Genomic DNA, 123774 nt, shown 5'->3' with positions numbered 1-123774 from the left:
GTTTAACACTTAGCATGGTTTAACATGGCTATGCATATTGAACATGTCCAGGTGGTTTCACAAGAAGTGGATGTGCCGTTTCAGGTTTCTTGTGCCAAGTGTACTTCTCAGAAGTGTGTACTTGGTCAAGGGAAAGCACAAAAAATACACCAAAAACGCACTTTGGAAGGTGACACTGTCTCGCCTTCAGAAAGAGTGAGCGCATGCCTCAGAAGCTGATTGATATCAATATGACCATCCTCCTCATCATCACTATCACTGTCCAAGCAAGCCAGGCTTGTTAGCATTCAAAGCACCTAAATGCACTTTGGAAAGTCACACCATCTCGGCTTCAGAAAGAGCGTGCGTAAGCCTCAGAAGGTGATTGATATCAATATCACCATCCTCATAATCATCTTCATCATCACTATCATTGTTAAAACAATGTTAAAAAAATAAAATGAAAACAAGGGAAACTTGAATATTAATAATAATAAAAATAGCAAAAAATAAAATAAAAAAGGGAAAATTGGATATTAATAATAATAAAAATAGCAAAAAATAAAATAAAAACAAGGAAGACTTGGATATTTTAAATAATAAAAATTAACCAAAAAAAAAATGCATTCAAACCACCCCACCCCACCAACTCTCTTAACCAGGCCTGCTCTGAAAAAAGAAATGAAAAGCTAAAGGAGACCTGGAATGGCCACTCCCCTCCCCTTCTCCTGCTGCTCCTGCGCCAAAGACAAAGAGGCTAAGAGCCCTTTGCCCTCCCTCTGGCCCAGAGTCCTCCTCCTCTTCTGAGGTTCTGCCTCTTTAAGGGGCCAGCTCCCATTTTAGGCCAGCACACGGCCAGGGTCGCCGAGGAGGAGGAAGCAGAGGAGGAGGTGGGTGACCAGGCGGCCGCGCGTGGCCCTGAAAGGCCAGGGGGACACGCGGGGGAGGAGGAGGTTGGAGAAGGAGGTGGAGGTGGCTGGCTGGCCGGCCGCATGGGCGACCGAGGCCAGAGGGAGCGCGCAGGGGGTGGAGGAGGAGGCAGACACGGAAGTGGGTGGTCGGCCAGCTGCATGAGCAGCCGCGGCCATTAAGAAGGTGTGTGCGGGGGGCAGGGGTGGCCGCAGGCGGGACAGTCACGGTTTTGGTACAAAACCAAACCGGAACCGTGCCAGCACCACCAAAAGCGTGATTGCCCCGCCTACAGCCGGGTTATGGCATCCCTACCTCACAGAGCACCAAAAGGCAAGCAGAGCAGCAGGGACGTCTCGGGGGCAGCAGCCACTCAAAGGAGCACCAAGAGGCAAGTGGAGCAGAGGGACTGTGACTGCACCCTCGACTTATCCATGGGTCATATTAAAATCCATAATATTGGCCTCCAAACCCCACCTTGACTTATACATGAGGTCGACTTATACATGAGTATATATGGTAATTAGATATATATCAATTCCCCTATAGAGGGATCCCCTCCCCTCGATTTGGAAATGATCTACTTGAACTGAGGAATCTTCCAGGATGCTCTGAATTCAGAAACACTCTCATGTCTCACAGGTTGACATATGAGGCACAAAAGAGCCAGGATCCCCCCTTCACTAAATGGTTATCTCAAATGCCCTGTAGACCACTATGCCTTCTCTTTTGCATTTCTTTCCCTTCAGCACTTTGGGTGCATCTAGACTGTAGAAAAACTGAAGTCTGACACCACTTGAGCTGCCATGGCTCCAGCCTACAGAATCCTTGGATTTGTAGTTTTGAGAGGCACCAGCACTCTTTTGACAGAGGAGGTTAAAGACCTTTTAAAACTACAAATCCCAGGATTCCATAGGATGAAGCTATAGCACTTAAAATGTTGTCAAAGTGCATTATTTCTATAGTGTAGATGCACTCTGAGACAGTGGGAAGTTTACTGAAAAGTAATAAGGAAACAAAACAGCATAATGAGTTACGATGAAAGTGGTATGTGTACAATATGAGCAAGTTACTTTTCAGCTTGGTAATAATCTATAGGACAGATTTTTTTTCAAAGAAAGTACTATAAGTTTTGGATGGTAAAAATGATGTGAGCCTTGTTCAAGCAATTAGGTTGTACTGCCAACCTCAGATGGACGTGTTAAATGAAGCTGTGGTCCTACTCCATCCAACTCTGAGTCTCACTTCTTAATATCTGGGTTGTGGGTCAGTATTGTTGTTGTGTGCCTATAAGTCATTGCTGACTTATGGCGATCCTAAAGCAAACTTATCCCGAAGTTTTCTTGGCAGGTTTGCCTTTGCCCTTCTCCAAGGCTGAGAGTGTGTGACTTGCCCAAGGTCACCTAGTGGGAATTCATATCATGGTTTCCAGAGCTGTAGTCCAATGTTCTAACCACTACACCACACTGTTTCCTCAGGGGTAATATATCACTATAAACATTACACAGTAGCAAGTGCTGTGTAATACAGAAGAAGAATTCCTCATTTCATGTATGATATTAGAGAGAGAGAGTGGAACAGAAACCCAAAGTATATGGTTATAGCAGTCCAGATGACATGCAAGCATTCTTGGGCTGTTCTAGACTAGCCCCTCTCCAGAATGATCAGCTTCCTGAGACCTCATAATAATGCAAAGGAAAGGAACTGTAGAAATACTTTCCCCCACCCTACAGCTTTATTAAATATCAGCAACATTAGAAGATCTGCTTACTGAGATGGATTACCATATATACACAACTATAAGTAAAAAAATAGATGCCCCAAAATTGACCCTAAAATCCTGGGTTGACATATATGGGTCAATACATTAATACTGCTTAGAAAGGTCCTGTCCCATGCTCCACTCTCCATGCCTGGCAGTGATCTCTGAAAGAGCTGCATAGGCTGGGGATGAGTGTGTGTGTGTGTGTGTGTGTGTGTGTGTGTGTGTGTGTGTGTGTGAAAGAGACGATTCTCTCCTCTATCCAATTTTAAAACCTTCTCTCCCCATCCTCCTACTCTGGATCTCTCTCCCCATCAAACCCCCCCCCCCATTTAACTCCACTTTCCTCCTTTCCCAATAAGATGTTAAAGCCTTCTCTCCCCATCAAACAAAGACTCAATCCAATGTTAAACCATCTCCTCCAGCACCTGGGAAGTGGTGTTAGGTGGTTGGGAGAGGTCCAGAGAAGAAGGGAGGGAAGTGGTGTTTCCCCCCTTTACATCCTTTGTTGCTGCCCCTAAGTCTTGCCCTCGACTTATCCATGGGTCATATCAAAATTCTTCTCTTGACTTATACGTGAAGCCAATGTGTACACGAGTATTTATGATAAACAAAGAGATAGAAAAAATTTCACACACTTCCTCCCAATCAGCTTTTAATGAATTCTTCATCATCTCAGTAACCTCTACCTTGTACTTGTGCCCTTTCCCACCTTTTTATTTTTATTTTTGCTGTAGACTTTAAAGAAACAACACCAAGATGGATTCTGGATATTTATTCATTACGTAAATGAGGTCTAATTCACTTTGGTTTTAAAATAATATTGTGTAGTATTATACACTTTTCATTTCTGTGTACATGTAGTTATTGATGAAAACTTCTTAACAGTTCTTATTGGAATTATAGATATGCCTTCATAATGTCAATGATCTCCATGTACATTTTCTCTGGTGCATCAAGCCCCCATACAAAATCTAGATGTTGCCATTCAGGAATATGCTTTTGATAAATAAGGTTACTTATCCGTGAGGACAACATTGCTATATCTCTTGAATCTGCAAAGAAATCTTGCCCACCAGTCCACATGGCAAGGGGGATTTTTATATCTTCTAGTTTGTAGATTAAAGGTGTTGTCTGGGGGAAAAACAAGGGTTTGACATTGCTAGATTTTCAAATATATAACAAAATAGGCATTTTTGCATCACTAAAAATTTCTTATAGAAATATTTCGAGCTGACAAAATTGTATGTATGTGTGTAGCATACATTTGTAGTCACCCTCTATGTGTTTGTTCTCCTTATATTCAGGTGTATAAGAAGAATAACAGCCTACTGTATTTGTTTGTTCTGCATGCCCTTTGAATAGCTTGTGGCTGTCATAAACATGTAGATATGCACAATTAGAAGATGCTTGAACTAATATTTCTTGGGATCTTTCCTTGGGCAGATCCAAAATAAAGCTCCCTTGCCACAGTATGAATTCAACATAATTCTGTGTGATAAATTCAGTGTGAATTTAATATAACTGTGTGATGTAGTTATTATTATTATTATCATTATCTTATATCCCGCCTTTCTCCCACTGTAGGGACTCAAAGTGGCAAACAACAATATAAAACAATACAATTTAAAAACAGTAAAACATTAAAATATATAAATATAAAATTTAAAAAGATTAAACAATTCCAAGAGTTAAAACAGTTAAAGATTAAAATGTAACATGTTAAAAACACACACTTTAAAATTTATATTGCACAACATTTAAAACCCAGCCCTTATCAGCTTAAAATGCCTGACTGCACAAAAACATATTCACTGGCACTGGATGGATAGTAGGGATGGAGCTCCAAAGCTTGTGAGCAGCCACTGAGAAGGCCCTCTATCTTGTTCCCACCAAACGTGCCTGAGAGAGTGATGGGACAGAGAGAAGGGCTTCTCCAGATGATCTCAAGACTCTAGTGGGCTCATACGGGGAGATACGGTCCTTCAAATAACCTGGACCCAAGTTGTATAGGGTTTTATAGGTCAAAACCAGCACTTTGAATTGTGCCTGGAAATAGACTGGCAGACAGTGGAGCTGTCGAAACAAGAGAGTTGTACACTTTCTGTAGCCAGCTCCAGTTAACAACTTGGCTGCAGCTCTTTGGACCAGATCTATGTCTTTAAGGTGTCACTTCTCTGATTTTTGCCGTAACAGATTGACATGGCTACCCCACTGGGGCATCATATAATTTGCCAGAATGGACTAGTCAGCAACCTCCTTCAAGATGCATCAGCCTGGGATTATAAACATTATGGGCAGTCAGAATTCCACAGAGAGTCATGGCCTGGTCTGTTTAGTCCTGGATAGCATCTAACTATTTTGTATAATACCTTTTTTTTTACTGTCCTACCTGATTGTACTTTTTCTTATTCTTTTCTGTGGATCCATAGTCATATGCTTGAAACAGCTTTGAATTACGAATCTAGAGTTAAAAAGTTTATAGAATTGTGGTTAGTGTTTTATAATAATTGGTATTTACTAGGGTGTTGTGTAGTGGCCTGAGCATTGAACTATGACATTTGGAGAGTTTGAATCTCTCCTCAACCATGGAAATCTACTGGGTGACCTTAGGCAAGTCACACTCTCTCAGTCTCATCTTGACAATCTTTGCAATTCAGTTTCTGTTATGTTCTATTCTAGAAATGCTGTTTCCTGTGTAGAGAATGCTGTGTTCTGAGAAATAAATAAATAAAGACATGTAAAAATTACTCATTCCATGCTTGAAATTAGTGAAACATTACACCTTCAGTATTCACATAGAGGCTGAGCTAAACTATATTAGTCATACTTTAATTTCAGTGAAATAAAAGAAACTTCCCCCCCTCCTATTTCTTTATCACCCACCTTTTCCCCATGCTTGGGATGCAAGGCAGTTTACACCAGTTAAAACAAACATAGCTTAAAAAGTATCTCATATCAAAGTTAAAAAGACTATTAAAGTATCAATAAAATTAAAAACATAACATTCATAAGAAAGTGACAACTAGACAATACAGCATATTATGCAAGACCCATTCACCTTAAGCTGTCAGTCTTCAAAGCTCTGCTAAAACAAAAATGGGCACATTGAGACAGAATAAAAAGACCAGAACACTCAGATTATGTCCCCATTTTTTCTGATTTTATTTTGGAGACTCATATGCATTTTGTTTATGCAAAAATATTTCCTGTCAACCCCTGGTACAATCAGAGACTTTTTAATACCAGCTCCATGTTTTGGTTTAGTTTAACCCAATATAAAATTGAAAAGCCCAGCGACAAAATCGGGGACTTTTCAATCAGTCTGGGTGCACCCAAAGTCATCACCTGCTTCCATAAAGATAGAAAGGAGGCTGCCATTCTAATCTATCCAGAGAGAGAATTCCAGAGTGTGGGAGGAACCACCAAGAAAAACCTTTCCCATGTTCCCACCAGGTATATTGTGAGAGTCATGGTCAGGGAGAAGGGCCTCCCCAGGATACCAAGAAATAACCAGATTTATACTGAAGCACATACTCCTCCTGATATCCTGGGACTGAGCCATATTGGGCATTATAAATCAAAGCCAGCACTTTGAATTGTGCCCAGAAACAAACCAGCAGCCAGTGGCACTGTTGTAACAAAGAAGTGATGTGCTTCCTGTAGCCAAACCCACTTTGACACAGCTGAAGTTTCTAAACACACTTCAAAGGCAGCCTCACATAGAGAGTATTACAGTAATCCTAATGTGATGCAACTAAGGCATGTGTTCCTTGGTCCAGATCCAGCGTCTCTAGAAATAGGTGCTACTGGTTCACAAACCTTAACCATGCAAAAACTCTCCTGGTGAGGAGACCTGAGCTTCTAAGCTCAGGGTTGAGTCCAGAGAATACCTGAGCAGCAGACTTCAAACTTCAGGGGCAATGTAAATCCATTCACTACAGACTTAATCTCTGTTACTTGATGCATCTTTTGATTGAAGAAGAGCACCTCTGTCTTGCCTCAATTAAGTTTCAATTTGTTTTCCCCATCCTATCCATTAATGATGACAGGCATTGATTTAAAACCAATACAGCTTCCTTGGATGGAGATGGGAAGCAATAATAGGTAAGATAGGAACATTGCTTTTTACCTGTGAGAGGTTTCTTTTCAATGATAGAGGTGGAAACATCCTATCTTGAGTTGATTCCTCTCATTGCTCTGGTAGGCAGAAAACAGTCTTGGAAGAAGTCACCACCAGGGAAAGCAACCCACACCATCCCTCAGTCCATATTACATCCGAAGTTACAAAACAAAGTAAGAAAGTACTTGATGCAAAATGAAAGTATAATGGACAGAAACTACTAGAAACTCAAACTCAAACTACTGTAACTTACAACCACCCTTGCAGAGCCAAAGGAAACAGCCCCCTCAGTTCTCAGTAGACACCATGTTTCCACCTCCATTGCTGAAAAGCAACATCTCATAGGTAAGAAACAATGTTCCTTTTTCCAGCAATGGAGGGGGCACCATCCTATCATGGGGCATACCAAAGCTCCCCAATCGATGGGTGAGTGAACTGAGGCATATCACTTATGTGAGAACCACAAACTAAACTAGAATACACATCTTCCAAAGAAAGCTTCTTCTGATTAAAAAACATCCATGTGGTAGCAGAGTGCAAATGTGGGTTCACCATCTCACCACCCAAACCCCTTGCTGGGGCTGTTGTATGCAGCAGCGTGCATTTGGTCAAGGATAGAGGGATCTCCCTCTTCCGAACATGCCATGACTCTGTGGTCTTTCTGCCTTTTCATTTTGGTTGCTCCTCCTCTTTTTGAGAGAGGGACAGAGGGCACTGTGTTTATTTCAAGACCCATGAACCTACCAGTGGATAGACATACAGCACGCCCTTCTCCAACATGAGGATGCATTCTGGACCCCACCACATAAGGGAAAAAATATATGCTTGAGCCCCATTAGAAGTAATGGGGCTTGTGCCTGCGGCGCACTGGGGCATGCATGCTGTGGATGCGCCCCCCATTACTTCTTCCAGGGTGCAAGAGGAGTTTTCTGGTGCAGCTTCCAGCATATGCTGGAAGCTCCATATGGCACACCTGCGCATAATATGGGCCCACTGTAACAATAACAATAATAATAATAATAATAATAATAATAATAATAATAATAAAACTTTTATTTTTATCCCGCTTTTCTGATGCAGGACAATCAAAGCAGCTTACATGTTAAAACAGCACCAATATACAATACATGATATGCATACAATATAATATCTAATACCCCCTCTTTAAAAAAAGAATTAAACATAATACAATTAAAATTGATCTGTTAAAATAGACTATTGTTAACAGCCCAATAGTCCAATAGGCAAAGTAGTGGCATACTATATAAAAGGGGGAGAATTTATTCATAGCTGAGTCATTCTATTCAGGGAAGGCCTGCTGGAAGAGATCCATCTTAATAGCTTTTTTAAAGCTGTCTAAGCATGTGATTTGATGGATCTCTTCTGGCAAGCCATTCCACAGTCTGGGAGCAGCTGTGGAAAATGTCCTCTAGGAGGTTGCAGTTAGTCTGGTCTTTATTGGCTGCAATAAGTTCCTCCCAGAGGACCTGAGAGTGTGGGGTGGATTATGAAGATTTTCACACGGCATCGCTATATCGTTCCTTTAACGTCTCAAAGTGTAGTGGAATCGTCATAACAGATAGACGATTCCAAAAGATTTTCACATGAGGCTGTTAGTGTTCTTAAAACGTTGATATATCAGAATTTCAGCAATTCAACTGTTTTGAAATCGTTTTGTAATCATTTATTGCTGAATTCTGATATATCAACGTTTTAAGAACACTAACAGCCTCATGTGAAAATCTTTTGGAATCGTCTATCTGTTATGACGATTCCACTACACTTTGGGACGTTAAAGGAACGATATAGCGATGCTGTGTGAAAATCTTCTATATGGAAGTAGGTGATCCCTCAGATAGGTTGGACCCAAGCCATGTAGGGCTTTAAAGGTGATAACCAACACCTTGTACTGTACCCGGAATCCAATAGGTAGCCAGTGGAATGACTTTAACATGGGTGTTATGTGGTCACTCCTAGATTTTCCGGTGACCAACCTGGCTGCCATATTCTATATTAACTGAAGGTTCTGAACTAAGCACAAGGGTAGCCCCATGTAGATATTCAAATGTTCCCCCCCAAAAAACATAGGATCCCTATGGCAAGGGTAGGGTAGGCATGCTGCAAGGATGAGAGAACCACTTTTGAGACCCTCCTGCATCCCCACCATTTTCATGACCCCAGAATTAATCCATCTCACAGTACCACTTCTTTGCTGTCACTCCCTGCCTGGCCTTGCCTCCACAGAAAAGGTTAGAAAGACAAAGGTTTAGAAAAAAGGCTAAAGAATGTTGTTTTTATAGGTGGGAGAAAGCAGATTATAAATATAGGAAAGATAGAAAGATTAAAGTCTTTAAAATAAAGCAAAGGAATGAGTGGAAAAAGGAAAACACAGCTTAGACAAAGCTGAGACAGGAAATAGACTGAAGGATGCCATGAAATCTACTGGATAACCTTGGGCAAGAGACATGCTCTCAGCCTCAGGGGAAGGCAATGGCAAACCTCCTCTGAACAAATCTTGCCAAAAAACTCCCTGATATGTTCACTTTAGGATTGCTATAAGACAGAAATGACTTGAAGGCACACAACAACAACAACAACAACAACAACAACAACACAATGGTGGGGGTTGCTCCCCTGGTGGTGACTCCCTCTAAGTCAGTTTTCTGTCTACCAGAGAAATGAGAAGGATCAACCCATGATAAGATGTTTTCCTTCTCCATTAATGAAAAAAATACATGACTAATTTTATTTATTCCAATGGGATTGAGATGTGTGTAAATTAGCTCCTTTTCATACTTCAAGAATATGAATTGAATTGAAAATTAATTAATTTATTAATATTAATACTTATTCTTTTCTGCTATGCATGGATGCTTTAATAAACATATAGGGTTGGATCCAGAATTAGTTGTCCTTACAGTAGACCTATTAATATCAATGGCTAATATGCATTCCATCAAACTGAGTCGGTCTATTGTAATAGCCAGTGTTGGATAGTGATTTGAGTGCTGGACTAGGAGTACAGGAAATTAGGCTTGAAATCCTCACAGAGCCATGGAAAACGAGTGGGTGATCGTCAGCAAGCCACACACTTTGGGCCTCAGAAGAAGGCAATAGCAACCTCCTTGGAACAAATCTTGCCAAGAAAACCCCCAAGATAGAATTATCATAAACTGAAGTTGACTCGAGGGCATATAACAAGAACACTGAATCTGTGTATGAGTGAAGGTGGATTCAAATCATGAATATAGAATATATGAAAAGTCAATATACCTGGCGCCAATGAAGACCATTCTGTACAGATGTTCCTGCGGGATTATGTGCTATATACATATCAAGCCGGCTCTGAAATAAAACATTTGGTAATCATAATATGTCTTAAGGAATAGAACATATTGCCTAACTAGAATTCAAAAGCATTTTATTGGATTATAAATCCATATTGTGGCAATAACTTTATTAGACAAATCAAAAAGGAACAAAGGAGGGTGAAAACATTTGAGATACTGTATTCAGATCTCTTCATCAGCTAAGATATTTAAAAGTCAGGGAGGAGGAAGAGAGGAATGAATTTACTTTAAAGTCAGGTCTATCTGTTGTTTCCTAAGGAACAGTGGAAGGAATTATTTGGAAATTCACAAACAGGCCTCACAAACAGGACACAGAAAATTCTGAGCTTCCTCTAAGTGAGATCCCTGAGTGCCACTTGGTCTTGGCCCAGATGCAGTAAGAAGGAACTAAGCTCTTGCTGAGAGCCAGCATGGCATAATGGTTTGGGCGTTGGAGTAGGACTCTGGAGACCAGGGTTCGATTCCCAGCTTGGCCATGAAAAACCCACTGAATGACATGGGGCAAGTCACATACTCTCAGCCAATGAAAGGTTTGCCTTAAATCAGAAACGACTTGAAGGCACACAACAACAAAATTGCTCTTGCTGCATATGTGCAGCCAAACCTGGAGTTGTGCCTGCAAGCACATAGCACCTTCTTTGTCTTTCCACTCTGATCAGAACAGCTTCAAGCCAAACCAAGAAAATATGTGGCATATTTATATGCAAAAAAAATGCATATGGAGGCAGGCAGATAGCAGCAGTGACGGCGGAGAATCAGATGGCTGTTTTGGTTTCCCAACATAATTCTGATTACAACATATTCTCCAGCATTTAATAGATGAAAAATGGGATATATGTGGCTAAGAGATATCAAAATGTGGTCAAGATGGCAAAAGTTATTAAAGAGGAAAAAGAGATGAGCTAGATGAAGCTGCAGTGCTTTGCTTTTCGTGTTGTAGTGGTTTCAGTGTTTGACTCTGGAGACCAGTATTTAATTCCCAACTCAGACATGAATCCCACTGGGTGACTTTGGGCATGTCAGGTGCTCTGAGCCTTAGAAGAAGGCAATAGCAAACCTCTTCTGAACAAATCTTACCGAAACAAACAAAAAAACCCAAAAAACCTAACTCAAAGGCACACAACAACAATGACAAAACTGGAAAAGGGGACGATTCTGCTTCCTCCACTCTCCTCTCCCACTGCTGAGGTAACTGAGTACAAACTACTCTTTTGTTTTGAACTCAGTTTCCATAAACTGAGCTAAGATGAGTGTGGGCGGAGTTGGTGGTCCAACCTTGGGAAGGCCTCCTTTGAGGTCCATGTTCCCACTTCATGGGAAAACGAACTATTTAGAAGTCGTAAGGGTGATGCTTTCAACATAACAGTGATTTTAATAACTCAAACAAACTAGGCATGCCTCTCCGGTGACAAAACTTCAGAATAGTCTGAAAAGGAGTAGGGACCAGTGACCTCACTATCCCTCTCCACAGTCCTCTTCTATTCCACTCCATGTTGTGAGGAATGGATGGTTTTATGAGTGAAAATTGGCACTAGAAGACTGAACAAAATGGAGATTCGCAATGCATGATATGGGAGTTACCTGGCAAGGGAAGCAAGGATTTTTGAACCTGTTGGTGAGGTGATGGTGCATCTATGAAAACCAAGATGTAGCTGCCAAGAGTTATAGATAAGGAAAGGACATTCCATCCAAGGGTTGGTACGAACTGCAAGAAGTTACAGAATGTTTGGACATGGACTGACATGTAGAGAACTCATCAATCAAGGAAATTTCTGTCTGAAGGCCAAAGGGCGGTGGACATTGGAAGTAGAGAAGCAGAAAGCCTTAAAAAAGAGAGCTTTCCAAACCAGAGGTGTGCTCCTGGATCCGCGGCAACAGGGCTCCCACGCCTTCATGAAGATGCCTGATCAATGGCTTCAGTGAAGTGCCATCTGTGTTTGTGAGTATTGTATGAATGGTGTGTGTGAGAGCTCTCTTGGTACTTGTATTTGTTATGTCTATGTATCTCAATAAATGTTACATGCATAGTGTCTAAAACCAAATTTGGTGTCTCTTTGTCTGTATCAGCCCTACTCTGAATAAGTCCACTGGGAGGGAGATTTCCACTACATGCTCTCAGATCTGGGCATAACAACGTGGGGCCCGCTCTTCTTCCGGAGCCCCTGCCCGAAGGGGTCTGAAGGCTCTCTCTGCTGCTTCCACCTCCGCTTGAGCCCTATCAGGGGTCCGTGTGTCTCTCTGGAGGCGCCTTTCCTTACACTTCCACCAAATTTCCTCCGCTCCCGGAAGTCTAGGGCCGGTCTGTCCCAATCTGGGATGGAAACACCTTCCCAACGAGGGCTAGCCGGGTGAGCAACGTGGTGAGGTCCTACCCGCCGGTGATGGAGTGATGCACCAAGAAGCCATGGCTGGCCCAGGGAGTGGAGAACTCTCGCCTCTCCCTCTTCTGCCGTCCTCACCGCGAGCTCCTCCTCTGCGTCGTTGTCTCTTCCCCCCAGGTGCCTCTCCCTCCAACCTAAAAGGGCTCCCTTGCTCCACCCCCAACTCTCGGGGCCATCTCCCCACTTCCCAAGACACTTCCACCTGTGTGGGCTCTCTACCTCTCTCCTTCTTGTCCTCCCCAGGGTCCTCCTGCCTGTCTCTTTCCTTCTCCACCTGCTCAACCCGCACCTCCTTCACCAATTCTCTAGAATGAGATAAGAGTAAAAGTCAGAGAAGGAAAGAGAAACTGGAATGTTTTAAAAGCAGCAGAAAAAGTGGGATGACAGAGGGTTAATTGAGACTTTCCTGCCAAATCAGGATGGAGAGTATGCTATAAGAGATCAGGCAAAGGATCAGGATCCAGTGTGGAAGCGAGTTTTCTTTTAGTAACTAATAACTAGCTTGTCTTAGGGAAGTGGGGCTCTGTAAGGAGGCAGTTCAAATTGATTTTATGTTGTACTGTTTTTCCCCCAATAAAACTTGTATTATTGGGCCCTTGTGGCACTAGGCTCCCCTCACACTAAAAAAGCACTGTTTTCAAAGGAACCATGAAACCAGGACTGCTCTCTCTCTCTCCTATCATACCTTCAGAATCTTTTCAGAATTGTAGTTTTTGTTCACTCTAGAACTGTATCACACATAAACATTTGGCACTACCCATCAAGCACCATCTCTTTTCCTAATTTGGTACGCATGTGGAGATGCACATACACATACAGGTTTCCCCACAGAGATATAAATAAAAAGTTTTAAAGGCTTATCCCCATACATTTCTATGTTCATGCATGTCTTTCTGTTTCCTCTCTCCACATATCAGGATAGATCAGACTTCTCAGCAGTCTAAATTAATCAATGGCGTAGTGGCTTGAAATTAGATTCCACATTTATTTATTGTTTCTTCCTCATTGTCTCTGTCCCATGCTCCATTCTCTCTCTCTCTCTCTCTCTCTCTCTCTCTCTCTCTCTCACACACACACACACACACACACACACACACACACACCTAATTTCAGGCCACTGCTCCACTGATTAATTTAGGCAGCCAAGAGATCTGATCTATCCTGACCTGTGGTGACAGTGGGGAGACAGACACACATGTGTGCATACGCATGAAACTGTAAGGGGATTTATATTGATGTGAGGGAACCTGTATGTGGGTGTCCATGTGCATGCCATATGCTTGTACTTGGTGGGCAGTGCCAAATGTCTGTGTGCAGTTTGGTTTTAGCATGAACAAAGGCTGCAATGCTGAAAGGATTTTGAAAGTGAGATCGGGTATAGACTAAAGTAGTCTTGATTGTACTATGGACTTTATCACATGGGGAAAATCGGGAGTTTAAATAGTGATTATCATGTGAAAGTTGTGGGAATGCAATTAAGATTTTTGCATGACATTGCAATTAAAGAGCCATTATCCCGGAAATAACCGTGCAATAAACAGCAACAAATCATTCATGGGAATCCCATGAATGATTTGTTGCTGTTTATTCCTTGGTTAGTCCATGGTTATTGAAAAACACACATGAATAACAAACAGGACTTAATAAATGTATTAGCAAAGTGTTTTTAGCTTCTGCTTTCTTCAGCTGGTCAAAATAAAAATGAGATCCAACCATGGTGGCAGTTTAGTACTGTTAACATCTTTAGCAGATGATGGTGCTACATATCATTCTCTAGGGTGAGGCCATGAGATGTTAAAGTCTTAAGTCCGTGGGTTTCTTATAACCACAGTATTTGAAATTGGCAAAGGAGTCAGGCAAGGCTTTATTCTACCACCGTACTGTTTCAACATGTATGCAGAAAATATCACACAAAAAGCAGGTTTAGACTCAGAAAAAAGAGCAGTGAAGATAGGTGGAAGGAACATCAACAATCTATGACATGTGGATGACGCCCTAATACTAGTGGAAAACATTATAGACTTGGAACAATCACTAAGGAAAACTTAAGAAGTGCAACGGCAGACTTACTGCTGAACATAAAGAAAACAAAAATAATGACCATGATGGAGCTGCATAAATTCAACCTAGATAATGAAGAAATAGAAATAATTAAAGATTCCCTGTACTTCAGACAAAACATTGATCAGAATTGAGATTGCAATCAAGAAATAAGAAGACTAGGAATGGGAAGGGCAGCTATGAAAGAACTGAACAAGATCCTAAAGTGTCAAGATATACAACTATGCATTAATGTTGGAATCATCCAAGCCATAGTGTTCCCCATCACCATATACAGATGTGAGAGATGGGCAGTGAAGAAAGTGGATAGGAAGAAAATCAACTCATTTGAGATGTAGTGCTGGAGAAGCCTGAACTTGCCCTGGAAGCCAAGATGGGGGGACTGAGGCTGTCAAATTTTGGCCATATCATGAGAAGGCATGACTCATTGGAAAAGACAATTATGCTATGGAAGGTGTCTACCGTCTGGTAGTAAGAACGAGAAAAAGACCAGATGGCTACATTCAATCAGGGAGGTCACAGACCTGAATTTTCAGGACCTAATCAGAGCAATGGAGGATGTCTCGTCCACAAGGTCGCCAGATACCAATAACTACAAATCATGTTTCACATTAGACTATCCTATCCTCTGGTTGCTCAATCTTTCCTAGTCAGGATTACAGATTTTGGATTCCTGAAACATGTACTAAAGCCAGAATATAAGAATATCTATGGTACAGGCCATCATCACATCATATTTCTGCATACATTGCTGGGGCCATGCCAAGATTGCTAAGGAAACAATACTCAGTCACTATTCCACTTATTAAACAGGGAACAGCTGGGAGGAAAAAGAAGGCTCTTGCTGCTGCTCAGTTGATCAAGGCCAATGAAAACTTACATCTCTACTCCACACTTAACCCCAAAATAATGTATCTTTCAGCTTCACAATTTTTCTTTTGCTGGTTAAGTAGTTCACTACAAGTAGTCCATTTCTTTTACTGGTTAGGTAGTTCAAGGTTGAAGTGATCAACTACCAAATAAAGAGTGCTGATCCTTACTAGCAAAAATAATATCTCTAAATGCAGTGATTTATGATGGAGCTCAGTGTTTTCTGTCTTGAAACTTCACCAAGGCCTCTAGTGGCAGAGAAAGTATGGTATGTCTTCCAATTCCATTCTAAACCTATTGAATCTGAATACAAGCCTCCCTCAGATTTCTCTTAAATGTTGGCGGGAAAAAGATTCTCACTTACCATGTTTAAATTGGGGGGGTTATATCCTGATATGAAAAATAGAACGTTGGTACAAAATTGAGGGTGATGAGTACACAATGCAGTGGCTGCCTTTCTTAGATATGTAGGGTACTGAAAAAGTCCTTTGTTTCCGAATATGATCTGAAATACATGGCATTGGAAATTAGCTACAGCAGAATAAGAATGTGAATGTGTATAGGTCCTGTTCTCACTGAATTTCTGAATGTCCCACCAACGTGCTTACTCCATTCCATTTCTGTACATGGTCATGAGAAATATCCTATCCCTCAACATGTGCATATTCACGGCAATGCATAATTTTTCCTAATTCAAAATATATACATTTTGTATGCATTTTTCTATTATAAATTTTGGCAGAATTTTACTTTGGCCAAAGAATATCTGCATGCATTAAAAAAAAAACCACCAAACATCTTGCATTAAAAAAAAACAAAAACCTATAGTTAACTGGAAATGTATTGCATTTTAAAAAAATGTTTTTTTAAAAAATGCCCCCCTGATTTTTCTCACCAAACAAGTGACTATCTGTGAACAAAGTTTTGTTCATAACTTTTTTTTTTTTGCATAAACTGCCACAATCTTGGTGCAAATTGTACCCCTACCCCATGCAGAATAATTTCCTAAACACTTAAGATCTGTGAATTCTGGGTGACAATTATACAGAAATAGTCAGGGAAACTTACTTCCATTGACCTTTAATTATATGGTATATAAGCTGTTTTGAGTTTGCTGCAAGAAAAAGTGGGGTCAATGTTTAAACAAATAGTCTGTTGGTTGTAGCAATCAGTAGTCATAGAAGGAAAACCCAGAAAGACTTACACGAAACATTTTTTCAGAAAGCTTAGCCAGTTTTGTGAAGGGGGTTCTAGCAAATGTTACGGTGGTTACAGGTGCCAGGGCAAAAAAAACTTTGATTCTTTCAGTCAGTTTTGGATAAGTAGAAAATGCTATGAGACCTGAGAAAATAAAAGACATCCTAAGCAAAGAAACTGACAGTTTTTGCAAGTAGATAATTGTATATTGAAAGACTCTCACTAACTAGCATGTGAAGTGTACAGAGAAATGATGGGACCACTGATACATTAACAGAGAACTAGAAGTGAAATTGCATCACTTCCAGTTCCTATTTTCAGTGCTATGCCCTTTTGGTGGGTGGGCTGGGAAAGATATATCAAGTAAATGACTATGTTTGGAGGTGATTTTAGGTTTATAGGGGGATGAACCCAGGCAAAAAGCAGATTATTTTAAAGTAAAGACACTATTACTCCCCAACTTTTTCCCAGTCCAAAACTCAAGGCTGCCTACAAAGGTAAAAACAGACACAGATAAAAAAAAATTCAACTCATACAAAATACAGAGGCCTCACTAGGTATGGGGACATCCTGGGGTGGGGTACACTTGGGGGTGGGTACACTTGGGGTGCGGTACACCTGGTGAGACTCTCTCAACTACTAGATGAGTGAGAAAGAGCACTGGCTCCCTTTCTTGTTCACCCAGCAGCTATGCCAGGCCTGAAATGAGTCCTCTTCTGGGGGGGGGGGGGTTCCTTCTGTTTGGAGTGTGGTTACTGGGTGAGCAGCTATGCAAGATCGCAAAAGGCCTCTGGAGGCCGCAGTGCTACCCAGATCATCATCAGCTGCTGTGTGGGGGGGGGGTCTTCATTTGGAGTCTGTCACAGCTGCACAGGCCAACAAGTGGGTCCAGCTGGCCAGCCAGAGAGGGCAGCAATGAAGCAGCAGGAGAGAGGGAGGGTGCTGCTGTCTGCTGCCCATTCTGCATGTCCCTTTCCTGGAGCCAAACCGGGTGACAACAACCTTGGTGAAACCACTGCAAAAATATAACTAAACTAATACTAGAATTAAAAAGCAGCTAAAATCATGACCATCAACACAACAAGAAGAAAGAAACAGTAGCTGGAATGGGGCTTGAGCATAGGTGGAATTCACCTTAGTGGGGAGTCTGGAATGGATCTCCCGCGTAAGGTGAGGTTCCACTGTATTTTACGTGCTAAAGGTTTCATTGCCTTTCCTGAAATTACATTAAATATTCACCAAAAAGGATGATACCAGTAACTTACCTACTGTTGAGCCTTCAGAATGGCCTATAAAATATAGTTGTTCCTGGGCAGTTTTCTTCAAGATGAAGTCTATGATGGCAGGAATGTCATAATATCCCATCTCATGAAAACTAGATAAGAAATACATGTAAGAATATTTTAAAAGTGTTAATCGTCTATTGGGTTAGCAGTGTCTAAGCTAGAGTTAGTACAGAAAAATGAAAGCTACATGAAAAATGTGATCTGGCTCTCAACAAAATAATCTGAGATTTTTTTTATCCACCAGAAAGAAAGTAAGAGTAGATTACCAAATGGCAGTGCAATCATGGGGGAAATCATGGACACCTGTACAGGAAGAGGGCTAACTAAATGTTCCTCCTCTTTCCCCTGTACAGATGAGAAAGGCAAGAATAATGCAGCTCTTATTCTGATCTGTAAGGTGAAGCTAAGCATCTGCTTTCTTTCTCTTAGGAGAAGGAAGCCTGTTATCAGTTTTCATTATTAGTAGTGCTGTCTCAGTTGTGAATATTTGCTTTTTAGCACAGGTGAAACATCTGTGCCAAAAGATTAGGAAACTGCTTTTCATTTCTGTCCATTCTCTACCTTGTATACTATTTATACTCTGACTTGTATAAGTAAATACAGCCTCACTTATAGTTTTTGTGTGGGTTTTTCGGGCTATGTGGATGTCTTCTAGAAGAGTTTATTCCTGACATTTCACCGCCATCTATGGCTGGTATCATCAGAGAATACTGGCATGGAGGCGAGTGGTGTGTGTACACACACACACACTGTGTGACCCTAGAGTGATCTGCATGTTAAGCTGTGAATTGTTCTGTTGTGGAATGGCAAGGCCTCAGAGTGGGAAGTTATGCAAGGAGGATTTGTGCCTGTTTAATTTGTGATCTGCTGAGGAAAACCCTGATCCTGGGTGGTTGGCTGAACTGAGGAGTTTTTGACCAGGGTGTGTGTTTTCCTGGTGATTTTGTTGGTTGGGTCTTGTTTCCGTTTTTTTGTATATTGCAGGATCCAGGAGATCTTTGATTTTTTGTTTGTTTGTATGGTTTATGATTACTGTGGCATTGCTTTTCTCTTCGCGGAGAATGACGATTTCAGGGTCTGAACTGAGGTCCTTGATGGCTTTTCTTTCTTTTTTTTGGTTATGTTGCTGGGAGTGGTTTTGCCTTCCACAGAATCCTTGATGTTTCTCCGCTTGTATCTCCCACTTCCTCCTCTGGGATATGGTGGAACCTCATTCATTTGTGAGTTTCCAGCCTGTATTCATTGCCTTGGTCCAGTCACAGTATAAGCTTCCTGGGATATCTAGGAACTTCCTATACTGGGAAAGCAGCTGCAGTCTTGTGATGGTCATGGCCTTCCAACATTTCACAGAGACAACTCCTGAAGTGGGACAGAAAAACCTCACTAGTATGAGTTGCTGACTTGATACACTCTACTGGTGAACCGGCAGAAACTCTACAGTATAGAGCTGAGAGTCATGAGTCAGGTACAACACCTTCTCTGATTTTAATAATTTCTCTCCTTCCTTTCTACCTTCAGCCTCTCTGCCCTTCTTCCCACCCTCTCTCTTTTAGTTGCATTAGTCCATTTCAAATTCTCTTTTGTAACCAAATTTGTGTGTCACTCACTATTCAATAATATTTTTAAAAATGATTGAAAAAGTGTCAGGGAATCCTGGACTGACCATCATCAATGCAGTTCGAGTCTTCTTCTGTGCAAAATTTGCTCTTTTTTAAAATGTAGAAATGTAGTTTTCCTATCATTACCTTCTGGTAAAGAATTCAAGTATTAAGAAAATTCTGTGTGCAGAAATTGCTGTTTTCTGTACAGACACGCATATACACCCACACAAAACAAGGTGCCAGTTCTGTGCAAAACGCAGCATTTTAGCACAGAAATATTATTTTCTGCAGAGAAAGTGCTATTTCCTGCATAGAAATTGTTACTCACTGAAGAAAATGGGTCCATGTGAAAATTTTGCGCAGAAAAAGCCAGAGCTGCAGATAATCTTTGTAAACAGTACAGTTTTGGAAGACTGTCTTGTAGAGGGAAAAAATATTGATAAAATTACTTGTCCTTTCTTTTTACAATAAAATTAGCTAGGAACTACATCCTTATGATTCCACGGTTAGCATGATGGTTTAAACATAGCTTCCACATCATTATGATTACCAAGATAGTGTTTGGCACATTTATAGAGAATGATGCACTGAACTGTCTAGGGAACCTGGATGAGTTCCCCATAAAACTATTATATTTAATGTTCCAGGCCAATACAACACTCTGGAGCCATGCAAGCATTCCTCAATTATCATTTGCCTTCTTACTTTTTCTCTCTCCATCCTTCCTATTCTGATTCTTGCCATCACCAGCCTCTTTATCTTTATGTCCAGCTTCTTTTAATTATACAGTTAAAGAAAGATGGGTCCAGATAATAGTGGGTTTGTTAGATATTTCATAATTAGAAATACAGATGAAACAAGATGTTTTTGGGAATGGATCTCTAACCCTTGGGGTTCTACCAGTTTAGTCTCTAATTATGGTTTGTAGTCATTGTGTGCTTTGAAGTTGTTTCTGACTTATAGTAACCCTAAGGACAACCTGTCATGGAGTTTTCTTGGCAAGATTTTTTCTTGCCATTGCCTTCCCCTGAGGCTGAGAGCATGTGAGTTGCACAAGGTCACCCAGTGGTCATTATGGTTATGTTATGTGGTTTGATGACAGAAGAAAATCATTCTCATATGATGTTCTATTGCAAAGCAATGTTATATGAGAAAATAAATGATAGGCCAAACTAGATGGGACTAAGTGCAGTGGGCCCTCCCCGTACATGGGGGATCTGTTCTGGACCCTCCCATGTATAGGGGAAAATGTGTAAGCTCAAACCCCATTTGTTTTAATGGGGGAGTGCTCCCACGTGCAGCATTGCATGCGCCCCATTATCCTTCCCATGGCTTAACCTTCTGTGTAAGGTTAAAGCAGCGTATGATGCGCCAGAGTATGGTACAGACGTGCTGTATATGTCTCTAATGTCTGCAGTGTGTATGGGTAAAACGAGCTAAATTTTTGTTTTTGAAAAAAAGATGTAAGTGGGTAAGGGGAATGAACTTTAGCTAGAATTTTGTCTACATTATATTGCTGGTGTCATTTTTCTATCATTACACCTGACTGAAAGTTAATGAGCTAAACTCAGAATGAGTCAAAACATGAGAAGCTAAGGCCCAAAACACACTGCAGAAATAATCCAGTTTGAGACCACTTTAACTGCCTTGGCTCAATGCTAGGGAAGTCTGGGAACTATAATTTTGTGAGACACTGAGCCTTCTTTATCAGAGAGCTCTGGAACCACAAAAAACTACAATTCCCAGGATTCCCTAGCACTGAACCAGGGCAGTTAAAGCAGTCTCAAATTGGATTATTGCTGCAGTGTGTTTTGAGCCTAAGACATGGAATGAGCAGAACACACAGTACCTTTCCTTGCATACAGTATTGTAAACATTAGATTGTTCTCTGCTTTACATCTAGAGAAGACATGTGAACAAACATATTATTCCTCATCAGCTGTTTTGGTGAGGATTGGCAATTAGCTCTCACATTCAGCCTATACATGAGTTTTTATATGCTTACGTATGAATAAACTAGTTTAAGGCACTTAATAGTTAATCACACAGGCTCTTAACAATAATATTAAGAATGTTTTCTAGTAGCTATAGTCAAGCTTTTGTGCCGTCTATGACTTCAGTGTCATAGATTAGGATGTTCTGTTCTGGAACGCCTGATAAATTGTTCTTTTGTTAGAAAATATTCAAATGCCCCCTAACATTAATTTGGTCCTGGAAACAGCACTAAACCTATGGCCTTCTCTTGCAAGTTGAGGCCTGCACTGCACTGCACTACTTTCTAAGCAATCTAAGCAATAAAGAAATAGAATATTTTCACATGGAAAACATCAACCCAAACAGTTCTACGTTTTATTGAGGGATTCTCTAAAAACATTGCTAAGGGGAACATTTGTAAAAAAAAAAAGTTCAGCTCTAAGAGTAAAATACAATAAACTTGCTAGATGCAGATTAAATATTTATATTTAGATAGATAGATGATAGATGTTTAAAGCTTAAAAATCTAGATTAAAAAAAGAGTCCTAGCACAGTTGGAAGTTTGCCTATACTGAATCTTAAACTGTATTTTGGAGCTTTCCAGCCTTGTAAGGTGATTATGGCCCGGTACATACCTGCTTGAAGGTCCGGAGCAGCGGTGGTGGTTTTTCCTCTGCAGGGAAGCCACAGCCATCAAGCTGCATGGCTTCCCTGCGGAGGAAAAAGAACCTGCAAAAAGCAGGTTCTTTTTCTGCCATGCTAGTTACGTCTGAGTGTGCCAATGGCACACTCATGACGTAACTAGCGCGATGCGACGTGCGGACACTATGCATCCATTACATCATAATGGTGGCGCCCATGTACACAGGGTGCTGTCATTATGTCGCCGCCATTATGTACTAGGGTTAGGGACCATGCAGTTGTTGCGTGGTCCCGTAACCCAGCATGGCGTGAGCACGGTGCTTTTGCGCCATCTGTACTGCACTTTAGTTAAGCCACCAAGATGAATCCAGCTTCTGGCTCTGAAGAGAATTCAGAATCAATCTACAGTAGAAGCACTCTCTGCCTTTTGTTAGAATCTCAACTATAGCTCTGTCTAAAGTTTCTAATCTGTTTATTCTATGTGCCTGGTGTAAATGGTCTAAATTATTATTATTTCTCTTCTTATTCATTATCCATTGGATCTAATATAACTGAATAGATAGTAAAGGAGTGGAAAAAGAGGAGACATAAAGGTATTTTCTATAGAGGTATGGCTCTCTCCCTAGAATAATACAACAGAACCTATCTAACCTCCAAAACCCACATTTTTCAAGGTATGTATCTCATGCATTAGGAATCCCAAGAGCATTTACCCTTTATGGAAATTTATATCCAAATTTTAATTTTAAAAGGCTAGTGTCTAGAATATATCATTGACCCTTATATTACTCTTACAATTTAGCAAAAGATCTGAAAGAAGGGTGTCAATCAGAGCTAAATCTGAAGATAATTTAGGCTGAACAAATGCCTCTCACTGGAGAGAAGCAGACTGTCCTGTAGTAGTGGCCTTTGGCTGCTCTGGCCACAATCAGGCTGGGACAGTGCTGACCACACGGCCCATTCCCAAAGGGGGCCTCCACTGCAGTCCCAACCCATGCCGGCCAGGATAAATTTCTAGGCCCAGAGTGTGGCCTCGGCATGGCTTCTGCCACTTTGGGGGAAGTGTCATGTAAATGCCATGCCCCCAGAGTGGCTGGAAGCTGCTTCACTTGGCCTGTGCATGATGCATTTCGGGCCATAGACATCAAGGCTTTAGGAGGTTGCATCATTGTTACTTCACTCTGTCCAAACTCCCTTCACATTATTATCACCTTATTGGTTAAGTACCAGAAAGTCTGATAATTTTGGTTCCTTTACACACAGTGCCCATGGCTGTTCGATTCACGCCACAGATTCTACACTTAAATTTTGGGATGTGCTACTTTTCTTGCCAATCTTTACAAGTTCAATCAGTAAATTAAGTAGCAACTCAGCAAGTAGGATTATACACTGAGGAGCTTATTGCTTGGCTATTAAACCCGGCTCACCTCTATCTAGTTTAAAGATTAATTCAGGTGGCATCCTGATCTTATCAGAAGGTTTTTGCTGCTGAATTTGCTGCCTGAATACAGCCCAGTTCATCCCCAATTCCAGGAGTGCTCCACATGGCTCTTTTTGGATCCAAGAGAAAATGGCCAGTGGAGCACTCCTGGAAGCTGGGATGGTGCTTGGTGATAGCTGATTTCCAAAATAGGAAGAGATGTTACACAGCCTACTAAGTGGTGCATCCAGGTTGAGAGGGCATGGAGGCATGTTCTTGAAGCCAGAGAGTGTGAACTTGCCAAGTGTGTTTTTGTGCTTTTACTGCTAACAAGTCTCCCTGCTTTGACATGATAGTGTGGTGGTGATGATGATGAGTCAGTTGAGAGCATGCAAACTACGTTTCAGAAGCTGAGAGAGTGTGACCTTGCCAAGTGTTTTTGTGTGCTTTAATGCTAACAAGTCTCCCTTGCTTTGACATGATAGGTGTGGTGTGATGATGATGAGTTGGTTGAGAAGCATGCAACTACTGTTTCAGAAGCTGAGAGAGTGTGACCTTGCCAAGTGTGTTTTGTGTGCTTTTAATGCTAACAAGTCTCCCTTGCTTTGACAATGATAGTGTGGTGGTGATGAATGATGTCAGGTTGAGAAGCTGCAACTACTGTTTCAGAAGCTGAGAGAGGTGTGACTTGCCAAGTGTGTTTTGTTGCTTTTAATGCTAACAATCTCCCTTGCTTTGACAATTATAGTGTGGTGGTGATGATGATGAGTCAGGTTGAGAAGCATGCAACTACTGTTTCAGAAGCTGAGAGAGTGTGACCTTGCCAAGTGTGTTTTGTGTGCTTTTAATGCTAACAAGTCTCCTTGCTTTGACAATGATAGTGTGGTGTGTGATTATGAGGTCAGGTTGGAAGCATGCAACTACTGTTTCAGAAGCTGAGAGAGTGTGACCTTGCCAAGTGTGTTTTGTGTGCTTTTATGCTAACACAGTCTCCCTTGCTTTGACAATGATAGTGTGGTGGTGATGATGATGAGTCAGGTTGAGAAGCATGCAATACTGTTTCAGAAGCTGGAGGTGTGACCTTGCCAAGTTGTTTTGTGTGTCTTTAATGCTAACAAGTCTCCTTGCTTGACAATGATAGTGTGGTGAGTGTGATGATGGTAAGGTGAGAGCATGCAACTACTGTTTCAGAAGCTGAGAGGTGTGACCTTGCCAGTGTGTTTGTGTGCTTTTAATGCTAACAAGTCTCCCTTGCTTTGACCAATGATAGTGTGGTGGTGATGATGATGAGTCAGGTTGAGAAGCATGCAACTACTGTTTCAGAAGCTGAGAGAGTGTGACCTTGCCAAGTGTGTTTTGTATGCTTTTAATGCTAACAAGTCTCCCTTGCTTTGACAATGATAGTGTGATGATGATGATGATGATGACAATGATAATGATATGAGTCAGCTTGAGAGGCATGCGCGCACTGTTTCTAAAGCCGAGAGAGTGTGACTTTCCAAAGTGCCTTTTCTGTGTGTTTTTGGTTCTTTAATGGTGATATTGATATCAGAAAGCCTCTGAGACAAGGCCAATGTAAATTGCTGTGATTTTTACAAACCCATGCGCAGTGAAGAAAAACCAAAGTCCCTTGACCAAGTTACACATTTCTGAGAAGTACACTTGGTCCAAGAACAGTGAAACCACCTTGACATGTTCAATATGCATAGCCATGTTAAACCATGCTAAGTGTTAAACCCAAGGGGTTTGGTTATGGAATAAGCCTCTGAAATATGCAAGAGGCCATGTTAAGTAAAGCCATGTGAAATGCACAACTGTGCTGTTGTGTGTGTTTTGGAATGCAGGTTGGGGGTGTTTGTCCAGAAAGGGACCGAGGAGGAGAGGGCAGGCACATGCCTCCTCCTCCTTGCAGGGCTTCGGTGGAGGCTCCGCCCCGGAGGGTGGCTCCGCCCTGGAGGGTGGAAGCTCCGCCCCCAGCATGCAGCCCCGCCCCAGAGGGTGGAAGCTCCACCCCCTGGCTTCGGCCCCCCGACTTGTCTGAGGGACACCAACCCGGCCCCCTGCTCCAAAAGGTTGCCTACCCCTGACCTAAAGGATCACCTCCTCCCATATAATCTGCCCCATATACTGAGGTCCTCTGGTCCTCTGGTGGAAATTTACTCCAGTCAATCTTGTCTAAGTTAGCAACTGTCACCCAGAGGACTTTTTCATCAGCCATCCTTAGACAGTAGAACAATCTGCTGAAAGATATTCGACCGCTGAACATTCTGCATTTTGTTCCTACTCTGAATTTAAAACTGCATTAAAGATCAATATTTTCTAGCAGATCTACCCAGATTATTTTTAAATTAAGAATGTTAAAGTATGAACTGATTTTTAAAATATGTATTGTTTATATATGTTCTTTTCAACTGATGTTATGTGTTTTTAACTGGCTCGTGTGTTCTATTTTATCTCTTTCCCCCCACCTTGATCCATAGGCAGGTAAGAAGGTGATGATGATAATATTATTATTAATAATAATATTAATAATACTGTGATAATATGTTTAATGTGGTTTTACCATTTGAACACATTTTAAATATTTCCAGTTTAGTGTTCCTGATTAATTAAAGATGTCTATTATTTTTAAATAAATTATAAAACAGTGTACCCAATGAGCCACCATTCAGCTGCACCTGTGATTTAATTTCATTTTGACAGATCCTTGAACCTAGAGCCTGAACACACCAGCACAGTGCACTGGCTTGAGGGCGGTGTGGGGATATGGTGTGTAAATGATGCATGCCCTGATAATTCACACTGCCTGTCTGACCAGATGGTGGGCAGCATTACGGTGCTCTGGCGGCACAGCGTTCATATGCTGTATGCTGCAGGAGCACCGAAAAGCCATTGCTGTGGCCCCAAAAGGAGTTACATTCTGCTGCTTCTCTTTGGGCCGGAAAAATGCCAGATCAAAATGCCTCCAGAGAGACACCGCAGCAGCCAAACCATGTGGTGTCCCTCTGGACCAAAAATAACCCAGAAAAACCAAGTTTTTCTTGGCGCATGCAGATGACATCACCAGTGCGCCATTGGCACACTGTGATGCATCCATGATGGAAGTGCAGAGCCCGGAGGTGCGGACGCTGTGCCACGCCTGCATCATAGGCAGAATAAAGATGGCATCACCCATATGTGCTAGGGTTCCAGAGCGTGTGGATGCTGCGTGCTCCAGAACCCTAGAATTGGCCCCAGGCAGCCGCAAACTGGCAGTCTGTACTGGGCCTATAATAGCAACAAAGGCCATTGTTAGTGGGGATGACTGTAACTAGTTGACAGCATACCTCATCTGACTATTATAGCAAACAGCAATAGCTAACTGTTAGATGGGCAACTTGAAGGCTCCTAATTGTGTTTTAAAAAAATATTTAAATGAGTCATGCACTGGAGAAACTCTCCTAAGAAAAAATACCTTCAAATAAGAATTTTTTAATACAAGTGTTTCAGTTAAAGGATAATCACTTGGAAAGTAGCATATAGGGGAAACATTTCTAGTTTCACCCTTAGACCCATAAAGCAATCCCTTTCACAAATGTAAAGGTGAGTATTACTATCAGTTTCCTATTCGGTGTTACAATTTCTGTGTTTTCTTACCTAAATTCCCAGAACTTCTGCTCATGGGTTTTCAAGGTCTTATGATTTGAAGAGTAGGTGTTGCCTCTGCTGTTCCCAAGCCACACATCATAGCCAGCATCTGCTAAGATGAAACCCAAACTGTTGTTGGGTTCATTTGAAATCCAGTGAGAAGCGTCTCCAAGTACAGCATGTTGCAAAAACACGGAAGGCCGTGAGCCTATAAACAATAAAAGTAAGAGATGCTTTTTATTGCCTGATTATGTTCTTACTGAAGGGCTCCAATTTTCAGTCAGGCCTGAATACAGTCTGCTTGCTGATTAACTATCAATGGAAGCTAGTCAAAATTAGCATTTTTTAAAAAAATATGAACTTCATATTAAACTAGTAAGTCACAATTTTCTTTAGTGTGTCTTCCATCTTTCCTCTGCTCATCTTGAAAATAGGAAGCAGCACACTGAGCTTATTCTTGAACTTCCAAGATTTTTTTTTTAAATAGAACTTGTGTGTTGTACTTTTATTCTCATTGTTATGCTTTTATATTGCTTTAAATTAGTGGTGTTTTAATAGGATAGTTCAATTGTTTTAAAAATTAATGTATTATCATTGTTTCACAACTGTACTTTGTTTTAAATGAGAAAATATTTCATTGTTATGTCACTGTCCAAAATCCTGCATTGGGGTTCTGACAGGTTTTGCAGGGGTCTCTAAAAGCAACAGACTGTCAGTTTATTAACTGAGCATTTGGCTATGTCAAAGCAGATTCTCCCCAACCAAGAGCCAGTGTAGTGTAATGGTTTCAGCAATGGACTATGACTCTGGAGAGCAGGGTTCCAGAGAGCAGAGTTTCAAACCCTGTTTGACCAGGAACATCCACTGGGTGACTTTGGGCAAGTCACACACTCTCAGCCTCAGAGGATAGCAATGGCAAACCCCGTCTGAAGAGGCTTGCCAAGGAAACTCTGATAGATTAGCCATAGGGTTGCCATATGTAGGAAACAACTTGAAGGCGAACAGCACCACACCAAGCGCCCTTATGTACAATGCTGTGATTAATAAATAATATTAGAGCAGCACAGACACTTCACAACCAAAGTGTACATATTAACATGTTGACCCCTGCCTTGAGGCGAGGCCGGGAAGACGAAGACCTAATAATAATAAATAATAATAATACTAATAATAATTCCTTTTCCTTATCAAAGCATTGGTATCTAAAACACTAGCAAAAAGAGAGATACAAAGCAAAGCGCAGCACCATTAAGCACAGGTATTCATATGAGTACATAGTTGTTAAACAGTACCCTATATACTCATGTATAAGTCAAGGGCAGGTTTTGGGCCAAAATTATGGATTTTGATATGACCCATGGATAAGTCAAGGGTAAAACTTAGGGGCATGTGGAGAAAGGATCTAAAATGAAGCAAGGAAAACATGGCACACAACTTACAAAATTTCAGCAGGCACAACTGTTTGTGCTTATCCTAATCTGCTTCCAGGACAGATTGTGCTCTTCATTTTCACCAGAACATGGATGCTTTTTAAATAAAAGTTAAAGTACAGTATTACATTGACCCATGCATAAGTCGACTCAGGTTTTGGGGGTCAATTTTTGGACTAAAATTTTAGACTTATACATGAGTATATACAGTATATCTCTATTCTGCTATCAAAAAATACATGTACTGTCGAGCCAATATAATATTTCTTATGAAGTTGAGGGGGAATTGAAGTTGTATGTTTCATACAGTATTCCCTCAGGCCAGGGACATATTTTCTGGTGAGGGAAAAGTTCCATCTGTGTTCTGTTTGGACCATTATGTAAGATTGCCATCCGACATGTTCTTAGTGTTACATATTTCAAAGCCACGTTTCCCTCAAAGTATATTTTTCAATACCTAGTATAATAATAAGCGTTTATAATATATGTTCCAATATATGTGTCTTGGCATGAGCAAAATGTGCATAAAGTTGGCCAACTAATTGCCCACCCTGCCCTTTGTTTGAACCTGTAGGCAGCTTTTTGTTCCTGGCATGAACTTTTATACATGATTTAGTTACTCAAGGGCCCTTTACAGACAGCCCAAATAAAAGCTGCTTCGAGTCACTTTGAGATATGGTGTTTCAATGATGCATGCATCCTGAGTCCAAAAGCCGCACCTAAAGCCACAGCTCCAGTCCTAAGGACTGGAGTGCAGCTTTGGTGCAGCTTCCAGACTCTTAGGACAGATGCATCATTGAAACACCATATCTCAAAGTGACTGAAGCAGCTTTTATTTTGGCTGTCTGTATCAGGCCAAGATTTACTGTACCCGGTGTGGACCAGTGCCACGTTCCCCTTCCTCATTACTTTTATTATAAAGGACCATATATCTTGTTCTCTTGGCACCAAGCCCATTTGGCCTGCTTGGGCTTCCAGAGTTCATGGCTTTGAGCTCTCCCAAGAACTTTATGCCTTGGGCAATTGCAACTAAAACAGTTTCTGTAGACCGGGTGGCCCACATTTTTCTAGGTTACAAATCTGTTGACACAATTTATTTCCCCACATCTTGCCAGCTGGCAGGAAAAGCTGAAGCTTCCTACCAATGTTCCCTGCTACATGGAAACGATTCGTTTCTGGGCACCAATTCAAAGTGCTGGTCATAACCGATAAGCTTTATAATGTTAGATCCAGTCTATCTGAAAGACCATATCTCCCCATATAAACATGTAAGGATTCTGAGTAATCAAGGGAAGTCTTTTTTTCCAGTCCTGCCCACCTCATAGGCTCACTTTGTGAGGATTGAGAGAGAGCTTTCTCAGTGGTCATTTATTGCTTTTTAACTTTTGTGTTTACAAGTAATTTTATAGTGTTTTAATTAGATGATTTTAATTGGCTTATTCTTTTTAACTAGATTTATCTGTGAGCGCTGCCCTGGGTCATTTTCAGGAGAAAAGCCGCATATAAATAAAATAAAAAACATAAAAGCACTGAGTTGGGTCCAGATGTAGCCATGTATGGAGTAAGTCCATTGATTTAAAGAGTTTGTTACAAGTTGCATTGATTTCAGTGGTCAGATGGTTGCCAAGTACTGAAATCTGGGAGTATATTTGGATCCAACTGTTTTCCTCAATATTACTATATCACAAATTTTCAAGCTGAGGTCCAGCATATGCATGGTTGTCTCTTACTGTATTCAGTGGCATGAGGTGACTCTGGATGGGGCAATAAAAACGTACAAATTGAGTTACTCATATTTCTTTTTCCATTATTGAAAGGATAAATGAGTTATTGTCAGGACCATGTTAACTGCCATATTTTATATATGTTTTGTAATACTGGATGATGGGGATAGGTTACACAGATGATGGGATGTGGTGGTGGAAATATTGTTTACTTTAGAGCTGGCTAATGAGCAGAAGTGAGAGGAGGAAATAAGCAGTGTGGACTGTCAATGTCAGTTTGGTGGGAATGCTTGGTATGGAGAGGAAAGGCGGGGGGTAGTTTGGGGAGAGAAAAATATTTCATTTGACGATGAAAAGGGTGCGAACATGCAAAAAAAATTGTTTCTATGTAATTAACTAGTGCTTCAGTCCTACTACATTGTTATGTTGTGAACATCTTTAGTTTTTTGATTAAAGCTTTATGAACTTTATGAAGTTTGTTTTTGTGAATGATGTAGATTTTTTTTTAGCAAATTGAATTACAGTTTGCATATATTAAACAAGAAAATCAAAGCTTAGGTGGGAGACAATTACAATTTTTTATTTGTTTTTTCATATGTTTCATTTAGCCATTTTATTGCATTACCTTTGCTTGCACCATTATATCTTCCATGAGGTATTCGGAAGACTTGTAAGGATGTATCCATCTTCTGTCTCATATGATGTTCCTCACTGGGATATCCATGATAACCCATAATCTCACTCTGCAAAACACAGTAGGCTTATTTAAATGGACCCTTTTATACCAAAAGGAAGCATTTATTTTGAGAGAAGAATGGCATTTGTGCTTATAGAAGCCCAGAGAACTAGCAGCTACATGGCATTTGTATAGTATTTCACACTGGGGAAAATTACTAAGATTTCACTACGAGTGCTATTCATACTTGGCAAAATAAGTGAAAAACACAGTCGTCCCTCTTAATAAAAATACATTTATTTCAAGGTATGTTCAGCAAAACAAAAAAAATCACTCTTTATGGTGCCATCCTGGCATAAGTAGTTTCTTTTCACCTTACTGAAAAGAATAAACTACAGAAGAACATCTTTTGCTACTTGGATGAAATGGGAATCATGAACTACTTAGACTTAGGGCTGAAACAGACAGCCCCACATGTCAGATCTGCATTGGCTTGGGGCCGTGGCATGTAGACATGCCATGTCCCAAGCTGGACAGAAGCCAGGCCTGTGATTACATGCCAGCCCCTTCTGTCCGCTTGTGGCCATGGCGTTTAGAAGTCACTCACCCCAAACCATCAAAAAGCCGGCTCCAACAGCAAAGTGGTGGCTTTTTTTCCACCCCCAAATAGGAGCTGATTTTTTCTGCTCCTATTTGGGGCAGAAACTGGCCAGATGGAGACCACGGTGTGCAATTGCTGTGGCTCCAATCCAGATGTCCAGGGGTGGCATGGAAGACGTCTCACGTAAAAATAAATTAATTTTATAACAATTCTTCAATAAATAAAGTGAAAAGTGATTGAGTCAGGAAGATACACTCACAAACCTCATACCTTAGTTAAATTAGCACAAGAATATATAACATGGGCTGCATCTGCACTGCAGAATAATTAGTAATTGTGATAGCTGAAATTAGAAATTCTGGACATTGTGTTTGTTGTGGCATCAGAGCATTCTGTGCATTGTGCCAAGGCAGTTAAGGTTGTTTAAACTGGATTATTTCTGCCAGTGCAAATTTCAGTCTTGTTCTTTTGTATTCTTATTCTTACTATTCTGTGATACAAATGGTAAGTACTTCTGTTTTTCTGTCCACATGAAATATTCTTTGTATCTCATGATAAAACTGCAAAAACAAAACAAAACAAATTAGCAAACACGTTTGTTGAATGGTACTTTGTAAAGCTGATCTAAAGTGCTTGACAAATTTAATGAACTGAAGTAATGCAAGAATGAAAAAAGGTTGTAGTATTTTAGTCTGAACAAGACCCATTTTTGTGATTGCTAGCAGTCCAGTGAGAGGTAAGAACATGGAAAGTTACTGCATCATTGGCTGACTCAATGCATATTTTTGTGCCAGACCTCAGAGAAAGCGAGATTAAGATGATGGCATGTGCACGACCATTCTTCTACCCTATGGACTCCTGGGGTTATGAATCTCATGGGAAGGCTGCTTACTCTGATGTGAACGGCTGACTTTTTCTAGTTTCATGGTACCCACTAACAAAGGCCACTGGTCAAATCTGTGTCCAACTTACAACATTTAAAAGCATTCTGGATCCACCGTATATTTGCTTTCTCTGTTCTCCTGATGTGTAGAATCCTCCTAAACTGATAATTTCTTGCCATAGACATGCTGCTATAATGAAATCCACATCTTCATTCTGAATGAAATAATGCTGTTATTTAATGAGATATTTAAATCAGAGATAGGATGTCAGTTGTATTGCAATCTGGAAAAATTAGGTTGATTATGTTTGAAAACAAGTTTACAATGACATTGCACCAAAACCCTGTATGGAATTGTGAAAATCTAATCCAGGATTACAGTCCTCCCCTCTACCCCACTGCCCCTCTCTCCCCTATTTTGCAATGTTGCCGGGAGCAGCTGCATGCATGTTTGAAATCCGCATTACATTTCTTATTCATCCAGTGCAAGATAGAAGAATGAAATTAAAAACAATGTATATATTTAAAGGAAAGATGCCAGAAGCAGAAGGTTTTTCTGGGTGGCAGCATGACAGTAATAAAAGAGATGGCAAATAAAAAAAACAACACCAACCAACACACAAACAAGTAAGTACATTAATAGAAAAGTTGAACATTCCCTGTCCAAGACTTCAGTTATTAAACAAGGGATAAAAGCCTCAAAGTACAGAAATTTTGGATCTTGATTCAGCTATAAGCCCCTCATTCCCACTGGAAATCGATTGATCAATTCCAGTGGGAAAAAATGTTGAACACCTATGTAGAGTATGGGCACATCCAGACTGATGGAAAAGTCCCAGTTTTGTTCTCTGTGCTTGTTCATCCTGATTTTATAAACATAATTACAGGCTTCCACAGAAACAGAGCAGGCTGGCACCCCTTTAATTGTCATGGCTTCATCCTGTCGAATCCTCGGGATTGTAATTTGGTGAGGTATGGCAGCCTGGTTTGTCAGCATGTTCTGATGCCTCACCAAACTACAAATCCCAGGATTCCATATGAAACAATCACTTTAACATTTTTGTTAAAGTGGTGTCAAACTGCTGAATTTCTGCAGTGAAGTTACCTCTGGAGAGCTGGTATAAAAAGTCTCTGGGCATACTGAGAGCTGAAAGAAAATATTCTGGGATAAACAAAACATGTATGGATTTCTTAAATAAAATTGAAAAGAACAGGGATAAGATCTGGGACTTTCTGGTCTTTTTCACCAGTCTGGATGTGCCTTATATTACTTTTTCAAACAGTTCTCCTCCTTCATCTGGGTATAATTATGTATGTGTGGCCATATTATAAATTTAAGTCAAAACTGTTCTTATTTTTGTGCCAATTATGTTCTCAAAATCTCTGTTTGCCATTTCATAATTAGATCCTGCAATACATTATTTCAGATAATTTCATATGAGCTGATATCCACATGAGGTTAAGCTGGTTTCTACCTTACTCTCTTCCACAAGTATGCAAAAAACATTTATTTAGACACGCTCTTGGATCTTACCTGGTTTTTCTGGAATGGGCTTTGTAACAAGGGGTGCTATACTTTCAATTTTATTCTTACGTTTTCAGTGTTTCAAATTGTAACTTAGCTTTATTAGTATGTTTTAAACTATTATGAATGAGTTTTAGCTGGGCTTCATTTTAATCTATGTTGTGAATCACTTTGGGTCCCATTTTGAGAGAAAGGCGAGAGAATTATTTTTTTTAAAAGAAACATTTCTTGTGAAATTTTCTAGTATATGAATTTTTCTCCTAAATTTCACTACAATGAAACAACCTCTGTATGTTTCCACAATCACCCTTAAGTTTCCTCCCATTTATAGTCAAGTGCTTCTAGTCAGGTTTCCTTTTTTCTTGATTTTATGCCACATTGCCTATAAAACATTTGTATGTTTCTAAATTACAGTAAATTGTGATCCTAGGATCACAGAACTGGAAGGAAACACTCTTTGGACTAGGCCATTGGCCAGGGCATCAAGGGGCATTGGGTGGTTGCTTCTTTTGCCTCCTCAGAAGAATATGATGACAGATTGGAAGGGCAATATAACTCCATTGGACAGAAATGGAGCAGCACAACAAGCTTGTTCTCCCACTCCAAATAAACGTCTGACCATATCCACACTTTTGGCACTTCTGGCCATGTGCACACTTTTGTATGCATACTCAGGGCAACTGTCAGTATGTGCATACCAAGGGTAGGCAGTTGCCCTGGGTATGCTGACCAAAAGAGAAACTCCAGCACCACTAAGGAATAAAGGCAATAAGAGAGTCTGTTTGTTAGATTGGTGGTTCTTAGAGTCAGGAAATGGATCCTGGATTATGTTGACTTCACCCTGGAAGAGAAGGTGTGCAGCTTGGGGATCCTCTTACATAGTTCTGCCACAGGAGGCCCAATTGAATTATGCAGCTCAGTGTACTTGGAGTCAGCGTGTACTGGCTTAGCATTTACAGCCTTTCGTGGAATAACTTAATCATACAATTTCATGCACTGCTAATTTCCCAATTAGACTCTTGCAATGCACTGTATCTGAGGCTGCCTTAGAAGATACCTCGAAAACTGCACCTATTGCAAAATGCAGCAGCTGGACTGCTGACTGCAACAGTTTATAAAGATCAGATAAGACCTATTTTAAAATACTATATACTGGGTGGTTCAAAAAGAATGGTGTATAAGGAAAGCTGTTCTTATTTGCTTTTATACCATTCTTTTTGAATCACCCTGTACTTGCTGAGTGGGGCATTTTCCCATTCTGTTGCACAAGAGCTTCCCCAAGACAACAGTTTCCAGATATTTGGGGTTACTGTTCCCATCAGCCTAAGTTTGTATTGCCAGTTTTTAAGGATGCAGGTAAATGTATTAGTCAGCCCTTCTTATATACAGACTTTTTTATACATGGATTCAAGCATCCACAGTTTGAAAATGTTCCAAAAAAAGTATAAATTTCAAATATCAAACCTTGATTTTCCATTTTTTATAAGAGACACCATTTTGCTATATCATTATATTTAATGGGACTTGAGCATACACAGATTTTGTTATACATGGGGGATCTTGGAACCAAACCCCAGCATATAACAAGGGTCCACTGTACAAAATATGAGTGGGGATACCACCTGGTAGAAGGCTACACTCGATCTATGTCTGCTAATCTTAAGGGTTTTTCTCCCTTCTAAAGTAGAAAAAAACATATCTGTCAAGAGAAACAGAGAGGGAAAAAGAATGAGAGAACACTCACCCAAAGCACAGTTCTTGCATCTCTTCTTTTTAATTGAAGCTATTTTTTCCAGCTATATAAAGGGATAACTTGGTTTCTAGGAAGCTTTTGTTTGTAGTTGCGATTCAATCTCTCCAGAAGTTGAAGATTTGGGTTAGATTAGATTCCAGACAGAAATAGAAAATATTCCTTGAAGAGCAGTAATTAATTTGCAAGAAACCCAGATGATCGTATGTTAAGTGGCAAGGAGCCAAAGAATGTCATAACTACTCCTTCATAGCATCTGAAGCGATGAGTGTATGTTGACAGGGCATAACTCAACATACTCTCCTCCTAATTCCATGTGACAAATTGCTTCTAAACTTAAGGCACCTACTCCAGCCAAGCATGGAGTTTAACATTGCGTCTATCACCTGTGTTCCCTGAGTGGCCACTTGGAGGTGGAGTTTGTCTCATGACTGAAGTATAATTGCATTGGTCTAGCCGTACAACTGAAGTTTAAAAAAAAACAACTGAATCCCTTTTACCTTTGCTTCCCCTTCAAAAAGACATTTTACTAGCTGGAACATGAAGACCAACATAAATACATATTTAAGAAGAAATCCTATACTCCAGTGGAATGTTGTTAAACATGCTATGTAGGTAAAAATGGTGAACATTTCAGTGTACAAAGCAACTTGCTGATCGCCAAAAGTGGAACTCTTCCCTCTATCCTTTCCCCTTACAGAGACTCTGAATACATAAGCAATACATTCCAGTTATCATTAAACAGTACAAACGAAACATAGGTAAAGGTTTCCCTTTTGAGGTGATTGTCCCCCCAAAATACAAAGGAAAGACACATAAGTAAGTGAAGGTGGAGAAAGGGATCTCTTAAAGGTAAAAGTAAAGGTATTCCCCATTGACAAGGTTGTCAAGTAGTGTCCGACTATAGAGGGTGGTGCTCATCTCCATTACTATGCCAAAGAGCCGGTGTTGTCAAAGTCTACTCTGTGATCATGTGACCAGCATGACTGCACAGAACACTGTTTACCTTCCCACCAAAGTGGTACCTATTTATCTACTTGCACTTGCATGCTTTCGAACTGCTAGTTTGGCAGAATCTGGGACTAGTTATGGGAGCTCAACCCATCATGCGGCACTCGGGTCTCAAACTGCCAACCTGTCGAACTTGCAATCAACAGAGTCAGCGTCTCACCCACTTGAGCCACTGAATCCCAGTGCAAAATAATTTACCAGTGCAAAAATATTGGTAAGAATTCTCCCCTGAAATCCACACATTTCTGATGAACCAATGCTAGTTGTAGGAAAAGCCAAATGAGCAGTATAGTAAAGGGACATAATTTAAAATTCCTATTTGTAATACAAATGGAGCCAATGGAGTATTTTTTTTATTAGTAATACAGGACCAGCAGCCACTTGCAACACCTTGAAGGTCCAACTTGCCCAGGATAAAGGCAGTAAAAAATAAATAAAAGGTAAAACCAGCCAGAGAGCAAGGCTGAGATGTGTAAAGCAGGGTGATAGCAATAGCATCTCTCAGCAACTTTTGAGGCTTGGGCAGGCAAGTCTTGAAGATGGAGTGGTGGGATACAGGATCACAAGAGGGAAGTTTCCAATACCAGGCCAAATCACCAAATGTTTTGAAAGGGGGATTATCAGAGGGATCTCACTACTTGGACTGAAGACAATAATAAATAAAATATGTTTTCATCACCTTCCTACTGCCTTACATTGCTTTGTTGAATTTCACCAGTTGATTTGCTGGTGGAATCAAGCAATAAAGTACTCTCCCTTCACATATGTGGACATCATTTTCTTTGTTATAGAATCAAAGAGGCATCTGGTCCAAATCATTGCCAAGCAGGAATACACAATGAAAGTACCGTGAAGGGGTAGTCATCAAACCCTTTTTAAGGAACCCCCAGAGAAGGAGAGTCCACTACTCTCTGAGGCAGTCAGTTCCACTGTTAGAAAGCTCACGCAGTCAAAAATAATTCTTCCTAATGTTTAGGGCAAATCTCTTTTCTTGTAATTTGAACCCATTGCAAGCAGAAAAGATGCTCCCTTCATCTTCTACATGACATCCTCCAGATATTTAGAGATGATTATATCATTTCTCCATTTTCTCTTCTCAGTTAAATATCAGTTAATACAGCACAGGTTAAATCCTGCTTCTTTCACTACATGCCAAGTAGGTTAAAGGAAACGAACTCATCAGCAGGTAACAAAACTATGCATGTCTTAAAAGTTTTTTTTAGTTGTGCACAAAAACACACTTGACTATCCATCTTGATGGAAGCAGAAGTAGCAGCAAGATGTACTGGATAACTGTTATTGGAAATTAAATATCAGGGTGTGAGGCTTTTTTATGCTGCTTATTTAGATGTTTATCGCTTTCGAGGCACTGCTGGGAATTTCCCATGTTTTTGTGGTAATATCATTCCATGCATTATCCAGTGAGTGTGACACAAGCTACCAATTAAAAATAATTAATTTCACCACTTACGGTAGCAGAAGATTACAGGGAAGAAAACAGTTTGCCAGTAAAGCTTCATGTAGGTTAGAGAAGCGTCAAAAAGCAATTTTTGAAGACCAGAGGTTTTTTTAAAAAACGGGTAAAGTAGGACAAAAAAAGCAAGTAAAACCCAACCCAATCCGAAAGGACCAGATTTTCTCTAGCCACGAAAAAGCCTGTGAGCAGAGCAAGGACTCTTGGAGTTCAGGTTATCACAGATTGTTTTGTTCCTTGGCTGCTTGTCAGTTCCTAGCTATTTAAATATATTTTGTTTTGGTACTTTTGAAATTTCTTAAGCAACTGCTCAAGGAGAAGTGCTTCAAGTTGGATGAGATCTAAACAACCTGATCTAATTGTTCTTGCTGTAGAATAAAGTATTCTCTCCACACGTCTCTGTTAAACTTCCAACTGCTTTATCTCATGGCACACAGATTGTTTTCCTCCTGGGAAAGGGAAAGGGAAAAGTGAATGTACCTCATTTTACTTATCATTTTGTCACTGTCCTGGGGAAGAGGGAAAAAGAATGGGCACAGCAATCATAAGATAAGAAGCGTGAGCGGAAGGGCTCCTGGCTGGCTAGCCTTCCTCCTTTGTTCCTCAGAATAGAGAAAAAAAGGTAGACATCTCTATGGGTTTGCTTAGTTAGCATGACTTTTGGCTTAAGACATGCTGAACCATGGTGGAGCCATTAGGGCTATTGCTTGAACATCTTTATCTGTATGAAAATGAGTCCAGTTAATCTGTTCTAATCCCAATTACTCCCTGATCTGAATAATCAAATCATTTTCCAGACTAGATCAGGCCTCCGTGCACAGATCTAATAACTAAATAGTATACTGCTTGTTTGTTTGTTTTTCCTTGAGGAAATGGGGGAGAGTTTTCTTTCAGCTGGCTTTTGAAGAATTTTGTCAAAAAAGAAAAAAGAAAAGAAAACTAATTCATTTACAGTACAGTGGGCCCTTGGTATCCAATGGGGCTTGGCTCCAGGATCTTTCCCCCCATCAATACCAAAATCTGTGGATGCTCAAGTCCCATTAAATGCAATGGCATAGTAAAATTGTGCCCCTTACACAAAATGATAAAATCAAGGAAGCTTATCACTTGGTTTATTAAATCGGCTTTCTTCTCCCGGTTTAAATTTCAATTCAGGCTGCATCCTAATCTTATCAGGTTTTTGCTGCTGAATTTGCTGCCTGAATACAGCTCCACTTGGTTCTTTTCGGATCCGGGATAAACCATATAAAAATTGCTATGGTTTAGCAAAGAACATGTTTCAGAGGAATTGTTAGCTAAGGATAACTTACTTGCTAATTAGCTTACTTGCTGTTCACCGCTATGATATTTGGAATAGCGGTATATAAATAAAACAAATTATTATTATTATTATAAGAGTTCCTGGAAGCGAGGATGCACCTGGGCTATATTTGGGCAGCAAATTCAACAGCAAAGGCCTTCTGATAAGATCAAAATACAGCTTGAATTGAAATTTAAATCAGAAGAGGTAAGCTGAATTAACAAGCCAAGCAATAAGATCCAAGGTTTGCTTTTTAGAATATATATATTAGAATATCTTCCAGTCATGGATGGTTAAATCCATGGATAAAGATTCATGGATATGAAAGGCTGACTGTATATTCAAGATGGGAACAACTGCAGGGTTTGGTGTTTTTTTTTAAATGAAACAAAGTAACGCCCCTTCCTAACCCTAGTACGTGCAGAGCGCATACTTTATGCCCATCCAGAATGGGCCGAAGAAGAAAGTAAAACTGACATACAAGTATACTTCAGTTAACAAAATACATGTGCTCTTGAGCATGTTTTCTTTAACAGAATATTTGGTACCAGAAGCAGAAATAACATGCAATGATTAGGGATAGATTCCCACACCAGAAAAAAAGATGAACAGTTCAGTGCATTTTTGCAAACCCTTAACCCCAAATTAACATGCACATATGAAGTGAAACAAGCAGGTTAAGTAAATATGTACACAAAAACATTTTGAACCTTCTAGAGACCACTTGAAGGCTTATTTGAAAACACACCAAGTGATAGCTTTTTCTTTCTCCAGCTTCTGCTTTTCTTATGTTTTCCATTTTGGTGGCCAGATTTATAGATCTATGCTTTCGTATATATATCACACTAAGGGGAGCTGGTAAGACAGGCTTGCCTGCTCTCGCCCTTTCCCTCTATTTTGCTGTTCATATTTGCTAAGTAAAAGATTCTGGAGGCAAATGCCATTTCCCTTGCCTGCTTTAGGCAAGCACACACATACAGGCCAAGGTTTCCCCAGCCCTTGTCACCATACTCACAGTGCAAATGCTGCTTAAAAAGTCCACCTAGATGGAAAAGGGGAATTGGGCAGGCATAAAAAGACTTTGTAAAAAGGAGGTGCATCGTCTTGGAAAACTTCAGTACTTTTAGTCTTTAAGATGTCCTTCCAAAGTACAGCATAGTGTAATAGCAGTCACAATTCTTCTAGTACTTTGTTTATGTATTCAGTAAACAAGGTCAACTTTTCCATGAAGTTTTCATGACTAGTTTGTCCTTTGGAAGCTCTGATGTTATCTGATAGTTCTTGGTAAGCCACATGTCCCAGATTCTTCTCCCCAGTTATCAATGGGTAGATCTCCACCCTTCTAACTTTTAGCTATCTCCATGTGAGCAGCTATAGTGAAGATGGCAACCAATGAGGAAGGCAAGCATGCCACAGGTTTTTGTTTCCTTTTCTTTAGATTAAAGGGAAAGTAGTACAGTGGGCTCTTCCCTTATGCAGGGGATCCATTCTGGAGCCCCGCGTAAGGGGAAAAACATGTATGCTTGAGCACCATTGAAAACAATGGGGCAGGTGCATGGGCACTCATGCCGTTGTTTCCCCTGTGGTGTGGCTTCACTGTAAGCTGAAAGCCATGTATGGCACATCTGCGTATAGCATTAGCTCACTGCAGAAAATCTGGACAGGGATTTATTGTTTACTCCATGGTGGCTGTCATCAAGACACTGATTTCATTCATTCATTCATTCATTCATTCATTTCATTTCATTTATATGCCACTTTTCTCCCTGAAAGGGACCCAAGGAAGCCCACAAAGAAAACTTTAAAAACATTACAGTAAAAAAAATTAAAATTAAAATTGTCTCGTCAAAACAGTATAAAATTATATAAAACATCTCTCTGGCTTTGCTTTGCGAACAAAGATTAGCACAGCTGAAAGTCTCCTTGGGTGATGTTTCCGGGTTGTGGTTCTTTCTGCATTGTCGTTTCTCTTCAAGACTCGTTCACTGTGAGCTTTCGAAAAGGCTGCAGCATCGTGGATAGTGCATCTCCATGCCTCCTGATGCAAGGCCAGGGCAGACCATTGTAGGTGATCAATTTGGCCAAGCCTGAGATGTTGTTTCAGGGAGTCCTTGTATCTCTTCTTTGGGGCGCCCCTCTTACGCTGACCTGTGGCGAGTTCACCATAGAATACTATTTTTGGGAGGCGATGGTCCTTCATCCTAGAAACGTGTCCTGCCCAGTGCAGCTGCATCCTCAATAGCATGACCTCAATGCTGGTGATCCCTGCTTGCTCAAGGACAGCAACATTCGTCACATAGTCAGTCCAGATATAAAGCATACAAAGGAACAAAACCATACCTACAACACCACCTCATATAAAAGCCTCCCTGATAATAATTAAACCATATATACTTGACTATAAGTCAAAAAAAAATCTATGCCCCAAAATTGACCTTAAAATCTTGGGTTGACTTACATACAGGTCAATGAAGTAATTGCTCAGAAAGATCCTAAAAGAAGCACCTCCCCAAGGCCCCACACTCCATGCCTCAGCAATGATTTCTGAAAGAGCTGCCAAGGCAGGACTGTGTGTGTGCATGCGTGAGTATGTGAAAGAGGAGATTCCCTTCTCAAACTAATGTTAAAGCCTCCTCTCCTCATCAAACACCACATTTTCCTCTAGTTCCTTCCTTCTCAAACTGATGTTAAAACCTTCTTCTCCCCTAAGTTTTACCCTCAACTTACCCACGGGTCATATCAAACTCCATGATTTTGGCCCTAAAACCTTCCCTTGACTTATACATAAGGTCAACTTGAACACGAGTATATATGGTACATTAAAAGTCTGCTTGAATACAAACATCTTTGCCTGCCAGTGAAAGAAAAGGGAGTGTCAGCCTAGACTCCTTGCAAAATGAGTTCCAGAGAGTGGGAGCAGCCACTGCGAAGGCTCTCTCTCATGCCTTCACCAAGTGAGTATATGATGGTGGCACCCTCCTTTGAAGATCTTAGAGTTCTTGTAAGTTTGTCTGGGGGATACAGTCTTTCAGATACTGGATTTAAACTGTTCACTTGTTAATACTCAAACCACATATTAAAACTGCCCACTTTTTCATTACATCCCCTCCAATATTCCTGTGTGATGATCCTGTTATCCCTGCCAATTTTATAGGTGAAAGGTACAATTTGTGAATAAGTTAGGGGATGCATTCTTTGGTAAGAACAGAACCATGATTTAAAAGGAGATATCCAGAGACTAGATCAATCTGGTTTTGGTATTGAGATTAGAGTTCCATCCTGCGCTAAGGATTTTACATTTTCCATAAACACTGTCAATAATGAAGTTATAAATTGCTGCCACTTCTCTTTCGTGTGGGCCTTTAGAGTATATGTACATTTGATCAAAAACTATTAGGGCATGTGGGTATTTTCCAAGAGATGCCAGTTTAGATGCAAATGTAGATATCTGACATAAGTATAATCAGTTAGTGGCTATAATTCTGAAGGTATATCTTCTGATCTTTTTTTTTTAAAGAATTCCTCATAAAAAGAGATCCTGTGTTGTAAAAAAATCCCTTTGCTTTTCCAGTTTTTAAACTGAGTTGGTTCATCTGAATTATGTAATAGGGGATGCAAAAAGAAGGGCATAATGAGGGAAGGGTCAGGGTCAGAATTATTTTTCTATTTGATCTGAATACAGATAGCTCTCCTTAGAGAATTTGACAGGCTGGAGTGGTGCACTACATTAAGCACTTTCCTTAGAGCTGCTGGAAACTTCTTCTAGACATGAATCATACTTGATTAAGGTTGATATAATCTGTAATAAAACTGTTGATCCTATTAGCAAATGGATATAAAAAATTAGGCCGTGATGAATCAGTGCTATTGATCTGCATGGCAATACCAGCAGGTGTGCTTTTGGTATGGGTATAATACTTGATCTTTACCAGCTGGCTGCCAATGGATCTTGTTCCATGAATTCATTAACAAATCAATCAAAGGTGGGGCAAATTCATTATATAAATGCTTATAGAATGAATCAATGAATCTGTCTGGGCCTCAGAATTTCCCCTTTTTAAACTTTGTAATAGCTCGTTTCATTTCAACTTCAAACATGAGATAGTTTAAAAAATAATTATGCAAATCAGAGACCTTTTTTAATGTTCATGGAATTAGTAAATTCAATACTATTTAGACTATCTGTTGATTCTGATGACTATAATTGGAAATAAAACTCACAGAATTCTTGAATAATTTCATTAGACGTTTTTAAGCATCGTTGAGGTGTACTGAGGAATGTGATTATTTCCTCCCCCCTTACATTTTCTTAACTGCTTTAATAATAATAAATAAAACTTTTATTTATACCCCGCTTTTCTGCTACAGGAGCAATCAAAGTGTCTTACACAATTTAAAAAACAGTCAATATACACTACATACAGTCTGTACAATACTATATCTAAACTCCCCCCCCCCCAAAAAAAAAGGATTAAATACATTCCCAGAAACTGGGGATTTTTGTAATTATTTCCATATCAACAATAAGCCCTGGTGAACAACAATGAGTTTTAATTCAGTATAGATTCAGTTTGTTCAGTTCTGCCTTCTTCTGAAACAACTTATCAAAGATTGCCTGGTTTTGATTTAATTTGTATGCACACATGATTTTAAGGTATGGAAAACTTCAAGGAACACATGACTTAGGGCTGCTCTCAACCTTTCATTCTAGGCTTTGCTGGCCCTTTGGTCACATAAAAAGTGAGTGGGGAATTCTACAGACCTTTACCGGTTTTCTGTAAAGTTCACATACAGTTGAGTGGATGAGTATTTAGTATATCATTAAATGGTAAAGTGATCTATGTATTTTTATTATATCAGCTGTAAACATTGGCTGCTGGTGACATATAAAATCATCTAAAGAATAGTTTGTTGTTGTTGACTGCCATCAAGTCAACTTCAAAATGTCCATCAAAAATGTGTGGATGGTTGTGGACAAGATACCTGCTCTAAAGCAAGTGGAATATTCTGGCAGCCATCATCATGTAGAATACTCATGGATAATGAGGAAACATCCATGGTAACTAACACCGCAACTACAGGAATGGGTCTACCTTCCAAAGTGAAGTTAAACCGTTGGCTGTCTCTTATGTATGAAGCTCCTGTTGATACAAAATCTCTAATAAAGGAATTCAAATACTGGGCTAAGGGTTCTGAAACCAAACCTGTTCCCGAAACAATAAGGCAACCAGGAGTGGCAAACACTTCCATAAGGATCTTAGGTCCCTACCTGGACCGAAAGGACCTTGAAGCAGTGGTACATGCACTGGTAATCTCTCATTTAGATTTCTGTAACGCGCTCTACTTGGGGCTACCCTTATACCAAGTTCAGAAGCTTCAATTGGTTCAAAATGCGGCAGCCAGGCTGGTCACTGGTACATCTAAGTTTGACCATATAACACCAGTGTTGAAATCTCTTTACTGGCTGCCAATTAGTTTCTGGGTGCAGTATAAGGTGTTGGTTATTACCTTTAAGGCCCTACATGGCTCAGGCTCGATTTACTTGTGTGAATGCCTCTCCTTACACAATCCACCCTGCACACTTAGAACATTGGGGAACTATTTATTGGAACATCATAATACTAGGTTAATGACAACTTCCCATAGGGTGTTTACTGCTGTGCTTCCAAAATTATGGAATAGCCTACCGGAAGAGATCGGTCATCACTACCTTAGAGGTCTTTAAGAAGGAACTCAAAACGGATCTCTTCCGGTGGGCTTATCCACTGGACTCCATATAAAAGGTTATGACGATTGCTCCACTCCTGACTATGATTGTTGGCTATTGATGAATTGTTATTTTTGAGAACTAATAGGAATGTCGGTTAATTCAGTATTAGTGTTTTATTGATCGTATTTTGTATTACAGTATTGTATAATTTTTACTGATGTAATCCCACCTCGATCCTTGGGAGAGGCGGGAAATATAAATAAACTTTATCATTATCATTATTATTACTATATAAAACAGGAATCCTGGGAAATCCATTGATGGGAAAATTGACTGTTTTCTTCTGAATGTATTCTAAAGCGATGCTCTCATAAACCACTGTTGTAATAACACAGCTGATATGATCAGTTGGATGCTGGTCCAGTTTCTTATAATAATTATATCATTTAATTGCCTAATAATATCCCTTATATAATAACACAAATTCATCACCGCTATTGCTCCACTTTTATCAGCAAGTTTTATTACCACACTTTTATCTGTAGCCAAATGATCAAGAATTCTCTTTTGAGTATCAGTGAAGTTCCATTTGAGATATATATATATGTCTTTCCCCCAATTCCTCAACATTCTGATGTACTGCCCTTTCAACAGCAAAGACCATAGGATCCTTTACCACTATATTAAATGTAGATTTGGGAACCTGGAGAGGCTTGTTGTTTCTGTTTCCCCCTCAAGCCCTAGATTTAATAATATGTATTACTTTAAACAAATCTACTCTGGACCTGAATGCACTATATTTGGGAGTTGTCACAAGAGACATGGCAAGATTTAGAACAGCTTTCTTCTGTCATTAATCTTCTAGAGGAAAGATTATAAACTAAGCTTTGTATCATACGTTTTGGTTCTTGTGCCATCGAAAATCCCTCTGCCTTAAAGAGCCCATTGTAATGCTGGAACTTGCCCTGCTTGTTGTTGCCTGCTCACCCAAGACGGTCCCAGTATCCTCTCACAAAAGCTTATCCAAAACACACTGCAGAAATAATCCCTTTTGAGACTGCTTTAACTGTCCTGGCTCAATGATACGGAATTCTGGGAAGTGTAGTTTTGTGAAACATTTAGCCTTCTCCCAGGATTCCCTAGCACTGAGCCACAGCAGTTAAAGCATTCTCAAAAGGGATTATTTCTGCAGTGTGTTTTGGATTGGGGTTAACTTGGCAAGATTTTTTTAACTCTGTGTGTGTGTGTGTATGTGTGTGTGTGTGTGTGTGTGTAGGGGTTACCATTGCTATCTTATGAGTCTGAGAAAGTGTGACTTGCCCAAGATCACCCAATGGTAGATAGAAAAATATTTATTAAAGTCACAGACCAGCATAATAACAACAGAATACAGCATACAAAATGCTATATACAATACCAACACTCATAAAAGTAGTAAAATAATATTCCTAAAAATAAATACATTTAAAAATACAAATACAGACAATCATTTGTCAGAGGACCAGACCCAGCTAATCATGACAGAGCCCAACTAGAAGTTCAATTACTAATCCATTGTGCAAGTCATCACCTGTCAGATTTTAATTGTGGCTGGACAAAATTTTGCTACTTTATGTGTAATAGTAGGATTAGTATCTGAAAGCAGCAAGGAAACATACTGTTCTGTACATCCTGGATCTTTCTGGAGTATTGGCAAATAAGCTCAGTGTGTAGATCTCTATAGTATAGACACTGAAAAAGTACACAATTCTATTTGACCAGAATCACAGTGGCAGCGTCTTTCCAGATATGGGATCTTCCTGTAGCGTCTTTCAAGGACAGCTGTAGGAAGAAAACAACATTGAGCCAAGATGAAAGCATTACAGTGTTTGTGCACTTCTAAGTACATATATATGCCATAGGAATGGTAACTTATGTACTGTTATAACTGGCAATAAAGGAATGAGGGTAACCTATATCCATTTGGCATTCTATGGAGTTTATCACACAGGAGGAATTTCTCTTAATTTCAAATGAAAAGAAAGTGGGGCCAGAACACATTCACTTGAATTCGCTAGTTCAGCGAATTTACATGAATTCGAATTGCATTCGAACTGACTTCCCATTGCCTGAAAATAGTATGCCATTGCCCGAAATTGTGTGTGATCACCTCTCATGCAATAACGTTAAACCCCATGATTGCGGTCGGATTGCCATTGGATTATACTTCCAATTTCCATTGTCTGATAAACTCCTATATCAGTGAGACTTTGTTTAATAGCTATTTTAGCCTGACCATATCCCTTACTAAGCAGAAAACTGGGAGACAGACCCAAAGATAGAGTTTTAGTTATAACTACTTGATTCCATTTAGATTGAACTTGATCTTTCAAAACTAGCAGGGAAAGGCAATGGGTGAGAATAATTTGAGCTAGTAATTGAGTATGGACATCGATACTCTAGCTCTATCTTTATGAAGCTTGTCTCCAGCCTTAGAGTGACATTACCATTACATTTTGGGACTTGAAATACTGATCTCAAGAATTTTGATTGTATAAGTTCTAATGGAACAAAATTTGAGAAAGGGACTAGTTGGGCACCATGAATGAGTTGTGCTGTTGGCTTTGCTTCAAATACTTTGAGAACCGCTGGTATAAAATGTCCTTCTTTTGCCCTGTAAAATATTTGAATAACTAATGAGTTCCTCTGAGCATTGCTGGCAACATAATGAACTTTCCTACTTCCAGTGGAATGAAAAACGACACCCAGGTATTTGAAGCAAGTAACGTGCTCAATATTGTGGCCATCAATATTCCAAGAGTGTCCCCTGAGCTTTTTGGCAAATGCCATAATTTTAGTCGTTTAATAATTGAACGCTAAATAGTCCTCTTTGCAATATTGAGACAATTCTCTCAGTGCTCTTTTAAGGCCAAATGGATGTTTGTGAAAGGATTCCTGCATCATCTGCTTAAAGTAACACTGTGATATTTCTTGCAACAAATTTTGGAGTATGAAAATTAATGTTGTCCAAATGACTCACCATAGAATTAATATAAAAATTAAACAGAAGTGGTGCCAATATACAACCTTGTTTAACTCCCTTCTCAGTTGTTATAGCTCTAGTAAGATGGCCCTGAAGGTTACATCTCACTTCGAGGAAGGTCCCTTCATGCAGCATTTGTATTAAATAAAGTAATTGCCTATCAATTGAGGATGCCTCCAATTTCCTCCACAATACTGTTTGAGATATATAATCGAATGCTGCTTTGAAGTCTACAAAAGTGACATACAAAGAGGTTGTGTTACAAGAGGAATATTTTTCATTCAAATGGTGTAATACAAAACATTAGTCAATAGTAGACTGCCTGCCCCTGATACCAGTGAAGACCCACCAAAATTTGTGAAGGAGAAAGTAATGCAATGTGTGTTAGTATGAATGTAATTGTAGATGAGTGTATGATTTTATGTTTGTAATTATGTTGGTGTACGGTCACTCCTCCTTTTTTGCAAGGCATCCATTCCAGAACCCCTCACAGAAATGGAGTTTCGCCTATATTCAAGCCCCATTGGTTTGAATATAGACTCGGGTGCATGTCACAGACACGTATCCCCTTCATTCTCCATTTGGCCCTTGTGTATAAGTGAGGAACGCGAGTCCGAAGAACGTGAGAATGGAGGAAGGATTTGTTTCTTTAATTGTTTAAAATACGAATAAAAATATTTTTAAAAAAAACAGTAGACCTCCTTTCCTTGAACCCAGCCAGCTCCTCTGTAAGAATGTTTTCTGGTTCCAACTAATTCAGCAGTTTTCTGTGTAAATGTCTTGCATTGAGATTACTGATTGCATTAAGAAGGCTGATTGGTCTATAATTAGCTGAGTCATCTTTTCTCTTTTTTTAATAAATGGGAACAATGACGTTTGGCCCCAGTCCATGGGGATTTGTCAATATGTGTCAATGCAAGTGAAAAGAGAAGCCAAGGTGGGCCCCCGGAAATCCAGGATATTTTTAATAACCTGTGGTGGAATGAACTCCTCTCCCAGTGCCTTCCCTGGTCTTGAGCTACAAGGCTTTTTATTCCAACACTTACACTGATGGCCACATTGGGAGATTATCTATAGTTTGTATAGAACTTCCTTTCTCACCATTAGCATCTGTATATAACTCATGAAAATACTCCTCCCAGATAGTGGGAGGAATTTGACAGGCCACCTTAGGGGTGCCACTGCCTTGAAAGCAGGATATGATATGACAAAAGAGAGCTGAGTCATTAGATTTGGCAGCCAGGATAAGATGTCACCAGTTGTTTTTCATGGCTGTTTATTGTTTCTTCTTCTGAAGGATTTTCACAGCAGCTACTGATGACCTCTTCAGTTCATTACAGGTGTTTGTTACAAAAACCAGATAAGTATCCGTCAGAGCTTTTTTGGTTTTGACATAGTCCTTATCAAACCATGGTTTCAAATATCTATGTTGGGATCTCAGTGAAGTGCTACCATTAAATGATGTTGGTATAACTCTTGGATAAGTATAGTATAGTTCTGTAGGAGTACATCCAGCAACTCAGCTGATATTGAGGCAAAATGATGTGATACCATCAAATCGGTTATCATTAAGTTTAGATGAGAGGTTCATTTAGTTCTGCAATAAGCATTACCTTCTGACATAAGGGAAGGTTGGTAGTAGTCCTCAATCTGTGGCTCTTGTATGAATGAGATTATCTAACTCCAGGGTAATTGGGAAGTGATCAAATTTAGGAATAACTTCCAGATCTCTAAATGTAGTTACATAATCAATAACACTCATTCTGGACCTAAGAAATAAGTAAGTCCATTTATTCTACGTATCAGCTGCATGAGCTTTCTGTGGCTCCATGGTTAATAGAGAATTAGAGTTCTCTCAAGCATCACTATCCATCCAGGCCGCTTTCATTACCACTAATTAACCTTTATTTATGAAGCGCTGTAAATTTACACAGCACTATACATGCAATCTTTTTAGTGAGATGGTTCCCTGCCCTCGAGCTTACAATCTAAAAAGACATGACACAGAAGGAGAAGGGAGTGGTGGAGGGAAAGAGTAAGAGGTCCAGCAGTTCCTCTCTACTCCAAGGCGTGGACCAAGGCAGATGGACTGGAGGGAGGGCTTGGCTTCATAATGGATGGTTAATCATTTTCCAGGGAAAATACATACTCTCAAGTAGGATAATGCATATACAGTATATAGCAATACAGGAAATGGTTTGATAAACAGGCACCAAAAGAACATCAGATGGTAAGCGACAATTATGCAATGCCTGGGAAGGCTTCTCTGAACAGGATGGTTTTCAACTCCGTTTTGAAACTGGTTAAAGAAGTGATGGCTCTTGCTTGTAGGGGAAGAAGGTTCCAGGAGTGAGGGGCAGCAAGTGAAAAGGGGCAAATCTGGGATGGGGCAGAGGAAATCCTGGGCTGAGACAGTAGACCTTGACTACCAGAACGGAGGGCCCTGGTGGGAAGGTGAGGAGAAAGAAGGTCTGATAGGTAAGGAGGGGCCAGTCCATGGAGGGCTTTAAATGTCAACAGCAGGAGCTTATACTGAATGCGGAAAGGGAGGGGGAGCCAGTGAAGGGATGCCAACACAGGAGAGATGTGGTCAGAGCGGTGGGTGGAAGTGATCATGCGTGCAGCTGAACGCTGAACAGAGATTAAAGGACGGAGGTGAGCAAGAGGAAGCCCAGCCAGGAGGACGTTAACAGTAATCAAATCATGAGACCACTAGGGCATGGACCAGGATCTTGGCAGTAGAGGCGGAGAGATATGGTTGGATTTTGGCAAGATAGTATAGAAAGAATCTACAAGCCTTGGCTGTGGTTTGGATCTGCGGAATACATGACAGAGAAGAATCAAAGATAAAACCAAAACTGCGAGCTTGCTGGACTGGTTGAATAGAAATGTTGTCCACAGAAACAGAAAAGGAGTGTTGAAGGGCGGACTGAGGAGGAAAGACAAGAAGCTCCGTCTTGGACACACTGAGCTTCAAACGCCAATGGCACATCCACTGCGAGACAGCTGTGAGACTAGACGAAACTTGCTGTTCAAGCCTTGGAGAAAGGTCAGGGGTGGAAAGATACAACTGGGTGTCCTCGGCATACAGATGATAGGAAAAACCAAAAGAGCTAATGAGTTTACCTAAGGACAGTGTGTAGAGAGAAAACAGAAGAGGACCCAGAACAGAGCCCTGGGGAACTCCTACAGATAAGGGAACAGGAGATGAAGTCTGACCACCTGCACCCACTGCAAAAGATCTGCCAGACATATAAGATCTAAACCAGTCGAGAACAGAGTCTGAGAACCCAAGGTCAGAAAGTATATAAACTAGAAGACAGTGATCAACGGTGTCAAAGGCTGCAGACAAATCAAGAAGGATGAGAACAGAGTAAAGATCATTAACCTTGGCCTGTAAAAGGTCATTCGAGATCTTAGTGAGAGCTGTCTCTGTGGAATGCCTTGGGCGGAAACCAGACTGAAAGGGATCGAGGATGGAGTTGGCTTCAAGAAACTCAAGACAGCGAGAATAAACAATCCGTTCCAAAACCTTAGAAAGAAAGGAACTATCTTCTCCTTGAAAACTCTAACAGTTTGAATGTGATGATTTTGCCATCAGAGTTTGCTCATTTGTTGAGTTATGTAGGGAAAAAAAGGAGAGCTTAAATGTCAGTAAAATATGTTTAGTTCTTCCTGCACTGGGTAGATAATGAAAGTCACTCAAGTCAATAATTTTGTTTTGATAATTCAAACACTATAGTCTCACCACCGTTCCATCTGTGTACATTCCAGTGCACTTCTAGGAGTTGATTTTGAAGCAGCACATGATTGTGATTTATTACTCAGCAGTTTCTTGGTATCCTCTAAACCTAGGACATGTTGCAGAAACACCCACACATCTGAATTCCTCTGAAGACAGAACCAACTGGTGTGTGGTCTCCATCTTTTTCTACTGCCCTCTACCTCTCCTAACATTATTGTTTTTTTTCTAATGAATCATGCCTTTTCATGATGTGCCCAAAGTACAACAGCTTCAATTTGGTCATCTTGCCTTTGAAGGAGTCTTTCTTTTTTGCTTCCTTGAGTTCTCTTGGCTGAGAGAGCCAAGGCCATGGAGAATGATTGGGTGCCAGCAGTGTGGCAAGCTGGTTGAAAACTCACCATAGCTGCCAACCCCCACCCATTTTTCTTCACTTCCTCGGCTTTCTTGGCTGAGAGAGTCAAGGCTGTGGAGAAGCCTGAATTGAAGGCAGCAGCTGCAATGAGATTTTACAGCTGAGGATGGGGATGGCAGCAGTCCACCTCTGTCCGTGGCTGGAATGTGTGCCAGCAGCATGGGTGGTGCAGCGACAGCAGTGAAGCAGTCAGGAAGGGTAGGGCAAATGACAAGTGCCCCTCTTTGCCTGCTGCCACTTCCACTTGCACTTCCACCTCCACCCCCTGTTATGCCCTGATCTTAAGGGCAACCTGTTTAACCTGAGAGTGTGTAGTGGAAATCTCCCTCCCAGTGGACTTTTTCAGAGCAGAGTTGACACAGACAAAGAGACACCAAATTTGTTTTTAGACACTATGCATGTAATATTTATTGGAATACACAGACATAAACAAATACAAGTACCAAGAGAGCTCTCACACACACCATTCATACAATACTCACAAACACAGATGGCACTTCACTGAAGCCATTGATCAGGCATCTTTATGAAGGCGTGGGAGCCCTGTTGCCGTGGATCCAGGAGCACACCTCTGGTTTGGAAAGCTCTCTCTTTTAAGGCTTTCTGCTTCTCTACTTCCAATGTCCACCGCCCTTTGGCCCTCGGACAGAAATTTCTTTGGTTGATGAGTTCTCTATGTTTCTCCTCTTATCAGTCCATGTCCAAACATTCTGTAACTTCTTGCAGTTCGTACCAACCCTTGGATGGAATGTCCTTTCCTTATAGATAACACTTGGCAGCTACATCTTGGTTTTCATAGATGCGCCATCACCTCACCAGTAGGTTCAAAAATCCTCGCTTCGCTTGCTAGGTAACTCCCATATCATGCATTGCGAATCTCCATTTTGTTCAGTCTTCTAGTGCCACTTCTCACTCATACAACCATCCATTCCTCACACACACATACCCCACAATCTCCATGTTGTCTCCCCAGAGTGGCTGCCCCTGCCTAGGTGTGACAACATGAGTTTATTGCACTGAGGTGACAACAATCCTAGTTATGCCACCATATGCTACTAAACATATGTTAAGAGAAATGGTCTATCTTTGATCTGTGAAGTGCTGTAAGAGCTCAGGTGACAAAAACTACTGGAAAGTGTGGCAATAAAGAATGGCTTTGGATTTCTGCATACAGCCAGCCCTACATATGTATGGACTTTCAATCCACAGATTCAAGCATCCACAGCTTGCAAATATAATAAAAATATATAAATTCCAAAAAGCAAACCTTGATGTTGCCATTTTTTATAAGGGACACCATTTTACTGCCCCATTGTATTTAATGGGGCTTGAACATCCATGGATTTTGGTATCGGGGTGGGGGGCGGGTAGGGTCCTGGAACCAAACCCCACCATGGGGCCACTATAGTTTTTAACATTTCCATATTGATATTTCAGTCCTACAAAATACTGATTGGCCTACTCATGCACACAATGATCAGATTGGTCTAGAGCTGTAAGAGAAATTCTGAAATCTTCAACCATTTCCAAACCTGTTTGAATTTCATAGTAGTAGACTTAGTATAACTTAGAACCATGTTAATAACTAACCTGGTTTGCAGAAATAGAGACATAATTAGCATATTTGTTTGCAATGATCCCAAAGGAAACAATTCAAGATTTACTATCCTATTACAAAATTTCACTATGTTGGACTTTGAAACATAGTTCAGAAGATATCATAAAGGAATGTGTAATAACAATAAAGATCCTTTATTGACAGTAAGTCCGACAAATCTCATTGGGCATGCAATCTGAAGAAAGATACAGAGCAGTGGGCTACAAGTTTTTTAAAAAATATATTGTAGAAGTTTTGGCTGGTGTGAAAAATGCTGGCATATTTCTGCATTAGTAGATTTATGCATGCTGCCTCATCAGAGCAATCATTTCGTTGTACATTTGCTGAGGTGCATTCAGTCCCCAGATGAAATCAAGATGACCCCATTCTGGAATTGCTTTATGGAAAACAAGATTTCTAAGATGAAGGAGAAGTATAGCAACATCTTTTGGATCGGAGAGTAGGTCTTTTCCTCCAGACCATACTGCTGTTGGCACAGTCATATCTTCCACTTTATATACAGGAGGGATAAACTAAAAAAATGTATATGATATTAGAAGTGACCTGTTAAACTATCGCCTCTTCTCTAAATTAAAATAAATTAAGCAAATGAATGAATATTTAAATATAAATTCTCCTTTGAATTGTAATTATTCCTTGCATCCTCTTTCAAATTGATTTTATCACTTTTAGAGCATTGTTGATTTTTACTAGTACAGTCATCCTTCTATATCCATGGATTCTTTATCCATGAAATCCATCATCCACAGCTTGAAAATGTTCCATAAAGATATACATCCCCAAAAGCAAACCCTGATTTTGCTGTTTTATATGAGAGACCCCATTTTATTCTGCCATTGTATTTAATGGGGCTTGAGCACCCGTAGACTTTGGTATCCATGAGGGGTCCTGGAACCAAATCTCAACTGATACCAAGGGGCCACTGTATATAGTTTGAGCATTTTCTTTCAATACCATGGAACTGGTTGGGGTTTTTTTTTCAGCTCCTTAATATCCATCTCCTCACTAGTTTCCTATCTCTATACTCTTCTAATTGTCAATTCTCCAACTAGCAATTTCTATACCCACCAAAGGTTTCTAATGCAGTGCTTCCCACCATCCCACCCTAGTGCATGATAGCCCACAAATAGATCTATAGAAAAAACAAAAAACAAATATTATCCTTTGACTGATCACTTGGGTAAATGATTGGTAAAATCTGGGATGATTTACTCTGATGCTGCCCAGAAGGCTGCTGTTGCACCAGGCATCCCTTGGGTTGTTGCCAGGACCTCTGAGGAAATGAGCAGTTGCTTGAGGTCTGTGCTGCATGAAATCTTGTGATGGCATTGCCATTGTGTGACTTTGAATGAAATATTGTCTCAGGTCTTGGAAAATCTTGTGGGATGGGAACTCCCATGAGTTCTTGAGTGTGAATTCACAGGCATATATATGCCTGCCCATGTGGAAGCCAGCTGTGGTTGTCTGGACCTTCCAAGTGAGCAGGTCGCATGGCAGCCGGTTCAGTTTTGGGCCTTCACAATGCACACTGTCTGAAGGAGGGGATGAAGGAGGGTTTGTAGGGGGAGGATGGTTGGCTTGGCTTGGCTTTGGGTTGGTTCAAGATTGTAGGATCTGCTGGGGAGACTGGGGGCTGAGGGCTGGACGGAAAGAGGGAAGGCTTGGCCTGCTTCCCTGCCCATCCATTAGGCCCAGGGTCAGTGGTGACAGGGGTGGGGGCCTCCTTTTCCTTTCTCCCCTTTCTTGTCCTCTCTTTTCTCCCTCTTTCTCCTTTCTCTTTGTGGGGCTGGCAAACAAGTGGTAGTGGGGGGCAGGAGTTGTCCGGTGGGAGGAGAAGCCATCCAGATGAGTCATATGGGGGCTAGCTGGGCTGTGGGTTGAGCGTTTAAGAGGGAGGAGGAAGCCCAGCCTGCCTGTGTGTTAGATCTGGAGGCCTGCAGTGACAGTGGATATGGGGCCCACCTTTCCCTTTTACCCCTTTCCTGTTTTCTCTTTCTCTCTCCTTTTTCTTTGGGGGCCTCTGGTGAGCAAGTGATGAAGGCACACAATGTGGGAGAAGGGTGAGTGTTAGGACCTTATCATATAGGGAAAATTGGGGGGGAATCAGGGGTTTAAATTGCTATAATCTCATGAAATCACGTGATGAATATTTTCACACGACATAGCAATTAAAGAGGACTTGTCCTAGGAATAACTAGGTAATAACCAGCAACAAATCATTCACCGGAAAAACCCATAGATGATTTGTTGCTGGTTATTCCCTGGTTATTCCTGGGATAGGTCCTCTTTAATCACGATGTATGTGAAAATCTTCCCATGATTGTGCGACTTTCCCAGGATAATGACAGTTTAACCCCCCCCCCATCCCCTCCCGATTTCCCCGTGTGATAAAGTCCTTAGTTGGGAGGACAGGAAACACAGTCAAGAGAGGGAGTAAAATTATCTGGGTAAGCCATGTAGGATGGGGCAAGAGGAATGGAGGATTTCCACTTTCTACTGTCCTCCATCTCTCCTTCATTCTCTTTCTTTTCTTAACACACTTGTTGCTTGTCCTTCCTCTTTCTTTTTCCTCTTTGTTTCTCTCTCTCTTTCTTGTGTTCTGCTTTCTTTGCCTCTAACAATGCCTCATGCTATTTATTGGTCTTCCGGTTCCTCCTTTATCTCCCTTTACTCTTATCAACCCTCCTCTGAGGCCTCATGGTGTACTCTCAGATCTCTCTGTTATTCACTGGCCACCTGACTCTTTTTTCTTTTCATCCCTAGACCACACAGCATCCCACTTCCCTTAGTCGCACAATATGTTTTCTATCCCCAGCCATATGGTGCTTCTTGTTGCCTCCTTCATTTTTCCTAGACTACACAGCACCCCACATCCCTTTCTATCTCCATCCATATGGTGCATCTCATTGTTAAAAAGAGCTCTGGTGGCACAGTGGTTACATGCTGGAACTGCAGCCACAGCAATGAAAATTCGATCCTAGAGGAGAGCTCCAAGGTCCACTTAGCTTTCCATCCTCTAGTTCGATGGTACAATGAGTACCCAGCTTGTTGGGGGCAATTGGCTTACATATTGTAAACCACTTCAGGAGTGCCAGTTCACTGATAAGCGGTTTAGAAATGTACTTGCTATTGCTATTTCCTGCCCTTCCCATCCACAGACACTTGCTGCACTCTGCTGCCTCCTCGCTGCATTCTATATACTTATCATTAGTGCGTCAGGGTATTCATTATTCAAAAATGTTATTACTAATTTATATTACAGTTACTGACCATGTTAATTTTGATACAAACCTCTACCGTTCTTTGTACAGGTATCTGCTATTACTCTATGTTTGTTATAGTAGCCCATGCTTTTTACACACTTTTCCAACTGTGTTGCTGCTCAGTGATGTGCTTCTTTTGGAGTATGATTTGTTTCTCTGTGGTTTTGCATGCCTGCAGAGGTTTGAGGTCTGGGAAGTACCACTATCTGGTCTGCAGGTTCTTAGCATTTTTTCACTTAATTTTTCTTACTTAATTTTTATTATATCTGATATATCATACCACTCTTAGCTACAGATTGTTCATTTTTCACTTTCATGTTAAAGCTGAAATTGGCTATTGCTGCAGCATTTATTACATACTTATTCTTATTACTGCGGTCTATGTATTAACCATTTTATACTCTGTGTCATAAAGTTATTGGCCACTGTTACCCTAGTCCTTTATAGCAGGCTTTAGCACTTATACCATTATAACAGGCTTTAGCACTTAAACCATTTTTGATGCATCACAGCATCCTTCCTGATGTGGTTATTATATTCTTTTGGTGATTACTGTACTGCAGTCTTTATTACATAAACCTGGTTATTCCACTTCAAATGGTCATTATGGTATTAGCCACAGTTATTGGTCATGGTTACCATTTTCCTTTGACTGTTATAACTGTTTTAGTACATAAGCCATTTATAATGCTTGTTACTATAATCCTTTGGTGATTACCATAATCCATATGTATGTATGTCTTTATTATACATCCACAGATTTTGTTATCCATGGGGGTCCTGCTGATAGTGCTAGAGATTGAAATTAGAAAATGATTCCTTAACATTAAATTACTAAATTCTCAAAGAAGCCTTTTTAGATGAGACTGGCAGAGAAAAAAAAAGCTGAACTAAGAGGATGTAGATGCCAATAAAAAAATTCTAGTCCCATGAGAAACAGGCATTTCTCCATTTGTGCATGGAATATTTTAGATTAGATTAGGTTTCTTTACTAGGAGATTGTTGTCTATGGAATGTTTCAATCAGATTAGGTTTCTTTTATAGAATCATAACATTACATAGTTGGAAGAGACCACAAAGGCCATCCAGTCCAACCCCCTCCCATGCAGGAACTCACAATCAAAGCACACCCCTTCTTTAGTAGAAGATAGTTGTCTGTTTGATTGATGACATGTTTTCTGTTTTCCATCAGCATTCTTTGGTGACATGTATAATGGACGAAAGTAGACATTCTGGTTGGATTCAAATGTAGTGATTAGCATTATAGCTCTGTTTGTGGTTATTTAAGAGCCAAAAATCTCTCATTTCTTCACTACGATTGATCTCAGTAATCCTAGTCATTTTTTGATTTGCAGATCAAAATAAATTTTGTTCCTGTTTTAATCCTCTGATTCTTGCCTGGAAAATAGTTATTTCACTAGACAAGAGGGAATAATTGCCTTTTTCTAGGCTGTAACACTGGAACCAAACCACAGTGAATACCAAGGGCCCATTGTACTATATGGACAAAAAGGAGGAAGGGACAGGGAGTGGGGAAGAAGGAATGTAGCAGCATGAGCTTTTGTGGATAGAAACCCACTTCTTCAGATATAGTAAAGTGGATTTCTCTCTCCATTCCTCCTTTTTGTGCTTCAAGAGACTAGCCTGGCTACTTCATTGAAAACATATTTAAATACTGTAAGCAACTCTGTGCAAAAATCCCACCCACCTATTCCCTTTCCACTTCCTTTTCTTTATCAATGGTTGTGCTTTTTAGAAATGTACAGTTCTCTACCTGGTTGTGCTTTTCCTTATTCTTGTGCTCATCACCCCAGTCAAACCCTTTGAATAGTCTACAATGGAAAACCTGTTAGGAAAGACAAGAAATGAAATATTACATTGCCAGGTTAACAGTGCAATTTTAACACAAAAATGCACCAAGTTTAGGTTACAAATAGGCACCACATATTTCTGTGGCAGAAATCCTGTTGCAATATGATATCAGAGGTCTGCCCACAGAGTGAACCCTCGCATACATGTGGGCTCAATTGGGCTTAGCTCTGAAAAGTGGCATTACTGGGGGAGGTGTGGTGGTGCGGACCACACTGGGTGAAACCCCAGCAGAGGAGTAACACCTGATAGGGCCATTCTCCCACTGGGGAAAGGAGGGAGCACCCCCAGCCCTGCTTCCCATGGTGGTGGCAGTTCCTCATGAGGAGACAAACACCATCGTGAGGAAGGAGAAGGTTGAGGGCACCTGGCCCTGCTTCCCTGGGATGGTAGCGGTTCCTCATGAGGAGACAGCTGCCACCACAGGGAAAGGAAAAGGTCGTGGGCACCTGGCCCTGCTTCCCCACTGAGGTAGCAGTCTCCTCATGGGGAGGTTGCTGCCACTGCAGCAAAGGAGAAGGGGTGAGCATAGCCTTTTGGCTATGCCCCCTGCACTGGGTGACACCTGGGCTGGCAACTGCGTCTGAGAAGACGTATACGATTACAGTTTAAAATTCATAGGGTTTTTTTGGGCTTGGAGTTTAAAAGACAACTTGCTTGTGGAAAGCATTTTTTAAAGTGTAATTTGACCTTATTCAAAGTAAACACAACAGGATTTTATATAAGAAATTTGTTTGGACCAGTAGCAAAACAAGAGATCAGAACTCCTTTGCTGCTTATGTTAAACCACTTCACTAAGCTCACACCTGATTTTTTTTTTAAAAGAATGAACCCAGACAAGAAATCTCAAGCTGGAGTTGAAAACTGCTTAGCCATTTTTTTATTTTTTTGGCAGTATGAAAGTTCTTCCAGAATAATAGGGTGACAGTGTACAGTATGGTATTTCTTGTCAGGGTCCTTGTAAGCTTAGAAAGAATGACAGAGGGGAAAAGATGAAATGAAGATGGCTGTGCTGCTGTTCTTGCTGTCTTCTGCAGGTACAGAAATGAGGCAGTTTGGTTGGCAGGAAGATGACACAAGTGGCTTTGGGAGAGTTAAGAGGGTGGTAGAAACAAGCAGAGGGTAGAGATCTAGTGATTTCAGTGTTGGACTAGGACTCTGGAGACCAGGGTTTGATTCCCAGCTCAGCCATGAAACCCACTGAGTGACCTTGGACAAGTAATATGCTCTTAGCCTCATGGGAAGGCAATGGCAAACCCTTGTCTTAACAAGAAAAACCCATGATAAGGTCACCTTAAGGTCACCATAAGTCAGAAACAACTTGAAGACACACAACCAAAAAAAGACAAGAAGCTTGGGGAATTAAAAGATTCCCCTCCCATTTTGAGAAGGGGCATCTGAGCATGACTGTTCCATATCCAAGTTTGACTTGGAAAATCATCCCTAATAATTTACAAGATACAATTATAAATTGTTATGAGTCATGTCTTCATTATAGTACTGTACTTATATTTGATGAGCAGGGTTATACAATTGGCCCTCCATATCCACAGATTCTTTATCCATGGATTGAACCATCCAAAGCTTAAAAATATTAATATATACATCCCAAAAAATAAACCTTGATTTTGCCATTTTATACAATGGATTCCATTTTACTATGCAATTGTACAAAATGGGACTTGAGTATCTGCAGATTTTGGTATCCACAGGGTGTCCTAGAATCAAACCCCAGTAGAGCCCACTGTGCCCACATAGCAAATAGTAGGGGACCTAAGAGCCAGAAATGTGACCTGGCTTCTTTATATCTCCTTTAAGATGTATAACAATGTGAGACAGATGAGGTGAGATGCCTAGAAGCACCTCGTTATTTGGGATTTGGATATACAGAATTTGGAAATTTATTTTCTTTCAGTCACAGCTGTGGGGCATCCTTGACCTACAATTCCCTTTGTAAATCTGAAGTTGCAGTAATAATTGCATCACCACTTTCTTCCCCTACAGTCTGCTTTTACATTTATTTAGGGTCTGATATTAGAAGAAGAAGCTATGGTGCAATTCTGTTTCATCCAAAGAAAACAGAACCATATAACGATTTAGAGAGATGGGGATTTTCTTCTGTTTCTGCAAATCTCACCTGTATTCTTCTTCATTTTTGTTTCTTTTCAGCTTGTCAGTCTGTTATTGTTGGGGTTTTTTGGGGGGGGGGGGAGTTTGTGTGTTTTGTTGTACACACTTGTCTTAATCTTTGTACTTTCCCCTATTAATTTTACTAAACCATGTTTGTGCACATTTTTCATAGAATGGGGGTTTGCAGCACCTTTGAAATTAGAGGGATGCTGGAACTTTTAGAGGCCTGCTATGTCAAGTTTACTACATATATCAAGAATATAGTTGTTTAAATTTATTCTGACCCAGATACCAACACTGACACAGTTCCAGAGGAAGCATCAAGAGCAATTTCAGCTTCTTTATGCTATGAATAAGAGTCACTTTGCAAGGGATTTAGGTTGTTACTATCTAGGTGAGATTACTGTAATGTGTTATACATTGATCTGCACCTGAAAACAGCTTTTGCCATTGTATATAACAGATGCCATTTTACTATGCCATTGTATAAAATGGGACTTGAGTTGTTACCATCTAGGTGGGATTACTGTAATGTGTTATACATTGATCTGCACCTGAAAACATCTTGAGAGGCTTCACTTTGTGTAGCATCTGGATGCTAGAATTATGGTTGTTTCATCTTGATGAAGATCCATTAAATCAGTTCATAACAAAGCATAATGGGCTCCTCTTTGCCATAACAAGACCAATTTACGATGCTGGCTTTCATTTTCAAAGCCCTAAATGGCTTCCAGTCCAGACATCTGAAGGAAAACCTCTTTGCATTTGATTTTGTATGTGCATTAAACACTTTAGAAGAGTGCCTTCTGCAAGAACTATTACTGGGAGAACTACATTTTGTATTTACAAAGGATAAGGCTTAAAATGTGGTCTCTCCCTGGATATTACAGTTGAATCCCAAGACAGAGATGATTAGTGCCAAACTTGGGGTTTTCCCCCCTCTGTGGCAAACTAGAGCACTCCTGTTCCTCCAGGCATTGTCATATTTATATTGAGTTTTTAAAAACAAAATGTGATTGTCGTGCTTTTTGTTGGCTTGCTATTTGAGGAATTAGTGTTCATTCTATTTTTTTTTTACCCATACTACCTTGGGATCACTTGAGGATAAAGGGATATATAGAGAATTTAAACGTATATGTATATATTGAATCTCTCTCACACACACACTGTGTGTATGTATGTATGCAGGTTAAATATACCTGGCTCCAATGTAATATATTCTGAGCAGATGCTCCAGCTGGTAAATGAGACACGTACACATTTACTCGGCTCTGGAAGAAAAAAGAAAGGAAGACCCAGTGTCTTTATAACAAAGCATGATTCTCAGCCTGAATAATAATAATAATTGTTGTTGTTGTTATTTACATCCTTTTCCCAATTTGGGAGTGAAGGCAGCTTGCAACAGTTAACACAACCATAGTTCAAATTCACAGCACATATATTTAAAAAATAATTATAATATCAAAAAAGATTAAAGTTAAAGCCAGTTAAAATGAACAAAATGATTAACATTATAGAAAAATACATGATCATGTTTCTCTCAAAGAATGAAACATGTCTGAATTGTAGATGTACAGTCATCCCTCCATATCCACAGATTCTTTATCCATGGATTCAACCATCCTCAGCTTGAAAATACAACTGGAACATTTTTGATCTTTTCAGTCTTATGTTGACCAAAGAGGGAGAAAGATATTTCTGGAAGTTGTGGTACAACTGAGGTTCCTTGGCTTTCACTAGTGTTCTGACATTGGGGAGATTTTCAGATGTGGAAAAGGATGTCTTTGTCCTGTCCTTTTCCTGTCCTTACTGTGTGATCGCAAAAATATTTTCATACGATGTTGCGCTTATCCTGTCTGTGTCCCATCATTGAACTACAGTTGACCGTAGTCGCACGAACAATTTTCACACAACATTGTGCTTATCCTGTCATTGTCCCATCATTGAAGTGGAATTATCCTGTCATTTTGTATTAACAGGAATTTGCATTAATACAATTCCACTTCATTGACAGGATAATGACAGGATAAGTCCACTGCCTGTGAAAGGCTTTCATGTAGTTGTGATAATGATGGGATAAGGACGGGAAAGCGATCCCATCCCTGTCTGATAATCTTGCAGATGATATTTGAATTGATCTCTTAGTTGCAAGGGCAATTAATTTATACTTGAAGAATCTTAACTATTATTTAATGTGGACAACTGAACACTAGAGGGCAGTGTTTTTCAAAAACTCAATTCTTTTTTCACTCAAAACACAGCTACAAATTCTGTTCCCTTGAAAATATAGTTTTTAATATGCATTTTAACATATTTTTTTCATATACCTCTGTATTAGATTGCTATAGAGTTGTAAAAATTAAATTCTAGCCTGGAAGTTAGTCTTGGAGGTGCAGATTAGATTAGTTCACATCAGATTGGAAAGGCATGAATTGTTCAGAAACATCCCTCACTGCAATGTGGATTGCTCTTTAATTCTAAATGAATTCAAAATATGAATTATTGGGTTTCCTCCTGGAAATGAATAACCTTCCTCTCAAGTATGCCATCAGATGTCCTGCAAGAGGTGAGCCTTAAAATGACACCTCCCCGCTCCCATGGTAGTATAATGCAAAACCAGGTAAACCCACAAAAGATTATAACAATTTATGTCGGTTATTATCTTAATTTATGTGGCACAGATTGGTCAGACATAAGTATTGTTTTATTTTGTTCCTTTCTCCCTTATGTTCATCAAGTCGTCCCCTCAAAAAGCTTTCCTTTTTTAATTGTGTTTTTGTTTTGGAGGTGGGGGTTGGATGATGATGATGATGATGAATTTATTTTTATCCTGCCTTTTTTCTAGTCTAGAGGGGTAAGTAGTGCAGCTCCACAACCCCTGGCAGTTGCATACTCCTGATATACAAAATCAATTTTCTCTTTTTTTAAAACTATGAGGATCCAAGGAATACAAGTTTTCAGTCTAAATAGAACACTTACTATATTTATATTTTCTGTATTATATCCATTGAGAAGGAAGAAGACATTTCCACAAACGCTAGTAAAAAGTCGCCGGCCACAGAAGTTAGTAAGCATATTTTTGAATAATCGATTCTGAGGAAGGAATTCTTTTTTGCCAAGCATAGCCTGCAATATACAAAGAGAACTGTCAGCTGAAATAATTTGAAAGGGTCCTTGTTTCTTCATGTCTTTTCCAGTTTTGGCAGCTGTCCTCCTCCATCCCTCCCAACATTTCAGAGATGAAAATCACAACATGTGTGGCTAAGCAACATCAGATCATAAAAGTTATTAATGAGGAAGAACAGATGAGGTTAGAGAGGCTACAGCAGCTTGCTTTTGCCTACTGGGAAGGTCAAGATTTTTCCTCCTTTCCTCTCCTTTCTTCCCACTGCTGAGTTAACAGAGTGTAAAGTGTTTTGTACTACTTTTTGCACAAAACGTTTTGCAATATTTGCACAAAGTATCATTGCACTTTGAACTCAATTTGCAGCAGCAGTGTAAGCTGAAAACAAAGAGGGAAGGTGGGACAAAGAGAGAGAAACCAGGTGGGATGGCAAAGAACTGATTGGTAGTGAACTAGATACCAGACTCTTTTCAACTATTTATTCATGGATAAAGCAGTCATGATTTTTCCAGTCCTGAACCAATACTAACCTGACTGCCAAAGAAATTAATGCAACTAAGTGCATTAGTTTTACTTTCATTCAAGAATAAGAAAAGTAAACCAACTTTCAGAGATGCTCTAATGGCATGGCTAGCAATTTTACTTATTGTAATATTATTTTCTTCCTCCCCAAACCATATAACTCTAGGGCACTCTGACCAAGAGTATAAATTACTACCCATTTTTGTTTTTCATTTTATTAACAAGGGCCTGTTACAGACTGCCAAAATAAAGCTGCTTTGGGTTTCTTTGGAGGTATGCTGTTTAAATGATGCATGGGTCCTAAGAATCCGGAAGCTGCACCAAAGCTACACTCCAGTGCTTAGGAATGGAGTGTGGCTTTGGCACGACCTCCGGACTCTTAGGACCTATGCATCGTTTAAATAGCATACCTCCAAAGAGACCCGAAGCAGCTTTATTTTGGCAGTCCGTAACAGGCCAAGAGGACCAAAGTTAAGTGCAATAAATTGGTTTAACTTGTATGTATTCATACCCCCAAGTGCTTAACTGATGATTTACTGATGGGGATTCTCATGAATTTTAAGATTTTCCCTCTCCTGCTCTTTTTCCCTCATTTGGCAGAATATTCAATCAAAAGGAGTTTTGATTTAGGAGGTGTCTACACTATTGCAAACCCCTTCACACATTTTGAATTAGTGGTGATCTGGCCATGTAATGTTCTGATTAGGTTTTTTTCCAGAGGAACTTCTCAATTTTCAGATCAGACACCTAACCTTCAGCAAAACAGGGCTTAATGCTCCTCAGACTTCTCAATATAAATGTATCTCCTCCAGGCGGTGTCTCTTAACATTAAGGTGATTCTTACTCTGACATACATGCACACCACTTTCAGGATCCATCACCAAGCGGCTATCACATGAAGGGTAATAACAAGAGTCACAAGCAGTTCTACCTATAGCCTTCCTCCAGAGTTCAAGGGAACAGGAATGTAGAAGATTACAACTTTACACTCTTAACAAAGCTCAGTTATGATAACTAAAAGCAGGGAAGATCATAATGTTAGTAATGAATGCGTTCTGGATATAATATAAAGAAATATTTCACTCTTTATTTTTTCAACCTTTTTACATTACAACCCTATATAATTTATATTCAGTTCCTGTTACAATGAGAGTCTCAAACAGTTTAAAACTTTTCATTTTTTGGTAAGACAGATTGGTAAGGCATGTTTATTTATAAGAGATATCAAAATATTCTCAAGAGCTGTGCATGAAATTGTAAATATTTAAGATTGTAACCCTATTCATGTCTACTTGTAAGTTCAGTGGGGTTTCTTCAGAAGAAAGAGTTATATCACATATAAGTGCATCCTTAAGTATATATGATCATGACAAAAAAAAACCTAATACAATTTGGAGGGTTATAGAAATTTGGTTTATGGCCATTTGCAAAAAGAAAGGGATAAAAAAACAATACATACCCTGAGGAGTCTTTCTGGAAGATTAAGAAGTTTTATAGCTGGACTTTTGGCATATTTAAGTCTAGTCACAGGTGCTAGGGCAAAAAACATTTTGATCTTTTGAGCTAACTCTGGCATTGTTGAAAAGGCTATGAATGCTGGGGGGAAAGAGACAATGGAGATTAAACAAAGTAAATAAAAACCACATGCACCCTGTGTCCCAGCAACTTTAACTTTAACTTATATAGCAAGATTTCAAAAATTAAATATTGGCCTGAGGATTGGACTATTGCTTTGGAGATCAGGGTTCCATTCCCCTCTTGAGCATAAAAACCCATCGGTTGATCTTGGGGAAGTCACACTCTCTCAACTTCAGAGGATGGTAATGGCAAATTCCCTCTGAAGAAATTTGTCAAGAAAACCCTATTATCCTTGGGGTCGCTGTACTTCAAAAAATGACTTGGAGGCACACATTATCAACAACAATGACAACTAGTTCAACATGTGACGTATAGGAGAGGGTATGTATTTCACTCCACATTTTATATTTTGTTTTCTCATTCTTCTTACACATGCATGCACTTTCTCACTTTCTTACACTATTCATCAGGGAAATATGGGTCTTTTTTATTTAAAAAAACCCACACTTTCCACAGGTGTTCTTTTCACTCCCCTTGACACCGAGACTCTGTACTGGATTGTCCTTTGTGTGTGTGCATGTGCCTTCAAGTTGCCTGTTGACTTATGGTGAGCCCATGAATTTTTCTAGGGTTTTCTTATGCAAAGAATACTCAGAGGTGGTTTTGCCAGTTCCTTTCTCTGAAAAAGAGTCTATAGCACCTGGTATTTGTTGGTGGTCTCCCATCCAAGTGTTAACCAGGGCTTCATATTTTAGCTTCATATTTTCAAGTTAAGTCTAATCTGCACTGCAGAAATAATTCAGTTGGATTTTGCTTCAACTGTCATGGCTCAGTGTGGATTTTGGGAATTTTAGTTTTATGAGATATTTAGCCTTTTCATGTCAGAGAGCTCTGATGCCACAACAAAGTACAAATCCCAGGAACTTCCATTTTCCCCTCTCTTGCAAGAACCACTTGCAGCAGAAGAACTATTTGTTGATGGCTACAAACCAAACACCTAGACAAACACCTGCTCACCAAGGATAGATCATAAACTGCTGAAAGCTGGAACTGAGTCTATTAGTGTCCATGCCATTTAGTTTTCTGGTAAAACCCATATCATAAATTTATGTTATCTTTCTTATCTAGTTGATTCTCCAATTAAAGCTATCATTCATTCATGACTCAGCCTTTTATAACTACAGTATATAGCACTGATGAGTTTAGTTTCCCACTTACCTGTTTGGTATCATAAAGAAGTCCAGCTTTTGATTTTTAACATAAAGTAGTTTGCTGAAGTACTTTGATTTGCATTGCTGCTACTGTTATAAAGACATCACAAGTACATACATATGAGTCTTTATTTGAAATAACATACCTATTGCAGCACCCTGTGAATAGCCGACATAATATAGCTGCTGTTGTCCAGTTTTCTGCAGTATGAAGTTGAGTACAGCTGGAAGGTCGTACTTAGCCATCTCATCAAAACTAGAGGAAAGGAACAAATACATTGTACATGGTTCATTGCACAGAGATCAAAGAACTTGTACAGAGTTCATTTCATCTGTGTAACACATCTTACTAAACAGATGCCAACTAAAAAAAGCATGTAGCCATTTGAACAAAAAACCATGTCGGATTTGATTCAGCTATTTATAGGTCGTGCATTTTTGGGGTATGGAAGCAAATGCTTGTACCTCTGCATTTTTACCATCTTGCATTTGCTTTGCACTAAAGGGAAATCTCAAACAGCAACAAAGCCATAGCATGATTATGTTTTGCAAGAATATAACACGGTTATACAGTGAGTCCTTGGTATCCTTGGGGTTTGGTTCCAGGATTCCCCTGTGGATACCAAAATCTGTGGATACTCAATTCCCATTAAATAAAATGTCAAAGTAAAAAGATGTCCCTTATCTAAAATGGCAAAATCAAGGTTTGCTTTTTGGAATTTATATGTATTTTAAGTATTTTTCAAGCCGTGGATGCTTGAATCCATGGATAAAAAATGTGTGGATATGGAGGTCTGATGGTACTGAGCTATATCCACTGTGCAAGGTGATGTAGCTTTCAGGCTAAGCAGTGTTCTGCTGTTGCATAGGCATGCATTGAGCTTAACATCTCCTGTTCCTAAATTCCCCAGCAAACTAAACTGTCTGGTTCTCCTGAAAACATAGACTGGTTCATTGTTTCTTTACACACAGCTTCAGAAGTCTGTATTCACATTGCTATTGAGTCAGGAAAAGCCAAACTGTCTGTTCTTAGGTTAATTGTTAAAGACAAGGTATAACTTTTGCCAGGCATTTGGGATAAGGGCAGTGGCGTCACTAGGATTGGTGTCACCCCCCTCCATGACCCCCTCCCATAACACAGCATATAGTAGCCTTAGTAATGTCTTTTGCACTAATGTTATTCATAAACTATAATTTCTGCATGTCACTGAATGTAATGGTAGACTAGCAAAACTGATATAATGCCTCAAAATTATAGTATCATACACACAACCTAAATGTATTTACATATACATGGTTTCGTGTGGTTAAAGTGAAAATTTGATAAGATATGATTTTTAAAAATATTTTAAAATAATATATCTTTATTTATTATTATTTTTTAAAAAGATAGAAAAATTAAAAATTAATTTAAAAAAACTTGAAGCCTCGCCAGTCTCACTGAGTCTTGCCCCATCACACCATCTCTTCAGCATTTTAAAGGAATGCTGGCAAATGCCACAGCCTGCTTCTGCCAAAAGGTAGATGTTTGGGGAGCAGCTGTCACCTGGTGCTATTCCTCTAGTCATGCCCCTGGTTAAACATAGGCCTATAGAAAGTAAATAAAGGAATCATCTTCTTCAAAGGTCACAGAATTTTCTTGAGTTTTCCCAGAGAGACTCAGGCACTGACCAGCAACAATACTACGAAGACCCAAGAACTTTCCTTTGTTGTGTTTTGTTGACTGAACATCAGCCAGTGGCCTTAAAACAGGCTTTAAGAGCTATTGTAAAGTTGTGTCTAAGGACATTATCACACGCCCAAATAAAGTGTCCTTTCCCCAATGGAATAAGGTTGCATTACAGATTGCTATAGGATGTTATTACATGCCAAAAAGTCGTTGCCACTGTTGCCCATAGGCAGCCAATCTCCCAGCTATGTGTAGTCCTCCAATTTTCAAGAATGGGAAGCTGAAAATTGGTGGGCTAAATGCAGCTGGGAGACAAGTTGTGGTTGCCCAGTGGCAGTGGTTTGGCATGTGATAATATCCAATAGCAAGCCATCACTTGACCTTATCCAGTCAGGAAAAGATGCTTTGTTTGGACATAAGACACAGTTCTGTAATAAAACTTTTGTTCAAAATGCCTTCACTCATTTCAGAGGAGTGCATTAGAGGTGGGTCAATTGGCTGGAAAAATGTGTGGGTTGTTTAAGCAGACAAAAGTTTAATCATTTTAAATATGGCATGATCTCATCAGTAAATGCAGAAGTGCAATTGACTGTTTTAAAACTTCTGTTTTAAAATACATCCCCCACCTCACTCAGTAGAAATGTCCAGAAGCAACCATGGTTAGCAACCACTGAAGCTATAATGGTCTCCCACTATGCCATTTTTCAAGTGGAATGTGGATTGCATGGAGAAAGAAATGGCAGATCCCTTTCAAAGATATTTGTTCCTACAGATAACAATGCATGCCCTCTCTCTGTAACACACACACACAGCAGTTGCATTAACTGTAACGTAAACAGGTGAGTGGGAAGTAGAACTTCTTTACTTCAGACATGAACAGTTGGGGCAGATTTTACAAGGCAAGGCTACCAAACATACATTTTGAACTAGCTTATTATAAATGTTGATGACTGGTATCATCATCACTAAAAATCAGGTGCATTTAGTGCTTTTTAAATACAAATGAAGATAAGAACTAACTTGCATTTTGAAACACCATCACTTTTCACCCTATATTAAATTGAAAGCAGTGAGCAAAAGGATATAGGCTCTGTTCTTTACCCAAGAAATTCTGCTACCTGACATAGATACATAAATTATAAGACTTAAGCGTTGCACTTGTAATATCTTCAGGCACTTAACTGAGTGTTATTACTGCAATAATACATTACAAAGACTGCAATAGTTAAATATACCTGAAAGCCCAAAATTCATCTTGATCTATGGACAGATTTTGGTGACTTCTGGACCAAGTGTTTCCCCTGCTATTTCCAAGCCAAACATCATAGCCAGCATCTGCCAGGATGAAGCCCAGACTGTTGTGAGGCAGGTTCATAACCCAGTTGCTTCCATCACCCAGTAAGCCATGCTGGAGAAATACCACTGGTTTCAAAACTGGAGAAGGAACATGATGTTAGAAAGAATTTCCTGACAGTAATGCTATTCAACAGGGGAGCAGACTAACTCAAAAGATGGTAGTCCCACCTTGATAGAAGGTTTCAGGGTGTTCAGTTTCCTGCACTGAATTGCTATTGTTGCAAAAATCTCAGAATAAAGCTAAGCTTTTAAAATAAAGACATTTGCTAAGACTGATTAAGCCAGCCCCTGAATTAGGCAGTTCTTTTTTGGCTCTTTCGAATGCACAGCTATTTCTTTTATAGTTTTCATAAGCAGCATTTTAATCCAAATGTTGTTGCATAAAACACAACCCTGCATCAAATAAGGAGACATGCATTATCCTCCTATCACTTTTTCATGGATGTGATTTGGACAATAAAAGAAATAATGTTTTAATACATCTGCCTACACCTAATTTATTTCAAATCACCCTGTTTATCTCATTTTCACCATGCAGATTAAAAATACCTGAATTCCCCTGATTCTTAATACCAAATGGTATTCTATTAATGCTAAGTATATAGCCATCTTGTGTCACCACTTTATATTCCTCACTGGGATAGCCTTTGTGTGCAATAAGTTCATTCTGCAAGAGAGAGAGAGAGAGAGAGAGAAATTATTGCTTTCTTCTGAAAGATTCCTATTATAATGTGCGGCAACCAAATGTGACTGCAAAAAATATGGATTAGTTAAGAACAATATAATATACTTTTAGGAAACTGACAGCAAGTTTGGATAAGAAGAGCCCTAGTTTATGTTACAGTAAATGTACAGTCATTATTACTCTATATCTCTTCTTGGAACCTGAATATTTAATTACAGAGAAAGCAACAGCTCACCATTCTGTTTTAGTGGATTCTTTTTCCAATGGGCACTAAAATACTGAGGGCAAACACATCATGCCATACATGTTCTTTAACTGAGTATTTAAAAAAGATGAACTTGAATGGTAGCAAGAGTGATGGGCTGGTCTTTTGAATAGGCTTTGAGTGTGTTGAGCCTTTAAAAATCCTTATTTGTGTTGCAAAAGTAAGGTTTTTAACAGGTTCTCATCTTCAAGAGCTATATGGCACTCCCTGTCTAGGCTGATAATAAGCTATATATGAATATAACTATATCCTGACCTTGCATCTGCCATTCTCACCAGCATGTTTCATCACAAATCCCAGCAGTGCTATGTGAGATATCTCAAATGATCACTTAATGGATGGTCAGTATTTGGTTTTGGAGAGTGCCAGAGAAAGAATGAATTTGGAGACATGACTTTAAAAGTTTAAGAAAAACCTTTAGAGTTAAAGGATTGTGCTAGAAAAATGCCAATGCCAGTGGCAATTGCTGGGATGGTGAATCCACTCTGGACTTTAGCCCAGACAGACACTAAGGAAGCTATCCAAAGAGTGGAACACTATCAGCCAAATAGTTCTGCTAAAGCTTGTATAAAAACCCAGTACAAATTTACCAACCCATTATTATGGAAGTCATCAGCTGCTACTGGATGATAAATACCACTTATTTGGATTAAATGCTGAAAGACAACTTACAATGTTCATAAATGCCTCTGGATCCACAGCTCTTTTTGTTCTCATTGATTCTTTTGAATGAGCAAGTCCTTGGACCAGGCACATCACAACAATCAATAGCCACATCCTGTTCCTGGGCAGTGTAGTACAGCAATTCATTAAAAATAATATTCTGTTCAGTGTAATGAAAAGAAATGAGTTTTACTCCTTAATATGTTGTATTGAAGGATACAATTAATTGTCAAGCTCCCTGTTTAAAGTGGGCAGACTTCATGTTTGAAGGATTTCCTTCAAGAACCTTAAGATCCGTCAACGAGAGCTAGATGCAAAATATATACAGACAGAATTAAAGAATTAAAGTTAACTACATGTAGTTAAATTTTATATGTCTCAATTTCAGCAGCCTAATTTGGGTGGGAAAATCAGCACTATAGTTATTATTAAACAAATGAGAGACACAAAACTTCTTGCAGATCTACTTCAGATCACCCAAAGATCTACCAGAACGTCTATATCTTTATTCTACCCAGCCCTGTTTTAAAGCCTACAGCAAAAGGGATTTCAATGGCTCATGCTGTTTCAGGTACAAAAAATGTCAGCAGATAAGCTGGGGTCAGTAAGTGGAGTTTCATCAAGAGTAATGTCCCCCCTCCTTGTTTTTCACATTAACAACATAATGCATAAACATTAAAATCTTGAAGGCTGCTATTTAAAAAAAATCACCCCAGGATTCAGAAGTTATTGTCTTAGTGATTAGACAGACACACAGACAATTCTAAAGTAACAGTGAGACAGTGTAAGATTTATTAGTTTATGAGGTTTCTAAGGGTTTCTAATTTCATCCTAGTTCAATCTAGCACCATGAAAAAGCGCACAACCTGATTCAGCCATTTTTGTGATCCCAGGATATACTGGTGATCCTAAAGTATACTGGATCCCAGGATATACTGAAATCTGAGCATGGATTTTTGGATAACAAAACATGTGACAAATGCTGAGTTTCAAAGCAGAACATTAGTGCATGCAACAAGGAAAATCTGTACCCAGAAGAATAAAATGGAAAAAAAATAAGAAGATAAATCACAGTTTTTATTTAAATTGCAAGAATGGCCCCAGAAAAATCCCATGAAACTCTACTTAAGTGTGAAAACCCTTTCTGGTTCCCCAACTTCAGAACAGAATAGATTCTCATTCTTTTATGAACTTATGTGTCAAACTCCTAGCTGGTTTGGAGAAATTGAAACTTTTTAATTATTTCAGTTTATAACTATGCACAAACATATACATGCGCACCCAAAATAGTGTTTATCCTCAACTGCTAGGCTGATGGAATAACCTTTAGGCTGGTAGAAATCCTCATCTCATTTTTCTTTCTCATTATTATCTTAAAGAAGACTATATAAGAAAGGAAGATAAGCCATATCATTGCTGCAGTTCCTGGCAGGAATGTTTGAATCTTTAAAATTTCCACAATGATAGAGGCAAATGTTTCTAAGCATAAAATAAGAATGAATCACAGAGAATATGGTTTGTACCATTCATTTACCTTTTTGACCATGCAGTGTACTGTATAATAGAGAACACTAACCTGATGCAAAATTCACTCCACTGAACAAGTTCAAATGTTGTGATGATGATGGAAACTTTCAGTCTACCATTCATACCAAAAATACAAGCTAAAGGTCACAGATAAGTGGCACCAATCAGACACAGCTCTTTGCTTGGAATTGTTCAATGCTGGAGGTTTATATTCATTCCTGTCCCAGTTCCTTATTTGTCCAGCTACCACTTCAGTTTAGTAACATTGAAAGGAAGTCATTGAATATTAGATCCTGAACGAGTGCTCTTTGTACACTCAAGGGTTGTTTAGGGGAAAGTTCAAGCTTCTTTGCAGGGTTAGGGTGGGTGGGTATGTGTTGACGCGAAGGAATTTCAAGTGCAAATAGCTTGCCTCACCTGACAGATTTCAAACCAGGAAATACCATTTTTCTTAGCTGGGTCTGTTATACTGTACTACGAGAGAAATCATGTATGAAGGTTCATGGGTTCACATGTTGCAGGATTACAGCCAGAGATGTGGGCTCATTGATACAATGTCTGTGAAGAGATAAGACAGCTCTGAAAGGGTCAGAGGTTTTCCAGTACTAGTAAGCATCAGAACTGTATTCCCAATCGATGTCTGAAGTGGAAGAATAGTTAAATTTCAGTTCTGAGAACTTGACTGATGTGTTCTGCTGAGTGTTGGAATTAGAAGTATACAAAGAAACAGGTTATCATTATTGCCTGGTTACTATCTTTCTTGAATAGATCGGAAAAATACTCTGTGGTGCACTTACCCTACATGTGCCCAATGGTTTGAAAATGGAGCTACATGAAGTGTCCTTGTCTTTCAAGAGCAACTCAGTTGCGCAAGTTCAGAGTCCAAGGCTGGTTCTACCATTTTGCAGGGTGAGGCAGTTCCCTAAACCTCACATCTTTAGTATTCTCAAAAGGAAGCACTTTATTAGAAATTTATTTATTATTGCATTAAACTGCTGAACAATGTGTGTGAGAGTTTCTGCCACTGGCATCAAAAGAACTTGAATAGGTTTGGGTAGTATCAACCTTGAATCAACCTATTTTTTCTTCAGTCTCACAAAGCAAAATTTCTTGAATCAGCACTGTTATGCTCTGGAGAGCAGTTGTTCCAGTAAGAAATATGTATTCACTTCCATATGCTTCATATTATTTAACTCGCCAAGAGTTATAGGTATTATAGCTACTTGAGAAAAGTCATATTGCCCCCCCCCCCCCCCCCCACACACACACTCCATTTGTATGTGACTTCAAGTTTCCTGTCAACTTATGGCAACCTCATGAATTTCATAGGATTTTCTTAGGCAAGAATTACTTGCAGATGTATTGTTTTTTGTGGGGTTTTCAGGCTATGTGGCCATGTTCTAGAAGAGTTTCTTCCTGGCGTTTCACCAGCTTCTGTGGCCACATAGCCCGAAACCCCCACAAAAAACTATGGATGCCAGCCATGAAAGCCTTTGACTCCACATACTTGCAGATGGTTTTGCCAGTACCTTCCTCTCAAATATATCCTATAGCACTTGGTATTCATTGGCACTGCCCTGTCCAAGTACCAACAAGGGCTGAACCTTCTTAGCTTCCAATAATTATTTATTTGTTTGTTTTATTTCATGTGTATGTCTCATTTCTCCCACAGTGGAACTCAAGGCAGCTCTGAGATGGAATCAATATATATTTTTTTTTAAAAAAATCACAATAAAAATTTTAAAACGATTAAAATCAACACATAAAACAGTATCAAATCATTTTTAAAATTACAAAGTTCATATGGAGAGATATAGTCTTTCAGGTAGTCTGAACCTAAGCTATATCAAGCTTTATAGGTCATGACCCACATTTTAAATTCTGCCCAGAAATGAAGTGAAAGCCAGTGAAGCTGTTTTAACAAGGGAGTTATGTGTTCCCGGATGGCATTTTGGCCCCAGCATTTTGGACCCACTGAAGTTTCCAAACAGTTTTCCAAAAGTAGCTCCACGTAGAGTATGTTACAGTTGTCAAGCAGAGTATAATTGAGGCATGTGTTACCTTTGCCAGGTTGAGGCACAGTTGGCACACTAGTTTCAACTGTGCAAATGCACTCCTGGTCACTGCTGAAACCTGGGCATCCAGGCTTAGAGTTGAGTCCAGGGGTGTGCTAAAGCAGCAAAGATGGAGTCACTGTTCACAGACTTGTCTTTTTACTGTCTTGTTTGGGTTCAATTTATTTGCCCTTATTACTGACAACAGACATTAGTTCAGTACTGGGAGCAGCTTCCTTTGAATCAGATGGGAAAGAGAGGTAGAGTTGAGTGTCCTCAGCATACTGATGATGCCACAGTCCAAAACTCTAGATGAACTCTCCCAATGGTTTCATGTAGGTGTTAAATAGCATGGGGCCAAAACAGAACTCAGAGGGACACCATGGGCCAACAGCCTGCGAGGCACACAGTAGTTACCTAGCACCATCTTCTGAGTTAGGCCATCCAAGAAAGACAGAAACCAATTCATAGCAGTGCCCTCAAGTCCCAAGAGAGTTGGTGTAAAGCTATTGAGAGGTCCAGCACAACCAACAGGGACACACTCTCCTGACCAGTTCCCTTTGTGGGTTATCCACCAAGGTGACCAAAGCTTCTCCATCCCGTAACCAGGCCTGTAGACAGATTGGGATGGAGCTAGATAATCAATCTCATCTAGAAACACCTGGAATTGGGACGCCACCACATGCTCCAGAACCTTGTCCCAAAATGAAATATTAGACTTGTTGCTAATGATTCAAAATGGTGAGATCCAGACCTCACCACAGCCTCTTTTAGGCAGGATGGAAACTTCCTTACTGCTGTCCATTCCTCTTACCCAGTTGGCCAGTATCCCTCTAGCTGCTTTCAGAAGCCAAGAAGGACAAGGATTTAGTACACATGGGTTTGCTCTCCAAAATGAGATGGGAACTGATGTCTGTAGGGCATTTAGGCACTTGCTTATTCTACTATTAAGCACATAATATAAGATGGGAATAAGTAAACCAAATAGGGCCTTGTAACTTTAGAAAATTATATGGGCAATCTGTTCATAATTATTTGTCTTGAGAAATCTCCATTATTTTTTTTTACCATCAGTAAAGATCTTACTGGGGTTTTCCAGCCTGAGGTGTCCGCTCTTTGAGTGTATTTCTCATGAGTGTATTGCTCAAAGTGTATTGCATAGATCATTTTAGTGACCCGATACTTTTGGTTCTCCTTGAATGGGAATTTTTATAAGATAAACCCGAAGCCCAGATTTTGTCCACCTTGAATTATGGCAACATACCTTGGGATTCTGTTGATGCACCTCCAGTTTTCCCTATTGCCTTAAGGCAGAGGTCAGCAAAGTGTACTTTGTGGGCTGTACACAGCTCTCAAGGCCACTTTGAAATCCTGCCGCATCCCCCAAATTAGGATTTCCAGACCTCCAGGCATTGCCTCTAAGACAAAAGCTATAGGCAAATTCAGGAAGCTTCTGACAGGTGTGTAGTATCAACATGACTTACCTGTGAATTCATGTATATCTGGCAGTAGGTTAAGTAGGAGTCCAGCAGCAGCAAGTGGGGAGGGGAGGAAATAAAAGTCCAAAGCAGTACACTGGGCCCTTGGTATCCACTGGGGATGGCTTCCAGGACCCTCTGTGGATAGCAAAATTGTATTTAATACAATGGGGTATTAAATACAATATGGTATATGATAAAATGGCAAAATCAAGGTTTGCTTTTTGGAATTTATATATTTTAAAAATATTTTCAAGCTGTGGATAGTTGAATTGGTGGATATGGAGAGCCAACTGTATTACCTCTGGAAGGTGTTTTCTGCACTGGCTATTGCTACATTGCCAGTCATGGAAGACTTAGGAGGAAGAGGGAAGAGCTGAGCTTCAGTCTTCATTGGAGTTGGAGAACAGGAAAATGGTGGAGGTGTGTGTGTGTGTACATGAGAGTGAGAGAGAAGAGAGGAGGAAGAGGAGCAGCAGGCAAAGAAGGAGATGGATGGGAATTTGGGGGATTGGGAATGATTTGGGAAGATGCTGTTAAACTTTAGGCTTGCTGATAGAGCTTATCAGAAATTGGATGCTGGTGTAAGAAGAGTAATGGTTGTGTTGGACTAGGAGAGGAAATCATTTGAAGTACTGTTGTTTCATTATGTTTTTATAAGAGGCTTGATTATTGTAGCCAAGGGAAAGAAGAAGAAGAGAGAGGCTGAGTGTTTTTAATCTATTTTTAATTTGCAGGGGGCTGCCATCAGTAGCAAAGAAGAAAAAAGAATGGGGAGTTTTGGTGAGAATGGGGTCAGAGTAAGGTACTGATCTGACAGAGTGCCAAGAACAGGAAACAGTGACCTGGATCTAGAGAGAAAGAAGAGAGAAAGTGAAGAACTATATCAGTGATGGTGAACCTATGGCACGCGTGCCACAGGTGGCACTCAGAGCCCTCTCTGTGGGCACATGTGCCGTGTCCCAGCACAGAGTTTGGCAGAGTTTGTTACTAGAAAGCCAGAGGAACATGGAACTTTGCAATAAATAAGTGGGTTTTGGGTTGCAGTTTGGGCACTCGGCCTCTAAAAGGTTCACCATCACTGGACTATATAGTAAGATAGTTCTTTATATAAATATGGCAGACTGGAAACATTTGTTGATTCATTAGTGTCTGGCTTGGAATGGATAACTGCAACTTTGTTTTTCAGCCAAGTAGCTGTCTTTTTGCTCTGGTTACACTATAATTCTCATCACATGCCAATCATTTAACCCAAGGTTTTGGTGTATGAACAATATGTGTCCCGCAAATCCAGAGAGAGATTACTTGTTTTAATTTTTGTAAACTGCCTTGAGTTCCAGTGCTGAGAGAAGGAGATATAGGCAAATATGAAGAAAAATGTTGTTGCTGTTGTTGTTAATTTTGTATCTGCCTTGGACCTCTGCCTCTTCCCTCTGGAATAGAGGCAGTCCAGGGAGAGAGGGTAGATTTGGAAACAGCCCTGTTAGCTAAAAGCCTTATGTTTGTTTTCAACAAGAGAAATATTTGCTCTCTGTGTGTATATGTGTGCGCGTGCATCCATGTGTTTGAATGACAACTATGACTGATGCTTAATCTGTAAAGCTTAATGTTATCATTGGTCCACCTCTGTGACATTATGCAAACATTTCCTTGAGACATCACCATGGGAGTAACCCTAGATCTTGGGTTTTGGCCCAGAAATCTCAAGGCTTAGGATAATCCTGACCTGGCCGCCCTATCCACAATTGATATGTGTGTGTGTGTGTGCGCGTGTGCGCAATTGCACGCATGTGCTAACAATGTCCACCATGCCACCAGTGTGGCATTTTTACCAAAATGAAATGAAAATCAGAGGGAGGGGGCATGTTGTGTTTGCTCTCCAAATCCTGGCAGTTTCCCACCTCTGTTTTATGGTTATCTGAAAATAACATGTAGAATATCTTCCCTTAAGTGAGGGATGAAATTTTATTCAGCTTGCAACTGAAGGCATGGAGGTAGATGGAGGAACAAATAATTAGGACCTAGTCTTGCTCCCTTGTTTCCTAAAGAAGTCTAGGTTGATTGAGGTGGAAGACAGAAAGAAAAAACAACATTTCTAGCTTGTCCTGGATTGACCTACTGAGCTCAGTAAGGACAGGAATTTTTACCTAACTCATTTAGATAAAGGGGAACCAGGGAAACAATGAGATTCCTTCCCTGGTGGCTGGATGCCATTTGGGCTGGTCTGCTGTGCAACAAAGAGGAAAAAGTCTTAGACCAGCCCTGGATCTCCACATTTTCTATTCCTATGAATTATAGAATTCATTTATGGGACAGTGTGCTACATGTCTACTGGTACTCTAAAAGGAGGACCAGTTCAAATCTGCTGCAGACTAGTTTAGAGAAGGATAATGACATTCTAACAGGGATGTGGTGGCTCAGTGGTTAAGATTCTGGCTCTCATGATCTCAATGTCAGTTTGAGGCCCAAGTGCCGTATGATGGAGTGAGCTCCCATCATTAGTCCGAGCTTCTGGGAGTACTCCTGGACTCATCACTACAGTTGTCATCCCAAGTTGATGCGACAGCCAGGAGTTCCTGTTATCAACTTCAATGGATATGCCAGCTGCGTTCATGCCTGGACCGAAGTGACCTTGAAGCTGTGGTACATGCACTGATAACCTCTCGTCTTGATTTCTGCAATGCGCTCTACATAGAGCTACCCTTGTGCCAAGTTCGGAAGCTTCAATTGGTTCAAAATATGGCAGTCAGACCAGTCACTGGTGCTTCCAGATTTGACCATATAACACCCATATTAAAAACACTTCATTGGCTGCCAATTAGCTTTCGGGCACAGTACAAGGTGTTGGTTATCACCTTTAAAGCCCTACATGGCTTGGGCTCAAGTTACTTGTAGGAACACCTCTCCCTACACAATCCGCCCCGCACTCTCAGAATATCTGGGAAAAATTTATTGGAAATACAGACAACTAGACTCGCCATGACTTCCCAAAGAACTTTCACTGCCATTACCCCAAAACTGTGGAACAGCCTGCCGGAAGAGATCCGTCCCATTACCACCTTGGACGCTTTCAAAAAGGCACTCAAGACGGAGCTCTTCCGGCGGGCCTACCCATCTGAACTTGTTTAGGATATTCACCATCAATTCTTGATGATGTTTCTCTCTAAAAACTGTTATAGAACGACAATGCTTTCTCTAAGTGATATCATTACCGCTGACATGATATATTTATTGAACTGTTTTATTGAATTGTTGTATTTAATCGACTGTATTGAATGTTTTTTTACTGGGTTGTAACCCCACCTCAATCCGTAGGGAGAGGCAGGGCAATATAAATAAATTTATTATTATTTATTATTATTATTTTAGTCATGCTGACCACATGATCATGGAGTCATCTTTGACAATGCTGGGTTGCTTAGCTTAGTAACAGAGATGAACACCATTCCCTACAGTTGAACACGGCCAGATAATCTTGTCAAAACCTTACTTATTTAATGACATTCTAACTTCCAGTGAAAGTTCTGAGGGCTTTCTGAGTATTTAGCTCAAGCACTCAAAATGGTCCAGAGTGCCTTTGACCTCTTCTGATTCTTTTTTTCAATTCTTCAAAGCAAAAACCACAAACATATTTTGCTACAATGTACCCAGGACTTAAATATCCCACATGCTGATTTGTTGTTCTTATTTTGTGCCTTCAAGCAAAGTCCAACCTATGGTGAACCCTATCATATGGTTTTCTTGGCAAAATTTCTTCAGAGGAGGTTTGCCACCATCTTCCTCTTAGGTTCAGAAAAAATGGCTTGCCCAAGTTCACCTATTTGGTTTTCATGACTTAGCAGAGATTTAAACCCTGGCCTTCCAGAGTCCTAGGACTTTATCACATGAGGGTGGAAAAGTGGACTGGGAGCAAGATAGTAGTGTCTGTGGTCATACCTTATCACATGATGCCATGTCTATCTAATAGCTGGTCTGTAGTCTATCTATTGCTGAAGTGGTCCTTGATGCCACCCAATCTTGCTGCTTTTCCACTGTTGATTCATGTGTGATAAGTTCCTCCTGACGTAGTGCCGATATGCAAGCAGTCACAAGATGCAAGTTGGCATGATTATGCTTCTCTCCTCCTTTCCCCACTCCCCCTCACTATTCTCAAGCAGGCTATTTTTGTTTCTTTTCCCCCCAATTTCTTTTCTTTCACTGGCTGTTTTTATGACATGGATTGCCACGATTGCACAATTGTGTTAAAAATAAAAAGAAATACAGAACAAAAGGCATGCTGGGGTGGACATAGAGTAGGGAGGTGGAGCTATGGAGGCTGACATGCAGAAGACAGAGCCCAGGACAAAAGGAGCAACATGGTAATTTGGAAGAACTATGTGATAATGACTGCCCTTATCCCAGCATGCATGGTGCCTTACAAGCTTGGTGTGATAAAGTCCACAATACCACACTGGACCAAGCTGATGCATGGAGTATATTTTCCTTCTGAGGATCCTGGGACTTACAGACTTATTTATTTATTTATTTAGGTGTCTCCAGTCACATTGATGTGGCTGCCATGCCAAAACTAGCAGAAAGAAAGCGATGGAGAGCTGTCTCATAGCAAATTTTGCCCACCTTGTAGGAATTTTAACAGAGATGTTTGTATAGCCATATACGCCCACTTAAAATTTTAGCTCCCAGTGTGTTATATTCATTTTGTTAAGAACAACCAACCCACACTGAATGGCTAGCTTGCTTAACTCGTGACAAACAGGTTTCTTTAAGGCTGTGCCACTCATTCTCACTTGCTATTTATAACACTACAGTTTAGAAAGAAAGAAAAAAGGAAGGTCAGGGGATGCCAAGCAAAAGAACAGTTAAGCTTATTGAAATTTGGAAAGAAGAAATTAGTCATTTCTGCTCACAAGGCATGTTCTTGACCAAGTATCTGAGTCATCAGCTGAACAGCAAGAGAAGAAAGCGCAACACACATATTTCTTTACACTTTAGACCAGAGGAAAAGCAAACTTTGATGATATTGCTATAAAAGGTTTGGTTTTCTAGAATATTTTTAACAAATGACTAAGGGAAAGAAAGTTTTGCTGTCTCTAGAATTCCAGAATGCCCATCTCAACTGAGATGACATAGTGAGGTGGATGCTTTGTTAAAAGAAAGGTTGAAGGGTTTAATGGGCCTTAGTATTATCATCAATACCAGGTGTAGTTTCAGGTTTTGGGAGCACTTGGACAAGATCTCACAGGGAGTACCTATGTTTTTCTGAACAAGCCATTTTTTTAAAAGCTGCAATGCCATGGACTCCTGGGGCCTTAGATTTTGGGGGAACCAGGATGGTAGTCTCAACTGCATCCAATGGAGAGTGGATGCTGGAATAAATGTGGTAGTAACATTGAGAAGAAGTCACTTTCATTCAGAAAGTTATCCCACTATTACTGCAGGGTTTGGGGAAGTGTTTAGTGTTTCATCTGGTCAGGTTTCTTGGAATCATGCAGCCTGACCATGTTGACAAGATGCTTGAATCAGTCTGTCTTATGACATGTAAACTTGACCTTTGTTCATCTTGGCTGATAAGATCAAGTGCTGAGGAATGCCTCCCCCTGTCAGGGGGAGGTGTGTGCTGTTTTGATAGAGGCTATAAGTCATTCTCTCATGGAGAGGACTTTCCTGCACCGAAAGTATGTGAGAATGATCATCTCATTGCCAATACCCCCTTTTTGGGCAAGGAGTACTTTGGGGCAACTTCAGACATTCTTGGGGGGGGGAATTATATGGGCCCATTTCAGTCTGGTTTCAAGCTGGAGTATGGTAACGAAACAGCCTTTACCACTCTGAGTGAAAGACAGGGATTCTCCTGGATCAGTAACAATCAATACTATTCTCTATGGTATCCTACTGGATTGGTTCTGCACAATGAGAGTAGAAGTCATACTGCTATGTTGATTCTTTTCCTATCTACAGGACTAGTTGCAGAGATTGACATCAGGGATTTCTATTCAGTCTCATGGCTGTGGGGTATCATGGAGTTCCATCCAATTCCCCAAGCTATTTAATATCTGCATGAAGCTACTAGTGAGACCATTAGGACTTCAAGGGTCAAGTGCCACTGGTATGTTGATGACACTGCTCTAATTCTCTGGCTGTTACAGTCAGGTAGGATAGTACATTGTGCTGGACCAGAGTCTGGATGCTGTAATTGGTTAGATGAGCATGCAAAAAATTGACACTGAATTCTAATATGATGGAGAGTTTGTGGAGTGGTGGTGCTTCTGGATCCAGGAATTGGAAAAGTGCCTTGCCCTCAATGGGGTTGCATTGACGGAGCAAGCATGTAGCTTGGGATTACTCTTGAACGATCTCTATCATTAGAGACCAAATTAGACTCCATAGCGTGGGGTGCATGGGGCCAGCTTCAACTGGATTTTCAATTATGGTCTTTCATGGATAGGGATCACTTGGCCACAATAATTCATCTCTGATAACTTCCTGATTAGACTATTGCAATGTGCTGTATGCAGGGCTGTCTTTTAAGAGGATTTGAGGGTTGTAGCTAGCCCAGTACACAGCAGCTAGTTTTCTGATGGGAACATCATTTAGAAACATAATTACACTAATTACACCAGGCTTATGCTCTGAATTCAAGGTATTAATGATGAAAGTTCAAACCGGGTGCAGTCTGGATCCTTGATACCTGAACGAGTTCCTCTCCCTATATGCATATTCCTGAGCAATGAGGTGTACTGGAGGAGCCCTTCTCTGTGACCTACAAATGAGAGCAATATATTACAGAGGACACAGGAAAGGGCTCAGTATAAGGTGTTGGTTATTACCTGCAAAGCTCTACATGGCCTGGGTTCAGTCTACTTGAAGGAACGCCTCCTCCCATATAATCCTTCCCGTACACTCCGTTCCTCCGGGAAAAATCTTTTACATCCAAAAAAGACCAGATTGGTGGTGACCTCCCAGAGGTCTTTTTCTGCTACAGCTCCTAAAGCTTGGAATGACCTGCAGGAAGCAATTCACCAATTATCCTCGTTGGAGGCTTTTAAAAAAGTGACAAAAACCTTTCTCTTCCGGCAGGCCTTCCCTGAGTGATAACCGCCCAGAACCATCTGTCCTTCCTACTATATCTCCTCGTCATTTGCAGATTGTAGAATAATCTTGTAATGTTGTATTGTTATATATTTTAATCATGTTTTATGTTAGTTTTATAGTCTAGGAGGGAGGGTTGAGTCATGGTTTTGTGGGTTTTATTGTTTTTATATTGTCTGTCATAAACTCTGTTGTTACCCGCCTCGATCCCCAAATGGAAGAGGCGGGATATAAATAGTATTATTATTATTATTATTATTATTATTATTATTATTATTATTAAGTGCCTTCTTTGCTGTGGCACCCTGATTTTTGAACATCTTCCCCTTCGTGGCTCAATCAGCAGTGATGCTGGTTTCACTCCAGCAACACGTTAAGAAGTATATTTTTGTTAAAGTATTTGGTGTCTAAAGATCTTGTCCAAATCTGCATAGGAAGGCAATAGCAAACCTCTGAACAAATCTTGCTGGAAAAAAACCATGATAGGTTCACCTTAGAGTCACTATAAGTTGGAAATGACTTGAAAGTACACAACAACAACAACAAAATATATGGTTTTAAACCATTTAAAATTGTTTTATATCTTTTAAATTGCTACATTATTCTTCACTTGTTTTAAATTGATTTTGGTCTTTCGCTGCTCTGAGATAAACTGCTTTGTTAAAGCAAGCACATACAAGGAAGCAGCTCAGAACTTTATAGTTTGCATTAAATTAATTCCACTGTAGTATGCAGGACCACAGCTGTGAAAGTCCAAGCAAAACATTTACAGTGTAATATTGCAAATCATCAATTTAATTTAATTAAACAAAACAAAACAAAAAAAGGAATGCTATGACTGCTCTAGCTTTGGATCACTCAGACTGTGAGCTTGTTTTGACTCTCACAAGATAATTTTACAACTCATTCCTTCTCTTCGGTTGATGACATGCTTTCTCTATGTTTTAGCAGCAATCCACTACTGAAATCCAGTATGTACTTTACTTAAAATATGAATTCTTCTGCTGATACCAGTGTAATAACCCACATACTTATGTTTAAGATTAAGGGTTCTGATAAACATATTTATCTCTTTTTCCATTGGAGGAAAAATGAGGTTTACTTCTGACTTCCACTGAAAAGTGTGAGTGAGATACATTTTTACATGCAAGTTTTAAAGTTAAAGCCATCTACAAGTAGTATGGTCCATATGATTCTACCCAGGCTGACAAGGAGAGCAGGGCCATAGTAATAATCCTTGACTTCACAGTTGCATCTCTGACAGCCACTGCTGTACACACGTTGTGTCTGAAGGTTCAAAGTGGGGAGCCTACTGTTACACAATCAGGTTTCCAAATTGTGCAGAGAGACTGTACATGTTCAATAGGTTTCTGTTTTCAGACCTTCAACCCCAGTATGTGGCTCATACAGGGCTGAACCATCAAATACAGAAATAGAGCATGTAGGATCAAGTATCTAAATACAAGGAGTTTGATTATTTGAATCTGATGCTGATTTGGTTTTGATAAATCTGGATCCAACTTGTTTGATTAATCTGGATCCAACTTGGGATTCTCAGAGGTCAGGAAACCCTGATGAGAAGAATGGTGGACTGGCCAGAATGTTCACAATTTGGGATTTATGCTGCATGAAAATTAGATGTGCATTTTCAGCACAGAATACAGTGTTATCTGCTCAAAAATATGTTTTAAAATGCACAGAAATAGCATGTGTGAATTTTATGCAGAAGACATCCTGAAATGTGAATGGTCTTTGAAAACTGTGCAGTTTGTGTAGTTTGAAAAGACTCCTTGTGTGTTTACTTTGGAAGAGGACAATTTTCATTTTCACACCCACATACACAAACTCAGAAGGTACTTTCCTTTCTGGCTTGCTTAGTATCCAAGAATGGGCCAAACTGAGCTGGCAAAGCATGTGATGGGACCCGCAAGGGAGGTAAGAGTCTTGTGTCAGAGCCTGGTTTGTGTGTGAGAAAGACCAATGAAAAGACACTACATAATATTGCTGTTGTTATTACACCATTATTTTGCTTTGCAAAACTGTATCTGTATACTGGAAATTTAGAATAATACCTGGTGCATTTTTTTGTTGAACATCCCTCCCCACTTTCTCTTATGTAAGAACAACACAAAATCCAAAGTCCACAGGTAGGCAGTGTAATTTTATTAGGGCCAATGTAAATTTATGTAAATATAAATACATTTAGGATGGGCATATGATATTGTAATATAAAGATATAATATTAATTTTGCTAGTTGTTTATGCCACTATCATTGCCATTACATTCAGTGATACACGAATTCCGATTTATGAATAAAATCAGTACAAAACACATTAGTAAGGATTCTGTTACAGGAGGAGGTCCATGGGGGTGACACCAATGCTAATCTATATATGATTACCAAGTATGAGCTAGTCAGATGACAAGCATTTCTTAATATTGTGGATTTTGGTTATTCCCAGAAGGCCAAACAGGCGTGAAGGAAATTTACTGGAAGAACTTGGCATTTTTTAAAAAAAATATATTATTTATTTTATATTTTGGACCAAAACTGCAGAATCCCTTAGCCAGAGATGGCTGTTTTCCCAAGCTCTGGTTATTGCCCTCTTTAGCATAACCTATTTCACTGTTGTGGCTGATATAAAGTGGGAGGGGAGGGACAAAAACAAAACAATGAAACCTTGTTGTGTGCCTTCACATCGTTTCTGACTTATGGAGACCCAATGGTGACCCTATCGTGGGGTTTTCTTCGGAAGATTGGTTCAGAGGAGGTTTGCCATTGCCTTCCTGTGAGGCTGAGAATGTGTGACTTAAGGTCACCCAGTAGGTTTCCTGCCTGAGCAGGGATTCAGTCCCTCATCTCCAGAGTTGTAGTCTAACACTCAAACAACAGCTATTGAATTAAACTTATTGTGACAAATTATTTATTGATCCTTCTTCATCAACTGAAGGATTTTGCAATATATCTGTTTGGGTGCACTGAGACCCCAGATGAAATCCCAGTGGTTCCAGTCAGATAATTCGTGTTGGTAAACTAGATTAGTAATACGTGAAAGTAAGACCGCCGTATCTTCTCGGCTGGCAATCAAGTCATTTCCGCCAGACCATACTGCAGTTGGTAGAACCATGTCTTCTACTTTGTATGAAGGAGGATAGCTCTAGAAAGCATGGGAGAGTGAATAATACATTTTTAAAATACAATCAAATCTTATCAGGGAGAACATTGTCTCCCACTTTGGACTGGAGATATAAACAAGCTTCACTAGTTTTTTCATCCTCAGTGAAAAAGTTGCCATGACACATCTCTACATGTTACAAGAGAGGTTTTTTGTGCATTTTTCAATGATTTTTCTCATGGGGGGGGCTTTTTTCTTGAGTAAAAAGCATCATATATTGTATATGATATATTTGTGCAAAATACATTTTTTTTCTTTTTGCTCAAACATATTATCCAGCAGACAGGAAACTTAAAAAAAATGCTTATACGCAAGAACAAAATAAATGAAGACTTGTATCTCCATGGTAGCTCCTTTGTAAGTCATCAATATAAATATATGGTTTATTAAAAACTCCCTGAATAATAAAAATGTAACATCTATGATTTACTAATGTGTTTAAAAGAGATATTTTAACCCTTTGAGCCTCTTTGTGCACTGGGTCCTGATTTTAATTATTTTCAACCAGATTTTCTCATTTTTTCCAGTAACAAAACAAGAAAAATCTTGAGGCAAAGTGGCAATTAAAAGCTTATACTTTCTATAGTACTCCATGGATCAAACTAGAAGATGCATTTCACACTTTTTTTAGAAGACGTACTCCCTCAGGTAGACAAAGATGTCTTTTTGCAACAAGAAATGATAAGCTTTATCTATGTATTTTACATTCTGCATGCTTTGTGATTGATCACTGAAAAGTAAAAATTGTTTTTATTTGCAAGTCTGATTGCTAAGGCACAGATCTCTGAGGAAATCCCACTGTGGGAGGTAAAATACTGCCCTGAAAATGACCCTGGGTCCGCTATTAGATGGGATTATGGTGGATGAAAAAGATGACGAGAAAGCATCTCTTCCCACTTTTTAAAGCTTTCACTACAATTGCTTCACACAGAGAGGGGTACAAGAAGTGTTGCATTTTGAGTTTAGAGAATAACATTGGCAATGGAAATGGTGAGTGGTAGGAAAAACAACAACAAAAAATGAGCAGAAGCAATTGGACCTTCCTCTTCACTTGATGTGAGTGGAAAACAAGAGTTCAAAGACTGGGACAATCGCACTAAATTTGGGATTATTCATCTCTAAAATCGAATCTGCACTGCAAAAATAATGTAGTTTGATACCACTTTAGCTGCCATGGCTCAGTGTTATGGAATTCTGGGATTTGTAGGTTGGTGAGGTATTCAGCCTGATCTATAAGAGTTCTGGTGCCACACCAAACTACAAATCCCAGAATTCCATAATTCTGAGCTATGGCAATAAAAGTGGTGTCAAACTGCATTATTTCTGCAGTACAGATTAGATTTAAGACAGCCTCTTGTAAAACATCAAACATTAGATTTGATGTATTACAAGAGGGCGCCTCTTATCATCTGAATTTATACCAGGAAAGTACTTGAAAATAAATAAGCAAGCACACAGTGTGTGCATGGCCAAGCAAAAATTAAGAATATTGGAGATTTAGGTCCATGCTCAACTTTCACACTTGTATTGATGAGTGCCCAAAGTGACTAATGTCATCTGAATTGTGGTTATGGATGGCAAGTGATATTTCACCCATCATAGGTAAGTGTTTCTTTTATAAATGCATCTAATTATAAATTATCTAATGTTTATTCCATCAGCCCTCCACATTTGCAGCTTTGACTTTTGCAGCTTTGATTATACACAGATTTTATTAATATTTTCTCTCTAGGAATCTCTAGGTTCACTGGCATGATTCTGTGGTCAGCATCTGCCATAAGTCATGATGAAGGATCTAGAGATTCCCAAAGAGATATCCTCTCAAGCGTTTTTTCCACTTTCACGCAGGACCTGTACCCCTAACCTGAGCAAACGTGGAGGGCCCACTGTACATTTTTTCTCTTACCTGGTTATATTTCACCTGATTGTCACTCCCGTAATCAAAATACCGGAATAATCCTGATTCTCTCGTCTGTCAAAACAATAGGGGAAAGGCAGCATTATACATTGCATGATATCTATTACTAATAATTATCATTTGTATTTTACTGGAACAATACCTTCTGAAATAAATCTAAAAAGACAAAGAAAAATGGATCCTAGAGCAGATCAACTCAGAAATCTCCCTGGAAGCCAAAATGTCAAAACTGGGTCTGTCATATTTTGGGCACATCATGAGAAAGCATGACTCACTGGAAAAAACAATAATGTTAGGAAAGGTGAAGGGAAGTAGAGAGGAAGGCCACATGCTAGATGGATGGACTCTATTACGGAGGTCATGGGTATGAGATTTCAGAAATTAAGCAGAGCAGTGAAGGACAGGGGGTCTTGGAGAGGTCTCATCCACAGGGTCACCATGAATCAGAGTCAACTCGAGGGCAGTTAATAGTAACAAAATGGACACTTGGTGTACTCTGTCTATTCTTCTAGCAACTAGCTGACAAAGAAATTAAAAATTCATCTTCTCAAATAAATCTCAGTTTTAAACATTTGCTAATACAGGAATGTCACTGAGGACATGGTTTATATTTTTTATGGCTTCCCAGGGAGTTCTAAGAACATTTGCTCTCAGCTCTACAGCAAACTATAAATCTCAGAATTCTTTGTCAAACGTTCTGACAGTTTAAGGGAGTATACAATAAATAAAAGATTTATAAATCCATAGTATCCATCTATCCTTGGAACACTATCTGGCTGCATCTGCACTGCAGAAATAATCCAGTTTGATTTGACACTACTTTAACTGCCATGGCTCAGTGCTAGGGAATTTGGGACCTGTACTTTGTTAATCACCAGAACTCTCTGACAGAGAAGGCTAAATGTCTCACAAAACTACAGTTCCTAGAATTCCATAGCATTCAGTCATGGCAGTTAAAGTGGTGTCAAACTGGATTACCTCTGCAGTGTGGATGCAGCATTTGGCACAAAAACTGATTCAAAGTGTACAACTCTCTACCTGTTTCCAGTGTAAAATGTTTTTAACTGATGTTCCATCTGGATAGCGAGCTGCATACACATCTATTCGGCTCTGCAAAAAACAAAGAAATTGAAAAATTAATAGAGAACAGAAGAATCTATCTATACCTAAATAGAAAGAACTGATGGAAAGAAGATTCACATAAAATGAAATATTTAATGCAATTAATGAGGTATTTCAGTGCAGCACTTATTGAGAAATGGCTAATATGAACGTGACAATCCTTATTCTAATATTTTTGCCATCTTTGATAATTGGCCATACAGTATATCTAAAAGCAGGAAGAGAGCAATAGGGCATGCCACCCTGCAGAAGTCTGCGGACTGTAAGCCACTCTATGGCATCTTTCCAGTGGAACAGCAGCATGCAAGTATTGTAGGCATGATGTCTGTAAATACCAATTTTTCATTATTTCTCTTTCTCTGATAAATTCACAGTGCATTAACATATATAATTCTAGAACATGGAGGCACAGAGCAACACTTAAGAATTACACAGGCAGATGAATGTCTAGAATATGCTTACAGCTATTAAATGATACTGTATGCAACTACTGCATGGATATTTTGCCTGGAGTGAAAACATAACGTTCATGTAAAGTCATTCCAGTTGCCTTTCTCATTGAGACTTATTTAATTGAGATAGCACCACACAGTGGTGATGCGTGGAATTAGGAAGATAGATATTGTGAAAGTTTATTTTGGAGGTAGTTAAGGTAACTATAGAATGAGTGGAATGAAAGCAGTAGAAACTTTGGAATGCTGTACACTGGAAGCAAAGGCTAATATATGAATTATCAGGGAAGAGTTGTGAACAAATATTTACTGGACTGGATAAGATATTCTGATCTAGAATCCAATCATATCCAGACTCTGAATATATTGATTTCTTTAAATAAAAAAGGTCACTGAGATAAATAGAAAAAGAAAGCATTTTATGGCACATTAAAACATACAGCATTGCATAAATGTTTGCAGATTACTGTCCACTTCATCATACGCAAGGGCAAGTATGTCTGGGGATGGAGTTTCACAAGGGGGTTTCATCACTGAAAAGGCCCTCTCCTACACCTTTCACAGCTCTGGACGTACCATGTTTAGATTGGTTGCATTGAATCCACCTGAAAAGAAGATGAGATTTCCACAGAATTTCTGCATCAATATGTTGCTGCATAACTTAGTGGTCAGGTCTTTCATGGGTTTGCGTGACAGTATAAAGTCTCTACTGGCAAGGATATCCTGTGGAAATATAAAATGTATTATTATCAATTAACTTTTTTTAAAATTGTAGTAGTTATGTGTGTATGAAGGAATCTTCAGCGCCTTTGACACTAACTGAAAGAGAAAAGTTAGTAGCATAGCTGTCATAGTTTTGAACCTACTTCCTCAGATGCATGAGCTTTCATAGACTTGAGTCTACTTGCTCAGATACATAAGGAAGTAGACATGTCTATGAAAGCTCATGTTACCAACTTGTCTCTTTCAGCTAGTCTCAAAGATGCTACAGATCCTTTTCCATGTTTTTTCCAGACTAATGTGGATATGTCTTTGAATTCTACCATAGTGTGTATAAAATCCAGCTGAAATCCCTTAGATATACAGATAAAATAATCTATTTTTTTCCATTGGAGTGTTACATGAAGCTGTCTTGCATGACTGAAATCTAACTTGGCAGTCTTATTATAGTCTGAATGCTGTAAGGTTTTCCCTTAATATTGAAAGCCATTGCAGTGTTAATGAGTTTTTGTTTTCAGGATATTGAAACAATTGGCTTCTAGAGTCTTTTCATAGCAATTGATGAGTCCATACCTTGGGTGAGTAGTCAGGAAGTGAGGATAACAGTTTCAGTGTAGGGCTTCTAGCATGCTTTATTGTAATCACAGGAGCCAAAGCAAAAAACATTTTGATTTTTCGAGACAGCTCTGGCATGGCTGAAAAAGCTATGAAACCTGAGGAGGAAAAAGCAAAACACAGTAGTTACTGAGAACTGTTTCTAACTATGCTTGCATCTGCACTGCAGAAATAATGCAAATTAACAAGTCCATTACTGTCATGGCTCACTGATATGGAATGTTGGGGTTTGTCATTTTTGTGGCACCAGAGCTCTCTGACAGAGAAGGCTAAATATTTCACAAAACTACAAATCCATAGCATTGAGTCATGGCAGCTAAAGTAGTGTCAAACTGTATTATTTCTGCAGTGCAGATGTAGCCAGTATTAAAGAAGTTCACTCATACCATCCCATGACTTCACTCATATCAACTCAGAAGTCCCTGTGAATTCAATTTGGCTTTTTCTTTTAAAATAAGTGTGTCTACAATTAAGACAACTACCAGTAAAGTATGGGCCATGCTGATGAAAACAATCCTTCTATTATCTTTTAAAATTATAGCCATCAGGTGAATAATTTACTTTGAGCTTTGTCCTGGAACTATCTTTGCCCTTAGAGCCACCATACCCAAAACCTTACTTATGGGTTGTCTTTTTTTAAAAAAAATGCAGTTTAACAATTTACTATGGCTGCATCCACACTGCAGAAATAATCAAAGTTGACAATGGTTTAATTGCATAGCTCAGTGCTATGGAATTCTGGTAATTTAGAGCCCAAACAGACAGGCCAAAATAAAGCTGCTTCGGGTCACTTTGGAGGTATGCTGTTTAAATGATGCATGTATCCTAAGAGTCCGAAAGCTGTGCCAAAGCTACGCTCCAGTCCTAGGGACTGGAGCGCAGCTTTGCTGCAGCTTCTGGACTCTTAAGATGCGAGTGTCATTTAAACAGCATACAGTGGTACCCCGGGATACGAATGCGCCGCGTTACGAAATTTCCGGGTTACGAAAAAAATCAATAGAAAAAAACTGTTCCGGGTTACGAAGGTTATTTCAGGTTACGAAAAATTTTTTGGTGCTTTTCGGCGCTATTTCGCACGAAATCGCGGCTTTTCCCCATTAGCGCCTATGGCTTTTTCGGCTTACGAAGCATTTTGGGTTACGAACGCGGCGGCGGAACGAATTATTTTCGTAACCCGGGGTACCACTGTACCTCCAAAGTGATCCTACATGGAGAATCCTAGACCACATTGTTGGGACAATATGATAGGCCTAAAACCTTTGGGACAATCTTGGGATCCAGTGCAAAGATCTACTGACATCTCTATTTCCCGCTTTGCCCATGTATTTTTTTTCTTTAATCTTTTGCTGAAAAGCCCTTTATTATACCCCTAAACTGAATTAAACTCAAGAAGGTAATGTGTGATTCCATTTTTGCATACCAATTGTACATCCTTGAGAATATCCAACATAATACAGTTGTTTCTGTCTAGTTTTCTTCAAAACGAAATTTATCATTGCTGGAAGATCATGCATGGCCATTTCATGGAAACTGAAATACAAAATTAAATAAAAAAAGAGCTGGTTGTTAAAAAAAAAACTGAAGAATAAATGAAAACTACACCAGTGTGTTTAACTCCTTCGCACATTGTGTGAAGGTGCATCACATGTTGACAGAGAGTGCAGGGCCATGCATCCTGCTCCCCACCCAAGTCATGTAATTTCTTCTCTTCACTCTTGGCATGGCAGTATTATGTGTGGATATCTAGAGAGAAAATTTTGAAATCCAAAAGTGTAAATAGTGGAACTTTCATGTTTAATGCATGGGTGCTTGGAAAGTTTAAGGAGCTTTAAACTGTCCTGGAAGCACTACTGAAAGGTGCTGAATCATCAAAATTAGATAATAAAACCAAAGTTAGTGTAATTTAATAAACTTTAAACGTATCAGGCATGTTTATGCTTTTGCAATTTCACATTAACCTATGGTATACAAATACATAGTACACGCTGAGGCCTCACCCTCAAAAACAATCCTTGTTCCAAATTCTTACGTGGGGATAAAGAAGGCTGGACTATTTCTTTTCCCATCCAAAGTATAGGGAACAATTAACGATTTTGCAGCATTCTTATAAATGTCTCTACTTATGTTACAAGAATGATGAATAAATATTTGCAGGTGTGATTAACAATGATATCCATGCATAATTTAATATCACTTCAGTAGAATGATTGCATAGAGGCATATGCGCCAATATGATCAATAGATCAACATACTTAAGAGAAGAATATAAAGTTTTCAATTGATACTTCTTTCAATTCAAACCACCTGAAATTCCAGTAGTCTTCATCATCAGCTGTTAGATTCTGGTGTTTCCGAGACCAGCTTGTTCCTCTGTTGTTTCCCAGCCAGACATCATAACCGGCATCCGCTAAGATGAAACCAAGGCTGTTGTTGGCCATATTTTCAACCCAATGGCTAGCTTCCCCAAACAGTCCATGCTGCAAGAAGACAACAGGCTTTGGACCTGTGTTATTTTAAAAAGAAAATGTTAAATCTAATAGTTAACACAATAACAAAGACACAGGCTGCATCCACACTATAAAAATAATCCAGTCTGACACCACTTTAACTGTCATGGGTCAGTGCTATGGAATTCTGGGAATGTTAGTTTGTTGTGGCATCAGAGCTTTCTGACAGAGAAGGCTAAATGTCTCACAAAACTACAATTCCCAGAATTGCATATCATTGAGCCAGGGCAATTAAAGTGGTGTCAGTCTGGATTATTTCTGCAGTTCAGATGTAGCCATAGATGATTAACTTCTCCCACATTCATCCCAAAACCATCCTCAACTTTCAGTACTTTATTTCAGTTAATTTTTCTAGTCTTGGGCCACATTGACTGAAAGTTTCAGACTGTGTTTTAATAAGACATTCAACTGCATGGGTCTGAAGTAGGAATGCAAGGAAATGTGTTTTTAATGTAGACCATGTGACTCATATAACTATCTCTGTGGCCTAGTTGCTTTTCAGCTTAATTTTATGTTTGCATATGTAACACTTAAGCACTTACACATCCCTGAAATGGTATGGATGTTAAAGATTTCCTACTGTTTTGATAGACTGGGGTTTGAAAGAAAGATTGGATACCTCTGACTGTAAGATGACTCCTTCCGTAAGGAATTCTGTTTATTGTCAAATAATAATCATCATCTGTCAATACTTCATACTCTTCGCTGGGATATCCTCTGTAGACAATCACCTGACTCTGAAAGAAGAAAAATTAAAATCCTGACTTGGCTTAACTGATAATGTTTTTTAGTGAGACAGGGACATTCTGGGTAGCTACAGATACAAATGATAAAATCCCCAGTGATACTTTGGAATGCATGAGGAATTGGATCCTTGAGAATTACAATATAAAATGTCCTGAGCTATACATCCCAGGCTACTGAGAAGATCACAATTGCAGTTCTCAGAATTTATTTGATGCAGAAAAAATATACCAACACACACACATATTTATTTTAGGACACATGTATATGCAAAATGTGTACTTCAAGAAAAAATACGTTTACAGGGCAATTCTTTTGTAAAGCATTTTGTGATCAAAATGCTCCAAGAAGAAAGAAAGAAAGAAAGAAAAGAAAAGAAAGAAATTATTCCCATTACAACCTCATTGCAGCTATTAGGCTCAAACTCTCTTTCACTCTGTCCATGCCATGCATTTAAGTCCACCAGTCCTGCCTGGCTCACCACCATTGGAACTCTGACATGAGCGAAGTAACAGGAGAGTAGAATCTGAGACTGGATCTCCTTCTCTAAGGCTGTTTCCAACATTTAAGAAAGTGGTACAATCTCCCTTCCCCATTGCAACTCCCCTAGGTAACCCCCACAGATGGTTTACATAACTTTAACTGAAATAATTAAATTGCTGTCAAGAAATTAGAGAAGGACTAAGATTTGGGAAAGCAACCATAAATGAACCAGATAAGATCCTCAAGTGCAAAGTTCTCTCATTAAATACCAAGTCGTGCTTCTTTATAGCATGGGGGGGGGGCATTTACATATGTCATGTCTCCCATGCCCTCTTCAATCACTTTCTAGACTTCAGAGGAACAGAAATAAATACTGCTGCTCTCCATCTTCAAACATTATTAAAGGCTGATTTCATCTGCTCCATCATTTGTAATTTTTCTCTGATGGTTGTTGCAATTACTTTTACTGTCATTAGTTTCAAAGACTATCAGCTGGGGTTTGGGGCTATCAATAATTCAGATTCTATCCAATAATCTAAGAATCAGTGTGATATCACTGTATAATGTTGCATACTCCATCCTGCTTTTTTAAAATAAGTGTGCTATTGTGATTCTGTCTATGGTGTGTTCATTCAGATGTTTTGCCAGTCCAGTTGGAGGAGGAGGCGGCGGCTTATTATTCTGTCTTCTAAAAACTATAACTCAAGGGAGCTTACAAAAATCAAAGCAAATACATACAAAAGCACATGCAAAGATTTGACTAAAAAGAGGGGGTTTTTTTGGTAAAAATGAAATTAAACTATCTATACAATTAGGGCAATTAAAACAAATCTATAAAAAGATAAATCACTGGATGAGCATGCTATTAAAAATCCTTGCTGTTATTTCCTAATTTTGTTGTGTGACTTCATGTCATTTTTTATTTATGTCAACACCAAGATACTATGGGATTTTCTTGGCAAGATTTGTATGGAGGGGATTTGTCATTAACTTCCTCTGAGGCTGAGATAGTGTGAGTTGCTCATGGTCATCCAGTGGGTTTCCATGGCCAAGCAGGGATTTATAGACCAACGCCCAAACCACTATGCTACACTGGCTCTCTATTTCCTATCAGCCTGAGGAATATAAATGTTTCTATTTGAATATGATTGACTACTTAGCTTACAACATTCATATGGATTTCAGGATTCACATCTCTTTTTCTCCTGGTTATTTCTTCTGAGCTTCCAATTGTTTGTATTAAGCAGGCTGTTGCAATAAGCCACCACATCTTCTTTCTGTTCTTTTAAAGGGAGGCAGAGCAAACAGAGGGGAAAAAACATGAATCACTACAGCAGTAATAGTAACACAATATATACACCAAACTGAATCCTCTCTGATTAAAACTTAACATGGACTGAGGACTACATATCCATTCACTGTGCTGTTAGTAATAACAAACAGGTTTATGCCTACATATTTCTTTCCATTAATTGTGCAAAATGGGGAGAAAACACTTGTTCACACATGAATCCTGTGTGCTTAGATGGAGCCTTCCCACATGCACAATTAGCATTTGAATGTGGGTGATGAGTTATGGTGAGCTATCATGCCACATACTTATGAAGACCATGGCATAGACCCTCCTTCCCCAACCTATTGCATTCCAGATGTGTTGCACTGCAACCTTCATCATCTTTGGCCAAAGTTATAATTGAAGACATCTGGAAGGTACCAGGTTAGTTAATGCTGGCATAAATATTGAAAATTATCTAGTAAGAGAAAACAAGAGAGTTCATTTCCCTTCATGGTACATGTCATACTGACTCAGTAGGTGCAGGGATGTAGTCAGGATTTTGGGACGGGGGGTCCAGACTAAGTGCCACCATTATAATGGGGCTTGGGTGTGGTGGCGCAGCAGCACACACTTTTCATTTTATCAAACGGAAGGGGGGGCGGACCCCAAGGACCCCTTGGCTGCGTCCCTGGTGGGTGTGAATCCAATTCAGATATATACTGATGCATGAGCCAAATAAAGTCACATTGGAAGGATTCTGGTGCTTTCCATTAATTGTACAGAATGGAAGGCTTTAAACAGCCTTTCCCTCATAGCACCCAGAATCAATGTTGGACCACACATTGAACTTCATCATGGATTCGGCAGTCACAGTGCTGGGATTGGGGGAGGGTGTTGGGGAAGGATTATTTTTACATCAATATACAGTTGCTCTCCTTTTTGTTTCAGTTGCTAAACTGCTTTATAAAAACCAATAAATGCCTTAAATAACTTTAAATGTGTTTGTGGCTTAGGATGATGGCTTTATGGTCTGTTTGAAATCCTTTCCATCTGTCTCCTTCATGCATCAACATTCTTTTCTTTCTCTTTATCCAAGATTTTTTTTTACCATTCTTATATTTTTCTTATATTTGTTTTTCTGTATATATACCTTTTCTCCTTCCTAGCACATTTAATGCAAGGAATAAAGGAATCATTGTATGAATGTCCAAAATAAAATTGGTTTGCATATTAACAAAATCTAGGGCTTTCAGAGATTTTCCTCCCCCATTGAAGATGTCCTGAGGCAGACAGGTCAATCCAACCAATGTGCCTTTTCCCATTTGAAACAGGAGGTGGGGAAGTTTTTGATTCTCAATCCATTCTTCTAATTTGGGTTTCAGCTAGTTTTTGTTTAGCATAAAATAATACTACCTTTCTTTATTATCAGTATCATCAGCACCTGTACTACCACCACTATAATTCAGCATTCTCCCTATTTTAGTGTTTTCCAAAAAGGCAAGGAACTCTAAGAACAGTGAAGTGGCATTGGATGAACCATGCTAAAGCCAACCTACATGCCCCACCCCAGTTCTTTATTAGAGGAAGGGCAGCCATTTGAAATGAGGATGTCATGTCAACCATGAAATTACAGCTGTTGGAGGAAAATAAAGTTAACGCAGTATTGGTGTGCTCCCTCCTCCACACAATAAAAGTTTTGATAGGAAAGCAATAACAGGCAGCTAGACTCAGAAAACAGGAATTGTTGCTAACACAGTAAAGTAAAGAAATTCCATGAAACTCAATAGAAAAATACATCAAGTTTCATTTTGATGCTAACAGGGCATCATAATCTTCAAGCCATCCTCAAGACAAGACGTATGTTTCAACATCAATAACTATGCAAGAAGCTTTCTCTGCCTTTACTTTGCTAAAGGGTGCTTCAGTCCCCCAAACCTCACTCCGCACTACAATGTGAGGCTCCATTTCTCCCTACATATCCTCGCTAGCCACTGGTATACTTGTCCATGCCACTCCTATTTCCCCCAAATTCACTCCTAGACCAAAGATTCTCCATGAAGCCCCGCTTGTCTTCCACGACACACCTTTTCCCAAAAAATGCTCTCCTAGACCTAAGATTATCCACGAAGCCCCCTTTCTCTTCCATGGCACTCTCTTCTTGCTAGCCAATCCCTATGCCTTCATGCATCTGAGATCTAAATTTTTCACCCATTTCTTCTTTCATTTCTATCCCACCTTTCCACCAAAAACTGTAAAAAGGCAAACAGGCAAATAGAACAACTTAAACTGTGAAAACCATTAAAACCAGTCATTAAAACAAGTTAAAACCATGAACCAACCATTAAAACAGTTTAAACAGCCAGATTGAAAAAGATATGTCCTCTCTTCTTCCCTCTTTAAAGCAACGAGAGTGGGAACTAATTGCTACAGTGAGTGAACTGTATTCAGTTGTGATCTGGGAACAACACCCTCTCCCTCCTGCTTTGACAGGCCTTCTCCCACGTAACTGTCAAGTGGGCCTCTGTAGGTGGCCTCTTCTGATGATTTATGCATACAGACATAATAAGATAGGTGTTTCCTTATATAGCCACAAGCCACTTAAGGACTTTAAAGATTAAAACTTTGAACTGAACTCAGGCAGCAAATGGCAATTAGTGCGGATCTTTCAGTATCCAAGGGATATGATTTAGGGCATGTCCAAATGGGCCAATTACACACACACACCCGCCATGTAACCTGTAACCTGTCTACATGATGCCAGGCCAAAGATCCTATTCATTTGGACTGTCTTCATGATGGGAGGCCAGTTACTTGCTGAATCCACTCCATCCCTGGCTAAATCAGACTTTAAAAACTGAGCTTTTGCTCTAAATTTTGCAAAAAAAAATGAGGAGCACTCTAAATCAATACCAAGCAGCTGTTTACACATGTATACTGATGTCATCACTGGTGCCAGCATCATGTAACTGAAGCTGGGCACATCATTTCTGACCTCAGAGGGAGTGACTCATGCCAGTGCTGGCGGGTTACAGCAGGAGATGTGTGCAGACAGCTATCCAGCATACTATTACTATGAAGGTAATGGTTGGGGCAGTGGTATCACTGGAAGGGTGCACAGAGTGGGGACAACACCAGGTGACACCCAAAGAGAGGATGACATTGTGTCTCCTCAAACACCTGCTTTTTGACAGAAATGGGCTCTGGTATAAATGCTGAAGAGATGGTGTAAGTGGGCTGAGACTCAGTGGAAGGAGAAAGGAGAGGACCCAAGATATTTTTTAAAAAATGTTTTATGTTTTAAAATAAAATTATATTTATTGATTTTTTAAAAAATATATTTTAAAAATTTCTTTAAAAAAATCATTTTATCAAATTTTCACTTCAACCACTCAAAACTATGTATATGTAAATGTCCTGAGGTTGTGCATATGATATTGTAATTTAAAGGTATAATTTTAATTTTGCTGGTTGTTTATGTCACAACTATTACTGTGACATTCAATGATATGCAGGAATTACTATTACTGAGCCACATGAGTACAAAAAACATTACTAAAGGGATTCTGTATGGTGTGGGATAGGAGAAGGTAAATGGGTGTGTGTGTGTATGACACCATGAGTTACCACACCGGTGACGCCAAACCTAATGATGGCAATAGTTGTGCAGGTGGGGGAAATCCAGGGCCAGAATACTCTGGGAGCAGCCAGGATTATTTTGTCTGATATAGATGAGCCCCTAGATATCACATATTAGTTATCAGGCTAGCCAGAGAATTTTATACCAACTGAAGCTTCTAGACACTCTTCTAGGGTAGTTCCATGTAGACTGCATTGCACCAATACACACATATTGTAACTAAGACAAGATGACACTTGCCAGATCAGGCTGAATCAAAAAACATTGTCACGAGCACACTAAACAGAATTGTGTAAAAACATTCCTCACCACCCTTGCAACTTGGGCACAGGAACAAGGAGTACTTCCAGGCAGAACACCAGATCTTTGAGAAGCAGGGCAACCTCATCTAGAACAACTTGAATCTTGGCCCCTGAGCCAAACTTCCTGCTTACTGCCAGCATTACCTCCAACTTACCAGAGTTTAATTTCTGTTTATTTAACTTCATCCAGCATAGTTTTAAACCAGGCAACAATTAAGGGTATTCACAATTTCTTCAGTGTTGGAAGGCAGGAAGTGATAGAGGTAACTGTCATCAGCATATTGGTAACACCTTCCTTCAAAGCTCGAAATGATGTTACCGAGAAACCGCATGTAGCAATTAAATCACGTTTGTGTATGTGTGGGTGAGGATAGTAACCCAGTGGACACCACATGCCAAAGGCTGAGGTGCTGAACAGTGGTCTTCCCACATCACCTTTTGAGCACAACCCAACATACCAGACCTACTGCAATGAAGTACTGACAATGCTAATCCTAGCTTGAGACTAGCACTCGGGAGACCAGGGTTTGAATCATGGCTCAGCCATGAAAACCAACTGAGTGGTCTTGTGCAAGTTACACTCTCTCAGCCCCAGAAGACAACAATGGCAAAACCTCATTTGAACAAATTTTGCAAAGAAAAACCTATGATAGGTTCACCTTAGGGATCACCATAAGTCAGAAATGACTTGAAGGTGCACAACAACAATACTAAAACTATTCAGACAGTGAAGATGTATACTGTAGTACTGAAATCTTCCTAGAGGTCCAGGGAGACTAAAAGGGCCACACTACCCCCCCCCCCCACACACCCCCCCTCTCCCCCCCGCGGTTATTCTCCCCCCCCCCCCCCCCCCCACACACACACCCTATTCAACATACTCATTTAATTCAACACAAACAAGTTGTCTACCAAAGCAGCCTCAGTCCTCTATGCCATCTGAAAACCCAGATAACAATCAGTGTCATCCAAAGGTGTCTGGAGTTCCAGCGCCACCATATTCTCCGCCTCTTTAGTCATGAGTGATAGATTTAAACTTGCCTATAATCGATCCAAACTTCCATCTTCTTTTCTCTCTGTCAGACAACTTCAAAATGTTTTGGTCCTTGGCAATAACATCAACATCATTAGAAGTCTCCACCTCTTGTTTATGTTTGACTCTTCTGTTTAACATATTCCTTCCCACTTCTGTTATCTTCAACATGATGTCCCATCATTGTTCTATGATACATTGTACATTTGGTGGGAACTGGTGCACAACTAACTCAGTTTCAATAAAACCTAGGTAGACTGTGCTAATTTCCTATTAACTACATACTATTTTACTTATACTATTTCATTTACATATATTTCATTGATTTATTGTGCACCCACTTTATAGCCTATTTCAATGCTATAATAATGTTGGGTTATGTGAGTTTACTTAAACTGCATCTACACTATAGAAATAATTCTATAGATTCCTGGGATTTGTAGTTTTGGGAGGCACCAGTACTCTTTGGCAGAGAATGCTAAAGACTTTGTAAAACTGCAAATCCCAGGATGCCATAGGATGGAGCTGCAAAACTTAAAGTCGTGTCAAACTGCATTATTTCTACAGTGTAAATACACCCTCTTTGACTAGGAGGTTGCACATTAATGCTTCATAGTTTATGATCTGTTAGTAAGAGTTTGCCTTGTGAAGGCACTCAAGACCTAGACTTTTTGACCCATATTTATTATGTACTAACATTGCATTTTAAGGAATTTTGATGTATTACAGTGGACATTGGTATCCCCTGGGGTTTGGTTCCTGGATCCTCTGTAGATACCATAACCCATGGATGCTCAAATCCCATTAAATACAGTGGCATAATAAAATGGTGTCCCTTATATAAAATGGCAAAAATCAAGGTTTCCTTGTTGAAATGTATATTTCTTTTAATATTTTCAAGCCATGCATGGATGAACAATCCATGAATACAGAGGGCCAACTGTATTCTTTCTTCCAAGTCTGATGTCTTGTCTTGTGTTGTAGTTCTGAACATACCCTAAATGCACCTCCAGCCTGTATAAAAGCTTTGCCTAATTGCTCTCTAAGACAGCTACCAACTTGAACATGCCTTTTCAAGGAAATAATTGCACCCTTTCTTTCTTTCTTTCTTTCTTTCTTTTCTTTTTTCTTTTATCCTCCAAATGGATCAGCAGCTTTAATTTCCTTAGAAAAAGCAACTATGCTTGCAGATTTCTTCCAGTTCTTCTCTCATATATGTATATATATATATATATATATATATATATATATATATATATATAATTTTAAAGATAATTAGCATGATAATTAATTTACCTGTTTTCTCAGAAATTTGCCAGGTGTAATCTCTCTAGTATGTTCTAAATGACATCCATATCTGACCAAGAGAAAAACAAAGGCATTATAGCCATTTTTTTGAATTTCTACAAGTAATCATTGGGGGCACAAACTTTGGAATTTCCATTTCTCAACCTCAGTATAAGACTTGAGTCAGAATGGGTCGGCTTCAAATGAGTGTGAGCCAGGGTGGGCCATTTTCTTAAACACCGAGTCAGGGGCTAAACTGAAGCTTGTGTTCAGTGCCTGTCTACATTATGTAGCAAATTATACTTTACATTGACCAGCCCTACAACATCATTTTGATGTTGTTGTTAACTCCAAAATTATAGTCCTCAGAATTAATTACAACTAATTTCTACAGTAAGCAGGAATGTTTAAGTATATCAAATAAAAGAATTGTGGATTATGCACACATTGTTTCTTGGTATTTGCTTGTAATGTCTGGCATTATTCTCACAATAAGCTTTGAACATAATGATCTATACATGCCTGTTCAGAAATAAACATGACTGACTTCCATAGGACTTATACTCATATATGATTTTGTAGAATTTCTGCCTTAAGTCATTCTTCAAAAGAAAAAAAAAATCCTCAAACAACTAGAGACGGGTTAACTATCACTGTACCTTTCAACACTTTGCTTATTCCTCTATTTTATTTAATTCTTTAATTCTAGTTTATGACTTCAAGCAAGTTCAAATATCACACATTTTACTACATCATTTTAATCAGCTGCCAAAGCAATGAATAGTAATCATGGTGAAGTAAACACATTAGCCAGAACTTTATCTTAAGAAAAGTAGGCATAGCATTGTTCTAAAAGATGAACCAAACACGGAATAAAGAAAAACATTACCCTTCAAAGTCTTCTTGCTGTGTTCGGAATGGAATGAGCTTGATATCTCTGTAGACAACACTAGCATAACTCTTACTCTGAAAGATTCCTTTTCACATTTCATCCCAGAAGTATTTTCATGTCCAGTTAGTGGTTTATTCTCTTCAGTGACTTAAAAGCCTATGCAACATAGATATATTATTGAGCACAGTTTATTTAGGTATGTGTGGTGAATGGCATTCTTGGTTTGGCATTCTTAGTTAGCTTCATTGGGAACGCCTAATTATTATTCTGATGTCAGGGAGATAAGTGTGCATTATAGATAGCATGTAGCAATGTTACCTGCAGTTTACAAGGCCACTAACAGCATAGGAAACGCATCAACATGTCTATTTATAAGTCACTGCATTCCATAAAATGGACTCAGTTCAGTTTATTGCACAATAGTCAACCAACTTTTTTGCATATAGATTTAAAAAATGAATCTATAGATAAAACTTTTCCTTTATGTGCCTTCCAAGAAAAACATAATTTACAATACCAACAATAGTAGGATCAAAACAGTGCATACTTAAATCTAAATATAATGGGCACTTAGGACAAAACAAATGGGCAGGAAAGCCGCACGGAGAGAATGCCTAGCTAGGAAAAGCTGGCTGGAAAAGGGGCAGAGAAAGTCCACTCTTTGCCGACGTCCCATTTGGTACCTTGGCTATGACCCGGATTGGGACTGGGCCTGTGCAGTCCCTGCAGTCCTATGCCGAAATTTTGTAATTTACATTGCTCTGGTCAGAAAATTAAGTGGTGACATTAAGCATTATTAAAATGGAAGAGTAGTGTTACTCTTGAAACAAAAAAGATGTAGAAGTCAGAGATGCCAAGCAAGTCTTACAATGTTACTAAATATTGATCAGACAGACTGATTCCTCCATCCACATTATCTTTCACCCTTCTTCTGGAGCTGAATACCGCATATACTTGTGTATGTTGAATTTTTTTGTGAAAAAATTGACCAAAAACCTTGGGTCAACTTATACACAGGTCAAATGAGGTATCAAGCCTCCACCCCAACCTGGCTGCCCCTCAGGGGACAGTAAGGGTGGGGAGATGGCGGGAAAGCAGGATTTCGCCTCCCAAGCATCGTCCCCAGCCTAGTTACACCTTGGACAGCCAGGTTGGGAGGAGGAGGCAGGGCAAGCACTCACCCCCAAGCCTCTCCTCAGGCTGGCTGAGACAGCCAGGCTGCAGAGGAGAAAGAAGGAAAGATATACCATATGTCCGTGAGTGCCCCTCAACTTTCCTCCCTAGCTCAGCTGTCTCCCAAGGAGGAAGTCAGGCTGAGAAGGAGGAGGACGAAGGGTGCTGAGAATTTTACCCTCAACTTATTCACAGGTCATCTCAAAATCTCTAATTCGGGCCCCAAAAGCTGTCCTCATGAGGTCAACTTATAGTTGAGTATATATGGTACTTTTAGGCACGGTACAGACTGCCCCAAAGGGGCGGGTCTGTCGCACCCCCTTTATCTCCAGGTTGAGAGCAGGGCAACCTCACTGGCAGCCCTGCAGCCCCAATCCAGAGTTTTTCCAGTCCACAGAGAAGCAGCAAAATGCTGCTTCTCGGTGGTGTGTAAAAGGGATGTCCTTGGGACTTCATGCCCCTGGACACTCCTGGAGCCACAGCCATGGGAGAAAGGCCCTGGCATCATTCCCACAGCCGTTTTGTTGCTGTGGGAATGATGTGACCACCAAAAGGAGCTCTGTTTCGGAGCTCCTTCCCTCACCACGCCCAGGCTGTCATAAGCGGCTTGTGGCAGCGTAGAGACATCGCACACTGTGCTGTTTGGACATGGCACATGCATGACGTCATGATGGCAGCCCCCCCATGTAGACAAGAGGCCACCATGATGATGCTGCTGCCACGTACTAGGGTTGCAGGGTTTGTGGAAGCTCCACCTTCACGCAATCCTAGTATGTGCCCAGGCCATCGCAAAGTGCCGGTCTGGACCGGGCCTTAGTTTTCTTTCCAAGGTCTACAACATGCACCCTTGAAAAATGTACTCCATGCACAACCAACAAGAACAACAAAGAGAAAGGGGGAAGATCACATGGCAGTGTGCCCCATTCTGACCTCAGAGGAAACTATGGCAGCAGCCAGGCTCTCACTAGGAGGAGCCACTTGGCCAGGGAGGCCCCAATAATAGCACTAAGGAGGTCGGGCCTATTGGAGCATGTGGTGGGTATGTAGATGCATGGATGGCTAGGTCATTCCAGATTCAACCCGATCCATCTGGCCTCGCATCCAACATACCCAGGTTTACTCCTGGAAACTCTGAACAGCCCTCTAAGTCCTACTATGTAATTTTAAATTTGGGTGGGAGGGTTAGGCAGGGTTTTTTGTGGGTTTTAATGTTTGATCTTTGTGTACTATATAATATTGTTACCTGCCTCAATCCCCAAAACGGAAGAGATGGGATATAAATAAATATTTCATTCATTTCATTCATCCATCACACCAGATTAAAAGCTTAAAAAAACAGATTCACTGCATGCAACATGAGGACTCATTGCACAGGATACAGGCTGAGTCTAGGGTTTTTGGCTAGTATAGACAAGGCAGTAGATCCATTAGGCATTATAACATTGTTAATCTGATGTCATATATTATCATTTGTGAATGTCCTTGTAAATAAAGCATTGGGTTTTTTTGTTTTTAAAAAAGAAATAAAAACATGCTACTTTATAACATCTTACTTGCCTGAAATTATTCTCATGGAATGAAAAATATTGTGACTATTGTTTGTGGGGGTGATGGCCTCGTATTTAAGGTCTGTACTAATGTTCAGAAATGGAAGAGTTACATTTTTACTGAATAGACACATAATTAGCTGATAAGGAATAATTACTCTTATGGCATAGTTCTTTTTGTTGCTCATAGGTGAACATGTTGCCTGATTCATATGAAAGTGTTTCAACTTGAGGAAGAGAGCAATAGGGCATGGCCACCCCAACAACAGAAGTCTGCGGACTGTAAGCCACTCTATGGCAGCTTTCCAGTGAACAGCAGCATGCAAGTTATGTAGGCATGAATGTATGTAAACACCAATTTTTCATTAGGTGTCTTTAGCTGATAAATTCACAGGCCTGAACAATATATAAGTCTGAACATGGAGGAACAGAGCAACACTTAAAAGTTACACAGGCAGATGAATGTCTAGAAATATGCGTACAGACTATTAAATGATACTGTATGCAATACGGATGATAGTTTGCCTGAGAAAAACATAACGTTAATGTAAAGTCTTCCAGTTGGCCTTTCTCAGTGAGACTTAGTTAATTGAGATAGCACGCCACAAGTGGTGAGGCGTGGAAGTAGAGAGATAGATAGTGTGAAAGGTTTATTTTGGAAGGTAGCTAAGGTAACTATAGAATGAGTGAATGAAAGCATAGGAACGTTGAATGCGGTACACTGGAAGCAAGGCTAATATATGGAATTATCAGGAAGAGTTGTGAACAAAGATGTACTGACTGGATAAGATGTGTCTGAATCTAGAGTCCAATCAGAGCCAGACTCTGAATATAGTGATGTCTTTAAATAAAAAAGGTCACTGAGATAAATAGAAAAGAAAGCATTTTATGACACATTAAAACATAACACATTGCTAAATGTGTGCAGAGTAACTCGTCCAATTCATCAATTCATAAAATAGCACTTTGTAATTCAACATATGGACGGCATTCTATTTCTGTGGTTAGTCCCAAGTAGAGTAGAAGACGCCATTCAAGCATTGTCAAATACTGAGTCAACAAATTTGATAATCCAGTAGGTACGATGGTCTATTTTAATCAGGACTAGCAGATTTTGAGGCCATTATGTACATGAATCAGAACACAGGTGTCAAAAAGTTTGGCTCAGTTTGGACAAGTTAGAAAGTTGCAATGAGCAAGTATTTGTATCATTAATCATCAGTGCACCCACTAATCAAGTGTTTTCCTTCCAAAAGGTGTTCGAATCGATTAAAAATGAGGTGATTCAGTAAAATAAATATGAAAGACATGAATATAAAACGAACTAGCAACAGTAATAAAACAGTAACTGAAGACGCAATGGGTGTAAAAGTGTAGAACAAGTTTTTAAGAAAATCCCAAATATTAAAGGGCAAGTAGGTCTGGGGATGGAGTTTCACAAGGGGGGTTCATCACTGAAAAGGCCCTCTCCACACCTTTCACAGCTCTGGACGTACCATGTTTTAGATTGGTTTGCATTGAATCCAACTGAAAAGAAAATGAGATTTCCAAAGATGTCTGCATCAATATGTTGCTGCAGAACTGATGGTCAGGTCTTTCATGGGTTTTGCGTGACAGTATAAGTCTCTACTGGCCATGGATATACTGTGGAAATATAAAATGTATTATTATTCAATGAACGTTTTTTTTAAATTGTAGTGTTATGTGTGTATGAAGGAATCTTCAATCGCCTTTGACATACTAACTTGAAAGAGAAAAGTTAGTATCAAGAGCTGTCATAGTTTTTTTGAACCTACTTCCACATTCCCTCAGATGCTGAGCTTTCATAGACTTTATCTACTTGCTCATATACATAAGATAGACACGGCTAGGAAAAGCTCATGTTAGCCAAGTTGTCCTTCATCCTAGTCTCAAAAGAGGCTACAGATCCTTTCCAATGATTTTTCCAACTAATGTGGATATGTGTTTGATTCTACGCAGGTGTGTAATAAAAATCCAGCTGAAATCCCTTAGATATACAGATAAAATATTCTATTTTGTTTCCGTTGTGTGTTACATGAAGCTGTCTTGCATGACTGAAATCTACTTGGCATCTATTATAGTCTGAATGCTGTAAGGTTGTCCCTTAAGATTGAAAGCCATTGCAGTGTTATAGGATTTGAAACAATGGCTTCTAGAGTCTTTTCATATCAATTGATGAGTCCCATACCGTGTGAGTAGTCCAGAAGTGAGGGAACAGTTTCAGTGTAAGGCTGCTTACATGCTTTTATAGTAATCACAGGAGCCAAACAAAAAAAGATTTTGATTGTTCGAGACAGCTCTGGCATGGCTGAAAAAGCTAGGAAACCTGAGGAGGAAAAAAGCAAACAACAGTAGTTACGAGAACTGTTTCTAACTATGCTTGCATCTGCAATGGCAGAAATAATGCAAATTAACAAGTCCATTACTGTCATGGCTCAATGCTTGGAAGGTTGGGTTTGTCAGTTTTGTGGACACCAGAGCTCTCTGACACAGAAGGCTAAATATTCATCACAAAACTACAATATCCATAAGCAGTGAGCATGGCAGCTAAAGTAGTGTCAAACTGTATTAATATTTCTGCAGTGGGCGATGCACCCGTATTAAAGAAGTTAACATCATACCAACCCATGACGTCATTCATCATATCAACTCAGAAAGTCCCTGTGATTCAATTTGGCTTTTTCTTGTAAAATAATGTGTCTACAATTAAGACAGACCATAAAATATGGGCCATGCTGGATGAAAACAATCCTTTATTGATCTTTTAAAAGTAATGCCCATCAGGTGATAATTTACTTTGAGCTTGGTCAGCTGGAACGATCTTTGCCCCCTTGAGAGCCACCATACCCAAACCATTACTTATGGTTGTCTTTTTTTTTTTTAATGCAGTTTAAAATTTTTACGATGCGGCATCCACACTGCAAAATAATCAAAGTTGACATGGTTTAATTGCATAGCTCGTGCTTATGGAATTCTGGTAATTTAAGAGCCCAAACATACAGGCAAATAAAGGGCTGCGGGGTCCACTTGGAGGTATGGGCTGTGTAAATGGATGCATGTAAGCCAAAGAGGCGAAAGCTGTGCCAAAGCTACGCTACAGTCAGAGGGACTGGAGCGCAGCGTTGCCGCAGTTTCTGGACTCTTAGATGGCGGTGTCATTTAAAACAGCATACCGACAAAGTGATCCCTACATGGAGAACCCTAGAACAACATTGTTGGGACAATATGAATAGGCCTAAACCTTTGGGACAATCTGGGATCCAGTGCAAGAAAGATCTACTGACATCACTCTATTTTCCCGCTTTGCCCATGTAGGTTTTGTTCTTTAATCCTTTGGCGGAAAAGAAGCCCTTTATTATACCCCTAAACTGATTAAACTCAAGAAGGTAATGTTGTGATTCCATTTTTGCATACCAATTGTAGCATCCTTGAGAATATCCAAAATATACAGTTTTTTTCTGCCTATTTCTTCAACGAAATTATCATGGCTGGAAGATCATCTGGCCATGTCATGGTAACTGAAATATACAAAATTAATAAAAAAAGCTGGTTGTTAAAAAAATACTGAAAATAAATGAAAACTATCCAAAAAACACCAGGGTGGTTGAACTCCTTCGCACATATTGTGTGAAGGTGCATCACTGTTTGACAGAGAGTGCAGGACAGGCATCCGGCTCCCCACCCAAGTCAATGTAATTTCTTCTCTTCCACCCTCTTGCATGGCATTATTATGTGTGATATCATAGAGAGAAAATTTGAGATCCAAAAGTGGTAAACCTGGAACTTTCATGTTTGATGCATGGGAGATTGGAAAGTTATAAGGAGCCCTTTAAACTGTCTGGAAGCACTACTGAAAGGTGCTGAAATCATCAAAATTAGATAATAAAAAAACCAAAGTTAGTGTAAGTTAATAACTTTAAATGTATCATGCATGTTTAGGCTTTTGCAATTTCACATTAACCGATGGAGAACAAATACAAATAGTACACGCCTGAGGCCTCACCATCAAAACAATCCTGTTCCAATTTCTTACTGGATAAAGAAGGCTGGCTATGCTTTTCCATCCAAGTTAGGGGAACAATTACATTTTGCAGCATCTATAAAGGTCTCTGCTATGTTACAAGAAATGATGAATAAATATTGTGCAGGTTGATTAACAAGGAGATCCAGGCATAATTTATATCACTTCAGTAGAAATGATTGCATAGAGGCTCTGCGCCAATATGATCAATAATCAACATACTTAAGAGAAAGAATATAAAGTTTTTCAATTGAGACGTCTTTCAATTCAAACACCTGAAATTCCAGTAGTCGTCATCATCAGCTGTTAGATTTCTGGTGTTTTCCGAGACCATCTTGTCCTCTGTTGTTTCCCAGCAGACATCATACCGCATCTTCCGCTAAGATGAAACCAAGAGGCTGTTGTTGGCCATATTTTTCAACCCAATGGCTAGCTTCCCCAAAAGTCCCTGCTGCAAGAAGACAACAGGCTTTGGACCTGTGTTAGTTTAAAAAGAAAATGTTCAATCTAAGAGTTAACAAACACATATACACAGAGACACAGGCTGCATCCACACGATAAAATAAACCAGTCCTGACACCACTTTAACTGTCATGGGTCAGTGCTATGGAATCTGGGAATGTTAGTTTTGTGTGCCATCAGAGCTTTCTTCTGACAGAGAAGGCTAAACGCTCAACAAAACTAAAATTCCCAGAATTGCATACATTGAAGCAGGGCAATTAAATGTGTCAACTGGATTATTTCTGCAGTTCAGATGATAGCCATAGATGATGTAACTTCTCCCACATTCATCCAAAACATCCTCAACTTTCAGTACGTTATTCAGTTAATTTTCTAGTCTTGGGCCACTGACTGAAGTTTCAGGACCTGTGTTTTAATAAACATTCAACTGCATGGGCTGAAGGGGATGCAAAGGAAATGTGTTTTAATGTGACCATTGACTCATATAAACTATCTCTGTGGCTAGTTGCGTTTCAGCTTAATTTTATGTTTTGCATATGTAACACTTAAGCGCTTACAGCATCCCTGATAATGGTATGGGATGTGTAAAGTTTCTACTGTTGTGATAGACTGGGTTGGAAAGAAAGATTGATACCTCTGACTGAAATGACTCTTCCCGTAAGGAATTCGGTTGTATTGTCAATAATATCATCATCTGTCAATACTTCATACGCTTCCTGGGATACCTCTGCTAGACAATCACCTGGACTCGGAAGAAGAAAAATTAAATCCGGGACTTGGCTTAACTGATAATGTTTTATTAGTGAGACGGGACTTCTGGGTAGCTACAATACAAAGGATAAAAGCCCCAGTGATACTTTGGAATGCATGAAGGAATTGGATCCTGAGAAATTACAATATCAAAGGTCCCTGAGCTATACATCCCAGGCTACTGAGAAGATCACATTTCGTTTCTAAAATTTATTGATGCAGAAAAAATATACCAACACACACACATAAGTATATTTTAGGACAACATTATATGCAAAATGTGTACTTCAAGAAAAAATACGTTTCGCGGGCAATTCTTTTGTAAAGCATTTTGTGATCAAATGCCCAAGAAAAAAGAAAGAAAGAAAGAAAGAAAAGAAAAGAATTATTTCCCATTACAACCCTCATTGCAGCTATTAGGAGGCTCAAACTGCTTGGCATTCATCGCATGCCATGGCATTTAAGTCCCCAGTCCCTGCCTGGCTCACCACCACTGGAACGCTGACATAGGCGAGTAACGGAGAGTAGAAGCTGAGACTGGATCTCCTTCTCCTAAGGCTGTTGGTTCCAACATGTAAGAAAGTGGGGAACAATCGCCCTTCCCCATTGCAACTCCCGATAGTTAACCCCCACAGATGGTTTACATAATTTAACTGAAATAATTAAATTGCTGTCAAGAAAGTTAAGAAGGACTAAGATTTGGAAAGGAACCATAAATGACCAGATAAATCCTCAAGTAGTGCAAATTCTCTCATTAAAGACCAAGTCGTGTCGTCTTTATAGCAGGGGGGGGGCATTTAACATATGTCATGTCTCCCATGCCCTCTTCAAGCACGTTCTAGACTCAGGAACAGAAATAAATACTGCTGCTCCCATCTGCAAACATTATTAAAGGCTGATTTTTCATCTGCGCCATCATTGGTAAATTTTCTCGATGGTTGTTGCCAATTACTTTTACTGTCATTAGTTTCACCAAAGACTATCAGAGGGGGTTTTTGGGCTATAAATAATTCAGATTCTATCCAATAATCTAGGAATCAGTGTGAGTCAATGTATAATGTTGCATACTCCATCATGCTTTTTTTAAAATAAGTGTGCGATTTGTGATTCTGTCTATGGGTGAGTTCATTCATGTTTTGCCAGTCCAGGTGGAGAGGCAGCGGTTTATTATATCTGCCTTCTAAAAACTATAACTCAAGGGAGCTGAACAAAAATCAAGCAATACATACAAAAGCACTGCCAAAGATTTGACTAAAAAGGGTGGGGTTTTTTTTTTTGTAAAAATGAAATTAAAAATTTTTAAAAAACGATCTATACATTAGGGCAATTAAAACAAATCTATAAAAGATAATCCCACTGAAGAGCATGCTATTAAAAATCCGTGCTGTTATTTCTAATTTTGTTGTGTGACGTCAAGTCATTTTTAATTATTTTATGTCACACCAAGATACTATGGATTTTCCGTGGCAAAGAGTTGTTTGGAGGGGATTTGTCATTAACTTCCTCTGAGGCTGAGATAGTGTGAGTTGCGCATGGTCCATCCAGTGGGTTTCCAGGGCCAAGGCAGGGGATTATAGACCAACGCCAACCACTATGCTACGGCTGGCTCTCTATTCCTAACAGCCTGAGGAATATAAATGGTTCTATTTGAATATGATTGGACGACGTAGCGTACAACAGTCAGAGGGCTTTTCAGGATTCACATCGCTTTTTTCTCACTGGTTATTTCTGGGAGATTCCAATTGTTTGTATTAAGCGGCCATTGCAAATACCACCACATATTCTTTCTGTTCTTTTAAAGGGAGGCAGAGCAAACAGAGGGGAAAAAACATGATAACTAAAGCAGTAATAGTTAACCAATATATACACAGAACTGAATCCTCTCTGATTAAAACTTAACATGGACTGAGACTACATATCCATTCGTCGGTGCGGGTGTAATAACAAACAGGGTTTATCCTACATATTTCGTCATAATTGTGGTGCAAATGGGGAGAAAACACTTGTTCACACATGAATCCTGTGTGCTTAGTGGAGCCTTCCACATGCACAATTTAGCATTTGAATGTGGGTGAGGAGTTAGGGTGAGCTATCATGCCCACATATTTAATGAAGACCGCATTGCATAGACCTCCTTCCCAACCTATGGCTTCCAAGATGTGTTGCACTGCACCTTCATCATGCTTTGCCAAAGTTAATAATTGAAAGACATCTGGAAGGGACCAGGTTATTAATGCTGGCATAAGATTGAAATTTATCTATTAAGGAGAAAACAATAGAGTTCATTTCCCTTCATGGTACATGTCCATACTGACTCAGTAGGTGGCAGGGATGTAGTCAGGAATTTGGACTGGGGGTCCAGACTAATGCCACCATTAATAATGGGCTTGGTTGTGTGGCGCAGCAGCACAACACTTTTCATTAATCAAACGGAAGGGGGGGGCGTACCCCAAAGGACCACTTTGGCTGCGTCCCGGTGGGTGGTGAATCCATTCAGATATTACTGATGCATGAGCAAATAAAATCACATTGGAAGGATTCTGTTGCTTTTCTCCTTCCAATTAATTGGTACAGAGGAAGGCTTTAAACAGCCTTTCCCTCCATACACCCAGAATCAATGGTTGGACCGACACATTGAACTTCCATCAGGGATTCGGCAGTCACAGTGCTGGGATTTGGGGAGGGTGTTGGGGAAGGATTATTTTTACATCAATATTAAGTGTGCTCTCCTTTTTGTTTTCATGGGGCTAAGATGTTATTAAAAACATAAATGCCTTAATAACGTTTAATGTGTTTTGTGGCTTAGGATGAATGGTTTAAATGGCGGTTTGAAATCCTTTCCATCTGTATCTTCAGGCATCAACATTCTTTCTTTCTCTTATCCAAGATATTTTTTTACCATTCCGTAGATTTGTATCGTATATGTTTGTTTTTTCTGTATTATAAGAATAATAGTAATAATAATAAAATCGTATTAATCTTTAGTTTATCCGCGCCCTTCCAAAAGACGGCGGCTTACAACAGTGCAATGAGTGCCACATACAAGTAAAAACACAAACACCAATACATCAGTACAACAATAAAACAAAAAGCAGCATAAAAGCCCCATCGCCCGTCCCATTGGCCACGAAAGGAGGGAGGCCCACAGATCTTATCGGGGATGCCTGCTAAATAGGAGGGCTTGAGAAATTCCTAAGTTGGGGCCAGGTGGTAGATGAGCGGAGCTCGTGGGCGCGTATTCAAAGGAGCTGGGGCAGCTATAGAAAAGGCCCTTCTAGAAGTAGACGCTAGCCTGTCCCCAGCACCTCAGCAATTGCTGCCCAGATGTTCTGAGGGTGCGAGGCCGGATTGTAACGGGGAGAGGCGGTCCTGTAGTATCCTGGACCCAAGACTTTAGGGCTTTATAGGGAAGAACCAACCCAACGCCTTATATTGAGCTCGGAAGCTAACGTCAGCCAGTGAGTTCTTTAAGTACAGGTGTTTTATATGGCTGGTCCTGGATACACCAGGACCAGCCGTGCTGCATATTCTGTACCATTGGAAACATTCCGAGTTTGTATATCAGGGTGCCCATGTAGAGTACATTGCATAAGTCCAATCTCGAAGTTACCAGAGCATGTAACCACAGTTTCTGGTCCCTCCGGGCCCATATATGGCGCAGCTGGCGATCACCGAAGCTGGTAACAAGTAGTGCTCTTGACCGTCGCTTTCACCTGAGCAGTCAGATGAAATCGCGAATCACGAAGCACTCCCAGACCGGCACGGAGTCCTTCACGGGATCAGTGACCCCGTTCAGGACAGGTTGAACCACGGCCATTCCTGGACCCGGGTAACCTATCACTAATACATCCGTTTTCTCCTGGATTCATTTGAGTTCGGTTTTTTCCATCATCCAGTCATTACTGACTCCAGACGGCCTCCTACACATTTTATGCAAGAATAAAGGAGCATTGTAATGAATGTCCAAAATAATTGGTTTCATATTAACAAAATCTAGGCTTTCAGAGATGTTCCTCCCCCATTGAAGATGTCCTGAGGCAGACAGGTCAATCCCACCACTGTGCCTTTTCCTCATTTGAAACAGGAGGTGGGGAAACTTTTTGAGTCTCAATCCATTCGTCTAATTTGACGTTCAGCTAGTTTGTGTAGCATAAAATTAGACGTACCTTTCTTTATTACATATCATCAGCACCTGTCTACACGCACGATAAATTCACAATTCCTTCCTCCCTGATTTTAGTGTTTGTCCAAAAAGCAGGGAACTCTAAGAACGTGGAGGGGGCATTGGATGAACCATGCTAAAGCCAACCTACATGCCCCACCCCAGTTCGTTTTAGAGAAGGGGCAGTCCATTTGAAATGAGGGAATGTCATGTCAACCATGAAATACACTGTTGGAGGGAAAATGAAAGTTTAACGCAGTATTTGGGGGCTCCCTCCTCACACATAAAAGTTTTTGATGAGGAAAGCAATAACAGGCAACTAGACTCAGAAAACAGGAATTGTGGCTAACACAGCAAAGTAAAGAAATTCCAGAAACGCAATAGAAAAATACACACGTTTCAGTTTGATGCTAACAGGGCATCATAATCTTCAAGCCATCCCAAGACAAGACTAGTTTTTCAACATTTCAGTAACTATGCATGAAGCCTTTCCTCTGCCGTTACTTTGCTAAAGGGTGCTTTAAAGTACCCCAACACCGCACTCAACTCCGCACTGCAATGTGAGCTCCATTTCTCCCGACATATCCTCGCTAGCAACGGTATAAATACTGTCCATGCCCTCCTATTTCCCCAAATTGCACTCCTAGACCAAAGATTTCTCCATGAAGCCCCGCTTGTCTTCCACGACACACCTTTTCCAAAAAATTCCCTCTCCTAGACCTAAGATGTATCCATGAACCCCCGTTCTCTTCCTGGCACTCTCTTCTTGCTAGCCAATCCCTATGCCTTCAGGCATCTGAGTCTAAATTTTTCACCAACCATTTCTTCGTTCATGGCTATCTCACCTTTTTTCCCCACCAAAACTGTAAAAGGCAAACAGGCAACTAGAACACACTTAGACTAGTGAAAAACCTAAAACCAGTCAGTAAAACAAGTTAAAACCATGAACCAACCATTAAACATTTTAAACAGCCGATTGAAAGATTGTCCTCTTCTTCTTCTCCCCTCTTTAAAAGCAACGAGAGTGGGAACTAATGCTACAGTGAGTGAACGGTATTCAGTTGTGATCTGGGAACAACACCCTCTCCCTCCTGCTTTGACAGGCCGCTCTCACGTGACCTGTCAAGTGGGCCGTCTGGAGGTTTCGCTCAGTTCTAATGATGTTATGGGCAAATACGAGTGGAAAAAAAAGGGCATGACTAGATAGGTGAAGTAGGGTGTGGATAAGTGCACAAATTGATAGTAGAGACCAACCAAGGCAACTTAAGTGGACTAGTAGCAATGAATGAGAAAGAGAGCTGGGTAGGTGTCAGAACGGTGTAAAACGCGTGTCCAAGGGGCACAATGGCTTGTTGCTGGGTAGTGCGATATTGGCACGTATCCATAGTGATTGTAACAGACATGATTTACGGCCTGATAACAATAATGTGCGCTCCATTACGACACTACTCGACAAGACCCGCGCGCATCTATAACCTGGTGCACTGTCTACATGAATGCGTCCAGGCGAGACAGAGACCGCGCAGGCTAAATTACATGACTGTTCTTAACATATAGTGTAGAGAGCACGGAAGGGGAGGGGGGAGAGAAGAGAAAAAAGAGAGGAGGTAGGGAGGGAGGCGGATAAAGCATAAGAAAGGAAACCTAAGAGCCTTAACTTTTACTTAGATCCGGGCGTCGGATCCCATGCTAAATGTCACAGCAGCTTATAAAAGGTGTAGAGAGCTGTTGTTCCTAAATTTTGCAAAAAAAATGAGTAGCACTCGAATCAATACCAAGCAGCTGTTTCACATGATACTATATGTCTCACTGTTGCCAGCATCATTTAACTGAAGCTGTGCACATCATTTTTGACCTCATAGGGAGTGACTCACGCCAGTGCTGGCGGGTTACAGCAGGAGAATGTGATGCAGACACTATCCAGCATACGAATTCTATTAAGGTAATGGGTGGGGCAATGTTGTGTCACTGGAAGGGTGGCACAGAGTAGGGACAAAACCAGGTGACACCCAAAGAGAGGATGACATTGTTCTTCCTCAAACCCCTGCTTTTTTGACCTAAATTTGCTCTGGTAAGAAATGCTGAATAGATGGTGTAAGTGTCTGATACTCAATTGGAGGAGAAAAGAGAAGGACCCACGATTTTTTTAAAAATTTTTTTATGTTTTAAAATCAACATATTTTCTTGATTTTTTTAAAACTCTAGTTACAATTTTCTTTAAAAATCATTTTATCAAATTTCACTCAACCACTCAAACGAAATGATGTTTATCACACTAGCTCTTAAAGAGGTACTATTCCGTGTGAATCCTCAATAGCTGCCTCCTTTGCATGCTGGGATGGCAGTTGAAGGAGAAGTATTTAGAATTCTCAGGCAGAGAGGTCAGCTCCTAAAACTGCCATCCCAGCATGCAACAGGAGGCAGCTGAGGAGTCGCACTGGAATAGTTACCTCTTTAAGAGTCTCGTCTAGTAACACCTATGTATATGTAAATGTCCTGAGGTTGTGCAAGATATTGTAATTTAAAGGTATAAGTTAATTTGCTGGTTGTTTATTCACACTATACTGACATTCAATGAATGCAGGAATTACTATACTGAGCCACATTAGTACAAAAAACATTAAAAGGGATTCTGTATGGGTGGATAGGAAAGGTAAATGGGTGTGTGTGGTATGAACCATGAGTACCACACCGGTGACGCCAAACCTAATGAGCAAAGTGTGCAGAGTGGGGAAATCCAGGCAAATAATCTGGGAGCAGCCAGGATTATTTTGTCTGATATAGATAGCCCTAGAATCACATATTATATCAGCTAGCCAGAGAATTTATACCAACTGAACTTCAACACCTCTAGGGTAGTTCCACGTAGACTGCATTGCACCAATAACACATATTGTAACTAAACAAGATGACACTTGCCAATCAGGACTGAATCAAAAAACATTGTCACGAGCACACTAAAACAGAATTGTTAAAAACATTCCTCACCACCCTGCAACTTGGCACAGGAAACAAGGAGTACATCACGCAAGAACAACAGACTTTGAGAAGCAGGACAACTCATCTAGAACAACTGAATCTTGCCCCGAGCCAAAAACTTCCTGCTTACTGCCAGCATTACCTCCAACTTACCAGAGTTTAATTCTATATTATTAACTTCATCAGCATAGTTTAAACCAGCAACAATTAAAGGGATTCACATTTCTTCAGTGTTGAAGCAGGAAAGTGATAGAGGTAACGCACAGCATATGGTAACACCTTCCTTCAAAGCCGAAATGAATGTTACCGAGAAACCCATGTAGCAATAAATCAGTTTTGTATGTTGGGTGAGATAGTAACCCAGTGGACACCCCACAAATGACAAAAGGCTGAGGTGCTGAAACATGGTATTCCCACATCACCTTTTGAGCACAACCCAACATACCAGACCTATGCAATGAAGTACTGAACAATGCCAATCCTAGCTTGAGACTACACTCGGGAGACCAGTTTAGAATCATGGCTCAGCCATGAAAACCAACTAGTGGTCTTGTGCAAGTACACTCACTCAGCCCCAGAAGACAACAAATGGCAAAAAACCCATCTGAACAAATTTGCAAAGAAAAAACCTATGAATGTACCTTAGGGACACCATAAGTCAGAAATGACTTGAAGTGCACAACAACAATACTAAAACATTCAACAGTGAAATGTATACTGTAGTATGAAATTTCCTAGAGGTCCAGGGAGACTAAAAGGGCCACACGTAACCCCAACCCATACAGTCACCTAGGTCCCTAGGTTACTATCTCCCCCCCCCCCCCACACACACACCCTGATTCAACATACTCATTTAATCAACCAAACAAGTTGGCTACCAAGCAGCCTCAGTCCTCTATGCATCGAAAATCCAGATTACAATCAGTGCATCCAAGGTGTTGGAGTTCCGACGCCACCAGAATTCTGCCGCCTCTTTAGTCATGAGTGATAGATTTAAACTTGCCTATAATCGATCCAAACTTCATCTTCTTTTCTCTCTGTCAACAACGTCAAAATGTTTGGTCCTTGGCAATAACATCAACATCATTAGAAGTCTCCACCTCTTGTTTATGTTTGACTCTTCTGTTAACATATTCCTTCCCACTTCTGTTATCTTCAACATGAGGTCCCATATTGTTCTATGAACATTGTACATTTGGTGGGAACGGTGCCACAACTAACTCAGTTTAAGAAAAACTTAGGTAGACTGTGCTATTCTATTAACTAAATACTAGTTTACTTATACTAGTTCAGTTACATATATTTCATTGATTTATTGTGCACCCACTTTATAGCCTATTCAATGCATAATAATGTTGGGTTAGTGTGAGTTTACTTAAACTGCATCTACACTATAGAAATAATTCTATAGATTCCTGGGATTGTAGTTTTGGGAGGCACCAGTACCTTTGGCAGAGAAAGCTAAAGACTTTGTAAAACTGCAAATCCCAGATGCCATAGATGGAGCTAGCAAAATTAAAGTCGTGTCAACTGCATTATTTCTACAGTGTAAATACACCTCTTTGACTAGGAGTGCCACATTAATGCTTCATAGTTTATGATCTGTTAGTAAGAGTGCCTTGTGAAGGCACTCAAGACCTAGACTTTTTGACCCATATTTATTATGACACATGATTTTAGGAATTTGATGTATTACAGGGGAACATTGTATCCCTGGGTTTGGTTCTGGATCCTCTGTAGATACCATAACCCATGGAGCTCAAGTCCCATTAAATACAGGCATAATAAAATGGTGTCCTTATATAAAATGGCCAAAAACACAGTTTCCTTGTTGAAATGTATATTTCTTTAATATTTCAAGCCATGCATGGATGAACAATCCATGATACAGAGGGCCAACTGTATCTTTTTCCAAGTCTGATGTCTTGTCTTGTGTTGTAGTTCTGAACATACCCTAAATGCACCTCCAGCCGTATAAAAGCTTGCCTAATTCTCTCAAGACAGCTACCAACTTGAACATGCCTTTTCAAGGAAAATAGCACCCTTTCATTCTTTTCTTTCTTTCTTTTCTTTCTTTTATCCTCCAAATGGATGCAGCAGCTTTAATTTCCTTAGAAAAAGCACTATGCTTTGCAGATTTTCCAGTTCTTCTCATATATATATATATATAATTATAATATATATATTATTTAAAGATAATTAGCATGATAATTAATTTACCTGTTTTCTCAAAAATTTGCCAGGGTTATTCTCTCTAGTATGTTCTAAATGACATCCATATCTGACCAAGAGAAAACAAAGCATTATAGCCATTTTTTTGGAATTTCTACAAGTAATCATTGGGGGCACAAACTTTGGAATTTCCATTTCTCAACCTCAGTATAAGACTTGAGTCAGAATGGGTCGGCTTCAAATGAGTGTGAGCCAGGGTGGGCCATTTTCTTAACACCGAGTCAGGGCTAAACGAGCTTGGTTTCAGTGCCTGTCTATATATGTAGCAAATTATACTTTACATTGACCAGCCCTACAACATCCTTTGATGTTGTTGTTAACTCCAATTATAGTCCTCAGAATAATTACAACTAATTTCTACAGTAAGCAGAATGTTTAAGTATATCAAATAAAGAATTGTGGATTATTACACATTGTTCTTGGTATTTGCTTGTAATGTCTGGCATTATCTCACATAGAGCTTGAACAATGATCTATACATGCCTGTTCAGAAATAAAACATGACTGACTTCCATAGGACTTATATTCATATATGATTTGTAGAATTTCTGCCTTAAGTCATTCTTCAAAAGAAAAAAAAAATCCTCAAACACTAGAGACGGGTTAACTATCACTGTACCTTTCAACACTTTGCTTTTTCCTCTATTTTATTTTAATCTTTTAATTCTAATTTATGACTTCAAGCAAGTTCAAATATCACACATTTTGCTACATCATTTTAATCAGCTGCCAAAGCAATGAATGTAATATGGGAACTAAACATATTAGCCAGAACTTTATCTTATGAAAAGTAGGGATAGGCTGTTCTAAAGATGAACCAAACCAGAATAAAGAAAAAACATTACCCTTCAAAGTCGTCTTGCTGTGTTCAGAATGGAATGAGCTTGATATCTTGTAGACAACACTACATAACTCTTACTCTGAAAGATTCCTTTTCACATTTCATCAACAGAAGATTTTCATGCTAGTTAGTGGTTTATTCTCTTCAGTGCACTTAAAAGCCTATGCAACACTAGATATATTATTGAGCACAGTTTCTTTAGGTATGTGTGTGGTGAATGGCATTCTTGGTTTGGCATTCTTAGTTAGCTATTGGGAACGCCTAATTATTATTCTGATGTCAGAGGATGAAGTTGGTGCATTATAGATTGCTGTAGCAATGTTACCTGCAGTTTTACAAGGCCACTAACACTAGGAAACGCATCAACGGTCTTTTATAAGTCACTGCATTCCATAAAATGGACTCAGTTCAGTTTATTGCACAATAGTCAACCAACTTTTTGCATATAGATTTAAAAAAATGAATCTATAGATAAAACTTTTCCTTTATGGTGCCTTCCAAGAAAAACATATTTACAATACCAACAATAGTAGGATCAAACAGTGCATACTTAAATCTAAACATAAGGGCACATTAGGACAAAACAAATGGGCAGGAAGCTGCACGGAGAAATGCCTGAGCGAGGAAAAGCGGCTGAAAAGGGCAGAGAAATCCACTCTTTGCTGACGTCCCATTTGGTACCTTGGCTCTGACCCGATTGGGACTGGGCCTGTGCGTCCTCTGCAGTCCACGCCGAAATTTTGTAATTTACATTGCTCTGGTCAGAAAATTAAGTGGTGACATTAAGCATTATTAAAATGGAAGATAGTGTTTACTCTTGAAACGAAAAAAAAGATGTAGAAGTCAGAGATACCAAGCAAGTCTTATATGTTACT

General features: G+C 39.8%; 3 protein-coding genes across 7 annotated transcripts; all 3 read right to left on the bottom strand.

The window, feature by feature from the left end:
* Window positions 1-3422: 3422 nt before the first annotated feature.
* Window positions 3423-31033, bottom strand: LOC121927011 (lipase member M-like). Its single transcript, XM_042460478.1, has 7 exons — window positions 30962-31033; window positions 27192-27390; window positions 17898-18007; window positions 16640-16776; window positions 15800-15940; window positions 10047-10118; window positions 3423-3784 (listed from the first exon to the last, which is right to left on the bottom strand). The coding sequence occupies exons 1-7, from the start codon at window positions 31020-31022 to the stop codon at window positions 3551-3553; spliced, it is 954 nt and encodes a 317-aa protein (XP_042316412.1). The 5' UTR covers window positions 31023-31033; the 3' UTR covers window positions 3423-3550.
* Window positions 31034-52834: 21801 nt separating this feature from the next.
* Window positions 52835-74179, bottom strand: LOC121927364 (lipase member M-like). 4 transcript variants are annotated; one of them, XM_042461143.1, is made up of 11 exons: window positions 73975-74179; window positions 72408-72558; window positions 71335-71452; window positions 70665-70863; window positions 67907-68016; window positions 66431-66567; window positions 64305-64451; window positions 62525-62596; window positions 59101-59172; window positions 58444-58558; window positions 54427-54575 (listed from the first exon to the last, which is right to left on the bottom strand). In XM_042461143.1, the coding sequence occupies exons 1-11, from the start codon at window positions 74046-74048 to the stop codon at window positions 54556-54558; spliced, it is 1215 nt and encodes a 404-aa protein (XP_042317077.1). In that variant the 5' UTR covers window positions 74049-74179; the 3' UTR covers window positions 54427-54555. The 4 variants fall into 4 exon arrangements, with proteins under 4 accessions (XP_042317074.1, XP_042317076.1, XP_042317075.1 ...); XM_042461140.1 differs by lacking the exon at window positions 58444-58558 and having other exon boundaries at window positions 52835-54575; XM_042461142.1 differs by lacking the exon at window positions 58444-58558 and having other exon boundaries at window positions 52835-54575; window positions 66431-66504.
* A 13186-nt stretch (window positions 74180-87365) lies between these two features.
* On the bottom strand, window positions 87366-104947 carry LOC121926756 (lysosomal acid lipase/cholesteryl ester hydrolase-like). Of its 2 annotated transcripts, XM_042460010.1 has the most exons (11): window positions 104709-104759; window positions 103829-103889; window positions 97450-97566; window positions 95677-95794; window positions 94855-95053; window positions 93971-94080; window positions 92509-92648; window positions 91792-91938; window positions 90680-90751; window positions 89630-89695; window positions 87366-87705 (listed from the first exon to the last, which is right to left on the bottom strand). In XM_042460010.1, exons 3-11 carry the CDS (start codon window positions 97552-97554, stop codon window positions 87472-87474), a joined length of 1191 nt encoding a protein of 396 aa, XP_042315944.1. In that variant the 5' UTR covers window positions 97555-97566; window positions 103829-103889; window positions 104709-104759; the 3' UTR covers window positions 87366-87471. The 2 variants fall into 2 exon arrangements, with proteins under 2 accessions (XP_042315944.1, XP_042315943.1); XM_042460009.1 differs by lacking the exon at window positions 103829-103889 and having other exon boundaries at window positions 97450-97561; window positions 104709-104947.
* Window positions 104948-123774: the final 18827 nt, after the last annotated feature.

Source organism: Sceloporus undulatus, chromosome 3 (genome assembly GCF_019175285.1).
Source record: "Sceloporus undulatus isolate JIND9_A2432 ecotype Alabama chromosome 3, SceUnd_v1.1, whole genome shotgun sequence".
Taxonomy (NCBI): Eukaryota; Metazoa; Chordata; class Lepidosauria; order Squamata; family Phrynosomatidae; genus Sceloporus; species Sceloporus undulatus.
Note: the sequence above shows the minus strand (reverse complement) of the source record. Positions and strands in the feature narration are given on the sequence as shown.

What these genes read in the sequence shown, in the direction of transcription:
- LOC121927011 (XM_042460478.1), bottom strand. Translation starts at nt 31,022, where the DNA reads ATGGATACATCCTTACAAGTCTTCCGAATACCTCATGGAAGATATAAT. An exon ending in ATATAATGGTGCAAGCAAAG is followed by an intron (nt 27,391 to 30,961) that starts GTAATGCAATAA and finishes TATTGTTTATAG; the next exon opens with GCTCACGGCCTTCCGTGTTT. An exon ending in ACCCCCCCAATTTAAACATG is followed by an intron (nt 10,119 to 15,799) that starts GTAAGTGAGAAT and finishes GTTTTATTTCAG; the next exon opens with AGCCGGCTTGATATGTATAT.
- LOC121927364 (XM_042461140.1), bottom strand. Translation starts at nt 74,048, where the DNA reads ATGAATGGTAGACTGAAAGTTTCCATCATCATCACAACATTTGAACTT. An exon ending in GATGAATTTTGGGCTTTCAG is followed by an intron (nt 68,017 to 70,664) that starts GTATATTTAACT and finishes CCTTTCCTCTAG; the next exon opens with TTTTGATGAGATGGCTAAGT. An exon ending in ATATATTACATTGGAGCCAG is followed by an intron (nt 59,173 to 62,524) that starts GTATATTTAACC and finishes CTTTCCTAACAG; the next exon opens with GTTTTCCATTGTAGACTATT.
- LOC121926756 (XM_042460009.1), bottom strand. Translation starts at nt 97,554, where the DNA reads ATGTGGTGGCTTATTGCAACAGCCTGCTTAATACAAACAATTGGAAGC. An exon ending in TTCCTGACTACTCACCCAAG is followed by an intron (nt 91,939 to 92,508) that starts GTATGGACTCAT and finishes ATATTTCCACAG; the next exon opens with GATATCCTTGCCAGTAGAGA. An exon ending in ATCAGGTGAAATATAACCAG is followed by an intron (nt 87,706 to 89,629) that starts GTAAGAGAAAAA and finishes CATGCTTTCTAG; the next exon opens with AGCTATCCTCCTTCATACAA.